The sequence below is a fragment of the Vanessa atalanta genome, chromosome 20, assembly GCF_905147765.1.
Source record: "Vanessa atalanta chromosome 20, ilVanAtal1.2, whole genome shotgun sequence".
NCBI lineage: Eukaryota > Metazoa > Arthropoda > Insecta > Lepidoptera > Nymphalidae > Vanessa > Vanessa atalanta.
Window position 1 is genome coordinate 7,336,574 of NC_061890.1, and position 144,179 is coordinate 7,480,752.

At 32.6% G+C, this 144,179-nt stretch overlaps 4 protein-coding genes across 6 annotated transcripts; all 4 read right to left on the reverse strand.

Moving 5' to 3' along the window:
* Positions 1–2,236: 2,236 nt before the first annotated feature.
* On the reverse strand, positions 2,237–16,903 carry LOC125071819 (alpha-tocopherol transfer protein-like). Its single transcript, XM_047682213.1, has 7 exons — positions 16,816–16,903; positions 9,303–9,484; positions 8,942–9,095; positions 7,408–7,528; positions 5,275–5,406; positions 3,907–4,120; positions 2,237–2,676 (listed from the first exon to the last, which is right to left on the reverse strand). Exons 2-7 carry the CDS (start codon positions 9,469–9,471, stop codon positions 2,522–2,524), a joined length of 945 nt encoding a protein of 314 aa, XP_047538169.1. The 5' UTR covers positions 9,472–9,484; positions 16,816–16,903; the 3' UTR covers positions 2,237–2,521.
* A 20,827-nt stretch (positions 16,904–37,730) lies between these two features.
* LOC125071789 (alpha-tocopherol transfer protein-like) lies at positions 37,731–47,174 on the reverse strand. 3 transcript variants are annotated; one of them, XM_047682164.1, is made up of 8 exons: positions 47,007–47,174; positions 44,003–44,353; positions 43,430–43,598; positions 41,692–41,845; positions 41,453–41,573; positions 40,482–40,613; positions 39,182–39,395; positions 37,731–38,586 (listed from the first exon to the last, which is right to left on the reverse strand). In XM_047682164.1, the coding sequence occupies exons 2-8, from the start codon at positions 44,006–44,008 to the stop codon at positions 38,432–38,434; spliced, it is 951 nt and encodes a 316-aa protein (XP_047538120.1). In that variant the 5' UTR covers positions 44,009–44,353; positions 47,007–47,174; the 3' UTR covers positions 37,731–38,431. The 3 variants fall into 3 exon arrangements, with proteins under 3 accessions (XP_047538120.1, XP_047538118.1, XP_047538119.1); XM_047682162.1 differs by having other exon boundaries at positions 39,182–39,410; XM_047682163.1 differs by lacking the exon at positions 44,003–44,353 and having other exon boundaries at positions 39,182–39,410.
* Positions 47,175–56,665: 9,491 nt separating this feature from the next.
* On the reverse strand, positions 56,666–61,425 carry LOC125072119. The gene is made up of 3 exons (XM_047682631.1): positions 61,260–61,425; positions 57,734–57,859; positions 56,666–56,820 (listed from the first exon to the last, which is right to left on the reverse strand). Exons 1-3 carry the CDS (start codon positions 61,423–61,425, stop codon positions 56,666–56,668), a joined length of 447 nt encoding a protein of 148 aa, XP_047538587.1.
* A 27,986-nt stretch (positions 61,426–89,411) lies between these two features.
* On the reverse strand, positions 89,412–91,420 carry LOC125071951 (uncoordinated protein 58-like). The gene is made up of 2 exons (XM_047682397.1): positions 90,694–91,420; positions 89,412–90,418 (listed from the first exon to the last, which is right to left on the reverse strand). Exons 1-2 carry the CDS (start codon positions 91,418–91,420, stop codon positions 89,613–89,615), a joined length of 1,533 nt encoding a protein of 510 aa, XP_047538353.1. The 3' UTR covers positions 89,412–89,612.
* Positions 91,421–144,179: the final 52,759 nt, after the last annotated feature.

Consider the following 144,179-nt stretch of genomic DNA (forward strand, 5'->3'; position numbering starts at 1 on the left):
ACTAAAGAGAAAACATACAAAAATTCTCAGAAAAGGAAAATAAGCTATTGTTTAATTATAAGATAATAAGGAAAGCAAAATGGAACCAAGTTAATATATATGTCACCGTAAAATTGTATATACCGTTAGATTATAATCTATCTAACCGTAACATACTGATTACAATTTAACGCATTATTTTTCGATAGTTTATAATCCATCGAGTACGTTATTTCAGTTACATTATAAACTTTAACCTAACCTAAACAAAATATCATAAACTATCGAAATTTTTCACGTTTTATTTTGAGTTAAATCACCTTTCACAATATTTCGCCAGCTTACAATCTCGCGAGATAGATTACAATCTAACGGTTTTTTCAATTCTAAATAAATTCGGTGATATATGTCTATATATTATGAATTATGATATACGAAGGTGAACCGGCATCTGATGGTAAGTGGTCACTATCGCCTATATTTATTGGCGCTATAAGTAATATTAACCATTCCTTACATCGCTATTGCAATGCCAACCTCTGAAAAACAACAATAATAAGTATTACTGTTGGGCGGTAGAATATCTGATGAGTGGGTGCTAACTACCCAGAGCAAAGAGCCCACCATCCTGAGCAAAGCCAGACCAAAGAGAGATAAGGATCTCTATTTTTTAGGACAAGGGAGGGCAATACTGACAACTGCGCAACTCAGAGATATAGAAGCCGAGCCTAGAAACTTAACATACAGTTAAAAGATACTTTCTTTATGTAAATCGAAAGAATAAAATACACTTATAATTTCCATTTTTTCTACTACAATACTATAACTATTAAACTACAAGTATGTTTGTATGATGTTTTACTAAATTTACCGATCTTTATTTATGTTAAAATGTTTTTTAGTTCTTTTTTTTCTTTATATTTTGTATTGTATTTTATTGAATTGGAAATATGTATTGTTGACTTAACAAAAATATGTATTCATTAAAAAATATTATAAATGTTTATAATAAAGATTTTATTCCAAGTATTGTATTAATTAACAAAGACTCATTGACTCGACAAACTAACATTAAAATAAACAATTTCGACCGTTGTGACGGTGTATTGTTTGTATTTGCTGACTGTAACCTTTATATTTTTTTTTTTGCGTATATATGTAATAAACATGGGATTACTTGAGTGATATTTGTTATAAAAAAATTACCTAGGCGACTGACCTTCACTCGGCTCTAATAAGTAATTAGTTATAAGTAATAATTATATTTTTTTTTTGTGGCAAAGTTTTTTACGCGGCTTGCAGCAAATTGGCAGAAATCGTCACGTGAGGAAAAGGGTTCTGCCCTTACCAGGCGATCTATCCATGTCGCAATTTTTTTCTCTGTCTCTTTTTGTTATTATTTTAATTCACATGAATTTTTAATATCAATTTTATCTTGGCATTTAACTAGACTCAAACTTTTATTTTCTTGTGTCTGTTATTAAATACCGAATCATCTCTTTTTTAAATTGCTTTTTTTCGGCAATTTTATGTATGTATATATGATGTATATTAATAAAAAAATACTAACCTAAAAAGAAAAATCTTATTTAAAAAAGAAATGTGCGCGTTGGCTCCTGCTCTCTTGTTTCAGTTTAGCTCAGTTGGTTTCGTGTTTAGTGTAACCCGTTTATTTCGTACATAATCTTATACATCATATATATAAATAAATATAAATAAATATCGGACAACATCACATACATTACGAGTACTCTGATCACAATGTAAGTAGCTAAAGCACTTGTGTTATGGAAAATCAGACGTAACGACGGTACCACAAACACCCAGACCCAAGATAACATAGAAAATTAATGAACTTTTTCTACATCGACTCGGCATGGAATCGAACCCGGGACCTTGGAGTGGCGTATCCATGAAAACCGGTGTACACACTACTCGACCACGGAGGTCATCAAATATTTGATAATTAATCATTGAACAATACAATATTAAAACTATTTTTATTTTCAAAGCAATTAATTTCTAGGACTTATCTAATAAGAAAATTTGTGATGTAGGTAGGTAAGACTGATAGAGATCTTCTTTGAATGATGAACCTTTGGGATGCGCCAGTTTATATGAGAATCTTGGAGCCCCTGCAAGGCCATCCTCGACAATAGTCGTCAATGATCATAGAGACGACTTACGACTTTATGGTGCTCAAAAAGTCGTATTCGCGTATATAAACATAATGTCAAGGGTAGAATAAAAGTACAAGTATTTTGGACGTTTTTATTACGTCATCGATATAAGCGCGCTTAAATAAACAGATCTCCGTCTCCAGTTAGATCTGGAGTATACTTTCCAGTGCTTTAATTATTTTTTTTTTATTTATATCTGCGTGAGTTTTTACAAGCGTCTTTATCTACATTTCACATCAAAAACAGTGTGTAAAAATAAAATAGCGTCACATCCACCCGTTGCACAAAAATTATGTAATAAATTATTTATACAAATATAATAATTATACTCTTGAGCTTTGTATATAAAAAAATAAATAAAATTAATCGACGTCTAATCTTCTAAATGAACCAGGTAATCCCAAGTACTCTTCGTTGAATTTAACCGAACTACGTTTCGATTCATCTGTCACGAGCTTATTGCATTGATCTATTATTTTCTTCGATTCATCGGTCTTGAAGACATTCTTCCATTTCTCTAAAAAAAAAAAAAATAACAAAAGAAAATTATTAATGTCTTACTGTAATGAAAAAAAACCCGTCTCGTATTAAATATTATAAGGTCGAGAGATTAATTTACCAAGTGGGTCTTTAAATACACATGTGACAGAATTATATTCAACGCGTGTAGAAACACAAATCACACATCAATATCCAATTAAATCATATATCTATTAATTCCGATCCTCTAGGCAAAAAACGACCAGTGGTGACAATAAGACGAGGTATACTTTTAATGAATCATTTTGCACTACTCTAGATTCAAGCTTTAAAAGCCAAAATTTCCACTATTTTAAATCCATATTTGTATATATTTAATGACTTAATATTCAAAATATTCTTATACATTATGCAGCCTGTAAATTTCCCACTGCTGGGCTAAGGCCTCCTCTCCCTTTGAGGAGAAGGTTTGGAGCATATTCCACCATGCTGCTCCATTGCGGGTAAGTTAATGGAATATTCTTATAAATATCTTTATTTAATTATTACAGTTGTCAATATGACGTCATTACTCGCGGTTGTGAGTTTTCCCCCCGCGTCATTGTAACTATAGTAGCCGTTACAATGACGTCCACTATAAAGCTAATTCAATAAATAAATAGACACTTCTTTGGAATGCGTTATAAGTGGTTATACATACATGCCCAAGCTTGTAAAAAAATATGTATTTAGGAAGGTCCATGATCAAATTGACCATTATGATGTTATTACCTATAGGCATCGATCCATGGTTGAAAGAAATAAAAAATGCTTTACACCCATTGAATGTACCGCTGTCTGTTAATACAGCGGTGAATTGTTGGTTATTCATTATAAAGTAAACGGGTAAAAATTAACTCATTTTATTATATCGATTTTACTTAAAATTTATAAATGGATGTATTAATGATTCTCTCAATGTATCACGATTTTTTTTGCAATATCACGCCCAGAGACATTGGCGCTGTAAGAAATATTAAAAATTCCTTACATCGCCAATGCGCCACCAACCTTGGGAACTAAGATCCCTTGTACTTACACTGGCTCACTCACCTCTCAAATCGGAACACAACAATACTGAGTACTGTTATTTGGCGGTAGAATGTCTAATGAATGGGTTTTACTTTACGTAGGCACAAAGCCCTACCACCAAGTAAGTAAAGTAAGTATACATATATGTAAGTATGAAATCGTCACGTAATTATTTAATCCATAATTTGTTACATACCAGCTAAGTTAGCGCAACTGGGCCCGTCACCGCCGTAGTCTTTTGGAAGAATTTCCTTCGGAATCTCTTTGTATAATTCCTCATATGATGAATGAACGTGCAGCCTCTTCGCCACTTTCTCTTTAAGTCCTTGTTTGATTAAAAAAACAAATTTGTCTACAAATGAGGGAGCATTCAATATATGAATCCCTTTGATCTTCGTTCCATAGCCTTCCTAAAAATGAAATTAAATTAATTCTAGATGATAAAATAAACTCCAGTTCAATTTATTAACTTATTATCAATTAAAAACATTGTATATTGTACATATTTGAAGTACTATGTCAAGTTCCAGATGATGAATACAATGGTTTTTACCCAAATAAGACATAAAGTAGGTACATAGACTATAGATAATTAATGAATAATGGATGATTTATTATTACCAGGCAGACCAGAGATGCATACGAAATATGACAAGGATACGATCAACAGTCTCTATAAGAAAGGAGCTGTCAAAACTAGAAACATTACGAACTGTTTTCTCCTGAGAATACATCACTCCATACTGACATAAAATAACTACTAAAAATACAGATTTAAGGGTTTTATTATATAAAATTACAACGACCGAACAGAACTGCTGCCAATTGTCAAAGCTAAACCAAATATATATTGATAATTTCCTATTTGTCATATCACCGTATCATCTTAGGTAGGCGTAAAGAAAAAATTAAATAGTTTCTGATCAACGACTCGTAGGCAAATATTATTCGTACGCAAACGATTCGATTCTTGAATAAAGTAACCGAACATTATCATAATTACTACACTACCTTGAACGCAATAAAGGCGCGAGTTCAAACAGCGCTGTGTTGTAATATTTAATGCATTTTATGTATATTTCTCAAATAAAAACAACTACGAGTACCTCGGCCAAGATCTGAGTGTACAAAGTACAGTGGTTATATCAATTAAATTAATTATATACAGGCATTATTTGAAAATGAATAAATCTTTATTTTTATATAGGTCGCTGTATGAATTATTAAGTATTCCCTTAAATGGCCTTGAGAACTAAGAAGTTATGTCACTTAGCCCTGTAATTACCCTGGCTAATTGAGCTTATTACCCGGGACTAAGGCTACTAAATAGGGATGTTTATAATAGGTTATCCAAGGAAATAATTAAAGTCATATAATGTAATCTATAAATTATTTTACCACCCGTAGCTTTTACGCTTTGGAAGAACTGAGGGGTGTCAAATGTTAGGCGTCCTGAGTATTTTTCCTGCTGTTTCAGTAACTAGCCAAGTACGACATGGAAGCGTTATAAATAAACAACTTTCACATTTATATTATTAGTAAGGATAGTGATAAAATACTATACCGTGCATAAAATTTCCCCCTTCTTCAAAATAATTGGATTAAGTTTCGTAAGAAGCTGTATGTTAACATTGCTAAGGTCTATTATATATCTCTCTGATAAACAGTAATCGTGATGCAATCTGTATTCGCCTATCTGAAATAAAAAAAAGTAATTTAATAAAAAGGTCAGATTTAAATTTTCTATTAAAAGATATCTTCATCGTTTTTGGCCAGAACGATTTCAAGGGAGCCCGTTATACAAGGAAAACGTGGAAAAGTTAAAGGGTTATTGTGACATTGTTTTAATTGAGTAAATATTATATGACGGGCAATTATTAAGGCCGTCTGATGTAAAAAGTTACCACCGCCCATGGAAATTGGCATCGTAAAAAATTTTAACCATTCCTTACATCTCCAATATGCCTTGAGAACCGATATGTCATTTCCCTTGTGCCTGTAGTTACACTGTCTCATTCGCCTTTCAAACCTCGAATTTAAAATGAGTTGATGGCAACTAACCAGACAGGATTACGCTGAACCCAACCTCCAAGTATATATAATCCGTATTTATAAGTTAGTTGCGAAGGAAAACATCCTAAGGAACCTAAATGTGACGAATAACAATGTCCACGCGTTCTGGATTATAGCAGTGCGGTGGAACCTTTTTCTCAAAAAATTAGAGGAGGACTTAGCCCGATAGTGAGACAGATTTACTTTACTTTTACTTTGATATATAATAAGGTAAAGTAGTTACTATCACCTCCAGACATTTTAGCTGTAAGAAATTTACGTTATCTCTTACATAGATGCGTTACCATACTTGCGAAAATACATGCTATATCACTTGTGTCTGTACACTGACAATATACAGCCTTTAAATTTCCTACTGGCCTAAGGCCTCCTCTCCCTTTAAGGATATGGTTTGGAGCATATTTTACCACGCTGCTCCAATGGGGGTTGGTGGAATACACATGTGGCAGAATTTCGTTGAAATTAGACACATGCAGGTTTCCTCACCATGTTTTCATTCACCGTCGAGCACGAGATGAATTATAAACACAATGAAAATTCAGTGGTGCCTCCCTGGGTTTGAACCCGAAATCATCCGTTAAGATGCTCGTGTTCTAACCACTGGGCCATCTCGGCTCTATATTATATACATATATTAATATATACTGTTTGGAGATTTAGTGTATGATAAAGCGTTGGCATCTCCCTAGACGGGCACATAATCCTATCACCAAGATATAATCAGTATGTCAAATAAACTGAACTTAAGGCATTTTTTATCAGGATTAACTTCTAATTCATAACAACTTACAAGAGTATTAAGTCGGTATTAAAGTTATTTAATAACACTGGTCCAAACTTGTTTAAATTAGGTCAGTATAATTATTGCATGTATTACGTGAATTATTAAGTGTTATGTGACATTACCCAAGTGCTTTATTAAAGTATGCTCTTTTAGAATTTATGCCACAGTTAATGTAGTTATAAATATGATGGTACATGTGTTAAGATTTTCAACCAAGAGACATTATGAGTTTGCGTTGCGTGTCTTCTTATATTGGTCGTACTGAAAGGAATTTGCTTGATATAACTTAGTATTTAAAATATTGGAATAGAACTAACTACTGTTCGTTCTATTCCATTCCATTCTATGCCGTTGTTGAATCAGTAATACGACGATTAGAAACTGCCTTTAAAAGTGTATTTTAAATAAAGAATATTTTGTTTGAGTAAGGAGTTTTTATATACTTTTTACAGAATTGTTGAAACCAAGTATTGTGATAAATATAATTATTATTATTTGTTATTTCCTATTACGTTTACACCACTATCTCACTCGTGAAATGTTGACCTGATTACGGTACGGTATGGATACGCTATTCTGATGCGTATGACCTACAAATATTATAACTATTAATGTCAATTTTGTATAGCACATTATAACATTTAAAAATCATGTTCTGCAAGAAGAGAACAAAAGAGCTCAACAATACATTTTTTAATCACAATCGAAACCTGTGTATAGCTGTTGGTTAATAATCGATCGTTCGAGAAAGATCTATACACACGCCCTTCAAATTATGTCAGTAAGCTGTGAGTTAACGATTCGTGATTTATACACTCGTAAATTTATAAGAATACATACCATAAAACAATATCTTAAGTATGATAATAAACTAAAGTGCTCCCATTTTCCTGATATAATTTGTGTTACCATGACCCTAGACTGATCTGTAGGGCATAGTTTTGGCAATGGCACGTACAGTCTGCAACAAAAGTGCGTTCATTTTAAAGGTTATATGAATATTTTCCACAGAATTTTAATAGTTATTTTATAACTTTAAATATAAACCGTAACATGTATTATGTATTTTGCAAACATACTATTAGTATTATAAATTTGAAAGTTTTTATGTGTGGATGATCGCTACTCAATCGGATTTGGATTAAGTTTGAATTAGATAGCTCGGACTTAACCTTAAGATACCTCATACCAACTACAACACACGCAGGCGTAAGCTAGTTAAGGGTAAGTAACAACTCTGCTTTCAAAAACAATTTGTTACAATAGATTTTAAGCATTTATCTTTTATATAATAACTATTTATTACGATACAATATATACTATACAAAATGTGTTTAATGCATTTTATAAATATAAAATGTTGAAGTCAAAATTCTTAAGTCCAAATAAGAGTAAAACTTCAGGGTCAAATTTGATCGCACGGTTTATCTCTGTAATGTTTCTGACGCAGAACGATTTCATAATGTTACGAGTCTAAGTGCCGAGATGGTCAAACCATACGTGAATTTTAAAGTATATTGCGAATTCAAACCAGAGGTCTTGCTCGGCGTCGAAGCAAACCATCATAAGAAGACCTACGACTCCCCTATCAATAGTTAATTTTACCGTTATTAATTAAAAAAAAGAAACTATCTGATATTGAAAATTATCCCTAATTATCTCTTATGATGATTGACTTTTAAAAAATATATATCACTTCGTTATGTTCATATTTAAATGGAAACTGTGATACAAATTGAGTCAATGATTACATACATTCTGCATTACGATAATATCATATTTTTTTTACATTAACAACTAGAGAAGGTCTCGGAGCATATCCCACCACGTTGCTCCAATGCGGGTTGGTGGAATAAACATGTGGCAGAATTTCGTTGAAATTAGACACATGCAGGTTTCCTCACCATGTTTTCATTCACCGCCGATCACCAGATGAATTATAAACACAAATTAAGCTCATGAAAATTCAGTGGTGCTTGCCTGGGCTTGAACCCAAAATCATCGGTTAAGAGGCACGCTTTCTAACCATAGGGCCATCTCAGCTCTAATATCTAACATTACATACGTGCTACGATTAATGTGGACTGTGCTTTGTTGTATTTGGATAAACATGAATTAATTCGCTTAATAGAATTGTATCTTTGTGTTCCGGCTTAAACGGTGAACAAGGGGGTAAAATATCTTAGGCCCCAAGGTTGATGTCGCATTGGCCATTTTCGGAATCGTTAGTACTTCTTATAGCACAAAGATGGCCCTTGTAACCGTTCAACCAATCCGCATCCAACAAATCCGTCTACCAATATTTTTAAAAATATATATAAATGTAAGTTTTCAAAATTCGAAGGTTTTTTTTTTAAATTTATGTAATATTTACACGCAGTCCAAAAAGTTCTCGAACTCTTCGTAGGATTTGTTCAAACTTAATTCCGGCGTCATTCCTCTCATCGTTAAGAATTTGTCTATTTTAATTTTTGTCCCTTCTACCGAGCCTCTTGATAAAATCCATAAACGTTCCAGCATATTTGTACCTGAAACGAATAATGATAATACTATTAAATAAATATAAAAAAATGATATTTTAAAACTATTATCATAAGAATAACACAAATTCATGTAAATAATGCTATAGTTTTAGAATTAGGGTTATATCCACACACACTCGTGATACATCTGTGGACATCTGGATTTGCAGCCATATGAATTAACTACTAGGCTACTGAGGTATATGAACTTACGTAAGTATTGAAAAGCTTCCACCAAATGAGGTTGCTTCTTACACCATTCTTCGATCGCTTCCAAGCTCTCTTTGATTCTATTGACATCGTCTAAGTCGAAAAACTGTCGAACCTTTTTTACGTCCTCCTGCTGCACTTCTAGAAGTGGATGATAAGCAATTGTCTCCATTTTGTTTCAATTTCTAAAATAAAAATACTTAATTAAAATATAAATATATTTTATAATAAATTGGACTCTCAGTCTCAACAGCGATTGAATAATGGCTCATAATTCGATACAAAGAAAACTTGATATGACCAGAAAGGGTCCAGGCGAGAAGCCGACGGCTTTACGTTCTTGTAAGGGCTTACGGTAACTTTCAGACTTTTTGACAGAAAAACGTGATAACTTTTTAGTAACCCAACGTGAGGCTGGACCTCAACAGGGTTCATAGACATGTGTATCATGAAAACCATCAAATGTCCAATTATTTTTTACAGTATAAAGCATACGATTTAATATTTATTATTTGCCCCTTAAGATTGAGAGTAACGTAAAAGAAGGATACCTGAATTTCTAATATAGTAAATATTTTCTCCGTTGGTTATGATGTAATAAAGTATAAAGGTACTATAAAGTGTAATCAATAAAAGGTCACGGTTTAATTGATTGAAATTCGACCTCAAGTGAGTGAAGTCATTTAATTACACAAGACTGCTCAAGCAGATGAAAAACCTTTGGAAAAAACAATTACCATACAATTATATACAGTTCAGAAGTCACTTAATTTAATTGTATCAGTATAACATGATTATGACGTGTTATTATATCATGTCATCATTATCATCATTACATAATATAAAACAAAGTCGCTTACCGCTGTCTGTCCCTATGTATGCTTAAAATTACTCAACGGATTTTGATGCGGTTTCTTTTTAAATAGATAGATAGTTTCAAGGGAAAGATAACATGCACAATATAGTACAGAAACACTGATAATTTTAGAAGTTTCTAAAGTGATGTAAACACATTTATATATATGTATATAAATATACACATTTTTTGCGCTTACATTACAAACGCTGGCTGAAACCTACGTGTTAGATCAAAATAGTGTACTACAGTGTTGTAGACCTTAAAAAGGTCTTCAAAAATGTCCGCGATGGTATATGTCTATCTCTTAGGGATAACCCACAATAAGCATTTTTATCGTTTACTTTTTACGAGAAATAATGGCTTATTTTCGAAGCGATTTTAAGCAATACAGCATTAATCATTATCCAGTTAAGTACCTTAAATACATTGTTCATTTAATATAGATCCATATGGCCATTTACATTTGCATGTCATTTAATAAATATTTTCGAAGATATTACAAATTTAAAACGCAGGGACATAGCGGCTTATATTGTCTAATGACTGAAAAACTGTGATCGTTGTAAGACTTTCTGTAGTATATTTAGTATCAGCATTGCACCCGTGCGACGCCGAGGCGGGTCGATAGTTCGGTAATAAGCCAATCAATCAACGTGTAAATAGTCGTATATTAACACAGTTTATATTTTATAAATATTTAATTTCTAAGGTAAGGTAAATATATTTTGTAACCTTGACAAAGTGCATAATTTTATCATGATTGATTGAGTAGTAACGACGTTAATACGTAACAAAACTCACATCTTTAATCGTTTGTAATATGAATAAATTAATTTAAAAAAATGACAAAGATTATATCCATCATTTACCCGTTCCAGTCGTCCTTCCCTTACGATATATATTAGAGATTTTGATAAAGGGTATTGACGATATAAATATCATGCTACGTACTCAAGAACCAATAATTTCTTGGATTAATTTTTTTTTTTTAGGTAATTATGTCAATGTGAATATTTTTGTGAATGTATCGTCTTACATAACAATATGTTGAAAACAAATTATATCGAATCGAAACCAATTTATTTAGTCGCGTAATTTTCTGTCACCGTCACGAACATAATATATTTATAAAAGGAAATTTAATGACTTCTAATGTAATATTCAGGAATATTAAGGTTCAAACATAGAATTTTTTTTATATATATTTTTTTAATGTAAGATAGTATCTGCTGGGTAAAATACTCTTTCTCCCAAAGGGAAACAAACTTATTTCAAGGCGCTGCTCGAATGTATGTTGTTAGACAGAAATGTCTCAGAGCAACTACAGATTTCTTATAGAGGAAATCTCCTATACAAACACAAATGCTTTAACCCAATACGACTATTTGAAATCACTATACCGAAACAATCATTATTTTGATTTCATTTATCTGTATATGTTTTCGGGATAATAATCAGAACAGATTAAAAATATGAATGTAAAAATTAAAAGTGAAAAAAATTGTAAAAAAATTACCTCGATTTCGTTGAGACATTCAAATGTTATTACAATTTAAAGTTTACAAAAATATTTGTGAATCGCCGTTTCATGTATGAATATTAAATGAAATCGTGTAAATATTATTTTCAGAATTTACTTCATAAACACATAAAATAAACAGCCTGTAAATTTCCCACTGCTGGGCTAAGCCTCCTCTCCCTATGAGGAGAAGGTTTGGAGCATATTCCACCACGCTGCTCCAATGCGGGTTGGTGGAATACACATGTGGCAGAATTTCGTTCAAATTAGACACATGCAGGTTTCCTCACGATGTTTTCCTCAAAAAACTAAAATTCAGTGGTGCCTGCCTGGGCTTGAACCCAAAATCATCGGTTAAGATGCACGCGTTCTAACCACTGGGCCATCTCGGCTCTTACTTCGTGATACCATAAAAAGTGTGGGCTATTAATATGAATAAAACTGTTATAAAATTGAATGTAACCCGCTGTAAAATTAATAACTATTTTATTAATAGAATAATGAACGAATATTACCTTTTGCACTTTTAAACACAACTTCGCGTTACTGCAAATTATTTTATTTATTTCACCACGTAAAAGACGTAATTATATTTACTTACGTAATGTAAAGTCAAGGGTGTCACCAGTTGGTAATTATTTTAAAACTAATAATAGTATAACGAAACAAATGTTGCTTAGAATAATAGAATATTGTTTTTTTTTTTTTTTAATAATTCGAACAACTTCATAGTGCCTCAAAGAGATTGCGGAATCCGGATAAACATCGATCACTCCTACGTCTCGCTCCAGTCACGGCTCGATGGAGTTCCCCCGGAGAGATTTCGGCCCGCTTCACTTATCTGTATTGCGTGTGGCATGTGTGTGGCGGTGCGAGGCTGTCATCCTTCTAAGAGCCATCGGGATCTGAATAAACGATTTTTGCTTATATGTCCGTATATTTTAAAACTCGAGTGCAGGGTCAGTGGGAGTGGAGGGCCAGAATTTCTTTTTTGTCTTCGTCGCCAAAATAAATAGGCCCTTCACTGATCCCACCAATCCTTTCTTTATGATGTCGGCCTGATAGAAGAAGACTGTCCTTCCACGCCCATTCTCGGCCGAGCATCACTGACACAGCTGCTAGCAGGGAAATGTCTCGTCAAACTTTGTGGACCAAGGTCTGTTTCTTGGTATATTAGTTAGTGTTCCGGTCTACGTCACAGTAGTAACACATCGTCTTCGATGTTACACAGGTACTTACTAAAACAGTGACCAGTCGTTAGCTGCATTAGTTAAAATATGTCGTTGGACCACCAAAGTGAAATTATAAAATATTAACAGCTGGTTTCCGACAGCGATCGCGTCCGGTGTATTTTCCTCGTAGATCGGTTAGCAGATACCCTATTTTTTTTTACAGTAGTAGCATTTCTGATGAAGTAAACGGTTATAAATTCTGCGCCTTGGTGTAAACTATATATTTATATAACTTATATAGATTGTATTTCAATTGTAATTTAAGCTATTACCAAATTTAAATTAAATTTGAATAAAAAAAACGGATGAATAGATACCTCGTTATACACTATATTTAAATTAAATATTCGATCAGACGGTATATTCTGTATGTGCGTATCAACGTTTTGTACCGTATTATGTCCTTTACTCCTAGTCACTGATCTAATTACCGCATCGATAATTGCCCTCAGTAACGTAACGTAACGTAATTGACCACGTTTATACTTATGACTTACAACTTAAATATATTTTTGAAATAATGTCGTTACTTGCTCCTGTCTTATGTATCTCTCTTTGCTGATTCACGGTAATCTTGTTTTATTTTCTGCTTTACTTATGCAATTAAAATTATATTATAATTGACTCAATATAGAGTTGGGTAGTGTCGATGTTCGAATTCCGTAGCATTTAAATACTCGTACTGCACTAATAAATATATGTTTATGGAGGCGACCACTTACTGTGAACTGTTGGGACGATTACTCAAACTCAAACTCAAATTCCTTTTTTCAATATAGAAGTATTACACTTTCTTATTGATGGTCAAATTAAACACTACCACCGGTTGGGAAAAAGAAAACACCCTGACCTGAGAAGAACCGGCGAAAGAAACTCAGTCTGTAATATTATTCTATTGTATAGACTTTGTTTTACGAAGGCCATAAACTGATAGTTGTTTATTGATCGAGCAATATAGTGTCAACAATGAGGCGACAGATATTCGATGGTGATGCGCAAATATTTGCAAGACTTCTCCGACACCTGTGTGGCCGACCGCATACTTGAAACCATGTGAAGTAGTTCAACAAAGAAACTTCGCAGTGGCTTCCTCAAATAGGTATGGCCATAGCTTAACAAATAAAACGCCACTTAAGTCATTTTTGCTTCGAATCGCCGTGCAGGTGTTCTTCACATTCATTTACAATTATCGAGCTTAGAATAGTCAATAATGGCATAAGTAAATCTTTATACGGATTGTTGTTTAATCAAGTAAGTAAAACGTTATTAGTCGTCATTATTGGCTTCCTTTCCTTTTTCGTCATCATATCAGTGATATACGTGACAAATGTAAGGAGTTAAATTATTTTGGAAATATTAACCATTCCTTACATCACCAATGCGTCACCAACCTCGGGAACTAAGATGTTATGTCCCTTGTGCCTGTGGTTACACTGGCTCACTCACCCTTTGAACCGGAACACAACAATTCTGAGTAAAACCTCCGTCACATACTCGTACTGTTGAAGTATTTATAGTTAAACGTTAACGATTAGTTTTATTAAGTGGAACTTAAGTATCATTTATTATATTTAATTAATTGTCAGTTTTATAATTTAAGTATTTATATAATTATTAATATCGTCGTAAATTTTATTAATTACAGATATGCCATTATATCCACGTTTGGATATTACAGTTAGTTATGTTTACTTGGTGGTACTACTCATTCATAATATATTCTACCACCATTTTACGTGGTGGTACGGCTTTGTGCATGTCCGTCTGGGTAGGTACAACCCACTCATCAGATATTCTACCGCCAAACAGCAGTACTCAGTATTGTTGTGTTCCGGTTTGAAGGGTGAGTAAGCTGGTGTAACTACAGGCACGAGGGACATAACATCTTAGTTCCCAAGGTTGGTGGCGCATTGGTGATGTAACGAATGGTTAAAGTTTCTTACAGCGCCATTGTCTACGGGCGGTGGTGACCACTTACCATCAGGTGGCCCATTTGCTCGTCCGCCTACCGATAACATTAAAAAAAAAAACAATCAGCAATATGTAGTATTTTGTTCAGGTTTGAAGGGTGAGTGAGCCGCTGTAACTAAAGGCACAAGGGACACAATATCGTTCCCAAGGTTGGGGGCGCATTGGTCATGTGAGGTATGGTTAATATTTGTTTTAGCGCCCAATGATTATGGGCGCTGGGTACCACTTTAGAAAAAAAAGTAAGTTAACGTCACCTCGATATAACTTGTAAAAGACTTAACAGATTTTGATAAAATAGAAAATTAACAGTATTTTTGAATAAGTCTTAAATATTTTTCTGCTTTTTTATTTTAAGCTTCGTTAATAATTATAATAAAAACATACAAAATAAAATATGGTTGTATTGATTTTGTTAGTTGAAAATAGCCATATTAACTTAAAAAGACAGATATTTTGACACATATAGATGTATAGTTAATTTCTTCTATACATATATAATTACCTACGTCATTTGGACTGATGAGATAAGGTCACAAAACCGCGAATTATATTTAATAATAGTATAATAAAATTTAATTGATTCATTTTTAATTTTGAGAAAAATATCAAAAATTTTATTGTTATTTGCGACGCGAATTCAAAATCTTTAATAAATATTTATTTTTAAAATCGATTTAAATTTTAACTGATATTTATTCGGCATATAATATTTTTATTACATATAACAATAATTAAACAATTATTTTTATTTAATTTAGGCTATATGTCATATACGTAAGCTATATCTATACTAGCAAACGAAGATACTTTTTTTAACTAACTGAAACCAATGTACATAAAATTATATCAAAATCTGAAGAGCGTTTCGGAGAAGGTTATAGTATATCATATCATTATATACATAAGTAGCTCTGTCTTGCAGTTACACGCTTTAAATTTAGACTATTGACGTGACCGGCGTGTTTCGTGTTCTTGACAAATCAAATCAAAATATACTTTACTCAAATAGACTCTTACGAGCACTTTTGAATCGACATTTTACGTAATTGAATTAATTTTAAACATATCTTATATGTACACATGGCAACATAGTATAAAACACAGGCGCTGTACGCTTAGATTTTTTAAACTAAGCAACGTATTTTAATCCAGTTTGTATCAATATATAGAACGTGAATATTAACTTAATGAAAAATGTGAGATATTTTTTAATGCTCGTTCTTGAATCTATAATTTGTTAATAGACTCTTGTTGTACCCGCGTTAAGCCGGCAAGGGTTCGATTTCAAAATATAAATGAATATACGCATGTTATTGTTAAACATGTTTTTTTGTTTTTTTTTTTAAATAAAACTGCATATATTTTTAATAATTTAAATAATTATGTTTTATGAAATTCTATTGATGCATTCAAGGTATCAAATTGAAGTTCAAATTTCTCTATTCGAGTAAAAATTTATTTTTGAAATTCGAAGTGAAAAATTTTATTTTTTTGGATAAGAAAATAATTCAAACTTGTGAAGAGATAAGAAAAGAAAATCGAGACGGTTTTTTATTTTTTTGAATATGTAATATTATGGATATTACATTGGAGAAAATACGTCTATTTTAGGTAGTCGTTTGATTCCACAAGTGTGCTAACATAGGAATTCACTTATAGTATATATGATGATTATTATAATACTTTGAAGTTTGTTTTTTTTATATATAAAAATATAATAATGTAATATTTTCAGAAAAAAATGTCAATAAGACAGTTCCATATCAAACAATATAATTCTCATCAATGCATTACATACGTGTATATACAAAAATTTAAAAATCGAACGTCACACACACACGTCAAAATAAAATATTTTGTTCTTACTAAATTTGTGATTATAAATACTTGAATTGTAGCAAGGCATACGACGGAAAAAAATATAGTATTACTCACCCGTGTAAAGTGACCAGCGGTTTGCAACACTAAGACACGACTAGTCTAAGGTTACACACAACGTTCTTTGTAGGAAGGATAATATTGCACAATTTACTCATGTTTAATGTGTACACTTTTGTTAAGTAGATCTTGTTCGTATGTTGGATCATTTTATTAAATTGACATTGGAAGGTAAAGTACAAGAAATATTTACTTTAAACTGTTGTTCTTTTAAGAAATCTGATGTCATTTGTTATTAAATTCAAAATAATAAATATACTTGAATGAATTGGTCACCTGATAAGTGTGGTAAGTGGTCACACAACAATGGCGCTGTATGAAATATGAGTGATCCCCTAAATCACCAAGGCACCACCAACCTTGGGAACGAAGATACGATGTCCCTTGTACCTGTAGTTACACTGGCTCACTCACCCTTCAAACCGGATCATAACAATACTGAGTGCTGTCGTTTGGCGGTAGAATATCTGATGAGTGCTTGGCACCTACCCAGACGGGCTTGCACAGAACCCTACACCAAGATAAATTTTCGATTCAAACCGGTGGCAGTTGAATGTTGTGTCGAAATGTTGAATAAAAATGTTTGATTTTGAATTCGAAAAATGTTTTCATAATATTTCTCGTTACTAAAAACTGCTATGTTGTCCTTTTGTTTCTATTACTTACGCCGATTTACTGAGAGGGGCTCGAGATATGTTCTACTGACCTTAGCATTGAGGTCTTTCTGAATTAGCGGCAACCAGTTTAATAACTTCGCTAGACTGTACAGTTTTTAGATCTCTATACGTTCTTTGTTCCAACAAATCAAAGCATTAGCATTAGCAGCCCGTAAATGTCCCACTGCTGGGATAAAGGCCTCCTCTCCTTTGAGGAGAAGGTTTGGAGCATATTCCACCACGCTGCTCCAATGCGGGTTGGCGGAATACACATGTGGCAGAATTCCGTTGAAATTAGACACATGCAGGTTTCCTCACGATGTTTTCCTTCACCGCCGAGCACGAGATGAATTATAAACACAAATTAAGCACATGAAATTTCAGTGGTGCCTGCCTGGGTTTGAACCCGAAATCATCGGTTAAGATGCACGCGTTCTAACCACTGGGCCATCTCGGCTCTCAGCCAACGTCCATACCATGTTGAATACACCGGTTCTCGTCCGAACAAATCAAAAGTATAACGAAATTCACTTCCACGCAGTTCGTCGTGAGTAACTTCCTCGTTACCAGTAGCATATACCTGCATTCTTAGGTAGTTAGCGCCAGTCTCAAGAAGAATCTTCCAATAAAATAAATTAGACCAGTGGTTACCCATTACCGCACCAAATCTCCGAGGGACCATTTTAGTAGACTATTTTGTCTGATTGTCCGGTTTGGGTAGTATAATGCTATCGTTGATCGCTCGCTATGAAAAGCCGTCTTCGTTGGGGTGATTAGATGAACGTTTAACAGCTAATAAGACCAATTACTTCTGTAACAAGATTCTTCTTATCAGTTTGCTAGGTATGGGATACATCATCGTGTACACGATATCTATGAATATTAACTGACTATTATGACGTCATTAAACAGTCTCTCTTGATAACATGTCCTCTATTCCAAGAATTGGATAACGATTTTTAAATATTAATTAAAATGAATTATTTTACCAATATAACATAAAAAACAATTTTATAATATTTTTTTGTGAGGTATTTGCTTCAAGAAATATACTTTGTCTAAATACAAACTTTGAAGCTAATGTTAAGGTACTTTTCGAGTAACAAGAATCGTTTAATATCATAAGATTTACTATATTTTTAGATGCTGAAAAAGAGTAACTACTGAGTTTTCTTGCCGGTTCTTCTCGGTAGAATCTACTTTCCGAACCGGTGGTAGCTTTACTTAATATAGTTTGTTAAATGACGATTGAAAGTGCTTGTAAAAGCCTACTTGAATAAAGTATATTTTGATTTATAATATTGTTGCATTCTTCTGTTTTCTGCTGGTGTTTGAATTTATTTTTTATTTTTATTAATCTATTTTAGTTTTGTATAAATTGAACATAAGTATGTATTTAGTTTTAAGTATGTATATTTAACGTTGTGTTTGCAGCATTCGTATAGGTGCTGGTAATAATCAGCTACTAGCTGAGTCCAACACTTTTCAACAGCGGAGTTTTTGGAAAATTCATCTGCTAAGATTTTTTGGTTTCTTTTTACAGTTCTTATGATCGGTGAATAAATATATTTATTATTATTAAATGAATGTTATGTAAAAAAAAAAAACTATTATAAAATTGTACTCAGGTTTATAAATTTTCAGGCAAAACCTCTTTCCTCGACTTGTTCTGCCGAAAACTTATATTGTTTTCTGTGTAGTCCCCCTGGATCGTGCTAACTAAGAGTGCTTTCACATGTAACTGTGTCAAATATTTTAGAGGTTACTTAATTTTTTTTTATTTGAAATGGTTTTCATGATTATTGTTATTTAAGGTGAATCTCGTTTTTTTTTTATCTTTTATATACAATCTGCATGATCGACCATTGACTCACATTGGGGCATTGTCAGTCAGCTCTACACCTTCGCCAAAAGGAGAGATTAGCCAACATTGGAACCTTTATAGCTCGTTACTGTTACTTACTATAAATACTACAACATTATTCTATTGTTGTGTACTGGTTTTAAGGTTAGTGACGTCATTTACATCAAGTCTCAGACAGACGACGTACTAAAAATAAGTGATTTAAGAAAAAAGGAGTACGACCTCATGGTGTTTTTTATGATGCTAAGCGATTATTCCAGAACGACGAACATTGATTTGTAGGAGACTTTAACATTATAATACAAAAAAGATTTTTCGAATTTTTTTCTTCAAATTTACTATTTATTATTCAATCGTAAAGTTGGTACAGTACAAATAAAAAGTCTGTTCGTGAATTTATTTTGTCTTTGTTAAGTGATAAGCTAAATTACAAAACAACACACAAACGAATCAGTCGAGTAATGTAATTCAATCTCATGACACTACCATAACTCAATGGTATTCAGAAAGCATTGAATTAATGATAAATAATTTAGTTTCATCATCGTGTGAAGACATCCCATAGTTCGCTCCTTCCGTTGGGAACCATTTATGAATATAAAAAGAGGCCCCGCCCAGCGAGATTGAATAACGTAGTTTAGTAAACTAGGAATTTATTATGCACATAACTTAAATAAAATATACCGTTCTGTGCAATCTGGTGTGCATTCCATGAAAATATACTTCCATCAAAATAAAAATAAAAATCAAATCAATTTTATTTAAGTAAACTTCACAACGTAGCGTTTTTGAATCGTCAGTATAATTAAATTCAGGCGTTTTTTTTTAAAGTACTCTTTTAATGAATATATGACTTATTTATTAATTTAGTCTTAATAAACTTTTTAAATTTCGTAAATGGTAAATTGGTTACATTTCCCGGTATTTTATTATATATGCGTATACCATTGTCCAAAAACGTTCTCTTTACCGTATGCAAACGGAAATTAGGGGTTACAAGTTTATTCATCTTGTAAGCACTTTAGAATCCTCATATTTCTATATAAATTAAATCTTGAGAATGCCGGTTCAAGCAAGTATAATGGCCAAGAAGAATTTATGTAATCTGCTTAAAAGGAAAGGTGAAAAGTGAAAAAAAAATAATCCGAATGGATGGCAATCTGACACGACACATGCTAAAGCATAAGAATAACTCTTTAAGTTTGTTTGTTTGTTTGTTTTTGTTAAAGGGGCCATCTGGTAATTGTCCATTAGCCATAGATTGACGCATTGAAGAAATATTAATCATTCCTCACTATACGCCGCCTATCTTGGGAACTATAATACCATTTATAGTTACACTTACAGAACTTGTGATGAGTTTGTGTATCATTCCAGACGGTCTTGCGAAAAACCCTATCACCAAGCAAAGTTTACGCTTTCGGATGGCGCAGGTATATATCAAATTAAACATACGGACAAACAGATGACACATTTAAGTATCAAGTGTTGATAATTTTACCACAAAATATCCCCGGACGTGAATATATTGTGGTAACGATGACGACGATGACGGTAGACGACGGTGTGTGTGTGTGTGTGTGTTTTCTTTCTGGTCTGTTAAGTAATATTCGTAATGTTTTTTTTGGTCAATGATAATTATAGGGATCGATGTTTAAGCTAAACTTTTAACTTTATTACATAATAATATAATAACTCAATTTCGTACATAATGTGATCAATTTTTCCAACGAATGCGAAAGTTATCTAAATACCTATTTTAATCACTAAAACAAAGCTTCCGAAACCACCGCTGACAGGATTGAACATATAACTTTAGCTAAGCTTATTACTAATTATTTGTGTCGTTTGTGAAATGAGCAGTCACCGATGAATACTATTGTGAAGGTGAAAACGCACGGCAGTGCGTTAAGACAAGTCACAAACTGACAGGCGCTAAAAATCTTGAGCTACCTTTAATTCTAGAATAAATTAAAACCTATTTTACCATACCATATGAAATCGCCTCTTTCCCCTAACCGAGGCCTGGTTAAAATTGTAAATGCTGCGGTGGCCAGGCATTTGCCGAGATAGATTATTGCCCCTCGGCAATTTAAACGCAAAATCGCCTGAACAAATTCGACCATGAATACGCGAGGAAAGGCTGTCCAGGTGTGGGTCCTATTATCTAGCCAGTCCCTACTCAACAAGGAGTACTCACACCTGCGAGAGCACCCAAGAACTGCTTACCACTCTCCCTCGGTATTCATTTGACCAGCTGGATCGCTAGCTGGACAAGGAAGGTCCCATCATGCAGTGGTGGGGTTCCATAGGAAGTAGGCAGGGCCTCAGCGTTGTTGAGCTGGCAGGCCGCATGCGCAGTACTCTAAAGAAGATTTGCGATGCGGTCATGCCAAGGACCCGCCGCAGGGCACTACGCCGCATGGTGCCCTGGCACGTCGCCTGAAATTGACAGGCTACTGAAATCTTCGGGCTAAAAAATGAGCTGCAGTTGATGATACGCTTTGCCAGAAAGCAAGCGAGAGAGAAACTTTTGGTGGCGGTATGGCGGCGGCCCGCACTCCTCCGCTCCAACGATGGTCACGCTGCCATCGGAATTCCTCCTTCGCCTCGTTGGATAATTATTTCTTCACCTAGGTGAGTACGTTCCTCCGAAAATGGCCTCTTGCTCCGTAATTGAAGAAGAAACATATAGGTATAAATAAAACGCAAGTATACATTTTTTTATCTATTTATTGAATAAAATCATGAAAATAATCTATTACACTTGTATTTTTATACGTTGTGTATTGTTGTGACGCATAAGTAAGTTTTTTATGTGCCTATCCGTCAAAATAATGCTATAATAATTTCTTATTAATATTTTTAATACTAGACGAATAAATCATTACAATAAATATAAATTTACAGGAAAATACTTTAAAAACTTATTTGAATGAACACTAACTAAAAACTTAAGGATAAATCCTTTTAAGGAAAGTTAACAAGCACCGTATAAAGAAATATCATTATTTAAATATTTACGTATTTAGCAACTATTTACCTTGGTTTGACGATTGTTGGTTGAAACCCAGGCAAGCACCACTGAATTTGCATGTGCTTAATTGGTTGAATTCATCTAGTGCTCGGCGGTGAAGGAAAACATCGTGAGGAAACCTGCATGTGTCTACTTTCAACGAAATTCTGCCGCACGTGTATGCACCAACCCGCATTGGAGTAGCGTGGTATAATATACTCCAAACCTTCTCCTCAGAGGGAGGCCTTAGTACATCAGTGGGAAATTTACAGGTTTTGATTGTTATAATTTGACGGACAGAATCTAATTTTACTGATAATTTTGTTATGAATAAAGTATTCTTATTCATATTTTGACGACCTCCGTGGACGAGTAGTGTGTACACCGGTTTTCATGGGTACGCCACTCCGAGGTCCCGGGTTCGATTCCCGGCCGAGTCGATGTAGAAAAAGTTTGTAAGTTTTCTATGTTGTCTGGGGCCTGGGTGTTTGTGATACCGTCGTTACTTCTGATTATCCATAACACAAGTGCTTTAGCTACTTACATTGGGATCAGAGTAATGTATGTGATGTTGTCCAAAATTTATTAAAATTATAAATAATATAGTTAATAATAATTAAAAACTTAGGAACTAAGATGGCACTTTCCAAGTGCCTGTAGTTAACTCAGCTTTTAATTCAGAACACAACCCATAATAAATAGAGCTGTTTGGCAGTTAACTAAATAATAATATATAATAAGATTAATTTATTGATTGGATAAATTCATCATTAAAATAAATTATGTACGATAAAACTTTTTGAAGTAGGCGCTAAGCTGTTAAAATAATCACGTCAAATATTTAATCACTAGAAAAATCGAATGATAAAAAAGGGGTACATAATATATATATATAATAATAATAATAAATAAAAATGTTAGTTTAGTATAATATATAATAATCTTAAATACATAAGTCGACGACTAGTCGGCAGAGTGCCGACTATTTAGCTTTTTTTATTTAATATATTTCTTGATAAAATGAATATAGGAGTAATAACATTAAATGAATTTCAGATAAATTATCATTTGTCACTTGACTTGTTCTATATATATATACAATACAGTATCTCTCGATATCCTTTAAATCCGGCATCAATATAACGTCACTTATTTTGTCCAAGGGATACTCTTAAGAGCGAAGTGGTAATCGATTGCAATAAGTGGGCTATTTCCTAATCAGTTTTAAAATAACAATACAATACAATAATTATAAAGTAAAATTAAAATTACTTTTAATTTATTTGTTTGCTTTTATTATTTTTTTTTACAATCTCATATTATTTATTTGTATTCGTAAACATAAGTGTACTATTAACAATATTTATATGAATTAATTATATTTTTTTATTAATAATTTATTTACCTAATTTTTTCACTTTTTTGTCCATAAAAAATCCTTTGATTGTTCGTCGACATTGTTATTGGGCGTCACTTACATGACATACAGTTTATATTTTTTTATCACAGCTTGGAAAAGAAAACGTTCTATTTTTAAATTTCATTATTTAGCATTAATACACCATCCACCAACCTTCACGGTTCCTACTGGACAGATTCGTGACACATTAATAAATGCTCTGTTTTCAATTGTTATAGTAATTTCTTCTTTTTTAGATGTTCTGTCATTATTCCTATTATACAAATTCCCATAATCATCGTCTCTGAACACAATTGCACCTTCGGAATTTGAAATCAATCCATCTATCACAGTATTCGTAAAAATTACACATATTGTTACTATAAAATACAACTTCATTTTTTATGAACGCCACACGCGACTTGTATTGGTCGTTTTAAACGTCTGACTAATAACTAAACGTATTGATAACGTCCCGATGACTTAATATACTAATTAATTGAGAATCATATATTAAATTCCAACAAAGGCTTGTTTGTATGTATCGTATTTTATATGGCATTATGATCACTGTAAACTTCAAAATAAAAGTACTCCAGAAAACTTTGTTATAGGACATAGAGCCAGCAGATCTGGGTAGGTACCAACCACTCATCAAATATTCTACCGCCACACAGTAATGTTTACTATTGTTGTGTTTCGAGCGATCACACTCGCTCCCAAGGATGGCGGCACATTGATGTGATGCAAGGAATGAGTAACATTTTTTACAGTGCTATAGTTTATGGCCGGTTGTGACTATTGCCTACCTTAGTTAAGAAAAAAATACTTTTTTAAATATTTAAATATCGATTTAGTTCTATCGTCTAGTTAGTTAGGATCTTTGTAAAGTTGTTTATGTGTAATAACCGTGTTCCTTTAGAACGTCAGAGATCATAAGTTTAATCGACTATAGAGGAGTCGAATAAAACTAGGTTGAACTTTTAAATGCGTTTTTAATATTTTGTTTTATTTATTTGTTATAATAAATGATAATAAATAAATATAAAGGGGGTAGGAGGTTAATAATTGTACACACACATGGTCAAATAATATAAGTGAAACTACAGTCCAGCATTCAGCCGTAGCTGAGGCGTATACCGGAATTGAAGGATTTCCTGGAATACTGCTAACTTAAAGAAAACTTAAAAATAAATTTTAACCCTCATTATTACCATTGTTTTAATTTATGCGACTTTTAAAATATATACGCGCATAAATATATATGTATGTATATGATGCTATCAATCAATCACTATAATTATTATTAAAAGGATACAAATTAATTTGGGTATAAAATTAAAGAGTGTCGCCGACGTCATCACATTATATGAAACCACGATTAATATTAGACTAATAAAATTATCGAAAAAAAGGACGCATAATAAAAAAAAGTTAAATTTCGGAGAATATAATTCGCACGGAAATTAAAACAAAAACAAATATATATATATATATATAGGGGGAACATCGCGCGGCAGCGCGAGCGTTGGACGTACCCGCTCCCCGCACAGTACCCTTTGACTTTAGCCGACATTTTTTTATATTAATAATTTTATGAATGAATAGTTCAGAACGGCAACGTTTGGTCGTAAGTTATAGCCCCGCTAGTATTTTTGTAACAATATACCCGAATAAATGTATTTAAAAAAATAAGAAGCATAAAAAAAACAATTTACTTTAAAAACTGAACTCACATATCATTTTTTAACGTAGCCAATTTACAACGTAAGTCGACTAAAAACGGCCGAGCAAATGTGTTCTTTACGAACGTTGTTTACTTTCAAGTAACTAAAAATTTTGTATGCTACTATGTCAGCTGCCGTGTTTTATATATATTAATATTTAGTAGTTGTCTAGTATTTAATATGTATACGAATGTATAATAAAACAAATTTATTTGCGTATAAATTATTTACATTAAGACTTTAAAGTATTGTATTGTAGTATGTACGTTTTAAATCTTCCACGAGTATCACCGAACTCCTATTAATCAAATGTTTCATTTAATTTAATTCGACCATGAATATTATACGCGAGGAAAGGCTGTCCAGGTGTGGGTCCTATTATCTAGCCAGTCCCTACTCAACAAGGAGGAGGTTCACACCTGCGAGAGCACCCAAGAACTGCTTACCACTCTCCCTCGGTATTCATTTGACCAGCTGGATCGCTAGCTGGACAAGGAAGCTGCCATCATGCAGCGGTGGGGTTCCATAGGAAGTAGGAAGAGCCTCAGCGTTGTTGAGCAGGCGGGACGCATGCGCAGTACTCTAAAGAAGATTTGCGATGCGGCCATGCCAAGGACCCGCCGCAGGGCACTACGCCGCATGGCGCCGCGGGCATGTCGCCTGAAATTGACGGGCAACTGATATCTTCGGACGACGTCGGCTAAAAAATGAGCTGCAGTTGATGATACGCTATGCCAGAAAGCAAGCGAGAGAGAAACTTTTGGTTGCGGTATGGCGGCGGCCTCGTTGGATAATTATTTCTCCACCTAGGTGAGTACGTTCCTCCGAAAATGGCCTCTTGCTCCGTAATTGAAGAAGAAACATATAGGTACAAATAAAACACAAGTATACATTTTTTTATCTATTTATTGAATAAAATCATGAAAATAATCTATTACACTTGTATTTTTATACGTTGTGTATTGTTGTGACGCATAGGTAAGTTTTTTATGTGCTTATCCGTCAAAATAATGCTATAATAATTTCTTATTAATATTTTTAATACTAGACGAATAAATCATTACAATAAATATACATTTACAGAAAAATACTTTAAAAACTTATTTGAATGAACACTAACTAAAAACTTAAGTATAGTATTATTAATTCCTCTTAAGGAAAGTTAACAAGCACCGTATAAAGAAATATCATTATTTAAATATTTACGTATTTAGCAACTATTTACCTTGGTTTGACGATTGTTGGTTCAAACCCAGGCAAGCACCACTGAATTTGCATGTGCTTAATTGGTTGAATTCATCTAGTGCTCGGCGGTGAAGGAAAACATCGTGAGGAAACCTGCATGTGTCGACTTTCAACGAAATTCTGCCGCATGTGTATGCACCAACCCGCATTGGAGCAGCGTGGTATAATATACTCCAAACCTTCTCCTCAGAGGGAGGCCTTAGTACATCAGTGGGAAATTTACAGGTTTTGATTGTTATAATTTGACTGACAGAATCTAATTTTACTGATAATTTTGTTATGAATAAAGTATTCTTATTCATATTTATAAATAATATAGTTAATAATAATTGAAAACTTAGGAACTAAGATGGCACTTTCCAAGTGCCTGTAGTTAACTCAGCTTTTAATTCAGAACACAACCCATAATAAATAGAGCTGTTTGGCAGTTAACTAAATAATAATATATAATAAGATTAATTTATTGATTGGATAAATTCATCATTAAAAAAAATTATGTACGATAAAACTTTTTGAAGTAGGCGCTAAGCTGTTAAAATAATCACGTCAAATATTTAATCACTAGAAAAATCGAATGATAAAAAAGGGGTACATATATATATAATAATAATAATAAATAAAAATGTCAGTTTAGTATAATATATAATAATCTTAGATACATAAGTCGGCGACTAGTCGGCAGAGTGCCGACTATTTAGTTTTTTTTATTTAATATATTTCTTGATAAAATGAATATAGGAGTTATAACATTAAATGAATTTCAGATAAATTATCATTTGTCACTTGACTTGTTCTATATATATATACAATACAGTATCTCTCGATATCCTTTCATTGCGGTATCAATATAGCGTCACTTATTTGGTCCAAGAGATACTCGCTCTAAGATAAGATATCTTAAGAGCGAAGTGGTAATCGATTGCAATAAGTGGGCTATTTCCTAATCAGTTTTAAAATAACAATACAATAGAGTAATTATAAAGTAAATTATAAAGTAAAATTAAAATTACTTTTAATTTATTTGTTTGCTTTTATTAATTTTTTTTACAATCTCATATTATTTATTTGTATTCGTAAACATAAGTGTACTATTTACAATATTTATATGAATTAATTATATTTTTTTATTAATAATATCTTTACCTAATTTTTCAATTTTTTGTCCATAAAAAATCCTTTGATTGTTCGTCGACATTGTTATTGGGCGTCACTTACGATGACATACAGTTTATATTTTTTTATCACAGCTTGGAAAAGAAAACGTTTTATTTTTAAATTTCATTATTTAACATTAACACACCATCCACCAACCTTCACGGTTCCTATTGGACAGTTTCGTGGCACATTAATAAATGCCCTGTTTTCAATTGTTATAGTAATTTCTTCTTTTTTAGATGTTCTGTCATTATTCCTATTATACAAATTCCCATAATCATCGTCTCTGAACACAATTGCACCTTCGGAATTTGAAATCAATCCATCTATCACAGTATTCGTAAAAATTACACATATTGTTACTATAAAATACAACTTCATTTTTTATGAACGCCACACGCGACTTGTATTGGTCGTTTTAAACATCTGACTAATAACTAAACGTATTGATAACGTCCCGATGACTTAATATACTAATTAATTGAGAATCATATATTAAATTCCAACAAAGGCTTGTTTGTATGTATCGTATTTTATATGGTATTATGATCACTGTAAACTTCGAAATAAAAGTACTCCAGAAAACTTTGTTATAGGACATAGAGCCAGCAGATCTGGGTAGGTACCAACCACTCATCAAATATTCTACCGCCACACAGTAATGTTTACTATTGTTGTGTTTCGAGCGATCACACTCGCTCCCAAGGATGGCGGCACATTGATGTGATGCAAGGAATGAGTAACATTTTTTACAGTGCTATAGTTTATGGCCGGTTGTGACTATTGCCTACCTTAGTTAAGAAAAAAATACTTTTTTAAATATTTAAATATCGATTTAGTTCTATCGTCTAGTTAGTTAGGATCTTTGTAAAGTTGTTTATGTGTAATAACCGTGTTCCTTTAGAACGTCAGAGATCATAAGTTTAATCGACTATAGAGGAGTCGAATAAAACTAGGTTGAACTTTTAAATGCGTTTTTAATATTTTGTTTTATTTATTTGTTATAATAAATAAGATTAAATAAATATAAAGGGGGTAGGAGGTTAATAATTGTACACACACATGGTCAAATAATATAAGTGAAACTACAGTCCAGCATTCAGCCGTAGCTGAGACGTATACCGGAATCGAAGGATTTCCTAGAATACTGCTAACTTAAAGAAAACTTAAAAATAAATTTTAACCCTCATTATTACCATTGTTTTAATTTATGCGACTTTTAAAATATATACGCGCATAAATATATATGTATGTATATGATGCTAGCAATCAATCACTATAATTATTATTAAAAGGATACAAATTAATTTGGGTATAAAATTAAAGAGTGTCGCCGACGTCATCACATTATATGAAACCACGATTAATATTAGACTAATAAAATTATCGAAAAAAAGGACGCATAATAAAAAAAAGTTAAATTTCGGAGAATATAAAATAAAAATAAATATATATATATATAGGGGGAACATCGCGCGGCAGCGCGAGCGTTGGACGTACCCGCTCCCCGCACAGTACCCTTTGACTTTAGCCGACATTTTTTTATATTAATAATTTTATGAATGAATAGTTCAGAACGGCAACGTTTGGTCGTAAGTTATAGCCCCGGTAGTATTTTTATTAACAATATACCCGAATAAATGTATTTAAAAAAATAAGAAGCATAAAAAAAACAATTATCTTTTAAAACTGAACTCACATATCATTTTTTAACGTAGCCAATTTACAACGTAAGTCGACTAAAAACGGCCGAGCAAATGTGTTCTTTACGAACGTTGTTTACTTTCAAGTAACTAAAAATTTTGTATGCTACTATGTCAGCTGCCGTGTTTTATATATATTAATATTTAGTAGTTGTCTAGTATTTAATATGTATACGAATGTATAATAAAACAAATTTATTTGCGTATGAATTATTTACATTAAGACTTTAAAGTATTGTATTGTAGTATGTACGTTTTAAATCTTCCACGAGTATTACCGAACTCCTATTAATCAAATGTTTCATTTAATGTAATTCGACCATGAATATTATACGCGAGGAAAGGCTGTCCAGGTGTGGGTCCTATTATCTAGCCAGTCCCTACTCAACAAGGAGGAGGTTCACACCTGCGAGAGCACCCAAGAACTGCTTACCACTCTCCCTCGGTATTCATTTGACCAGCTGGATCGCTAGCTGGACAAGGAAGCTGCCATCATGCAGCGGTGGGGTTCCATAGGAAGTAGGAAGGGCCTCAGCGTTGTTGAGCAGGCGGGACGCATGCGCAGTACTCTAAAGAAGATTTGCGATGCGGCCATGCCAAGGACCCGCCGCAGGGCACTACGCCGCATGGCGCCGCGGGCATGTCGCCTGAAATTGACGGGCAACTGATATCTTCGGGCGACGTCGGCTAAAAAATGAGCTGCAGTTGATGATACGCTATGCCAGAAAGCAAGCGAGAGAGAAACTTTTGGTTGCGGTATGGCGGCGGCCTCGTTGGATAATTATTTCTCCACCTAGGTGAGCACGTTCCTCCGAAAATGGCCTCTTGCTCCGTAATTGAAGAAGAAACATATAGGTATAAATAAAACGCAAGTATACATTTTTTTATCTATTTATTGAATAAAATCATGAAAATAATCTATTACACTTGTATTTTTATACGTTGTGTATTGTTGTGACGCATAGGTAAGTTTTTTATGTGCTTATCCGTCAAAATAATGCTATAATAATTTCTTATTAATATTTTTAATACTAGACGAATAAATCATTACAATAAATATACATTTACAGAAAAATACTTTAAAAACTTATTTGAATGAACACTAACTAAAGACTTAAGAATAGTATTATTAATTCCTCTTAAGGAAAGTTAACAAGCACCGTATAAAGAAATATCATTATTTAAATATTTACGTATTTAGCAACTATTTACCTTGGTTTGACGATTGTTGGTTCAAACCCAGGCAAGCACCACTGAATTTGCATGAGCTTAATTTGTTGAATTCATCTAGTGCTCGGCGATGAAGGAAAACAACGTGAGGAAACCTGCATGTGTCTATTTTCAACGAAATTCGGCCGCATGTGTATCCACCAACCCGCATTGGAGAAGCGTGGTGGAATATGCTCCAAACCTTCTCCTCAGAGGGAGGCCTTAGTACATCAGTGGGAAATTTACAGGTTTTGAATGTTATAATTTGACTGACAGAATCTAATTTTACTAATAATTTTGTTATAAAAAAAAGTATTCTTATTCATATTTATAAATAATATAGTTAATAATAATTAAAAACTTAGGAACTAAGATGGCACTTTCCAAGTGCCTGTAGTTAACCCAGCTTTTAATTCAGAACACAACAATAATAAATAGAGCTGTTTGGCAGTTAACTAAATAAATTTTATTTATGAATATATCATAAGATTAATTTATTGATTGGATAAATTCATCATTAAAATAAATTATGTACGATAAAACTTTTTGAAGTAGGCGCTAAGCTGTTAAAATAATCACGTCAAATATTTAATCACTAGAAAAATCGAATGATAAAAAAGGGGTACATATATATATAATAATAATAATAAATAAAAATGTCAGTTTAGTATAATATATAATAATCTTAGATACATAAGTCGGCGACTAGTCGGCAGAGTGCCGACTATTTAGTTTTTTTTATTTAATATATTTCTTGATAAAATGAATATAGGAGTTATAACATTAAATGAATTTCAGATAAATTATCATTTGTCACTTGACTTGTTCTATATATAATATATATACAATACAGTATCTCTCGATATCCTTTAAATCCGGCATCAATATAACGTCACTTATTTTGTCCAAGGGATACTCTTAAGAGCGAAGTGGTAATCGATTGCAATAAGTGGGCTATTTCCTAATCAGTTTTAAAATAACAATACAATACAATAATTATAAAGTAAAATTAAAATTACTTTTAATTTATTTGTTTGCTTTTATTATTTTTTTTTACAATCTCATATTATTTATTTGTATTCGTAAACATAAGTGTACTATTAACAATATTTATATGAATTAATTATATTTTTTTATTAATAATTTATTTACCTAATTTTTTCACTTTTTTGTCCATAAAAAATCCTTTGATTGTTCGTCGACATTGTTATTGGGCGTCACTTACATGACATACAGTTTATATTTTTTTATCACAGCTTGGAAAAGAAAACGTTCTATTTTTAAATTTCATTATTTAGCATTAATACACCATCCACCAACCTTCACGGTTCCTACTGGACAGATTCGTGACACATTAATAAATGCTCTGTTTTCAATTGTTATAGTAATTTCTTCTTTTTTAGATGTTCTGTCATTATTCCTATTATACAAATTCCCATAATCATCGTCTCTGAACACAATTGCACCTTCGGAATTTGAAATCAATCCATCTATCACAGTATTCGTAAAAATTACACATATTGTTACTATAAAATACAACTTCATTTTTTATGAACGCCACACGCGACTTGTATTGGTCGTTTTAAACGTCTGACTAATAACTAAACGTATTGATAACGTCCCGATGACTTAATATACTAATTAATTGAGAATCATATATTAAATTCCAACAAAGGCTTGTTTGTATGTATTGTATTTTATATGGTATTATGATCATTGTAAACTTCGAAATAAAAGTACTCCAGAAAACTTTGTTATAGGACATAGAGCCAGCAGATCTGGGTAGGTACCACCCACTCATCAAATATTCTACCGCCAAACAGTAATGTTTAGTATTGTTGTGTTTCGAGGGATCACACTCGCTCCCAAGGATTGCGGCACATTGATGTGATGTAAGGAATGAGTAACATTTTTTACAGTGCTATAGTTTATGGCCGGTTGTGACTATTGCCTACCTTAGTTAAAAAAAAATACTTTTTTTAATATTTAAATATCGATTTAGTTCTATCGTCTAGTTAGTTAGGATCTTTGTAAAGTTGTTTATGTGTAATAACCGTGTTCCTTTAGAACGTCAGAGATCATAAGTTTAATCGACTATAGAGGAGTCGAATAAAACTAGGTTGAACTTTTAAATGCGTTTTTAATATTTTGTTTTATTTATTTGTTATAATAAATGTTACCATTGTTTTAATTTATGCGACTTTTAAAATATATACACGCATAAATATATATGTATGTATATGATGCTATCAATCAATCACTATAATTATTATTGAAAGGATACAAATTAATTTGGGTATAAAATTAAAGAGTGTCGCCGACGTCATCACATTATATGAAACCACGATTAATATTAGACGCATAATAAAAAAAGTTAAATTTCGGAGAAAATAATTCGCACGGAAATTAAAACAAAAACAAATATATATATATATATATATATATATATATAGGAGGAACATCGCGCGGCAGCGCGAGCGTTGGACGTACCCGCTCCCCGCACAGTACCCTTTGACTTTAGCCGACATTTTTTTATATTAATAATTTTATGAATGAATAGTTCAGACCGGCAACGTTTGGTCGTAAGTTATAGCCCCGCTAGTATTTTTATTAACAATATACCCGAATAAATGTATTTAAAAAAATAAGAAGCATAAACAAAAAAAAAAAACAATTTAAAAACTGAACTCACATATCATTTTTTAACGTAACCAATTTACAACGTAAGTCGACTAAAAACGGCCGAGCAAATGTGTTCTTTACGAACGTTGTTTACTTTCAAGTAACTAAAAATTTTGTATGCTACTATGTCAGCTGCCGAGTTATATATATATTAATATTTAGTAGTTGTCTAGTATTTAATATGTATACGAATGTATAATAAAACAAATTTATTTGCGTAAGAATTATTTACATGAAGACTTTAAAGTATTGTATTGTAGTATGTACGTTTTAAATCTTCCACGAGTATCACCGAGCTCCTAATAATCAAATGTTTATATTTATTTTGAATAATAAATTGTGAAATGATCTAATATAAAACGCTACATTATCTCTGCATTATCGTGGAGTAGTCATTCAATATTCGTGATATAGGTATATATGATATCACGCGCTTGTGTTTTTTTTTATGTTGTTACCGTAGTAATTTATGTTAAAATTGTGACTGAACCAGAATATTACACAGCTAGCGACGCGGCCCGGCTTCACATGAATGCAATTTATTAATAAAGATAAGGCTATGAAATAAATACTATTAATACCCCATAGGACTTAGGAATAATGTAGCTTTCTACCGCGGTTCATTCGTTCTGGATATCACATACAATCCAATAAATTTTACATATCTCTAATATAAATGGTTATATACCTGACCCAATTAATCAAATTGGATTTATCGTTACGTGAAAGTAATGAGTCTCGTTTTACAAAAACTGAAAACTTAATCAAAAATAATTTCAGTTCTTTTTTTTATGATAGTAAATTTAAAACATCAATTCAAATTTAGAATTAATCTTTTTTTCTTTCTCTTAGTCTTTTTTTATTCGTTACTCCTGTTTGTTGTAATTAGTTATCTTATGATTTTCTTGAAATAAAAAAATATTAAGTATATTGTTTTAAGAAAATTAAAGTTTTCCCAAAACATCGGTAGTTAATCAAACATAATTGACACGATTATACATATGTATATGTATATAATTGTGGTTTTGGATATCCAAAACCACAATATTAACTAACTATTTTGTATTGTCTTACTAAATAATGGCATTTCTTTGTAAAACGATTGAAACCACACGAAAGAACAAAAACCATTGGTATAGGTAAACAGTCGTTATTTAAACACAAATAATGTACAGTAAACAGATTACCAATTGGCAACAAATTTGAGATATGTACGAACTCTGTTTTTAGAACGTTCTTTTACATTGCTTGTAGTAGAGCGAACTGGCAGAAACCGTCACGTAACGAAATAGCGCCAGGGCCGAGTCATGCCAGGTGATATATATATTGACATTTTATTGACAACATCAGGATCATTCTGGGCGTATATTCAAACTATTTTATTTGAACGATCCACAAATTTAGTTAGTTTTTAATTAAGAAAATCAATTACACAGATATATTCACAATAGTCATCAATATCGATTCGTTAATAAATCATTTACAAAAACACACATAAATCACTGAATCTATTACAAAAGAATAAAGATAATGTTGGAAATTAGCGATTCCTCGCAAACGTGGTGCGCGGGAAATCTTGAATGTAACTTTCGATTCAAGATGGCTGCCACAACTCCCATTGACACTCTTTTCCAACCAGTATGAATAAACAAGATGGCGTATCATGCGCCGTCAAATACATTATATAATATATAAAAAGCAACTACGTTCCAACTGAATGTCTCACGACACGACATAATGTTATAATCTACCATTCACCAAAATATTGAAAACTTATTCAAAAGTACTCATTAGTTAACAAAGTTATAATTATATTCTAGAAAATGACAAAAACATTAGGGAACTCATATAAAATGCAACTGATTATTCAATTTTATCTCTAATATCAACTGAAGATGGCCTTCGACTGTCCGATGACGTCACTTGCCCGGCCACGTCACTCAGTCCCGTTCAACAATAATATAATAAGTATATTTGGGTGTCATTAATATTGTTGTCGTTAAATTCTATAGTTAAACCGTCGGGTAACTCATCACTTATTCTACCGCGACACAGCAACACTAATGTTAAATCACAATGTTGGTAGCTTACATAAGAAATGGTTTATATTTCTTACAGCGCTAATCTCTATGGGTTTTATAAGCCTCAATTGGGGCTTGAATCTACAATGTCAAGATCTATGGTTTTCTCATTTAGCAACTAGACCAACGGGTCTGTCTAAATATCTTATTTTGCACACACGAGACATATATGTGCGGTATTGATGCATATTTTAATTAAATAAATAAATAAATAATAATATTGGACAACATCACATACATTACTCTGATCCCAATGTAAGTAGCTAAAGCAAAATATTAAAGGAAGGAAAGCTTATTGACATAGACAAAGTACCCCCTACAAGTCAAAGTTGACTCTAGGAGAGAGCACTGGGGCAGATACCGAGATTACTGTTTAGTGTAACGGCGTAAATAGTTGTAACAGACTTTTCTATTTAGAACATATAATAAAAAAGCTATATTTAATATGTTAAATGTTAAAATAGTGACAAAATTGATATGTTATATCACGTTTATATATATATATATATATATTGTAGCATTTCAATAAGGAAGGAAGGAAGGAGATTTATAAATAAATCATAATCAATACTTCTATTATTACAAATATATATATATGTATGTATAAAGTAGTATTTTACCAGTTTATTTAATTTACTGGTAAAATCATATCTTTTTTTCTATTAATATTTTTGGTGTTTTACGTAGTGGTAAAGGTTTGTGCACGCCTGTCTTGGTCACCGTATACCCTACCGCTGCACAGCAATATATTGTTGTATTTCGGTTTTAAGAGTGAGTGAGCCAGTGCAACTACAGACACAAGGGACAAAACATCTTAGTTCCCGAGGTTGGTAGTACGTGCGATCTAAGGAATGGTTAATATTTCTTTCATCGCCATTTTTTAGCATTAGCATTAGCAGCCTGTATATTTTCCCACTGCTGGGTTAAAGGCCTCCTCTCCCTTTGAGGAGAAGGTTTGGAGCATATTCCACCACGCTGCTCCAATGCGGGTTGGCGGAATACACATGTGGCAGAATTTCGTTGAAATTAGAAACATGCAGGTTTCCTCACGATGTTTTCCTTCACCGCCGAGCACGAGATGAATTATAAATACAAATTAAGCACATGAAAATTCAGTGGTGTCTGCCTGGGTTTGAACCCGAAATCATCGGTTAAGATGCACGCGTTCTAGCCACTGGGCCATCTCGGCTCATACATCGCCATTGGCTATGGTCATTTGTCAATGGCGAAATAATCAGTTTTGACTGGAATTTAACTGCCTCGTTACTCCTTCCTAATTTCAAAATTCACTGTAGCATCCCAGAATTTGAAAGTTGGAAGTATGTACCTACTCCCGTACCTCGGGAGGGACTTGAAGCCGTTTGTCCTGCGCCTAAACTATTTCCGTATGCAGTCGTATCAAAATCGCCGCCGTGATCGATATTGTTCAGGGCGACATCATCATCATTACTTCTCAAGAGATATTAAGCGGTATAAACTCCAAATATATATCAAGGTGTGAAAACTAAAATGTCATATACAATATTTTGAATCATAATATACGAGTGTGTGCGTACCTTTATACATTGTTAGGGTTACACACCCACAGTGAAAATATACAATTACACAATTGACAATAGGGAATTGTTACTAATGTTGCTTACAGTCTTACTTTACTTTTAATCCTATATTTTACACGTTTAATCTTTTACACTTTTGTAGACTCACTCACACAGTTGTAAACAATGGTGTGTGCGTTGGAATAACCGTATACGATTATTCCTGAGAGGAACATCATTATTAGTTGCATACGTAACGAAATAATTAATTATAATTCTGCCTCTATTGTTTTCAATTTCCTTTATTTGTTATACCTACTTGTAATATATGGATCGACTTTTTTTTATCGCTATTTTATAATAAACTTTTTGAGATCACACTGAAGCAAAATACACGATTATGTAGATGTTAGGTACTCTTGCTCCTCCAGACGCTTAAATACTATACTAACCAGAATAGTATATAAGCAATTGGGGGTCGTTATATCGACACGATTATGGGAACGAACATCACCCAAGTAAGGGGTTTGGGTACCTTTCTTTAAGCTTCGTATAAAAAGAAAAAACATATAATTTTAACATTATTATCCCAAAATTTATTACAATTTTAACAAATAGATACTTAAGTTGACAAATTATGAAATAATAACAGCACACATTACATTTGACACTATAAATCACGTTAGGAACTGAATCCTGTCATGCCACATTCATCATTTCAATTCCCCTATCCTCCCGCACCTGGACTTTTCATTCAATTCTCATAATTATAGTTATTCGTCTGGCCTTTATTTAATGGACACTTTCTATTTACGTATCAACGATATACAGTTGAGATCAAAGAACGACTACGCTCGAAAAATCTTAACGACATTTAATGGTATCTTAAAAATAGGATCCGCAACTCTTACTTTCGACAACAGATTTTTATTTGTCGTTAGATGAATTTAATAAATTCTTTAGAAAAACCTAGTCAGAACTAACACAGGTGCCATCCATTAGCTATTCTACCGGCAAGCAGTAACACTTAGAATTGTTCCGGTATGATTTTAAGGGGGTGAGAGAGCCAGTGTAACTACAGACCCGAGAGGCGTAATATCTTAACTCCCAAGGGTGACACAGATCAGGTGGACAAAATTATAGATTATATCAGAAACAATTACAGTCTAACACTCTATCAGTATGGAACATTAAATACAGCTAAAACTGGTGTCATTAAAGACACAAAACCAATTTTAGTTACTGATTATTGATTTTGCAATGAGTTTGTTTTTTGAGCCCAACGTAATTAACATTTAATATAACTAAACTTTTGTTTCTTTAAATCTTCTTCAAACTTCAATCCACATTTAATCTTCTAAATGAACCTGGCATTCCCAAATATTCTTCATTGAATTTAATAGAACATCGCTTTGATTCATCGCTGATTAGTTTATTGGATGTTTCCAAGATTGTTCTAGCTTGTTCCGTTTTCAAATATTCCTTCCATTGTTCTGTAAAATAATAATATTGCTTTAACTTTTTAAGTTATATTATTACCATATTTATGCTATACATAATCTTCTCTTTCAAAGAATTACATTAGCGGCCTGTAAATTTCCCACTGCTGGGCTAAGGCCTCCTCTCCCTTGGAAGAGAAGGTGTGGAGCATATTCCACCTCGCTGCTCCAATGCGGGTTGATGGAATACACATGTGGCCGAATTTCGTTGAAATTAGTCACATGCAAGTTTCCTCACGATGTTTTCCTTCACCGCCAATCACGAGATGAATTATGAATACAAATGAAGCACATGAAAAATTCAGTAGTGCCTGTCTAAGTTTGAATCCGAAATCATCGGTTAAGATGCACACGTTATAAACACTGGGTCATCTCGGCTCTCAAAGGATAGGCGGTCTTAACGCTGCATTTAATTACAAGCTGATACTTTTACTTTAAGTTATTGGTAATATTCTCATCATCATAACGATCACCATTCGCTTGTCCTTCGACGTCAATAAGCTTCTGAAACTAATTGACATCCTGATGGTAAATAATCACCACCATCCAAAGACACTGGCACAGTACTGCGAAGTATGTTTATTATTACCTGCTAATTCAGCACAGCTCGTCGAATCACCACCATACTCCTTCGGAAGAATTTCTTTAGGTATTTCTTTCTGTAGATCCTCATACGAACTGTGGACATAGACTCTGCTTGATATTTTTTCTTTAAGAACTTGTTTCAATAAATTTATAATTTTATCAACATATGGCGGAGCATTAACAAAATGGATTCCTTTAATTTTGGTTCCATATGCTTCCTGAAATAAAACACACTGTTTTAAATAAAAAGATTAATATGGATTTATAATATGGTAATAGAAAGTAGAGCTCAGGGATTTAATCGCGCGAATATTAACCAAAAATTGCGGGATCATAATTCATGTTTATAATATCTGAAAGTTGCACACTTTGAATGAAATTCTGCCTTCTACCTAATAGGAGAGTATACTTGTTCAGCAGTGATTACTTTAATTATAACATCACATTTAGTTAAAAACTAAAATATTGACGTGTAACAGATGTACTTACTGTGTTCCAGTCTGATGTAACTAAAGGCACAAGTGATATTTAACCGCCAAATAACAGTAATCTGTATTGTTGTAGTCCAGTTAGAAGTGTAAGTGTGTGACCCTTGTGCCTGTGATCAGTGTAATCGCAGGCAAAAGGGACATAACATCTTAGTTCCCAAGGTAAGTGGCGTATAGGTGATGTAATGAATGGTTATGTTTGGTTAATGGTTATATTTCTTTACAGCGTCTGTGTCTATGGGCGGTGGTGACCACTTACCATCAGGTGACCCATATACTCGTCCGCCAACCAATGCCATAAAAAAAAGTGATATAACATTTTAGATCCCAAGCTTGGTAGCGTATTTTCGATTGAAGGGATTTTTACTGTTTCTTACCGTGCCAATGATCATGGGTGATCACTTACAACTCTGTTATTACAACTCTGATCGTCCCATATATATATTTTTTTAATAAATAATGGACAACATCACATACATTACTCTGATCCTAATGTAAGAAGCTAAAGCACTTGTGTTATGGAAAATCAGAAGTAACGAAGGTACCACAAACACCCAGACCCAAGACAACATAGAAAACTAATGAACTTCTTCTACATTGACTCAGCCGGGAATCAAATCCGGGACCTTGGAGTGGCGTACCCATGAAAACCGGTGTACACACTACTCGACCACGGAGGACGTCAAGATTAGATGGTCCATTTGCCTGTCTGCCAAGATTTCAATAAACAAAGGAACATGTCAATGTGTGTGTCTTTTTTTTTTTCGATGTTTCATTGTTTATCCGTTTTTAAAAGTACTATTAAATTTATCTTACCGTGCATAACGTCTCTCCTTTCTTCAAAAGCACTGGATTTATTTTTGCTATAATATTCATATTAACGTTTTTCAGATCCACAATGAATCTGTCGGACATACTATATTCGAAATATAATCTGTATTCACCGATCTGGAATTTTAAGACTATTATAAAAATGCAGTTATAGTTCCTTACATCGTTAATCGTCGTAAGTAATTATCAATAATAACCGTCTATTAAAAGAGATTTTTCAACCGTGGGTTCTAGGTAACCCAATGGTAAGAACGGTTGGACCATAGATCGTGGGTCTAAACTTGGTCAAGTCTTATGTATGTCATGGTGGTAAACAATTTATTTTAACATTTTATTTAAATAATTTATGTATATATTAGTAAGTTGACATTTTATAATCAAGACGTGTCGTTATATTATTTTTATTTGAAAAAAGATAATGCAAGTATTTGAATCAATCACAGCAATCCCGCCTTTACCGATCCATCAAGCCTACTAATATGCTTGTCTTTATCCCATGCCATTTATCATGTCATATATTAAAAAAAAAAAACATAATTATAGAATATTTGTAAGGCAGGCCATTTGCTTGACGTTTACCTTCCTTAGGCCTTATTTGCTAGATTGAAATCACAAAGAATAATTCTGTTATTATGACTATTTTTATGGTATCGGTAGGTGGACGATCAAATAGGCCACTTGATGGTAAGTGGTCACCACCGTCGTTAGATATATTAAAGATTCCTTACATTGCCACAGCGCAACTTGGCAGCTTAGATGTTACGTCCCTTGTGTATGTCGTTACACTGGCTCACTTACCAACAACACCGACAATACTAAGTATTCATATTTGGCAGAAGAATAACTGGTGGTAGATGGTGGTGATGGGCTTGCACAAAGCCATAGGACAAAGTAAACCAAACCATTGTCTACCAAATCGTATATAATTAATAGAAAAAAATAAAATCTATACTTACCATAAAACAATATCTTAAGAAGGTTAAGAAACTGAAATTATTTATATTTGGATTTGTTATTTGCGACACGAATATTCTCGAATGACAAACCGGGCTTAGATTTGGCAGCGTTATGAAAATTCTGAAAATCGTACTTTATTTTAGTGACAAAGAAAACAAATGTAAACAAAACTCTTAGATCATCACATTTTGAATTGTTTTTCTATATAAATAAGATACAAAAATAGTCGATAACTTACAAATTTTCTTGGAATTTATTAAATTCATCGATCGATTTGTTAAGCATTATTTCTGGTATCAAGCCCCGAGTCGTCAATATTTTATCAATTTTTTTTTTCGTTCCTTCGACTGATCCTTTTGCTAAAATGTGTATACGTTCCATTATATCACGATCTGAAAATATACAACACTCACACAATTATATAAATACACACACACGAAGGCTATATTTATAATATTATCCAACAGTTTACTTGATCGTATGTCTTTGTGAACATCTGTATGTGTATATATTGAGCAATATTGTGAATTGTTGTATGTCAAATTGATAGGTTTTATAAGCACAAGGGAATTAGCGTATTGGCTCCCAAGGTTGGTGGCGCATTGGCAATGTAAGTATGGCTAAAATTTCATACAACGCCATTGTTTATGGACACTGTTGACCAATTATATTCAGTTGGCCCATTTGTGCTCCCCCCCCAACTATCACATAAAATAAATACATTAAAAATTGTTTACTCGTAAATAAAACCATAATACGAATAAATAAATAAGAAAAATAAATAAAAAATCTGCTGATGTTCAGCAAAAATATAAAATAACGCCAAAGTTTATAAGAATAAAATGTAAAAAAAAAGCACGGGTAATTGTGAGCCCGTGGATGTTGTAAATTAAATTAAAAAAAAATAAATAAGAAAATGCAAAAAGTTAATATTATATATTAATTTATTAAAAATCGAATTAATAATATATTAAGGATTAAAATGAAACGTTATGTGTACACCGTACATGCGCGCGTTCATGCATATGCATGTATGTGTGTGCTTGTTATGTGTGAGTATATATTATTGTTATAGTAGTATTATGTCTAGAATTATAATCTAAGTGGCCTTGAAATGTTCTCAGCATTATTCATTCGAATCGAATTTTCCTAAAGCCTCTGGGTATACTTAGCAATCATTCAAATACCAGACTGTGTTCGATTGGCAAGTAATCAAACATGATAATATAGTTCGTTACTAGTTTCTTAATACTTCTTGCAAACAGTATATATAATTATATTCATAAATGAGAATACTAATTGAAGAAAACGACTAATTAAATAAATATTATAATAATACCAGAAGATGCATCACGTTTTAGAAAACGTTATAGTAAATAAACCACTTGTGAATTAAAGAAATAATAACAAAGAATAAGTTTAAAAATAGCTGTCATAGAACACCCGGTTGAAACGAAATGTATTTTGTATTTAAAAAATCACAGACAAAATAATGTACTATATTATAAGGGATAAAATTGCATAACTCTTTTTCAATAAAAAAATACGGTTAGCAAACACAAAAGAAAAAGGCGCTAAATGGATTTGTTTTTGAACATTTATTATATACTAGTTGTGGCCGCGAGTTCGCGTGTTTATATTTAACAAAAAAGTTATCGTTGTAGCCTAACTTACTCCTCATAACATCAGCTTTCTGCCAGTGAAAGTCCTGCCAAAATCGGTCCAGCCGTTCCAGATATTAGCCGGAACAAACAGACAGACAGACAAAATTTGAAAAAAAAAATGTAAATTTGGTATATGTACCGTGTATACATACATATGCATTTAGTAAAAGGCGATTATTTTAATATTAAAAACAGACATTTCAATTTTATTATATATATAGATTAATAATATAAAAAATACATGAGCACAATGGCAGACAAATTATCGCCTTTACCTTTTTCTAAATATAAAAATTAAATATGTAAACATACTCAGGTATTGCACGGCGCCTTCTAAGTGACTTTGTTTCTTACACCATTCCTCGATTTCGTCTAAGTTTTCCTTAATTTTGTTTGTGTCTAAATTGTAATCTCGGCGAATCTTTGCTATCTCAGCATCGCTTACTTTTAGCAAAGGATTATTTGATAATGTTTCCATCATCTAAAATCAAGACAATAAAACATATTTTTCTTAATCAGCTGAAATTAATGAGCGAGACGAATTCTGAATTACGAAGTATAATGATGTAATTTTTTTCGACTGGTCTAGTAAATAGCCAAGATTGACCAGTGATTAGAACACATTAATCTTAACTGAATTTTCTTGCTTATTTTTTTTTTATACTATAGTAGCAATGACCCTATAAGGAATTACTAATATTCCTTTTAAGATTATCCACTTGTGTTAGGAATGAGGACGAAAATAGTCCAAGGTGTCAAGATCGATCCTGTGACTTTTTACATCGCTAGGCGGTTCGTAAACCATTGCGATATTGACGCTTAATTTGTGTTTATAATTCATCTCGCATATTTATCATTTCACTAGTCACATATGCATCCACAAACCTGCATTGGAACAACGTGGTTGAATAAACTCCAAACCTTTTCTTCAAAAGGGAGATGAGAGTAAGGGCCAGCAGAGAGACTATTCAAGTACTAGTAATAGTTGAGTTTAAACTTTGTCGCGTGTTCTGTTCTGAGCAAGTGTGGCAAACCACTGAGACCTTTATGTACTCCTTTAGATAATGTATCACGTAATTGGTGTTGAAAATTATCATTAATCTGCGTGAGTTGACTTAAATTCTGGCACGTGTAAACCACCATATGTTTAAGAGTATCATCAATGAATAAGCTGCAAATCTTCTCCTCAGCAAAGACCTTTACTTATATCATCAGGCTACCTGACCTCGCTTTGCACTGGTAGAATAAAGGTTGCTATTGAATTAAAAATATACACAGAATTTTTTTTTTGTTTTTTTATAATTGTCTTCAAAAAAAGAATTATCCGAACCGATTTGGAAAATTAATATTTTTGTTTGGGATGGTATACTCTCCGTTTGGTCCAGTTTATATTTGAAGAAAAAAAAAGCCATAATTATTGTATATTTTTTTACGATATAGATAGGCGGTTTACCTGGTGGTAGAGCTTCGTGCAAGTCCGTCTAAGGAGGTGCCACTCACTCATCAGATAATCTACCGCCAAACAGCCGTAATCAGTATTGTTGTGTTTCGGTTTGAAAGGTGAGGGAGCCAGTTTAACTACATGCACAAGGGACATAATATCTTCGTTCCCTAGGTTGGTGGCATAATGGTGATGTAAGGAATGGTTAATATTTCTTACAGCCTTATACCTGTACTTACATTCACTCACCCTTCAAATCGGAACACAACGTGGGTAGTACCTACCTTTGGGTCTTGTCGGCCTTGCATAAAGTTTCAAAGGAACTTACGGTTGACACTTTATAGAGGATTGGAATTAAATATTTTTTTAAGTTATTTTTGTGTACCATACAAACGTTGATGGTATTATAAACGAATCTGTTGTTTATGGAAGATGAAGGATTCTTGACAATATAAATGTATTTTCGTATTATTGTGTGAACAATAACGGAGAAATAACGAGTTAGAATAAAAATAAAATAAAATTACCTATATTACACTCATATAGATTGGTGGAAAAGTGTAACCAGTAAGTTTCTAGCCGGTTCTTCTCGGTAGAATCTAATTTCCGAACCGGTTGTATTATTCAAAAGTGTTTTTATAAGCCTACTTGATTATAGAATATTTTGATTTTGACTGAATGACGAGGTTAACTGATTTACAAACTGCAGACTTGTCAAAGGATCCATACGATAGAGGTATTATTTATGCAACGTATATACACATATATATATATATATATATATATATATATATATATATATATATATATACCTAATACGATATAATTCTCTAGTAAATATAGAAACGGACAATGTGTACAGATGCTGTAAATAGACGTTTAATTTAATAACACAATGGGAATTATATGTCATTACAATAGTTTGTATATACTTGTTTTATAATTAGAATAAAAGTAGCCGTTCTAATGTTTCATTTAATAGACTTTAATTATGTTCATTATTATCTCAGTTGTGATTACATCGAAGTAAGAAATACTATGTCTAGGTTATCGGTGGCCTTCTTTGTGACATTAACTGGTTAGAGCCGGTTCGTCGCCACCATTTAAGTTAAGCTGAATTACTGGCTACCAGTTTTATTGATACGGGATTGCTAACTAAAAATCGTGAATATTAATTCAATAAGCTGTGTTAAATATATTCTTAGCATATAATTGTTATATAGAATAAATTAGAATATTTATGTTATTTGGTAAGCCCTGGATAGGTATCATCCAATCGTGATATATTCTACCTTCAAATATTAATACTTAGTATTGTTTGTTACGGTTTGAGAGATGAGTGAGCCAGTGTCACGTTATGTATGTCTTAACTCCCAAGCACATGTTGATTTAAGAAATGCTTAATATGTTAACATATATAAAATAACATATATAATATATAATATATATAAAAATAGGTTATATCAGTTATCATTATGGCACAACTGCCTGTCCTCCTACCAATGACGTAAGACGTATATTACATAATAGATTTCCTATATATTTAATTCATAATATGTACATTAAAGATATTGTAAGATACAGAAAGTACTAATAATATATTTTTATCGACAGGTGGTTTTCTAAAAGAGGCCGGTTGGTGTGCTCCTGCGTTGGAGGAACCTGTGCCAGGCGCCGCCGCAGTCCACGCACTACAAACGACTTACACTGGAATGCCTTCCCACAGATATATTGTAGGTTACCGAATTATAATTTTTATATATGTTAAATATCGAGCCAAATAATTTACCACATATAGTGTTATTATACACCTTTTGTTTTATTTTCACGAATACATTTCTCAACAGTAACAATTTTACTAACTCATAACGGCCACGATATTTATCCGATTCTATTCAGATCTAACTTCGACTTAACTTAAAACTTAAAACAACAACGATTATATTTCGATTCGATTGCGATGAAGACAGTTTGATAGTCGAATCGTCCTCCTGTCTCGCACTGTATTGGGTATAGGCTTTTATTGGAAAGAAAGTTAGTTTATTTCACAACGCTGCATAAATACCGCGGGATGTATACACACGTAACAGAATTTTGTTACACTAACATACACATTCAGGTTGACTTGTTATAAGCAAACTCAATGATCTCGCTGGTTCTTGCACGGGTTTGAACACGCAGCCATCGATTAAAATTTCCGAGTTCACTGGACCAATTATACTTCGCAATGGCAAAGTGAAAATGATAATAAAATTGATTATCAATAAATGTAAATTTTGTTTGAAACATAATGTGATATCTATCTATAATGGTGGTCCATATATTATGTAAGATTAATTCTAATTTCTATCTTTTTTTCCCAAAGAATATAAACGAAATTTCAAACCTTACTAAAACTATAAATTAAAATTACATTCCGTATAAACAATAATGATTGATATTACTAACCTGTAAATTTATTTATATTTCCTGTCGCAAGCTGATGTTCGATTCAATTGAAGTCTTAGCTTAGTGTGTCGTTTTGCTGACAGCGTACAGATTATTTCACCAAACTCATGTAGAATGTAGTCTACGAGTACATGTTAGGCGACGTTCTATGGACGTGACTTGTGCGCGATTAGATCTTTCATGTATAAACGGACTATTTACCTGCAATCCCTTTTAATACAAGTGTTACGTCATAAGATGAAAATTAAGTTCTAGAGCTATTAGGGTTCCGTACTTACGGTATAACGGAACCCTATGAATAAGACTCCGCTGTCCGTCTGTCACTAGGCTGTATCTCCTGAACTGTGATAGTTAGATAGTTTAAATTTTCAATACTAAAAAACAGAATAAAATAAATATAAGAGGATACTCCCATACATCAAACATGACTTTTTTTGCTCGTTTTTGCTCGATATTTATAAAATGCAACAGTTAAACGCTTGAAACATTCACAGAATATTTAATTATATATTCACTTTAAAAATAAAATAATTAAAGGTTCCCCCTATTTTACAACAAACGTGATTTTATTTGCCGTTTTTATAAAGAAATTACGAAACCCTTCGTGCACGTGTCCGACTCGCACTTGGCCGTTTTTAGTTGGACAGGGTTTATTTTTAATATTTCTATTTTTCAAATTCAGTCTTTATTCAATACTAGTTGAATTATTTTGTTGAAAAATTGAAATTATTATCACGTCACTTACGTCATTACGTTTATCGATCAAGGACATGACCCTTTACGTAAGTTCAAACAGCTATCTAAAGCTTCAAATTAATCAGATTAAGTGTATTTAGGTATTTGTATATACGAGTTGTCGTTTATGGGTCGAGATTCGATTTCCGTCCGTAAATCATTTCATATATTCAGCATAGATTGCTAACATTGAATGAACATGAGGCTCAACTTTTTAATAATATAGATAAGCGGACGATCAAACAACCCGCCTGTTGGTAAGTGGCCCCATATACAATAGGGCTGTAAGAAATATTAACCATTTACATCGCCAATGCACCACCAATCTCCTGTACGAAAACAATAATTGTAAAAAAATACATTAAAAAAAAAATTTCGCTGAGTTTATTTCGCCGGCTCTTCTCAGGTCCGAGGTGCTAATTTCCGAACCGGTGCTAGATTTTTGACTATCAATAAGCAAGCGTAACGCTTCTATATTGAATGAATATTTCTGATTTTCACTTTGATGTTAATTTGTAATGTCACTGTCAAATCGGAACACAATAATACTAAGTATTTCTGTTTAATATTTAATGAGAATATCTGATGAGCGGTTGTTACCTTACACAAGGGCTTACACAAAGCCCTACCACAAGGCCTACTATTATAACAATATTATTAAGTTAAGCATTACATAAAATACATTAAATTGAAGTTTAAGAGCAGACAAGAATTTGGCAAATATATATATATAATTTAGAGCCTTAAAAAACATGTCCTTTTAGTACATTACATTACATTACGGCAGACATGGTCGCTTAGTTCAGGAAGTCCAATTCGTAGTCTATTCAGTTATGTAAGGACGTCATTATTTTATCAAAAGCAATAATCTGAGAATCGATGTGCGTTTAACGTATAAGACGAAAAAATTATTTTTAAAAATAAATTAATGAGCTCTTTATTTGTTTCAAGATCAACACCGAATTGTATTTCGTATTTTTATTTTAAGTATTATAATTTGTCTGCTTTGCATTTATATCGTGACGCTTTTGATAGAATATTCAAATTATTATGTGAAGCAAAAACTCTGTACATCGTTTTATGAAAATCACGCAGATTGAAGAGTTCTATACTCTCAAAAGTATGTATTTATAATATATATCTTTTAATGTAATATACAGGGTTATTGGTAATTCAAGGTATTCCCGATAGGAGGTAATAGGGGTGATTATTTGCGATAATTTTAACCGCCATATGCATAATGCAAAAGTAAACCATTTTTGAGTTACCACGTTTTTTAGATTTTTTCAAAATAACTCAAAAATGCGACTTCAAAAATTTATTTAAAAATAAGTATCAATTAAATTTTTTTTTTTTTTTTTTTTTTTTTTTTTTTTCTTCTGATTTATAATAACTAATAAACACTGGTTATTTGTCAATATTACAACAATAATGATCGGTCTAAATTTAAAAATGCGATCACCATCGTGTACGAGATAAATTATAAACACAAATTAAGCACATGAAAATTCAGTGGTACTTGCCTGGGTTTGAAACCGAAATCATCGGTTAAGCTGCACGCTTTCTAACTACTGGGCCATTCGGCTCTCGGCTTTTGTTTATTAATTAGTCTATATTAATTTGCTTAAAAGAACCCGGTGTGCCTAAATATTCTTCATTCAATTTAATCGAACTTCGTCTTGATTCGTTAGAAACAAGTTTACTAGATCTTTTAATTATCTCCTTCGCTTCATCAGTTTTAAAATAAATCTTACATTGCTCTGAAAATATAAATAAAATAAAAAACTTTTTATTTCCTACTCATAAATTATTTCAAGTTACATTTTAACTATTTTAATAGACTATATTTAAATACTATACTTTTTTCTTTGACTGCTTGCTTATTGTTATTATTTAATTTATTTTATTATTATCTTTTTATTTATTAACTGCCTTAATTTTAAAATTTAATTTTACTAAGTATTATCTGAAGGAACTCTTAATAAACTTAGTAAAGGATCTTGAAAAAGGGCACTATGAGATTTAATGTGAATCAAATATTTTATATATATTATTATGTCATGAGCCTATAACATGAGATTAGAAGTCTGTAGCTTATTTAATTTTTTCGTCTAAATATATTCAATTTAATAGTAATAACTTCGATCTAAATAATGAGTATTATAAGTGAACGTGAATCTTAAAATAAAATCGCTTGTAAAACTAATAGTGTTATTATTATATTGGGAAAAAATGTATATAATAATAATAATAATAATTAAAACATAAATAAATCACACGTACCGGCTAACGTTTGACAGCTTGGTTGATCACCACCGTAATGTTTAGTAAGATTTCTTTAGATATTTCCTGATAGAGATCTTCACACGCGCGTTGCACATAAATTCGACTCGCTATTTTTTTTATCGAGAACTTGTTTTAATAGACGTATAAATAGATCCACAAAAGGCGGAGCGTTTATTAGACGAATGCCTTTTATTTTTAATTTGTATGTTTCCTCCAGAATAAGATTTTACAAATTTACGAAAACCGAAACTAATGAATATTTTGAATAGTTATTTGAAAAATGAATGACTTAAAAAAGAGATTTTTTTTTGAGATTTGCTTCTTTTTACCACGTTTAAGGATTTAGGATAAATCCTATAATTAAAGTAAAAAAATATATATATAACCGTGCAAAGAAATTCTGCTTTTTTTAATAATACTGGATTAATTTTTGATATCATATGTCCTTTCATATTCTTCAAATCCAAAATCTGTCGATCTTGAAAACTTTATTCGTGGTGCGATCTCACAACTGCTATCTAGACGTAACAGACGTAACATAGAAATTGCTAACTGGAAGGGAATTAGAATTCTTTACTCAAAACCTCAAAATATACTTTATTCAAGAAGGCTTTTACAAGCACTTTTGAATCGTCATTTAACAAACTATTTTAAGTGACGCTACCACCGGTTCGGAATTCAAACTCTACCGAGAAGAATCGGCAAGAAACTTAGTAGTTACTCTATATCAACATCTGAAAATACAGTCATGTTAGTTAAATACAATTATATATGTATGTTATGTCTCCTGCCTGGAAGTCAACAAGCATTAACTCCACGCTTTTTTATCATCTATATAATCTTGTATCGAATAATATGCCTTCTTTACCAATGTATTTTTTACAAATGACTTGAATCTATGAAACGGCAAAGTCAATAATGTCTGCGAAATTTTATTGTAGAAACAGATACCTTGCCCCAAGAAGGATTTATTGACTTTGCTATGTTTAAAGTTACCAAATAAAAATTGGAAGCACATAGACAGATTACTGAGTGTAGTAGGATACTCGGTACACGTGAGACGGAGCAGAATCCTATTTCTCTTTTGCTTAAAAAATGGTCAAATATAAAACAATACATACGAATTATGTTATCAACATAATAATCATCTTAAATGTGACCTTGAAATTAAATAATTGACAACTGCAGCAGTTTAAGGGTGGTTGAAACTTTTTCCCCACTCCAAGAATAGAACAAACGAGGGGTAAGAGTTCTCTAATGGGAATACTAGAAATATCTTTAGAAAACCTCGTGCTAAAAATCCTTTTATTTTTGTTAATATATATGTATATACGAAGTTTTAAAAATACTAACAAATATACTAAACCTCATAATGGTCAATATGTTCATGTCTTCAATGTTTTCATTTATTATCTTAGCAGTGTAGTTCTTGTATTATCGAGCGGGTTTCATCTTGGCAGTGATGTGTACAAACTGAAACACATTTATAATATTAACACTAATTCTTTGTGATATTTAATATTTTTCTCTAATTAATATAATGTGACTGAATAAATAAAACTCTTAATACAAACACGCTGTCCAATAGAGTTTCAAATTCGTCAAAGGAATGAAATGTAACGAGTTCAGGTAATAGACCCTTCGTTATTAGTATTTTGTCAATTATAAGTTTTGATCGTTCAACAGAACCTTTCGCTGTACAAGATAGCTTGATCTTTTTGACAGATGTAAATTTTTCTGATTAACATAACTTTGCAATGACGAACATATTATTTTCTTAATTAACTTAAAAAAATTGAAGAATATTTAAAAAAATACATATAATATAAAAGTTCCCAAAGATTCGTGCGTTATCCGAAAATTTTAAGATTTTTTTCTATTATATATTATTCCTTCAAAGTAAAATTTAAATAGAAACACTGAAAATAATACACGCTTGTACAATGTTACTTCGGTCAGACGGTGGGGACGCGAATAACAGGCAGTAAGTGCTACAAATATCGATTACAAAAATCCTTATTAAAGATCATTGTTAAGTTATTATTACGAACGGGGGTCCTTTTGGTTGGGGTCTCTTTGCTGTTATAAATCTAAATAGAAAAATAAGTTTAAAAAAAAAATTGATTAGAAATGAAAATAATTCTAAATTGAATTACACATTCCATCGTTCCATCGTATCATCGACTGTTATTTATGTATGTTATTTTTTCTGTTTCTCATCACTAGCCCGTCTGTCAAAAAGATCAAACTAACTTGAACAGAGTATAATAGTAACAAACGCTCAATCAAATCAGGTCCTGAAAACGTAAAATTAAAGTTATTAAGAAACGGTATTATAGACAGTGACTCCAAAAAACTATTTAAAAAGCGAGAACATTTTAAGAACCAAGGATTCAGCATATACTAAACTTTCGTCGTCAAAATAAGCAACAGCTTTGAGTTCTTAATTGTAATTATATTGTGTTGTGAGTAGTTTTAAAGTCGGTACTACGTTCAATGTTTTGTTGAATAAGATCTTATGACATATAATTAATTTGAAAGCATATTAAAATGAAAAAAAAAAACCATCTTGTCGTATCTATTTTGGAACATTTTGCAATTTTAGGGCCTTTGTATTGTATTGTACCTGTACCTGTGTATTGTAATGCTTCAACTAAGCGATCTTGTTTCTGCCAATCCATTACTATATCTAGGTTTCCTGGATTTGGATTTGGATTTTTTTTTGTATCTTAATTGTAAGTCTCATGTATTGAAAGAATTTCTTCTTCGGTGACGAGTAATAATGGATGTTTCGATACAGCTTCCATATTCTAAAATAAATATTGAAATTTTTTAATATGTTTTACTGTTTGATAAATTGCTGGATCTCTTGAATTCATCGAGATTTTGGCAAAAGACTTAACGAAATTGTTGGTTCCCCTAATAGCATGGATATTAATTTTGTGGGACGCAACATATGTACATTGACACACTGGCCTAGTCTGACTAGAAGATCCAAAACTTTTTTCGTTTACTGGAATTGGCGTTATAAATTCCAACGATTTTATTTTTATTTTATATATATTCATTAAACCAATTATAAATCTTATTCACTGTTAGAAATAAACAATACCATCATGTTTTCATAAAAAGTAAACCCGACTCCATATGCTTACTTCTCGTACAGTAAACACTTTAACTTAAAACTTAAAAAGTTATATTTTATATTATTATGAAGAAAACTTTATACAGGCACAGTATCAATCATCATCATCGTCATCATATCAGCCGTAAGACGTCCACTGCTGAACATAGGCCTCTCCTAATGACTTCCACCTTAAACGGTGAGTAGCGGCCTGCCTCCAGCGATACTCTGCGGACTTGACCAGATCGTCCGTCCATCTTGCGGGGGGACGCCTTACGCTGCGCTTGCCGGTACGTGGTCTCCACAACGGTAACCGACGTAGCGAAGCGAGTCAGCGAGCTGAAGTGGCAATGGGCAGGGCGCATTGCTCGAAGGAGTGATGGCCAAGGGAGCAAAAAAGTTCTTGAGTGGAGACTACGTACCGGGAAGTATAAATATATTTCAATATGATAACAAAATTCTCATTCACACGATTTTTGAACTAACGACTTTTTTTTCTTTATCATGAGAGAATACGTGTGTTGAATAAAATGTCAATATCAAAAAGTACAAAGCGACCGAGTGTTGGCTTGTCTTTCTAGCGTTAATGGTGCATATTGTTTTCGAATAATAAAATTACATAATAAGGTATTTTAGGATTACAATAAAAAATAATTAGCAACGATGCTCGAATTTGAACTAGGAATACGTTTCGAAAAAACAAGTGAAAAGAAAAGCGAATATATTACAAATGCTTTACTGGCTGAGCAGTAGTTTGAGCAGAGGAAAGGCTTGGCTTTAAAATAGAAGAGATAAAAGTTTTATTGAAATCGTTCAAAGTCGCCGGTCGCTCGTTAATAGTAATGTTCACATTGAATGTAATTGCAAATTATTATTTATTAAATATACTAACTTTAAGATGAAATATCATTGAGATTAAAACATGTCTTTTTAACTAATCACAGTCATTTACAAAGTATTAATTTTAGATTGTAATCAATTTATATTTAGTATATTATAATTTTGTCATTACAGCTTACTGTTTTTTCTTAAGGCTTCATCGAGAGTCCAGCAGAAATTTATCATCTTCATTATTTTTTATTAATTTTAGTATTCATATACAATAATAATCCATGAATTATCGACATATTGAAGTTTCGGTACAAAACGGGTCGTAATTCACACGACGTAAAAAAATCATTTATTGTGCGAAAAATTATACATCATTAATTATACGTTGAATCTAACTGTAAATAAATAATGATAGTTCAATATGAATAACAGAAGAATTAAAAGTTTTAAATTCGGCACGCAATAAAATACGGCTGTACAGTTTGTCACTTAGCTAAAGGAAGAACTTATCAAGTCTTACGCTATTGTTACAGTTCAGAATGACCCGAAAATCTTAATAGTAGTTTTTGGATTAAAATACTTACATTAACAAACAAAAAAGATTCCATGGAAAAATGGAAAACATTAAAATGTCTTATTACTTTTTTTTCTTAACCATTGTTTCGTTTAATTCACATCATTACTCTAAACATATATTAAATTATACAATATGATAATATGTTTAATGTTGGTGCATTAATAATGACGTATAAAAATAATCTCAATTAAAAAGTTTTTGAAAACGATAAAGTAAATGAAACTTAAAGTTTTAACTACACTAAAAGAACACTTAAGTCGAATAATTCAACAAGTTTGGAATAAAGTGTTTTGAATCAGTTCTTAAAATAGGTATACCACAAGGGTTCATTTTCGGTCTTTTTCTATTTTTAGTATATATATATATGATACTTTTATGCAACGAAGGCATTTTTAATATTGCATTATTTGCTGAAGATAATTAATTACTATTTAAAAAATAGAAAATATATTTAATTTTTTTTAGAAATTGTAAATTATCATTAAGTTTTAAATTTCAAATAATCATCATCTTGGTCCTGTGAGAGAAAACAAGATTTAAAGCTACACAATATTTATCTTAAAGTAATCGATACCATAATTTCCTTTGTTCTTGGCAATCTTTTTGGAAATTAAAAATTTGGTAAAAAAAATTAAGCAGGTAACTAATTTTGATATTGCTGATTATCTCCTTAGGTATTGAAGGCTTGAAACTCCACCTCATTGATTTTCTTTGTTTTTATGATGATGTAAACAAGAGATACACATGGGCATACTATATACTACACATTACCTTAAAAAAATAGATCTAGATATATATATATAATAACTATCTATCTTAGATCTAGATCTAAGATAGATAGATAAAAATTAAGATCGTGTATACAATCATACAATTCCGGTATGGCAACACAGGTAGATAGAAATTCCTAGACTCCTAACATTTGATTTGGTAAACGTACTCGTAAAATATAAAATCAGAACGGGATAAAAAAATGAAAAACATTTCTTGTAGTTATGTTTTTATTAATTACACAATTTGTCTTTATCTCATGGTAGATAGATAGAGATAATTTGTATTGTTTACGTCAATCTAAAACAATATTAAAAATGTTTGGGTTAGCTAAATCGACAATAAATTTTACTGATAGTAAATTGTGATGGGGTTAAACCAATACGTGAAAGTTTCATTGAGTCAGTAATAATACTTAAAAATTTCATCCATACATATAAATATATGAATATTTTCTTTTTATTTGGCACAATAAAGATTTATATTTTACAATCACAATATAGCAGCGACCTTATCGGTAAGCGCCTAAATTCAAGTGATTTATTAACCTTTGTAAATTTGTAGGTGACACTTTGAGCAGTGGTGGTCTTCTTATTTGGCCTTGCATAGGCTCGGTACGGGCATCGTGGTTACTCTCTCTAAACAGCCATCTACTTACAAATAGCATCAGCTACCTTTTGTCACTTTATTTTTACCAAAAAGTCAGTCAAACTCACAGTCCTAGAGGGATTTAAGTTGTGTCGACACTTACGTAAAGGTTTATGGTATAGTACCATCAATGTAAAATAGGTGGCATGCGAATCGTATATGTCAGTTTTTATCATGAAATTTAAAAAGTTACAGCACTACATTCAGTATACAAGTAATGGTGTCGACTGACAAAAACTAAACAAAGTTCAAGATAATGTTGTCTAATTTCTACTTAGTTTACCTTTTATATATAAAAGATTATAGATAGACTTACTAAGCGATATGTTTTTAATTTATTTTAAGAAATCAAATTGAACATTTGATAGTAAATGAATAAGTTAATAATATTAAAAATATTATTAACTTATAAATAATTATTATTAACTTTCCACTTTATTTCCTCTCCTACGACTCTGTATACGCGGTTATATTCTTACTGTTACCAATTGAACTGACTATGCAATCCATATAACAACAATTCGCTACCCACCACGGGATCCATGAAATGTCATTTCTGCTTGAAACTCAATTAGCCAAGCAAACTGAAACGCCGATAATAAGTATCAAGTAATTTATGTAACTATTTTTTGTAGTTATTTGGTCGAAGGCCAACCAACGAGTGGATACTCTTTTTCCACACCATAATTAATCCACATTCAACTGTTTAAAAGAACCAGCCATGCCTAAATACTCCTCGTTGAATCGAATACAATTTCGTCTTGTTTCGTTTGAAACGATTTTACTAGAATGTTCTATTACTTCTCTTGCTTCATCTGATTTCAGGTAATTTTTCAATTCGTCTGAAAAAAAAATAGATCTTTTTAATTTATGTATATGCAAGAAGTTTGTTGCCAGAATTAAAAAAAAAAAACATTAGTTTTAATTCATTTTATTAGCTGTCATTTACAAAGGTGACCACAGAGTACTAATGCAATTCTGTGTTAAATGTCACACACCGAACTAGCACTGAGTGAGTGAAAGCACTTTTACCTTTAAAGTAAATATACTTTTGTTATTTTTTTTATTTAACTGTTATTTTTCAATCACTTTTTATGCATTTGTTTTTAAGTGTTAAAAACAAATAATAAAATAAAATAGAAATATTAACCATTCCCTACATCACTAATACCCCACAAACCCTAGAAAGTTAAATTTTATGTTCATTGTGGTTGTAGTTACTGGCTGACGTACCATTCAAACCAGAACATAACAATACTAAGCATCTAATGAATTTAAATTTATTCTATTTGATTTTGTCGTGTTAAAATTTAATTTTGGTTTTCGTTAAGTAGCTAAAGATTAAGTCAATTGTTGAATTCTGTCGGTCGGTCTTAGTTTTGCAGTTTTGATTTAAACACGAATATTTCTTATATTAGCAAAATTAATTTCAAGGTTTTATATATCATTAACTAAGGCAAGACGGTAGTACCGACAGCATAAAAAAGCATTATTTTTTTGGTAATTTTATGGATTTCTTAAACTTAATCTAACTTAAATAGGCTTAAAAGATTTGCGATTTTCTTTTACGTGTGATCATTAATTTTGCTTAACTGCCTTATAAAACTATTATTTAAACGTTGATTACACAAAAATACTAATTATTTACGTTCGATGGTACGCACTAAAATAGATTGGCACAAAACCCACTAGAATTTAGTTCCATAGCGTCCAAAATGGTTTAAATATAAAAGAAAACATGCTCAAACTACGTACCAGAAAGCTTACTGCAACTTTGAAGATCACCTCCGTATTCTTGTGGAAGGATTTCTTTAGGAATTTCTTCGTAAAGTTCTTCATACGAATTGTGGATAAAAATTCTGTTTCCAATTTTTTCTTTAACTATACTTTTTATTACGTATATTAATTTATGAATTAACAGTGGAGCATTTAGTACATGAAATCCCTTTACTTTTACGCCGTAAGCTTCCTGAAATATTATAGATTTTTCTACACCACTCTGGTACTATCACTAACTTCTAGAACTTTTCAAGTTTTTCCAAGAGACTACACTACGCGCACACGAGGGAGGAGAGCGGTTTCGAAGAATGCATGACATGACACGAGTCGTCATGTCATGTCATGCATTCAATCATCGTTCGTCGACGACGAGCGATAATTTTTTCCGACATCATCAAAACTCATCGTCATATCAAAACAGCCAATTTGGACTTCATCCATCGGTAATTTTTTTTCGGTAGTTATTGAGTTTGTTACGTTCTGAAGTATCGTAACAGGTTTTTTTTTATAGTGATTATCTAAACATATTTCCAATTGAGGTTAATATATCACAAAGAATAAAAAAAAAAACTATTTACCGTACATATGCTTTCAGATCTCCTCACAAGTATTGGATTGATCTTCGATATCAAATTCGCCTTGAAACGTTTACAATCGATAACGTGTCTGTCCGAAAATATATAATCATGCCGAAGTCTCGTTTCCATGATCTATAATTAAAATTATAAATTTTGCGTTACTGTAAGAATAAATACGAAACTCACGTGACAATACACGATAACAGATGACAATAATAACTTGCCATTAAACATTCATGGGTGATACACAAAGTGAGTTCATTTGTATATATCAAAAACCACGTAGATTATGTAGCATTATTTTTAATCAGATGATAAATATATTTATAAGTCATATAATATGTTATGTACTTACAAAATTACCTAGCTTCGCAAGGGTCAAGATGTTAAATTCCTCCGAATTTTCATTTAAATTCCGCCAAAGAAAAACTCTTGTATTATCTTTAGGATTTAGTAACGGCAATGCTGTAATCAATCTGAAAATATACCTCCATTCCTGAATTAAATAAGATAAAAGTCACTTTCAAAATTTAAATCAATATTGATAAATTTTTCTTCTCTTGAAAAAAAACGTAACAGTTTGTAAATGTCCCACTGTTGAGCTACGATCTCCTAAAATTAACCGCAAAATTTTGCGGCTAAATCCATCATACTGCTTAAATGTCGGTTGTACCCAACACATATGCCAGATTTACACCCAGGAAATGCAAATTATCACACGATGTTTTTCTTCTATGGCAAGCGTGAGAAATGCTTGCTTGCCGGATTTGAACCCGTAATTAGCGATTAATATTTATCTGTTCAAAGTCATCTTAGTCCACGTATAAAACTAATTAATTTGCATATAATAAAATACATACATGTTGTCCAAAAACATGTCAAACTCTCTCAAAAGAACATTTGAATTGGTCAAAACGAATTCAGATAGCAATCCTTTGGTCGTTAGTACTTTGTCAATTGTTATTTTTGTCGCTTCAACGGATCCTCTTGCTAATATGTGAAAACGTTCCAAAATATTACGACCTGTAATTATATGTAAGAATAAATGTAACAGCATTTACATTTTAGCGTGTAAATTTCCCACTGCTTAGATAAGTCCTCCTCTCCTTTTTGAGGATAAGGTTAGGAGCATATTCCACCACGCTGCTCTAGTACGGGTTGGTAGATTCACATGCAGGTTTTCTCACGTATTCCTTTACCACAGAGCACGAGATGAATTATAAACGCAAATTAAGCACATGAAAATTCAGTGGTGCTGGGTTTGAACTCGAAATCATCGGTTAAGATGCACGCGTTCTAACCACTGGGCCATCTCAGCTCGTAATACTACAAAACCTCCAAGTAAAATCTCTAAGTGAACCCGATTCAGAGTTGACTGGCTTTTTAAAAGCGTATAATGAATCCTCAATGTTGTAAAAAATAAATTCACATGTTTTTTATTTTAATGTACGCACTTCAAGCAAATTTAGTTGCAATGAAAAGGATAATTTAAGGTAAGATTATAATTACTTAACGATTGTTACTGACTTTGCAGTTTTTATGATATAGACAGGTGGGAGGGCAAATCGGCCATCTGATGGTAAGTGGTCACCACCACAAGAAATTAATTATTACCCGTTCCTAACATCACCGATCGACAACTAAATCACCTATTTACTCCCATGCGATCTCTAAATAATAATTTAAACACAATGTTAAAGAATTTACATTACGATTTGGATGTGTTTTATTTTTTATTATTTGACGGTCCTTATAAATTTTAAAGTTTAGCGGGTTCATTTAAGCACTAATTTATGTCTAATTAAATGAAATCTTTGATTTGACATCCGAATGACACACACACACAGATAAAGATATTAAGAAAATTGTAGATTTATGAGGGATGTCTGTAAAAGTAATTCAATAACGAACGTTAGTATGAATTAATATCTTTTGATAATAGTGTTCCCAGCGGCTTGTTTCTTAAAGGGTGGGTTAATCCAATTTTAAGTAATACTACCAAGTATTTGCAAAATTTAAATTTATTTATGTATTGTAACATATTATTTATTCATACAGAGTTTTGTTACATAATAAATAAATGCACAATCTATGCCAGTGTTGAGCCCGTTGGGGGTATTATGAAACCCTGGAAGGAGTGAAAATCGTTTGTAGGGATATTTTCTGATTTGTCTGAGTGCATATGAAACACGAAAATAAAGAGTTTGTTTTTCGCTGAGTCTATTAGGATGGTCTTCTTAAATCTGTTAGTAGAAACTCGAAATTTATTGCAGAACACGAGCTGAAGTGTTGGTATGTTATAATGCATTTTCGATTATAATTATTATAAAATATAAAAGACACACGTATCAAAATTGCGTATCACCTTTAGTCGCTTGTTCAAATTTTACGATTAAGGTACGAAGTGAATCACGGAATCGCACTGCTGAAATCTATTTTTTTAAACTGGTGGTAGAATTTAGACATTATATAAAGAAATCTAACACTTCTAGTTTCAAAAGTATGTCTGTATTTTGGCATCATATTCATAGCCGTCTCAAGCTATGCTGGGGCCCCTGGGCACCCATGAATTTGGGGCCCTTTTGCTAGATATTTTATGGTTTTGCTAGATATGTTGGTTTTTCGGGGCCCTCTCAGGATAGGGGCCCTGGGCATGTGCCCCATGTGCCCTATGGTATAGACGGTAATGTATTATAATATATTTTATAATAATATCGTCATTAGTTTATGAGATATACGTATTTATGGAAGAAACGTTCATGAATATATACATGCATATAAATACACAAAATCACTTTTTAACCGAACACTTGAAATCATCTGACACCAAATTATCAGCACCCAAAAATCCCATTTAAATGCCCTATAAAATTTACCAAGCCATGTAAGTTAAAAATGGTTATGTATGTGTTAGTTAAACTTACTCATATATGGTAACGATTCAACCAGATGGTCTTGTTTTTTAATCCATTCTTCTATAGCGTCCAAATTTTCATTTATTTTCTTTACGTCTAAGTTGTATAACTTTCGGACATGTGTAACGTCATCTTGAGTCAGTTTCAGAATAGGATGGTAAGATATGGATTCCATTTCTGAAATATTTAAATTTAATTTAATCTTTCATTTATTTTATAAAAAAAAAATACCTATACAACACAAAGCGTTGCCCAACCTTTTCCCTCGAGGGGTGAATAAAAATAAACCTATATGCTTTGCCGGGACTTAATCTATCTCGATACTAAATTTCATCTGAATTGGCTCAGTCGTTTAAGCTTGAAGAGGTAACAGACAGAGTCACTTTTGCATTTACAATATTAGTATAGATATATTAATAGACACTGTATGTTTGTACAACTATAATTATGACCACAAGAATAGTGACAGCATTTGCTAATTATACATTATATATTATGTAAATAATTAGGCCATCTTTAATATACATATGTATATTTCGATAGCATATAAAATCATTATACATAATAACTGTATTTGTAACTAAACTCTTTTTATGTAACTATCTTTAATAAAATTTTTTATCTCTTTCAGTATTGTATCAAATAGGAAATGTAGTTTTATTTCCCGTTTGATAAAACAAGTTCGAGTAAGCACTCTTTTTTTTAATTTATAATAGGTAGGTAGACTTGCAGCTGACAGTACCTATCACAGTGGCACTACATTAGCTGTAAAAAATTATAAACATTCCTTACATAGTATAAAAATAAAATATCTCTTTTGCGTTTTTAATTACACTAGCTCACTCACTCTACAGGCTGATATCTACCCGTACTACGAGTAAGTATTGCTATTTAGCAGTAGAATACGTTATAAGGTAGGCTTGCACAAAGTTTTCTGCCATGTGATTTCAAGGATTACAATTTTCACGTAAGCGAAACCTCACTCATACGCGTCTAGTATAATATAATATAAAAAAAATAACAGTACCTTTTGTAAATACGACTATGTATTCCCAAGTACGTATTATGACTAAGGTTTTAAAAATAATATATAACTTTATATTACATTAACAAATAAAAAATTAAACAATTATGGGAATGTTGGAAATGTTTTGTCGACCGTATCGTACACAACTGTAATGTCTAATAAACTGTTGTAGTAAAAAAAACTTAGTGTTATAAGAAGTATTCATGTAAAAATAATAAGCGCCCCCTCATATCCTACGGTGCTAAAATTTTACATGGTTGCTCTATGCAAACCAATCTGGGTACAACTCACTCATCAGATATTGTATTGTAAGGGTGAGTGAGCTAGTGTAACTGCAGACATAACATCTTTTTTATTTATTTATTTATTGGAAAAGTTACACCATCAACTTATCACTAAGCACTTAAAATTAATATCTGCCTTGGGTAACATACAAAGTGATACGTCTTTAAAGGTGTAAACAACATCTTAGCACCTAAGGTAGGTTCCGCGTTGTCTAAGAATGGTTAATATTTCTTGCAGCGCCGATGTCATCGAAGGGGGAGAGTGATATACTATCAGACCAATTTGTTAGTCCGCTAACGCATATGTAATGGCAATGCATTTTCATTGTAAGCATTATTTGATACTCTGTGGATTGGCTCCAGTGGAGCTATTAGGGTTATAGCATAGTAACTGTTCCTATCAAATATTAGTTGGGGATTGATAGCTGTAGCAGTCGATAAATTAGTATTATTGAGTACTATGCTACTGCATAGGTCCATAATACTGATTTTTATATTTTTGATTTGATTTGATTTGATGTCAATCCGCAACAAATATTTGATAGCAACAATTGTTAACCGTGATATCACCACAGATGAAACACCTCAGCAGAAACAGAAGTTTATAAGTGAAAGGATGTTTTTAAATGTGATTTTTGGCACGAAGTTCTTTTGTGCGGCTTACAGAAGAGTGAGCTAGCAGAATACGTAACGTAAATAAAAAGCGTTATTCCCTCTCCAGGCCACCTTTTCCCCTCTCTCTCTCTCTCTCTCTCTCTCTTCCTATTTGAAATGGCTTTGTATTAAATTATTTTAAAATTTTCGTTTGTTATTTTAAATCACGCGGGATTTTTAATAATAATTTTTGTCACTCTGATTTGATTATTCTAAAATTTAAATTTAAATTCAATTTTTACCTTGTTGATCTAGTTTAAGACATCATAAAATATCGTTGGCTTAATATATGGCACAGTTCCCGAGGCGTACGGTTCAAAACCCAGGTTGGTCTACTAAAAAGTAATCGAATTTTATGTCCAAAAAATTTCAGTCAGTGAAGTCTAGAAGTTGGCAGTGTGTACAACCCTTTGCCTCGGGAAGCACGCGACGCCGTGGGTCCTGCGCTTGAACTCTTTCCGATTCGATTTGCCGTCCCATTGGATTATGAGCGAGCACTTGTGTTTGCATACATACTCATAGATTATATAAGACTATAATATGTCCTGCGTAGTTGAATGTTTCCCATGAGATTAGACACCGCGACCGAAATCGGCCGGATGACGTCATTAAGCTTCTTGGGATAAGTCGAGTATAAATACTTTACCATTAGAGATGCAAAACTATTTTACCGGAATAACGTAAAAACTGATATATATATTTTACAGATATTTAAGTGATATCGAAGTACGATCTTCAGTAAGTATATTTATACAAAACATATTTCTGATTCAATATTTTATTTATAAGATAAAAACATAGAATATATCTTACCGACTAATACGTAACTTTTTTTCATCTTTGAATATATTATAGCATATCGAAATACTCACCTAATCCTACCTATATATTTTTTCCTTCCACCAAAATCGATCGCTTAAAATACAGTACAAAAGCAAATTCATGACCTGCGATCTCTTCAAACGAACACTGTGCAGTAGTACAAGAGTATCCATTGAAGTGTACCATTTTAATTAAGCCAATACACCGGAAGCCAAGTTATCTTGTAATAGACGTGATGTTCTATAAAGGTACCGCCTGATAAAACGGAAATTGTTTTTCCTTTATAATACGAATCACTGACTTTGTTCGATAGATATGAATCAAACTCAAAATAAACTGCAACAAATATCAATAACGTAGAAATATAATACGCGCAAGACATTAATAATAAATTATAGAATTTACATTATTTTTACGATGATATTATAAATTCAGTTAATTTTACATCTTAATATTACCACCAATTTCTCAGCTGATGCTAAGTTTACTATCCAAAGACATTAGTGTCGTAAGAAATTTTAACCAATCCTCACATCGCCAATTGACAAATGCCAATGTTGGTGGTGTATTGGCGATGAAAACTGCGGAATTTCATTGTCACACTCGCCCTTCAAGCCGGAACACAGCAACGCTAAGTAAGTTAGGTGCTAGAATATAAGATGATTGGGTACCATTGGGCTTGCACAAAGCCTAGTCCATAACAAAGTGTTTTTTTGAATCTATGATTATTTATTTGTTTATATTCTAACCGTTAACTTGATTTCAAATGAGTTAAACTCTGTAGAGTTGTTCTTGACATTGACAACTTGACAACACTGTTTTGATGATTCAAGTCAGTGAGCCAGTGTAATTACTAGCGCAAGATATATAAAAGCATATTTTTTACGTCATCGTCTTCTGTGATACTTTGTATAAAATACAACTATAATATGTTTGTCTGTTTTGATAATTGCTACCAGCTGTGGGTATAAAACAAAAATAAAATCAAATTTTGTTGAAGTTTTTAATTCTCTCTTCACAAATATCTAATTTTTTTTTTGTGCGTCTCTATATTTTAGCACCAAGCAGCATCATAGTACAATATGATATTTATATTATTATTATTTGATATTTTAATATTTCAAATTATCAACTAATGCTTTGGAATCAAGATTCCACCGAGAAGAACCTTTGAGTAGTTACATTTTTATCAATTATATATCCCAAGGGATACTTATTCATAGTCCGAGCTTATTTTTATCTATAATTTTTGTACCGTATAATTTACTTCATTTTTATATCAACTTTAAGTGAATCTTAGCAAATGTTAAATAATTAGCATGATTTCAATATAGAATCGAATATCGCCGCCCCGGGAACGATGAATTGACTTTGCCAAGTCGAAAACTTGGTGCTACAAGTTTATCTTCACTCCGAGTTTACAATATACAAATGGATATCACTGTTCCTAACCAAACCATAAATTTGGTTTTCGATATACAGATAATATTATTTTAAATATTATATTACCGAATTGTTCTTTATTACGTACCTTAGGGGTGCAATTTCGTAAACTTAGTTCTTAGCGGATGTCAACACCCTATACGGAACCTACTTGACAAATTTCAAGTTTGTTGCTATTATAGTTTCAGAGATTTCAGTTATCAGTGAGTGTTATTTCGTTTGTATACAGGGTTATTGGTAATTATATAAAATATATGTATATATACAATACTTATCTGAGTGTGAGTGTGTGCATGTGTGTGTGTATATGTAACTAGACTCATACTAAACAGTTAAACCAATTTCAATGATATTATTTAAGTATTCTAGTAGGTCCCTGAATGGATTAGATTGGGCTCTAAAAGCACGCCGAATAATAATTAAAATTCTTATTTTATACGATCAGAATCTTAGCGGGCAGTTTATCTGCTATAGTTTAATTACATATATCCATTAAGATTCTGATCTGACAACTATAAACTAAAATAACATGAAAGTTATATATTCATTGACGTGAACATAGAGAGAACATACATTTTGATAATATTGATTTTACTCATATACTAATTAAATTATGGTAATTTAAAAAACCGATATTGCTACCGTAAGTATTTCGTATTACGTCTTTTGTTAAAAACATCCCAAAGGGATTCTAGGTTTAAGGTAATAAATTGTAAATGAAACTCGTTTTAAAAAAAAAACACGTGTTGCATTACGAAAAATATATTGGATGTGGCAATCGGAGTGTGGCTATGATCTAGAACATTACTTTTTCTTTTTATTTTAGGATTTAGAACCATCTCGTAGTAATTGTTACTTTTAATAAATTAACTTTAAATATTTCCATGTAAATCAACTATTGGTGCATGAGGTCACGTTATACGGTATTAGGCCGCCATACCACCGCTGACTTCTCGCTTATGTGTGCTGAGGGCGTTAATATAAAATTCGTCGCGTGTATGTGTGGTCATAGCGCGTAATTTTATGGCGTTCATTAATTATGAATTCTCAAAATATCGATGTTATTAAATTGAAGCGTGCTTTTACGACGATACAATTTCTTATTATTATGTACTTATAAAATGTTCTAAAAGCATTCGTTTTTTTTTTAAATGACAAATGAATATAATTAAATGATTAATATATGATATATTAGGAAGAGCTTATGTTATTATAAGCGAGTAAATGAATTTCGTAGGCGTTATTTTCCTGAAATATGATGATAATTTATTCGTTTTTTAATTTTTTTTTAGCATTAGCAGCCTGTAAATTTTCCCACTGCTGGGCTAAAGGCCTCCTCTCCCTTTGAGGAGAAGGTTTGGAGCATATTCCACCACGCTGCTCCAATGCGGGTTGGCGGAATACACATGTGGCAGAATTTCGTTGAAATTAGACACACGCAGGTTTCCTCACGACGTTTTCCTTCACCGCCGAGCACGAGATGAATTATAAACACAAATTGAGCACATGAAAATTCAGTAGTGCCTGCCTGGGTTTGAACCCGAAATGTTCTTTAAAAAAAATTATTGCATCCGTCACTGCCCCTTAAATTAAATTAAATATCATTAGAACTCTGTAGATGAAGTGGATGCTTTTTATTAATCTGCTCTTATCTCTGTGGTTTTCAAACAATGGCTCCTTTATCATTCTTATTTTTTCAGCTAAACGGACAATATCTTTTAAAAAATATTTCTATAATTTCTCCTTTTATTTCCTTAATCAACCCTTAACTTAAATCTTAAAAAGGAAAGACGTTAAATAATTCTTATCTCTACATATTTAATTTGATATAAACAGATTTTAACTTCGTTAAATTTACACCTTTACGTAATTAAGATAATGTTCCGCAACGAAGATTATACTAAAACGTTTTCCTTTTTAAACAAAAGGGGGGAGGAGTAAAAAACCTTGAATAATGATTTTTATTTAACACAGAATCCTTCATATGTTTCATTTGGAATCAAAAAAAGGCCTTTAGCCCAGCAGTGGGAATGGAAACAGGCTGCTAATGTAAAAAATGTAATTGTTTTTATATGTCTGGTAACATTTTAAAGTTCTCAGCATATTATATTGTCTTTTTGCGTTTTTTATGTTTGATTTCTTAGTCCCATTATATGAAATATGTTGTTTGTTATATAGCATACAAACTTTTTCAATAAATGAGCTATATAATGCAAAAAGTTTTTTTCAAATCGAACTGTGTCTAGCTTAGCGTGTTCAAACAAAACATTCGTTAGTACTCGTCGGCTATTCGATATGAGTTCTCAATTTGAACGAATGAATCTATAAAACAAAGACTGAATATAATGTTGAATTATCAAACAAGATTCAATATAAAATTTACGTCTGTACAAGTTTCATGTATCTTGAAGGATTTGGATACGAATAAACTTAAAGTTGAAAACTTCAATAAATCTTGTAAATAGTGTTTTTTGCTTAAGCAATAATAAAAGATAAGAGTTTGTAAATTTCTCAGTGCTGGGCTAAGGGAGGTTCACCAGATTCGCATATTGTAGACTATATTCTTATATTAGTGTATATAGTTGCATTTCTATGATAAGAATTTACATCAAAAACTTATACAAGTGAATAAAATTGAAGGTTTTCCTCTGACTTTAAAATTAATTCACATTTTTAAATTATTTTATGACTTTTTGCGAATAACGACCATTTTTTATTTTGTCTGTCTATATGTCCGACGAAATTTTAATAATTGATGAAATTATTAATGTGAATACTTGACCTATTTTAAGGAGAGTACATTTAGTTTGAATTTTATCAAAATCGGTATATCAAAAATTAAAAAAAAAGAGGGAAAAACATGTAGCTGATTTTCATCCGCCACATGCAGGTTTCCTCACGATTGTTGAGCACGAGATCAATTGTAAACACAATCTAGCACATGAAACTTTAGAGATGCCTCCGGGCTTTGAACACGCAATCCTCGATTAAGATTCTCTTTCTAGCCACTGGCCCGTGACTGGTTTTAATAAGATTTTAGACATAACATTCCTTTAACCTTTCAATTAGAATATTTTTTTATGTACTAGCCACCCGTCCCCGATTTGCACGGTTGCTATTTATTAATTACGAAAAGGAAACGATATAAATATATACTTTTTCTGAATTGGATCATTAGTTCCAGAGTATAATACTATATTCCGGATTAAAGTATAGTATGACATTAGTATGTATTTTAGTTAAGCACGTGTATAACTTGAAATAAAACTAGTTTTTAACGGATTTAATCGATGTTCGAATGTTCGTGGTCACGGGCAGACTGTCTGCCCGTGACCACGAACACTGCAAAGTGCTCGAAACGTCGGGATGATAAAAATAATTAATATACGCGATTAAATCCGTTAAAAAACTAGTTTTATTTCAATGTGTAATAATCGCGAAAATCTAAGACAACATTACGTGTATAACTGTCATCACAGCTAGACATACATATATATTAATATGACTATACGGATTAAATCAATGACACTTTGAAATGATAAGTTACTTTTTCAGAGACATTCTAATTGATTTACCAAATAAAAATTTTGTAAGAGAAGGTTCCATTTTGACAATCAAAACATTTTGTTTCATCAAAGAGACTTGAGCACGCTGACTAAGTTTCATTTAAGTTTTCAGTTAGTCTTATATTAATTTCACACTTGGTAAGTTGCTTGTCTCGGCTCGACATCGAGCAAGAAATGAAAATTAAATGCGCCGAGCGCCGCATAGTAACGAAGTGGCAAATTTGGGAATAAATTGTGTTACCGCAGCGAAATTGCGAACGTTCATTGAAAAGATAGTTGAACGACACGTTTATCTGAACGAATTCCCGGTGAATTTTGATTCAGTAACGTGTCAATTTTATTGAAACAAATTTACCGTCTCGATGGTCTCCTGGCTTATAATACAGAACTCGAAGTCCTGGACTATAACTAATCGGTTTAACATATAAAGTATAACTATTGATTTTTCAATATTAGCGATAGAAAAATATACACAATACTTTAAATTAATTAAAATAAAAAACATCGGTATATCTCAATTTATGTATACCTACTATTGAGTCTCTCGCGAAACACCGTTTATTCAATAGATTGTTTAGGACTTTTCTCCTCTTTCCGCTCTCTAAAATTAGGTCTTTATTAAATTGTAGCAATTCGGTAAATTGCAATCAAGAGTCCACTTTAATTTTCTGCACATCTACGGCTCTTCAAAATAAGACCATTGCCGATCTTTTAAGTGCAGCTATCGTCCCATAATCATTGGGACAAAAATCGGCTTACGCTATTAATACATAAGATTGAATATCGTTTCGATGTAGGGTTTAAAGGTTTTTAACTTGATATGATATTCGTATATTGTTATTCTAAATTGTATATATATTTTTGTACCCACGGCAATATATGTACTTACATATAATATTATTCCAACACTTAAATCTATACTAATATTATTAAGATTTAAAATTTGTTTGTTTGTATGTACGTACTGATTACAGGTATTTTCGGAACTAATGATCCAACTCTAGAATATAAATTATATTTATATCATATGATATTTTTTATTAATAAATCGCACCAGTGCAAAGCCGGGGCAGGTCGCTAGTGCTTTTTATATTATATTGCGTTTTTCTATTTATATTTGTTTTGAGTTTATTAATCGACTTAAAAAAAGAAGGAAGGGATCAATTCGTATTCGTAATAAAGCCGAGATGGCCCAGTGGTTAGAACGCGTGCATCTTAACCGATGATTTCGGGTTCTAAACCAGGCAGGCACCACTGAAATTTCATGTGCTTAATTTGTGTTTATAATTCATCTCGTGCTCGGCGATGAAGGAAAACATCGTGAGGAAACCTGCATGCGTCTAATTTCAACGAAATTCAGCCAAATGTGTATTCCGCCATCCCGCATTCCAACCCGCAACTCCAAACCTTCTCCTCAAAGGGAGAGGAGGCCTTTATCCCAGCAGTGGGACATTTACGGGCTGCTAATGTAATATATTATTTTGTTATGTAAGGATATTAGTTTTATAATATATTAAGACTGGCATTACGGGAATGCCTTCTATTATATCGAACTATATAAATAAATATTCTAATGTCATGTCTTTCTGAACGATTTCGGTTTTGCTATTTTCAACGGCAATACAAATCACAGCTGCAATCTCGCCCTTACTCTTATAGTACGATAAGATATGACCGGAGAAAGTTCAGAACGAAAAGCATTACCAACTTCTAAATTGCAGGCTTCTATTGATGTTTTTTATAAAGACAAACTCAAATAGGTACATTTGTTATATAAGTCCTACCCATACAAAGAATGATATCTAGTCTTATAACTAGAAATCGGCGTACAATTTCGTTTCGTCGAAAAATTCGGTTACCAATCCCCTTGGATTTGAAACGTATTAAGTCAATCCCTCGAAAATATTCCGACACCGCTTGTTTTTTTTTTTATTTACAATTGGAATGAAAACTGATACTGTATTTCTTACACCACAAACCATAATGTAATATACATATATTTATATCAAACATATTTTATCTTTTGTGCGAATTATATTTACACTAGCCGAAGCTGCGGATTAAACTGCGCGAAATTTATAAAGCACACAAGCTTAGTTCTGCAATGTTACTGAAAACGATACGTCAAATAGACCGAAGTGAAAGCAAAAGACTAGAAAGGCAAACCCCTCCATCAGATGGGAATTATAAATGCACAGGAGAGAGAGAGAGAAGGAGAGAGAGAGAAGGAGAGAGAGAGAGAGAGATAGCATGAAAACTGTCAACTATCACTTCCCATTTTATTACGAGGCAGAATTAAAATAATTAGCCTATGTCCTTACTCGGGATTCGAACTGTCCTCATACGAAGTCTTCAGAAGTGTAGATTTAAATTTATTGTGTTATGTAATAGCGCATACTAAGACTAGCCGTAAATAGCAGAGCTTTTGCCACCATAATTTTTAAACGGGATTTTGTTTTTCGATATAATTATATTGTGTATACTGTTACATTCACTTCAAAAAGATATAGCATTACAATAGAGGAATTGATAATTGTTTGTAAAAAAGTATATATATATTGTTGCATTTTTAGCATTAGCAGCCCGTAAATGTTCCACTGCTGGGATAAAGGGCCTCCTCTCCCTTTGAGGAGAAGGTTTGGAGCATATTCCACCACGCTGCTCCAATGCGGGTTGGAGCAGCGTGGTGGTGTATATTGTAATATGTTTGTTTTATTATGTATCTGCTCCAACCCGAAGAAGTACTTCAAGATAAACCTTCAAAATAAATTGTTTTAAAATACAAATAAAATGACGTAATATATTAACATAATTATATAGAAAGGAGAATATTTTTAAAATTTAATACAACAAAAGAATCAAATTATACCGAAAAAATCGTCTACAATAATAAAATTTTATATTAAAGCTAAATTTAATTTAACTTTAATCAGTCATCGTTTCGTATTTCAACGGAGAATATTTTATACAGCTTTGCAATATCAATCCATAAAGCGTCCAAACTTCAAACACGATCTCCGTTATTTAATAAAAGTTCGTATTCTTGTAGACAGTTCGCCGGAGGTTCTGCAGAAGCATGTCAAAAACAGCTGAGACCTGACATGCATTGGGCAACTGAATCAATAATACTGTAAGCATGCTGAATAATATTACAAAGAAAAATCCTTTAAAAAAGAAACTAATTCCTTGATAATTTTTGGAACGAAGATTTTTGCGGCTTTCAGTAAAACGAACTGACAAAAATCGTTAAGTAATTAAACGCCCCTAGGCGATGTTTCCCTCTATTTCGTGGGCACAAATAGCATTGTTTTGAAAAAGCGAGTGAAGCTTTGGACTCCTTTTTATAACAATTATTATATATTGAAACCTTTTCCGAAATACGCTGGATCTTCTAATATAAGTTTTATGTACCTTGGTTTAGTAGTTTTTTCAGTTCGGAAATGCTACATATGTGTCCCTAATTTTTTTTTTTTTTATGTTATAGGTGGCAAACGACCAGGAGGCTCACCTGATGGAAAGTGACTACCACCGCCCATGGACATCTGCAACACCGGGGGCCTTGTAGTTGCCGGCCTTTAAGGAAGGAGTACGCTCTTTTCTTGAAGGTTCCCAAATCGTATCGGTTAGGAAAAATCGCCGGGGAAAGCTGGTTCCACAGAGTGGTTGTGCGAGGCAGAAAATGTCTTAAAAATCGAAAATATAGATATGATTACAAACTGACAAAATAGTATAGTTTTATTTTTAAATAAAAATGTGCTCATACCATAATTTTCGTTAACTTACTTAGACTGCACCTGTTTTCTTAACAAACTACTCTCAAGGTTGTTTGTGAGATTGCAAGCCGTGAGACGCCTTAGCATAGCCTTTTATTCCTTGAATACATTTCGTACCTCGTGCTCTGACGTAAATTAAAATATAAAAAAGAGTAGATTACTAATTAACAGTAAATTTGTATTTTAAATTGCAATACTCAGTGCAAAATAATGCGTTGTCGTTGCACACATAAACACACCACACACATATTTACATATGTATGTATAGTATTGTTATGTTCTGGTTTGAAGGTTAAGTGAACCAGTGTAATTACAAAGTCAAGGGACATCTTAGTGGCCAAGGTTGGTGTCGCGTTGGTGACGTAAGGAATGATTATATTTCTTACAGCAGCAATGGGTGGTGGACTTCTAACCATCAGTTCGACTTGAGAATAATATACTTGTCTTTTATTTCTTTAATGAAAGCTTATACTACTTACTAAAAACAGTTTCAGCCTGTCAATTTCCCACTACTGGGCTAAGGCCTCCTCTCCCTTTGAGGACAGGGTTTGGAGCGTATTCCACAACGCTGCTCCTGGTTGCGGGAAACACATATAGCAGAATTTTGTTGAAATCAGACACATGCAAGTTTCCTCACGATGTTTTCCATCACCGCCGAGCATCTGTTCTAACCACTGGGCCATCTCAGCCCTGAACAATCCTAAAAATCCTTACAAAAGTTACCTAGTATTATATTAGTTATTGTTAAAAGACTACATTCGAAAAATACCTTTACGTTTAATGTTATTTAATACTAGTATTTATCGTAATCGGCTTCTTCCAGAAGTCGCGGTCAAGCTCCATAACAGTATACTCCAACTTTACCATTGTAACATTTCTCACAAAAATTTGATCTAGTTTAACAAACCAATATATTCTCTATTAGAAAGAGATACAGACGTTTTTGGCTTTTAAACATTTTGATTATAGAACATTTTGCTTTCTCTTCCAGTGCGGCGAAGTAAGATTAATCGTGTGAATGATGCTACACTATCTGAGGATGAAACGAGCGAAACGGCGGTCTTCTTGCAGATAAGAAGGATTCTGTTAATTCAATATAGAAATAGCTTTGTTTATGTTGATGTTATTAGAGTAATTCATTTTTACGGAAATAGATATTGGACATACAACTTTAAGAGGTTATTATGATCACAGAAATCTTTTTTTTTATGTTATAGGTTGGCGGACGTGCAAATGGTCTGGTTACCTGGTGGTAAGTGGTCATGACGCTGTAAGAAAAATTAACCATTCCTTACATCGCCTATGCGCCACCAACCTTGAGAACTAAGATGTTATGTCCCCTGTTGTTGTGCCTGTAGTTACACTGACTCACTCACCCTTCGAACCGAAACACAACAATACTGGGTACTGCTTTTTGGCGGTAGAATGTCTGACGAGTGGGTGATACCTACCCAGACGGGCTTGCACAAAGCCCTACCACCAAGTTATGCTACCGACAAGCAGCAATGCTTAATATTGCTGTATTTCGTTCCCAATTTTTCGTCATTTTACTGTCTATACTCATTATAAGCTAATGACCGTAACATTTTAACGGTAACATAAATAAAATCTTCGTTCGTGTCGAATGCGTCCCACGCCAATTATTGGATTATTATTACTTTATACAGCCGTTGATCTCATTTGCGTGAAGATTTCTTATACAATATGGCATACAATAATGAGTACTGCTTTTTGGCGGTAGAATGTTTGATGAATGGGTATTACCAAGTAAAAACTTAAATAGTGACAGCGGAGAGGCAGACAGTCGTCTAAGCCACGAATATGTGAATCGTTCGAGCGCCGTGCTTAACTTAATTCGTGTAAAGATTATCCTTCTCCTATCAATAATTTAAGCGCAACGCACTAACGATACACGCGTTGCCTCGGCCCACACGAGAAGGGAAGTACGTCATACATCAAAATCATACCAATGACACTTATCAATGTTTCAATGTATGCATTATTCCTAAATACGCTACAAATATATATGCTACGTATTGTTATTAACACTATATAACAATACGTACACATTCAATATAAATACAAACACGTGGACCTCAACCTCCGCAGAGCCTTGCTTAAACATTTGTTATTTGCTGGAGTCGTATCAGGACCAGTATAGCATTAGCATTTAGCATTAGCAGCCCGTAAATGTCCCACTGCTGAGATAAAGGCCTCCTCTCCCTTTGAGGAGAAGGTTTTGGAGCATATACCAGTATAGGATATGGCAAATAAGTGTTGCACTAATTGAACGACTTATGATATGTTTGATTTTGTACCGGAATTGGTTGAGATGGCCCAGTGGTTAGAACCAGTGCATCTTAACTGATGATTCAAGATTATAACTTAGATAAACAAAAATTGTCGCTTAATTTGTATTAATCAAAAGTCAAAGTAAAAATCTTTTTTCGATATATAAGCGTTTACACTTGCTTATTGATAGTCAAAAAATCTACCACCGGTTCGGAATTTAACACCTCGGACCTGAGAAGAACCGGCGAAAGAAACTCACAGAAATAATTAATCTGATGCTCGGTGGTAAAGGAAAACATCATGCAAAGACCTGCATGTGTCTTATTTAAATGAATTTCTGCCACATGTAATGTAAAGTAAAGGGTAAATTTAAAGACTGTTTACTTTACATTTATACCAACACCAACTTTGTGAATTGATATGTTATGCCCCTTTTGTCTGCAGTTACACTGGCTCACTCGCCCTGAAAACCGGTACATAATGAGTATTGCTGTTTAGCAGTAGCAAATATGATAAGTCGTTGGTATATGGTGATATCTACCCAGTAAAAAAATCTTAAAAACCTACAGATTCAATAATACACATTGAAAAGTAACTTCCTGTCGGATGTTGACAATAAAATCAAATGAATCTTGAGATTGCATTTGATACATGTAACAAACCCGTGAAGCATTTGAATGAGAAATGAACGAATACTGTTTTCATTATCAATAAAAAAATAAATATTTTAATCAAAATATTTCATGATATCTGCTCAACACGTGTTACTAAAATACTCTTTGTCACTATCTGAATAGAGTTCATTTTTGCCATCTTCGTTTGACACGTAACACATGCCCAATTCCGAGAATATCAAGGATTGTGCTGACATTCCAATATGTATTATTGCGCCTTTACAGAATTGTATTATCAAGTATTTTGTACGTATTGACGCCTACGGATGTTTTTTTATGTTGCAATTTATTCGTTTATTGAAAGTATTTTATTTATTTGTTACTCGGAACGTCTCACTGAGCTTGTAACATAGACTTGCTCATATATTTTTGGATATTGTTGGGATTCCATTTCGTGAACATTTCACGCGTATACAAATTGAGACTAGTAATAAACTTGGTCAGTTAAATAAAATCCTACAAAAATAAAAAATAATAAAATGATTATATTTGTTACGCTATAACGTCTTAACAACTTAGGCGATAATTATGATATTTGTATTTACATTTTCAGAGCTACAGAAAAGGATATAAGATTCTTACTTTTACTCGACCACTTCACATCACACTTGGAAAATTTATTTTTATGAATTAGACTGCTGGACTGGCCCATAGGTCACCTGATGGTATGTGGCCATGGTTATTGGTGCTGTAGAAAATATTAACCATTCCTTAAAACATCAATGCGCTACGTTGGGACTTAAGATTATGTCCTCTGTGCCTATAATTAGAATGGCTCAGTCACCCTTTAAGCCGGATCACTGCTGTAGTATTGCTGCTAGGCGCTGGAATATGTGATGTGTGTGACCTATCCAGACGGGCTACACAGCGCGGTCACCATGTAGAAAACCAATAACCTTTATTCATATATAAAATTAGTATATATGAATAAAGAAATGTTATTTTTCTTCTTCTATCTAAAATATCTTTAACACATGTGAATTATTGAACAACGTAGTCTAATCTTGCTCTAAACTTTAAATATAGTGAATGCCCAGCAGTGGAACATGAACAAGCTGTTAATACACACTTTAATAACTACGACTGGTTGTTATTATAAAACAGACAACAATTTTATCACAAAGTTTCGGAACAAACTTGCGCGCTTCATTAAGTTATTTAAAGTAATTAGAATTATTAAAACTTCATGAAATTTGACAAGTTGCACTTGACTAAGTTTTTAGTATCAAGTTTAAGTTTGGCATGTTATGCCAGACTAGCAGATCATTAAAATAGAATAAGTTCTCCGAAGCAAAATGTTTGCATCAATTAAGAAGAGAAAATTGTTCATTATTTAAGATTTAGTTTCATCATTATCTCCTTTAATTAAAGTTCAGACCTTAGTTCAAATATATTGCGTAATTCCGAGATTGTAATGTTCCTACTTCTGAGAAAGAGGCAGATTCAGATCAAAAAGAAGAATATATAATAATAAGAATTATATTGGCAGTTATTCTAATATTCCCCTAACATTTTTGAATTTCAAGCAATATCATCTGACTGCTGCTGATCTACTTACTGAAGATCATTCTGTTCCCTTTTACTAATAGTAAATTCACCAATCTTAATACTTCTATCCTGAAATGCTTGTCCATCCAATGACTGATCTTGAATTGAATGGAAAAAATCCTAGTGATCCACGACAACATCTTTACAAATATGACTATTTGTGAATGCAATGCATCATTTCTTTGGTGGATACATTGATAAAGCAATTGAAATATATTAAAAACGCCTTAAAAAAATCCGCCTGTTATGCAAATTTGAACCGAAACAATACAACCAAAGATACTCGAGTCGTAATTAGGGTTAGTCTGAAGCATAGTAATTATATGAATCGCAAATTAATTGACCCCGAATATTTCTTATAATAAATCTCTTCCGAGACTAATGGGAACATCAATTTTATCAAGCCCCATTTTAATAAAAGGCGTCGGCTACAATTTATCATGGCAGATTATAGTAATGATAATACTTATTTTATTTTGGTTGCCTGTAAAAATTTCTTATGAAACATTTTTTCTTACATTTATAATCTATATATACTATGTGAAATTAAGGTACCCCATATTTGTACGTAATGGTATTATTTATTATTTATTTGAACAAATACATGGAATACATGGTTTTATCCAAAATATTCCGGGAAAAGAGAATATACGTAGAGTAATAAATATTTATTTGAACAATATCAAGCCTGATTAAATCATTAGATTGAATAAGTAAAACAAAAAAAAACTCAAATTGAATATCGATGTCGTTGTTTTTTTTTTCAACAAATCAAAAAGCAATTACTCAACAAAACAAAAACTGCAGATGTTGAACAAAACGCACGTGGCCCTATAGATCCGGTTTTGAATCTTCGCTTACAAAATGAATATCTAAGTTCATAAAGTTTGATTAGAAACTTTATTTGGGATCGTTATCAATTTATGAAGGGTCTGCACTAGGCAACTTGGTTAAGATATCGTTATTTATTGGTTGCCTTTTTACCTTCAACAATTTACGCTCTTTGGTTTTATTACATCATACAAAGCTGTATAATCTTAATACTCAATCTTAGTAAAATATTTGGCAATATATATATATTTTTTGTAGAAAAAAATTAAAAAATAATATTTTGTGGGGCATAAGCTACATTAGTTTTTAAGTCTTCTGATGTATATTTTGTATTCGGTATTGGATTGTACCTCTCTTTTTTGTTTTTTTTTTTTTGTAAATTAGCACGAGGCTCATCTGATGGAAAATGGCTAAAACCGCCTATTTGGACATCTTCCACACCGGGGACCTTGCGTTGACGTTGCCGGAGAAGAAGATAAGAAACTTTCTGTTCTTTAGTCTATCCATTCGCGTTATATCAGCAGTACGTCTGCTATGAACGAGCGATTATCGCAGCTTCAGATTCAGGAAAATATCAAGGAGTTCTCATATATTTGTGTTTTTGTAAAAATATTTTGAATTCGGCGTTGAGGGAAAACATAAACCACTTTTATCTGTTGTTGTTTTATTTATTTTTTCAAATGTATAATCGCAATTGCTCGGGAGAAAATTATATTAAGCTCATCGTATGTTTCTCCACTTATATCTAGAAGGATATGTTCCGTTAATTTTAACACCATTTTTTTTTAAATTATAGATATAAATATTGGACAACATCACATACATTACTCTGATCCCAATGTAAGTAGCTAAAGCACTTGTGTTATGGAAATCAGAAGTAACGACAGTACCACAAACACCCAAACCCAAGACAACATAGAAAACTAATGATTTTTTCTACATCGACTCAGCCGGGAATCGAGCCCGGGACCTCGGAGTGGCGTACCCATGAAAACCGGTGTACACACTACTCGACCACGGAGGTCGTCAAAATATAATATAGGACTCTTTAATTAAAAATATTTTATAACCTAGCTGGTAAAAACCTACTGCTAAACAGCAGTACTTAGTATTGCTTTGTTCCGGTTTCTCGAGTGAGTGAGCTGGTGGCAGGCAGACGAGTCATAATATCTTAGTCATAATAATGGTAATCTTAATAGATGGTCAGTAAGATCTATGGGCAGTGGTGACCACCAACCATTAGGTGGCTTATATAAAAACGTATCTTCTAATTAAACAAAACATATCCTCTCAACACAACCTAAAGACTGACTCGTACCTCTACTTTCTGAAAAAAACAATCGAAGTCTGCTTAAATTATTTGTCTTTGATGCTAAAGTTCATTGGTCTGTGGCAGTGTTGATGCAATAGGCGGCCAATAAACGTTCAGTATTAAATCAGATTTGTAAAACTGGCTATGGAATACGTAAGCAAATTAAACCCACGTTAGTTTGAAAGTTAAAATGACTTCCTGTACAAAATCAATGTTATCGCGTTTGGAACATCTTAATGCATTACTTCGTACATAATGCTACATACGTAATGAAAAAAAATAATTATTTGCATATTTTCCTGCTTACTTTATTAAGTACAATTTACGACTTTATAAGTTTTTGTTTTATGATATTTTTTAACTATATTTTTAAGTGTTAGTATCCGACGCTCAAGGTTCTAGTATTATGATTTTGTTTTTGTTTTCTGTCTAAGGTGATAGACCTTAGACAGAAAACACATTGAACAATAAATTTCATAAAATACGGGTTATAAAAAGAGTAAGGCTAAATTATTTGTACTGTTGGATGTTTTGTTAGATATAAATAATATGTCGTCAAATTTGCCTTCAATTAAGGCTTAAGGGACAAAACATTATACACTGCTTACTGGTAGGTCTTTGACCATCTTTGACCAGTTTAAGTCATTTATATTGAAAACTGATTTTGGCATTGGTTTTGACTTTGAATATATTACTACTTATATAATATAATATAATATAATATAATATAATATAATATAATATAATATAATATAATATAATATAATATAATATAATATAATATAATATAATATAATATAATATAATATAATATAATATAATATAATATAATATAATATAATATAATAACGAACGATAAATGTTCAACTTATCTCTATTGCACTTTATGCTGAGAAAAAGTATACTTATCAATGTAAAAGATTAAATTTTAAATTTGTTTACAAATCATTAATACATAATCTTTAGCTCTTTACTAATATTATAAACGTGAAAGTAACTCTGTCTGTCTGTCGCTCTTTCACTGCCAAACTAATGAAACGAATTTGAAGAAATTTGGTATGAAGTAAACTTGAACTCCAAGGAAGGACATAGGCAACTTTTTTGCCTAACATCTGACAATCAACCCCTAAAACGCGAGCAAAGCCGCGGGCGACAACTAGTGTTAAACAACGCAATGATGATTTATTCTAATTATAAAAATATATATATATACAATGCGTTTCCTATCCGTATATAATAATTTATCCGTATATAGATTTTTTTGCCATTTTATTTTTGTTACATCTGTTCCTTTATCTTCAGACATTGCCGTCCGGTGCATTATAACTATTAATAAAAATAAAAAAAAACGCAGAAACTAATGGCGATATTAAGTAAAAATATTCATACAACTGTGATAATACATGTAAAAAGAAATCCTCACGCTCAAAGCACCATTCCAAGTCGTTTAAAAATCATCAAGAACACTTTGCGTAAAGTAACGATCACCATTTCAAGTTCCTACTGTATGTTCCGGTATTCCGGCATCTTGTGGCAATAAAAACTCATGATAAGTATCCTCTACCATATAGAAACGGTAATAATTATTTCTCTTGAGACGTTCATATTAAATTCAACAAGTGGATTAATTAACGCGCATACAATAAGGCTGTTATGGCTATAATTACATGTCAAATTACGCTATATCATTGAATTATGTATTGTTATATGTTATATATTTTAAGGGTCCTGTAAAGTATTCTATGAATATTCGAGGTTCTTAACGTTATTCTAATATAATATACATTACAGAATATAATACTGGCTATTTTAATAAACGTAAAAAAAAAATTAACATAAAAATGGGGAAAAGGTCTTTCTAAGAAACTGGAACACTTCTGGTCAAAGGCTGAATGCCAGCGTTGAATTTAACGCCACATGGCAATCTTAGTTATATAGTTTTATTTAAGTGTGGAAGTATCGAAGATCTGTATCACTTGTTGATGTAACAAGACTAAGAATCAGAGAAAGTTATCCTTAACTAATTTAAAAGTACATTTGTTCGATGTTGGATTAGTTCAGAGCATTATATCAGATCCTTTATCAGAATTTGCTAGGATGCTCCTGGAATTCTGTCTAATAGCTATAAATAATAAATAATGTTTAAACATAAGGAAGAAGGGAAAATTGTACTGACGTACTTGTGTTTTTTAAATATATATATTCATTAATTTAGTTTACTTTGGGAAGGTTCTTTTAAGGCTTTGAGAAATCGTCACGTAAGGAAAATACGTCACGCCAACTCCAGGCAATCTTTCCCTCTCTTCATCTTTCTATTGTATATATCGGTTCAATATAATATAATTTAAACTTATTTGTTGCTATTGTTTTTAATTAATACGGATTTTTTTGTCATTGTCATTTAATTATTCCCAAACATTAAAAAATTTGACGAACTCCGTGGTCGAGTAGCGTGTAAACCGGTTTACATGGGTACGCCACTCTGAGGTCCCGGGTTCGGGTCGACTCGATGTAGAAAAATTTCATTAATATTCTACGTTGTACTGGTTCTGGGTGTTTGTGGTACCATCGTTACTTCTGATTTTCCATAACACCAGTGCTTTAAGCTACTTACATTGGGATTAGAGTAATGTATGTGATGTTGTCCAATATTTATTAACAAAAAAAAATAAAAAATAATCCAATGTGTCTCTTATTTACTACATAATATGTAGCTAAAACAATTTATTTCCTCACGTTTTTTTAAATAAAAGCCCGTAAATGTCCCACTGCTGGGATAAAGGCCTCCTCTCACTTTGAGGAGAAGGTTTGGAGCATATTCCACCACGCTGCTCCAATGCGGGTTGGCGGAATACACATGTGGCAGAATTTCGTTGAAATTAGACACATGCAGGTTTTCTCAAGATGTTTTCCTTCACCGCCGAGCACGAGATGAATTATAAACACAAATTAAGCACATGAAATTTCAGTGGTGCCTACCTGGGTTTGAACCCGAAATCATCGGTTAAGATGCACGCGTTCTAGCCACTGGGCCATCTCGGCTCTTTTAAAATAATTATTATTCATTTTCAATTTTAAATATTATTATTCATTGCATATTCTTTATCATACATACATATATATATATATATATATATATATATATATGATATATATATATGTATATTATATATGTATATTATATTATACGTAATATAGCGATTATGATCGATTAAATATTATAAGCTTTTAATTTTCAATTTAATAATTATAGAGGAAATATTCGATAGTTCGGAAGCTACTTTATTTAAAAGTATCATAGGTTACTTTTTATTTCAGTAATATTGTAATTACATATGTGTATTACTCTTATAGTTATACTGTTTTCCGTGCAGGCGAAACCGGGGTTGCAGAATAGATAACTATATTTTTATAAAAAGAAAATATGTTTGACGGACGCCTGTTGATTTAGTCATTTCATGTTTTTAATAAAGTGGATACTGTAGTGTACTGTACTGTAGTAGATTGGTGTAGTAGATTCATCACTCTATACAGATCAATTCTGTAAGCTTTTACTTTTAAATACGATCAAGTGAGCGTCTAGACTATAACTAGGGCGTTCACTTTCATTCAAATAGTACCACACATATGTATATTTATAATTAGTTACTTTATCAATTATTTTTTTCGCTACCTATGACGTGACGTACGTAGCTACTGGCGACCACAGAATACCAGCGTTGAAGCTCATTTAACAATGGTTTCAACACAAGCTGAGTGGTTTACCAATTTGGGCATCACATTCTTTCCTGTTTTTTGTCATTTTGTATATTTTTTATTTTATTTTATGATTTGTACAATGTGTATGTCCAAATAAAGAGCTTTTGATTTGATTTGATTTGATTAAATTATAATGAGTGCCGCGCAAAACGTGTCTTATAAATATTTTGTCATATTTGAATAGATATTGTAATTAATACCGGATATAAAGCGGCTTTCAATATAAAGTAGATAAATACCTACACAGTAATAGCCTGCTAATTTCCCACAGTTGCTAAGGCCTCCCTTCTCTCTTTGAGGAGTTGGTTCGGAGCATATTCCACCACGCCGCTTCAATGCGGGTCAGTGGATACAAATATGGCAGAATTTCGTTGAAATTAGATACATGCAGATTTCCTCACGATGTTTTCCTTCAACGCCGAGCACGAGAGTTATAAACCCAAATTAAGCATATGAAAATTCACTAGTACTTGCCTGTGTTTGAACCCGTAAACATACGTTAAGATACACGCGTTCTAACCACCGGGCCATCTCAGCTCATTATATACCTACTTAGTATAAATACTGAGACACACGATGAAACTACGTTTTGAATACAAGCAACACAAGTTAAATAACAAACACTAAAATTAAACTGAAACACAACTTTGTGCTATTTAAATGTTCCTAAATACGAATTAAATTTACTTCTATACAGTAAATGTAGTACATCGTTCTTCAAGATAGCCTTCATAGTTAGATTCAGGGTCTTTCTGGACGGGGAAATAGGCCACCAGGTGAAACGTGATCGGTCCATCTATGACATTAACCCTATAAGAAAGTGCAATAATTTCCTTTGACAATGCACCACCAACCTTTGAGATGTTATGTCCCGTGAACCTATAGATACACAAGCTCATTCAAACCGAAGCACAATACAACTATTGTTACGTATTGGTAGATAACATGATGACTGAGTGGTACCTACCCAGACTTGCACAAAGGCCTACCATCAAGTAAATTTATAATAACTTTATCGGTTGTCCCCGAGATAGAGGAACTGTTTTACGATATTTGTTTAAACGTAGAACGAAGTATCAAAGATTATAAAAATTATATCTTGATTCGTATTACAACCCAATAAGAAACTTAAATAAACAACTTTATTGTCACTTATGTCGTTTTAAATTCGAATAAAATACTCGCTCGAGGGTATAACTGCAATTTAATTTACCATCTTTCGTAATACACTGAGTACACGTTTCTACGTAGGAAAATTTACGTCATACCTTTCGTGAAAAGTAAACGAAGTGTCATATAATTATGTCCATAGAATTATGTGAAATTTTTACTAAATTTACAAAACTTTAGATAGTACAAATAGTGTATTTACTTTCACTTATAGTAGGAATACTTCTCTCATATTTACTGAATTTACTAATTTTCGTCATGTACTGCAACCCCTTCCTAAATTTGTTTCTTTATAAATGCAAAAGTAACTTGTGTTTACTTGCAAAGTTACGTGAATCGATTTATTAAGCAAGCTCGACTTGCTTTATACAAAATTTCAAATTTCAAGGAAGGACTACTTTTTAACCCCGACGCAAAAGGAGGGGGGTTATAATTTAAACGTGCCTGTGTATCTGTCTGTGGTTTCGCAGCTCCCAAACGGATGAACCGATTTTCGCTTAGTTTTTTTTTTGTGTTGCCATGTTTCATGAAAATCTGTTCATCCGTTTGAAGGTCATCAGCTCTTTAATAGTTGATTAGTGAATCTGACTACCTTTCGTACGTCCTATCCATTCGAATTTTGGTACCGTGTTACTTCAATGATATTGAAAGAACATGATAGGATAACCATGACATGAAATATGACATGTTAGTATTAAATACATTATATTTGTTTTTGGAAGCTTGGCCAACCAAAAACTAATATATACTTTTATGAATTAAAAATATTCAAGCTTCTTATCAATATTGATTCGAGTTTCCAGAGCAGTTTTGCCAATAATATTTATCATATTAAGTTAATCGTCCACAATCTGATTCAATTTACGATCAGAAAAAAAATCGAAGTACCGCACCGTGTCATAACTCGCTAATACCCACTTTTCTACTTAGGTGGTTTTGGTCACTATCGGTGCCGTACATCCTTTATTTATATCGCAAGTTGAGTGGAAAAAATTCAAGATATCGAAACGGCCTTGCATCAATTTGATTTACAGTGATTATATAAAATAATCATTTAAAATTTCAAACAAACGAATCAAACTTATATATGATTCAGAAGTTTGATATTTTAGTTATAGTTAGATCGAAAGGAGAGTTATAGTTAGTTAGTTAGAAGGCAAAAGGAAGAGAGGTAGACTGCATACAAGGTAAGATGACGATATCAGACAAGTGGCAGGAGTCATGTGGAACAGAATGACCCAAGAAAGGGATGAATGGAAAAGGAGGAGGAGGAGGAGGAGGTTGGAGTAGGCCTTTGCCGACAGTCAAACAGATCTAGAGATATTAGTTTGAATGGTTTATTTAGTGAGGGTCCAGCATTAGTTTTTGTTAATTTAAATTTATTGTAACATATTAAGAGATCTGAATAAAAGACTCATTATTATAATTTAGATAATACGAAACGAATAAATTTTCATAGTATCTCGATTACTATCTCGTAGTGAAACATGTGAAATTCGTTTAGCTGACTAATAGTTTGCGTTAAACGAACAGTTAAAAACAAAAAACATGCAGTTTTATTCAGTGTAAACTCACATTTACATGAGAGAACTCTTGATCTGTTTAAAACTGGCTAAATGATACGCGTTGTCTGTTATATGTTTAATGATTTTAGTAAATATCGCTATAGTTTGTTATTTGTTTTGTTTGTTTTTGAGTTTTACGAAACATTAGATTAATATAGGCCGAAATATACATCAGCCCAAGGTCCCATACCTTGACATTATCGTATTCCAAAATCTAAATCACGATGTTCTTTATTCAAGTAGGCTCGTAAAAGCATATTTGAATCGTCATGTTACAGGGTTGAATTAAATGTAAAGCTACTACAGATTCGGAAAGTGGATTCCACCGAGAATAACCTCAATTTTAATTACAGAGTGTGTCAGTAAAGTACAATTATTTTTTTATATACCATCATCATCAGCCCATATTCGTCCACTGCTGGACATATGACTCTCTAAATACACACCACTGTGGTTTTTCTTCGGCAACTCGCATCCAGCTCCTGCCAGCCGGTTTGCGCAAATCGTCACTCCACCGTGCCTGAGGACCTCGTACACTACGTTTGCCGAGACGCGGTCTCCAATTTGCTATATATATGCTACCTAGAAATCAATAAATACTAACAATTTTTTATCTTTAATATTATCTTGTTTTCAGTAATATCTTATTTATCATGATTTTTTGACAAAGCTCTTAAATTTTATATAATAATTGATTGCACTATAAAGCAACCTAAGATAGTGTGTCCGATAGCCCATTTTGATGTCTAAGGCCAAGTGTTTGAGATTTGAATGCTTTCTAATAGAAAAGAGTACTGTACTAATTAAGATAAATGTACATAAGTTATACAGAAGAGTATTATGGTATTTATGTAAATGTAAGATATTTATTTTGCATGTAATTTGATACGGTTGTAATGCGATATGTTAATAATTAACGCTCTTTGAATTACGTTTCATTATTTTCACTCGAATGTATAGTGTATACGTTCTCAGTTACTTGATTTGTAGATATCATTTATATATTTTTTTACAAAAATGGAAGTGCTTTATTTATATATTTCTAGTTTTATAAAACAGATCAGTTTTGCTATACGTCCAGCATATAAATAGGTCGACCTCATTAAAAAAAAAGTTTATTTGCCTTGTGACTTGGCTTGTCATGCTGACCCAGAGGTTCTGGTTTTAAAACAAAAAAATCTAGGAAATTGAAAGAGTATCTACCTACTGTTACACAAGTTCGCAATAGGGACTTAGAAACTGAGTGTGTTTTTTCAAGAAACTACCTAGTACTGCTTTTTTTCATCGAACTAAAGATGAAGTTTGTGAACGACGTAAACGACCTCTATAGAGGTCTAAATGAGACTTTAACTTTACCTGACAGTCAATATAACCTTGACCTATTGAATCATTCTTTTTTTTTTTGTAATAATTAGATCTCCTCAATGCTCTCCTACGTTATCCTAGATAGGACCACAGTCGATTAGGGTTTATTATTTTACAGTCAAAAACACAATTTTCCATTTACTAATATAAACCTATTCATACGTTTTAATTTGGAAAGTATTTAAATGTATTTGTTCTCATTCACTCACATCGTTTTAAGGAGTTATGCACTTAAATTACATTGGCTCAAGGTCGGAAATTATCAATAAAAGCTAAAGTTTTATTTTTTTTTCTATATTATATTATTTGGAGCTCCATCCGAATAGATTCCATCATATTATGTCTGATATTAGCTTGAGGAAATTTTAATAAGATTGTGCCTTTAAAATTTGTCTTTCTATCAAAACCCAGCAACCCTATATTTTCCAGTAGCGCCATCTACAGGTAAGCTCTAATAAGCTGGTCTGCTTAAAGAAAATCTCCATGTAATAAAATATATATGGGGCAACTTTCAAGGTCAAACGGTGTTGAAGTCTATTAATCTTATCAAATGGATAAACCAACACCTATTCTCACATAATATATACGTGCATCTTGAACAAATAGAATATCATATAATATGCTAACAATATAGTACTATAATAAGATATTTTAAAAGCCATTAATAAAATTTCAATTAACTTGGTCTTACAAATTTGATTGAAATAAAGACAAACCCTTCCAAATAAAAGGCTTGAATGACAATGGCCTTAATAGGTCGAATTTATATGGACCGGAGATTTTAATGTCTGATATTTTGAAACCTTTAAGATATTATTAGAGACAAATCTTTGCCTTCAATTTATTAATGGCAATATTTGGTTATAAATACTTTTATTATTATGTAACAAAATAATTATTAGTGATTAATATTGGTGAGAGAACCATTGAACCAATACGAGCCAACCAAAAGTCACCTTAAAATTTACTGTCGAATAATTCCTACACATTAGGATTCGTCCATTGTTTGAAAGAGAGGAACAGAGTAGAGGAAAAATAGCCATAAAACATGTTTTAAATTATTTTTCTATTATTATATCTATTTTTGTTGTTAACATAACCTTGACAACAGAATGCCATTTATTGACTACTACTGTAATTATGTGTTTTATTGTCACTTATATATATTTAACGACACCACAGCATCTGACGTCAATTACACGTATTTAATAGTTGAGTTAACTGCCAGTTTATAAAAAAAAAATATCCCATTATCCCAAGACTTTACAGCGTAATGCTCGTTTTGATCCCGTTAACTGTTTTGGGTTTAAATAATGGATAGAATTTCGATTTCTGTTATACCTTCGAGTTTCAATGATTATTTTTATTATATTCACGAATTGTTCGCTTTTCGTGAGAATATCGGCCAGGACCCAATTATATTTGATTATACCCAGGCCTCAATATCAAATAGTTTTAATTAAGAGGGATAGATTTTTTTCCCTAAGAAACAGAACATCAATTTTAGTCTAAATTACATTTTTAAGGATTTATTTCAGTTCAGTAATTAATTATTAGATAGTTTTATAGTCTAATCTTAGCTCGTGCTTTAATTTATACTAACTAGTATATTTTTTGTTCATAATATTTACGAATTTATTAAAGGATTGTTTAAATAATACAAGAGGTATTGTTTAATTGTTTATTTTTTAATAAATTGATATTTTTACAAAGATACTATTCACATGAAAATTTTTACACCTAAATCATATTAACAGTTGACAATCAGATTTCGATAAAAGATGTCACACATCATATAAGAATTATACCTAAATTTAAAGTAATATTTACAATAATGTACATATAGTTTTTTTTTTTATAATGATTACAATTTTATGAAAGTAAATTCGATAGTTAGTGTTTGTTTCAAAACGATAAGTAATACATTTGATTGTAATGAAATCACAGCCAGTAAATCAAACGACAAAGAGAAATTGTAAAAAATATTATTTACAAATACGAATTTATTTATTTGTTAATATGATCAAGCATTTCAGGTAATACGTTATACGCTACCATATTTCCCATCACATTCTTAGGTTCTTTCTTTGTTACTATAGCAACGATTTCTTCTGCAGGCGGTGGAGGCGGAAAATCTGCACTTGATTCCATCGCTAAAGTCATTTCATCTACACTTAATACTACTTCCCTACTATCAATTTCAACTCTATTACGTTCTACTGTAGAACTATCTTCCATTATACTGTACAAATTTTCGGATTTGCCTTTATACATTTGTCAGGAGCTCATATAATAAGCCTCGCTTATATTAACCTCATCGTTGACAATGTTGCTTTTTTGCGACCACTCTTTTTGTTGATGTTTTATACGATATATTATTTCATCGTGAATCACACCAAAACACATAGCAGTTAACGCCAGACCAATTAGAGTATAAGCCGAGCAGAACCACAAAACAGTGGAATTAATTGTGTAATATCTAACAGCGTTGATTGTGGTGTAACTCATTCCTGGAATAATATTACCAAAACCGATTGTGCTTAAAGTCATAAAGCAAAAATAAAAACCATCCGTAATACTCATATTGTCTAAATTAAATAACACAACAGCTCCTATTGATATGTAAATAAAAATTGCTCCAAGACAAAGAAAAACAGGAGCTAAAATACTGAGTCCATGCATTGATAATTTGGAATCAGTGTCTGGCCAGCTGATGACATCTTCTTTTGCCGTACTAGTTGTAGGTCTCTCCGATATTGAGTCCTTTTGACTGTCTGCTTTTAATACGTAGCATTCTTCTGTTGGAGTTTTACTTGTATTTTGACTGTTGAGCATTTCCTCTTGTTGTCTTTTCAGTTTCATTCTTCTCTCTTTTTCTGCCATTCTTCGTTCATCATAGCAACAGTAGCCGCAGTTTGAACAGAGACAGCAGCATAGTGCTCTACTGAAAACACTTCTTGCCATCTTTGATAGCAAAGATCCAACGCTTGAAAGGTATACAAGTGTTAATGGGATTCCAACAAGAGCATAAGCAATGGTGACGCTTTTCCCCATTACGGTCCTGGGAGCGATGTTACCGTAACCTGTAAAAAAATTTCAACTTCTTTATATGACGGAAATAAACATATCAGTTGTAATTATCACGAAATATCGCAAATTTACCTACGGTTTTCACTATAATACTAATTAATTATTTGTGTCATTATATCAAAAGCTTTAACTGTGTCTATTACCTTAATATAGTAATTTAGAAATATATTTATACTGATGGCTTTACTTAATGGCATATAAAAAAAAATGTTTTTCTTAAGAACTTTTTAACGAACCCATAATATAAACAGAGACTTATTAAACTCACCAATTGTCGTTAAAACAGTTAACGAGTAGAAAAATGCCAGCGCCAAATTCCATTCGTGCTCTTCGTAATGGTTGCTAATGTCATTCCCGGTAAATTCACCCAGCGCCATTTCTCTGTAACTGACGCCATACTGCGACGCCATTTCTGTCGTGACTCTTTGCATCAACTCATTTTGAAACTTCAGAATTTCCTGTGCAGCTAACCGCGTCCAATTTTCTCTGTATAAAATATTTAACGAGACTGTTATTTCCCAGATATTTTCAACGGCTTTGCTTCTCGCGTCCCAGAAATAGTTCGCAGATAACGTTAAATTTCTATAATCATTATCTTCCTCTATTTCTTTGTTATTTGTATTACTATCTTTGTGTGTTATTTTTTGTTTATCTGGAAGTATCCTAGGTCGAGCAGGAACTTCTACACCACCTTCTATTGCTAAAAATATGACTGAACCTAGAAACGTATATGCCAATAAAACTGAAAATATTACGCCATTTGTTAGGCAGCCGATAATGAATTGTTTTCTTCGGTACTTTGTTGTTTTAAAACAAAAGCAACACACAACTTTCTGCCGCGAAGTTTGAGTTCTCTTTTTACTATTAGATGCCATTGAATCGGCGTCTTGGCATTTGTCCAAAGGAATTGCTCCATTGAGATTGGGTTTAGCCAATGTATACTGTTCGAAACGGTTGATCGCTTCTTTATCCAATACTACATGGTTGATATCCATTTTTGTTATTTATATTCAAACTTTGTTCTTCGATAATACTATCTCTTCTTAGTGGATTTCATCTGAAACAATAATTTATGTCATATTAATACAAATAGGTACTTCACAAAGATATGTTTTTTCCTAAATAGGAGATCACTATTCAACGTCTTCTAATGCGGAGGAAAAATTAGCGATAAATGAAAAAATATAGAATACAGTTTTTATTAATGTTTGTCGAAGTATCTTATATATTTTTTCTATATTGTAAACAGCCGAGAGATTAACAGGACATTAAATATATAACTGTCCAAGTACGCTTACAAATCTAAGGATTCGTTTAAAAAAAAAAACACTTATAAATTTCTAACTTTTCAAATTTGGTACAAAACAAGTTTGGTACTTTTTCTTAATTACCCTTCAGAGGGTGTTAAATTGGGGATGAATTGAGTTATATGAAACTGAAAATTTTCAAATGGTAGGCTGGGTATGAGTAGGCCCTGGAAAATTTACAAAATTCCATAATAATGGATGAAAGATAATGACGTAGTCATACTTTATCAAGATAGAAATACAAACACTAATATTTAGGCTTCTCAGTACAAAGAACAATCAGTGATAACATTTTTTTTTTTATTTGCATCCAACGAGGCTTTAATTGATAGGGTGGAGGAAACTTACTTAATAATGTAATTTTAATTCTGGACGCATTCGTGTTAATTTTTTTATTAAGATAAAAATCTAAGCGATTTAGACACAACATGAATTTAACGTAAAATAGATAATTACATAAAAATGATTTATCTATGTCAAACAAGAAGGTTGACTATAACTCTGCAAATCTGAGAAAGGGCCTCACAATTGAAAAAGTGAGGCATAGTCCACCACGCTGGCCCAGTGCTGGTTGTAGGCAAGACGTTATATCCGGAAAGATTATCGAGAGACAGAGAAGTGGAGACACAACGCTGTATCCAATTAATTTATATTATTATATTTATATATTTTTTGCCCAGAGGATCGGAATTGCGATTCTACGAGGAAATGCTGCTGGCATTCCTGTCTCCATTCCACGCGGTCACGATTTGTACAATATTAAAATATTCATTATTATTAAATGGATGTTTTAATTCGATTAGACATAACGCGCTAAAATTAAATCATACCTAGTTTATTACGCCTTTTATTTAAAAATGAATGAATAAAAAACATTGTTTTATTCGATCATTTTTGTTTGAGCTTGAGTGAATAGTAATTTTTTTTCCAAAATATTTCGAACAAACTTTACATATTATGTATATTTATTTTAATAATTTACACAAAAATAGTACAAATCCGTTTTCAAGACACGTACAATCGGTTCGATTTCGCGCGAGGATCTCAAGAAGGGAACGTTGATAGCACGTCATGAATAAAAAAATATTTTACGTTTTCTCAAGGAACCCCTTATGAAGGTAAGTTCACACACCTTATGAAGGAAAGCCGAGAAAATTGATATTTTGATGGATTGATTTTTATTTTCACCTTCGCAGCGGGGAAGAGAAATGAAAACGTTGATTAAAGAATCTGACACACTCATGATTTAGGGTTAAACCTTTTGACCGTTTATATCTTTATTTCGAAATAGACTTATTCTTTGGACTTTTTCCTACACAATTACAACTCATGATTGCTCATGACTGTTAAAATTGAGTATTTGATAGAATAATGGCTGTTAGGTACATGTAAATTAATATTCATAAAAAGTGATAGTTACAGAGTTACTAGCCAGTATTTCTCGTTAAAATCTACAGTCTAATATTATTTAATATTTAATTTATAAGGCTATGTATATCGGTAAACAAAATAGTAGAAAAAAATATAGTTACTATATGATAATGCATTAACTCAGACTTTGTACACATAAAAATAAATCTGTTTGTCATCATACCTATATGTCTCTGAGACGTATAAGTCTCAGTTATCGCATTATCATATAGTAACTATTATTTTTCTATAGGAAATATTCTTTTCTACTATATTGTTGATAGTGCATTTCGAAAGTTTTTGGATATAGGAATGAAGACAAACAGTTTTTTTTTTTATGTGTACAATCTTTTCTCTCTCTCTCTATTCGCGATATTTGATTTGACCTATGAGCTTACAGAGCTAGATTTGGCTATCAATAATATCAACCCATTTTTCTACTGTAAGGCTCGTTTCTTACTATGGGGATTAATAATAATAATAAATCCATTAAATGATTGGAAACGACTGTACAGGAACTTTGATGCATCTTGGGACCAGCAGTGATATTTCCAACAGTGGATTCAGATTTTCTGATGATAACGATAATATTAAGCATAATTAATAAGTTCTTTAATTCAAATAAACAAAGACAATTAATTTTAAGACAATGATTACAATTCACTATGTTTTAATTTAAGTTAAATTGTTATTAAATTTCTGAAATATTTTAGTGAGGCAGTGCCTTGTTGAAGATCAGAATTGAGTGCTTACCGCACCAAGCTACTCTAGTGAAAATACAAAAATAACAAAAGTTATATATATATATATATAGATTGACCAGTTAAGTGGATAATTGTTGGGAATTAATTATCGGGGACTGAGAATATGAACGCTCCGATCACACGGATCAATCGATTGATTTAGCCCATGGTAACCATTTTTAAAGGAGCTTAGCCAATAGAACAGAAGAGATTAAAGTATCACGCACATTCTATACAAACAGACTGCAACTTGCAACTTTTGGAAATTGAGATTTTAAGTAAAAACTTTAAACGTCATTTCCTTATAGTACCATTTTGGTGCTTAAGCTCTTCCTTTTTACTAATGATATAATGTTTATTAAGTTATTCAGTAGCTGAACTTTGCAGTTAAGCACCTAAAACTGTTGACACTCCGCCCTAACTCTTCCTGAATTTGTCATATTTGCTGTTTCAGTAGGTTGTGAGAGTAAGCAATGAAGATATCTAGATTTTTTTATGGCTTTGGTTGGCGGACTGGATGGTAAGTGGTCACCACCGCCCATAGACAAAGGCGCTGTAAGAAATATTAACCATTCCTTACATCACCTATGCGTCACCAACTTTTTGAACTAAGATGTTATGTCCCTTGTGCCTGTGATATTACACTGGCTCACTCACCCTTCTAACCGGAACACAACAATACAGAGTACTGTTATTTGGCGGTAGAATGTCTGATGAGTGGGTGGTACCTACCCAGACGGGCTTGCACAAAGCCCTACCACTAAATAAATTATTCTCAAAGATATAAGTAGGTATTTGTATTTGTATAAGATATAAGTAGGTATTTGTATTAAAAAAGAGAGGAGTCGTGGAACACACGGTTCCAACGAAGTATATGACCTCCGTGGTCGAGTAGTGTGTACACCGGTTTTGATGGGTATGTTACTCCGAGGTCCCGGGTTCGATTCCCGGCCGAGTCGATGTAGAAAAAGTTCATTAGTTTTCTATGTTGTCTTGGGTCTGGGTGTTTGTGATACCGTCGTTACTTCTGATTTTCCATAACACAAGTACTTTTGCTACTTACATTGGGAGCAGAGTAATGTATGTGATGTTGTCCAATATTTATTTATTTATTTATTTATTTATTTATTACATAACATATGACAGACACAATCAAATGAATTATCAACGTTTGTAAATAATTAAACGACAACGAGAATATTATTATTAAAAATCCCATGTGTAATGTGTGAATTATAACAAGAACAAAAAATAAGTTTAAATAATATTATACAATACTGTTTATAATAGAAAGAGACGGAGAGAAAGAGGAAGAGAGAGGGAAAGGTTTCCTGGACCAATATCCTTTTGATTTACGTGAGGTTCTCTGCCAGTTAATTCTACTGTAAGCCGCGTAAAAGAACAGACAGGAAGCATTCCAAAAAGGAATATGCTAATATATTATCTATGACACTAAGAAATTTTAATCAATCTGCTCACTTATAATGCTCGGCCGACATTATGAACGAAGATATTTAATATCTATTATGGCTCACTCACCATATAATATAAAAGAGCCGAGATGGCCCAGTGGCTAGAACGCGTGCATCTTAACCGATGATTTCGGGTTCAAACCCAGGCAGGCACCAATGAAATTTCATGTGCTTAATTTGTGTTTATAATTCATCTCGTGCTCGGCGGTGAAGGAAAACATCGTGAGGAAACCTGCATGTGTCTAATTTCAACAAAATTCTGCCACATGTGTATTCCGCCAACCCGCATTGGAGCAGCGTGGTGGAATATGCTCCAAACCTTCTCCTCAAAGGGAGAGGAGGCCTTTATCCCAGCAGTGGGACATTTACGGGCTGCTAATGCACCATATAATTCAGAACACGGAAATACTAATAATTTTGCTTGAAGTAGAATTAATATGGTTAGTGGATTGGACCTAGACGGAACTAACAAATTATCACGAAGTCGAGTATTTAGTCGAATATCTTGCATTATATAGACCAAAGGTTTCTCTCTGTGTTTATTCATGCGAAATGTTATTGTCAAGTTCGATTCATGCACATGTAATTCACGTATTTCTGAAATAATATATTAACAATTATTTTTAGTCGTGAACCAATGGTTTTGTGGCCATTCAAATTTTGATCATCTCTCATATCACCGATGTGCTATCAACCTTGGGATCTGAGATCTTATGTGCCTGTAGTTACACTGACTTAGTGAGTCACTTAGAGACTCTTCAAACCGGAATAGAACGATATTAAGAACTGTTTTTTGATATTAGAATCTACGAGTGGGTGGTATCTACCCAGACGGCTTTGCATGAAGCCACCACCAAGTAAAGTAAGGTAGCGTTTTATTTTATTATCACACACTACGTTGTTTTTTTTTTTAATTTTATGTTGTCTCTGACTCAAATGGCTCGGCCAGAGTCACCGGGCGGAATGACTTTTTAATATACTCCGATGTTGGGAACCCACTTAAGGATTCACAATTCTCGTGTCCTCAGGGCAACTATGAAGCTTGACCTCAGCTTAGAACGCCTAAACCTCGAGAGGGTGGAAAAAAGTTATAAGAACTTAAACTAACTTTAACTTATAGCAGCTCGCCAGACCAACGAGGCATTATTTTCACGTAAATCGTAACATTTCATAGGAGTAAATATAACAGTGTCAGTTGAAGCTATAATTTTGATTCCTCGACTACAAGCTCTTAGCTTATTAAAGAAAACATGTTAAGTATTCTTAACCGCTTATTACTCAAGCCGCGTGATTAATAGAACAATATCGACTTCTTCTTTTAAATATCGAATTTTAAGTAAGGCCAGTGTTATTGAATTCATTAAATATTCCATAAACAACGTAAATTCATTGCAAATTTTGAATACACATTGTTCACCAATACTCAATAAATGTAATATGATTGACCGCTAATGAACCACATTCGGATTTGCCATCGGATATCGGTTTTAACAATTGCACCTCGAGTTAAGTCATGTCAATGGAGATATTAATATTTATTTATTTATCGAAAGGGATCCGGCTTTATTAAATGTCGTAATAACTTTTGCCTTTATGAATTAAAATTAAAGTTTCAAAACTGTATACCTCTTTCATGATATAATTTTATGCGAAACCACCTTCGGGGTAGAAATGGAATGTGGTCGAAAGTCAACTTAGTTTAAATAGTCAGTTTGAAGTAATTAACTTCAATATACCCTTTTTGTTTAATCCGGTGTCTATTCTCTGAACATAGCATGTTTGACCTTAAATAAAACGAAAATTGTTCGGTGTTCTGCTAACGTTATGTGAACAGTCAGAAATGTAATCTACGTAAATAATTTTTAAATAAAGTTTATTAAGCTATGATTTCTGAAATCCGAATATAGTTACACATTCATTTCGTTTTTTTTTAAAGCCATCAATACCGTTTATGAAAAATGTCAAAGAAAATAGCTCTTATGGGAGGCCTAGGCAATTTGCTACATCTCAATTGATGATTACTGAAATAATTTCTAAGTGAACAAAACCTATAAATAAACAATAGTTCAATTGAATAAAAATACAGAGGTCGTTAGTAAAACATTGTATTAATATACAGCAACGAAGTATACAATAGACGAGCCACACACATACAAGGAAATAAATAGCGGCGTTGAAGCAGCGGAATACCGGCTTGAGAGACCGTCATGCCATTTGCCGTCACAACATACGACTCAGTTTGCGATATCAGTAATTTGTATTATCTTTCAGATGAGAAGAATAAGAAGACCAATGTAATTAAAGATACAAGGGACATCACATCTAATTTAAAAGGAGTTATTTATTATTTATTAGCACAAATTATGCAAAGGTGGCAATAATGCAGACATGTCAAAGGTCTTCCAGCCAATCTTGAAACAAATAGGAAGTATGTGAGGCATAATGTTCAAACTTAAAACAAAAAGCTGACATTAATAAACATACAAATTAGTTATAACGACTCAATACTATAGTTATATTACTCAACTCAAGGGAAAAATTAGATGAAAGAAAAGGATGGAGGTAGATGAACTATATTTTATTGTTGTATGTTTCATCCCTCTCTAATATTTTAAATTCAAAAGTTAATTTGTTTATTTGTCTGTTTGTTTTTTACTATTTTAGACCTTAGATCATCATGTCATAATGCGTACACGTTGTCAGGGATACAGTAAAAGACATAAGGATACCAATCACCTTCCCCCATCTACGGGCCATAATAGTATTAATGAAATATTAAAAACCTCTCTTCAACCAATGATACAAATATAAAATGGGGAGATCGGTGTAATACAAATAGATATAATTTATATTATAAATCTCTGTTGTTAGTTGGAATTGAGGGACTGGAACTGGAACTTAGCTGATAGTAATCTTAATTACATATTTACGTCAATGAAGGTAAAATATGAGTTTTTAATAATTTTATCTCATCAATAAACACCATTATAAATATATAATAGTTTAGTTTTTTTAATTTATTATAACTATGTGATAGTTTCGCCTTAGAATTCCTTATATACATAATATAATGTGTTCAAAATCATGGTTTTGTATATATAACAAACAAAATGTGTACAGTTATGTAAGTATGATGAAATTTCGAATTCTGGCGCGATGTCCGAAGGTAAAAATCAGCAGTCGGAATTAATCACAGCAATTACTCTTAACATTCCCCGGATAAATGGCATAGAAGATTCAGAGTGATCCAAAATCTCTATGCAAAGCCAAAGGATCAAGCCGGTCGGATAGGGCTTGGTCGTTGATAATTCGCTGGTACTAGTACTGCTTCCGCCCGGAGGTGAGAGCAGTACTCCATGTGAGGAAGAATTTTCGCCTTGTATAGTTTAAGGTGAAAAACCATCTTGCCTCGCTGAGTACACAAACTTTTCCAGATGTCAATTTGAATTGACCTTCCAAGTGACCGCGGAACTGGACGAAACCTCAGCGCTTAAATTATAGCTTAAGATTTTCTCATACTAAAATTTTATAAAATGAACATTTAATTATATTATAATTATATGTATTAATTTTATTGCTTAATTAATGTGAATAAAAAAGATCATGATTCCTGTTTATTAGTAAATATCCATTTTTCATTACATTTTAAAACCGTTCCAATTTTGGAAGATATATTCCATTTCCTATTTGACTTATGTCGAACAGCCTGACTTAACGGATTTTTTTTAATAGCCACAAGATCTATATGATAAATATAGCCACGATTTCAGCCACGACGGCTAACCTCAAATGAGACTACTTAACTACGCACAAGTTTTTCGGACCAAAATTTATCTAACGCGACCAAAAATAATTCAAGTCATTGGTCAATGGCAGCGGCACGGGAATGATCAAGCTCCGGGCTACTCAGAATTTTTATCAGAAAAACTCAATAGCTTTGTATCTGTTCTAACTGCGGTTTAAACACAGTGCCTCTGTATCTGCGGCCTCATATCTCCACACTAGACCAACGAGTAAAAAGAAGTGCCAATTGGTCAGTTAAGTATAGTATAGTTTTTATGTCATTCGTAACAATACAATGTCAGTACTAAGTTATTCCCACAGACAAATATTATACCGTAAGTAAATATGACGTCACTACAGTAATTTAGTGTTGGGAACGCACAATTGTTGTGCTACGAACGTCGTTTTTTTTATTGTTCCAGCAAAGCTTCCTTTATCAAAGTGTATTACTTAAATCGTGCATTATTTTGTTGCAAAACAATCCTTATCACCTGACGTGTCGATTTATTTTTTGAACCCGACTTTTTTAATATTGGGTCACTCGTGGCCATTTTTATGTTTTGTAGTTGTTCCATGAGCAATAATACAAAGTTTGTCTTCCTATTGTTATCTCTCTATTATAATTTCGACTTAGTCCACACAGGGCGCTTCAACTGAGAGAAACTAGGTGTCAAGGTCAAGCTAGGTAAGTCTGTCTGGGTAGAACTCATTCATCAGATATTGTACTGGCAAACAACAATCCTTAACACTTAGCATTGTTGTGTTCCGTTTTGAAAGGTAAATGGAAAGCCGGTGGAACTACAGGCACAAGAGACATTTTTTTATAGCATAGGTTGGCGGACGAGCATATGGGCCACCTGACGGTAAGTTATAACCGTCCATAGATAATGGCACTGCAAGAAATATTAACCATTCCTTACATTGCCAATGCGCCACCAACATTGGGAACTAAGATGTTATTACCCTTGTGCTTCTAGTTACACTGGTTCACTCACCCTTCAAACCGGAATAAAAAATATTATTGTTTGGCGGTAGTATATCTGATGAGTACCTATCTAGGGCTTTGCACAAAGCCCTGCCACCAAGAGTAAAATCTTAGTTCTTAAGTTTAGTGGTACATTCTTACCATCAGGTGTCTAATTTACCGGCTTATATACCTATTTTAAACAATAAAAAAAAGTCAGAAAATACCATCGCAGATAGTGTATATACACAATGCGAACAATTTCTTGTCAAATTACCTAACGCGTAGCACTTCAAGATACGTGATCAGAACAAAAAATCCTGAGTGACGTTTCGTCCGAAGCAATATGTAGCCCTATATCTTATTGTAAACATCAAAGACTTGAATAAAGAGAAAGACAGAATATAGTTCTTTTCTCTTTTTAATTTAATTTTAAATTTATAATATTAAGTTTAAGGTTTTCAATAATAAATAAATTTATTTTTGATCGTTCCTTTATATTAGGTTGTTGATTTAAATAAAAAAAAAATAACAGATATTTCTCTAATCAACATCGTCAACATTTGTTAACATATTCGTTCTTGGAAAAAAATAATTATTAAAATAATGATATAATTGTACCATCAGGTTGACAGATTGCTTATCACAGTAACGGAAATTAAATCGTATTACGTATTTAATATAAAATTATAACTTTGTATGTGTGTAAGTATGTATGTATGTATGTATGTAAATAATTATTGGATGACATGCTTACAAAAAATTATTCAGGTCTTTATTAAGTAAAAAAAAAATATATTTTAATATTAATATTTCTTAACAACAATTAATATTTGACAGAAAATTTACTTAAAATGCTTATGAATTTTTCTGCCAATCTAAATTAATTCAGGTCTTTATTAAGTAAAAAAATATATTTTATTATTAAAATTTCTTAATAACAATTAATATTTGACAGAAAATTTACTTAAAATGCTTAAGATTTTTTCAGCCACACTTAATTAATTCGGGTAATCAGATATTGAAATTGGCATCTTAATAAAAGTAAACGTTTATTTTTCTGCTGACTGTACTAATGATGAACAGGCTTCGTATATCGTAATTACAGCGGTTTTGCGTTTTGTAAGCTATTATAATAGCTAATTATACGCCATTATTACGCGAGTTAATTTGCGGTCATCAGTCTATTCTAATGTATTTAAAACGATACGTATTAATGTTCGAAAACATTCCGGTAAACTGAGGTTGATCATACAATGTATTGTACAGGTTAGTTGTACGGATAGCAAAAAAAAATTACAACTATCGAACATTTTAGATTTTTTATATGTTAAAATAAGTAAATATAAAGAAATATTTATTTTACGTTATAACATGTAAACTTTTTTTAGAGTGATATAGAATAATTGAATTACTCAGGAGCTACGGCCCTATTACACTCATTTTTAATGCATATTGCATACGTTCCATTCTTGAGCGTCAAGCCACTTATACCTATAAGAAAACGACACGACCGAATATCACGTATTCACTGTTCCCACTTTTCTGTTTATATTCCACTTTCTTCTACATTATTTTTAAATAAGGCCTTCTGGGTAAAGTCTCCTCATCTTTTGAGGAAACTGAAGACCTTATTCTATTACATATATTGCAGAATTTAACCTCGCATATTGAGAACGAATCATGATATCGAACTGAACTCTCAAGCCAATTTTACACGACGTGTAATCGCATAATAAGAACACACTTTAGTTTTTATTAAATTAAATTTATCAGCCTCAACACTGAGCTAAATTAAAATAAATTTAAATTATCTCTAAGGGCTAGTCTGCACAGCGCAAAAAAAACGCGTGGTTTTTTCATTTTTGCATTTGTCTAACTCTTAACTCTTGAAAATTATGTATGTACACGCATAAGCGATTAAAAGTTGTCGCGGTAAAGTATTTGTTGTTTAATATAAATTTGACGATGTGCGGATTTAAGCAGCGAAAACAAAGTTTGTGTGGTGTGATTTCGTAATCCGGCTTTAGCCTTTACTTAGTGGTAGGGATTTGAGTTAGGCCATCGAGGTAGATACCACCCACTCATCAGATATTCTTCGTTGTTGTGATCCGGTTTGAAGTGCGAATGAGATAGCGTAAGGGACAAGAGATACAACATATTAATTCCCAAGGTTGGTAGCGTATTGGCGACGTAAGGAATGGTTAAAATAATTGCTGACAACGTCAATGTCTATGGGTGGTATTACCAAGTTAATAGTAAGTATTTTCTGCCTCGCACAACTACTCTTTTCAACTTTCGCCGGCGGTTTTTCCTGCTGTAGCAGGATATCCCCGTTGAATCACACAAAAAAACTTACTTTTACGTAATTAAAAGTTAATTTAAAAAAAAGAATCAGGTTAACATATATATTTGTTTTCTTTCGATTACCTCAGATTTTCCTCATTTATGAACCAATTAAAAAAATGTATGAAATGATATTTTTCTTAATTTGTTCTAATAAAAATAAAATAGTACCCGTCAGGTTGAATAAATACAGGATGACTTTTTTAAAGCCTCGGTCGGATATGAATTTATAATTCATATTATTATACATCATCAGCAGCCTGTAAATTTTCCCACTGCTGGGATAAAGGCCTCCTCTCCCTTTGAGGAGAAGGTTTGGAGCATATTCCACCACGCTGCTCCGATGCGGGTTGGCGGAATACACATGTGGCAGAATTTCGTTGAAGTTAGACACATGCAGGTTTCCTCACGATGTTTTCCTTCACCGCCGAGCACGAGATGAATTATAAATACAAATTAAGCACATGAAAATTCAGCGGTGCCTGCCTGGGTTTGAACCCGAAATCATCGGTTAAGATGCACGCGTTCTAACCACTGGGCCACCTCGGCTCATTATTATACAATTATAATATAATATAGTCTGTTATATAAGAATGAACGAAAATTAAATAAAATACAAATCTGGGGCGTGTTTCCAGTTCGTCCTTTGTTATTGTGACACGTTTCATGTTTAATTAGATGTATTATTCGAATATATTATCGCTTCAGTCAAAACACACACATATTTTGTGTTTTATTAGCGACAGATGTTTAACTGTATAATTTATTATTACGAATTTCTAACTCAAAATATGTTTAATATCATGACTTATGGGTACGTTTAGAAGCCCCAATTATTTAGAAGCTAGTTTATAACGCTACAAATCCCCGAACTTGTTTCGGGCCAATTAGAGGTATTGAGTTTTTCTACATTTTCAGAGATAGAAACAGAAAAGGTCATAGAGTATCAAATAAACGACAAAATGTCTATTCTAAATAACAATTTACAAAGATTATATCTTAGTAGAAAACTTTACTTGGTGGGGTTTCGTGCAAGAACGTCTGGGTTGGTACCTCTAATCGCCTGCTGATAATATATTCTGCCGGCAACAGCAAATATTTGTTATTGTTGTACTTATTATTACAGTTCTATGAATCTAGAATGCTAGAATCTACTTTCCGAACCGATTAATTAATTGAATTATTTACACGATTGATTAATTTACACGATTCAAATGTGGTTTCTTTTAAGCCAATTTGTATGAAAATATTTTGATTTGATTTAAATTTCCATTATGATTAGCTGTGTAAAAAGGACATTAGTCCTAAATGTCCATAACAAAAACAAATCAATGAATATTTCAATAATTATTTAAATGAAACCAAATTCGAATGACATCAATTACAAACTTGGTCAGTTTGCCGAACGTTAATTAAATATAAATAAAATTAAACTTAATTAAAATTAGTTTGAACATTCGTCATAGACACGCGGCCGATGCTGTTAATTAGATGAATTATACGTACGGTTTCATCCAAACCTGTTACATGTTTTATGATGTACGTGATAGAACTTTAAAATATGAAATATTTTCAAATTAATAAAAATTATCATCTCTGTAGTTTCATTTTTGATTAATTGAAATATATAAGATTTTAAATTAAAATGGTTATTTTATTACTAACAGTATTTAAAACGGGATGTTTACCATGTTTTTTTTTTTTTTTGTGGAGCTCGATATTTCGACATTATCTACGAATGTCTTGTTCACGAGACTATATATCAATCTATCTATCACGAGGCTTCGTGAACAAGATATTCATAGATAATGTCGAAATATCGAGCTCGAACAAATAAAAATAAAAATCATTGAAATATATTTCAAAAATTAATTTAAACTCATATAAATTGAATTAATTATTATGAAAATAAAAATAATTATTAAAAACGGTAGGTCCACCCTTCTGGGTAGGTCCTACCCACTCATCAAGTATTATGCTGCCATACGGTAATATTTTGTATTGTTGTGTGTCCAGTCCAGTTTTAAGCGTGCCAGTTTAACTAATATATGCTGCACTTTTTTCTCTATTATTCTTGACAAATTTGAACTCATCTAAAGATATACGCTTGCTACACGAGATATTGAATAAAAAAAAAATCATCTTACCTCATCGGTTAAATGTTCTGGATTCCTCTATATTGTATCATGCTTATCTGTAACAAATAAAAAACAGTATTGAATACAGAACTTACTAATCAAAAAATTATAACAGGGCGCCAAGCACATAAGAAACATCAAAATTGATGGATAGGTTTTATTTATAAATAAAGTAAAACAATAACAACGGACTATATATTTATGTCCGAACTGACACTATTACGTAAAATAATATGAAAGTTCCATATAAATCGGTGACCGTTAAGTATCAATAGTGCAATGGTTTTCGGACCTAGCGATGTAAAAGTCACAAGTCGATCCAGACCCCTTCGACTATTGTCAACCTAACTCTTAGCAAAATCAGTACGTTTAATAAGAGGGGAGTAGTAAGGTGTGGAATTAATTTACTTTGAATTCATTAAAGATGATGATGTCGTCCTGACCGATTTGATCTTGGCTGCCAATCCCAAAGGAGAGCAGCCAACTGTGCAGGACATATTATAATGCACAACTGTGTGCACAAACATAGATGCACTCTTGTAATCCGATGGGACAGCAAATGCAACACGAAGGGCAAGAGTTCAGGTGCAATATCAATGGCTTTCGTGCTATCTGGGAGTGTATACACTTCCAACTTCAAGACTCCGAGCTTTTACTGACAATTTTTCGATCGAACAATCCAATAACCCTTTATCGGCTTCACTTGGGGCTTGAACGGAATCTGTGGTTTTATATCTAACCACTAGACCAACGAGTCAAGTGAAAAAAAATGTTATATAGAGACGTTTAGTTCGTGAAAACCTTCAACTAAGTTTATACATTTTCTAAAATAAATATTTCATGTAGAGTTTGTACTTCGCTATAAACTTTAACTTTTCCGTAGTTCCTTCGATTGTTGCAATTCTTGGAAGGCATAAAATACGCTTCGTAACGATATCCACGGACGCTATAAAATATATGATTCCGTTCCGAGTGGTAAATACTGAATTTATGGCAATCTTCAAGTACGAATTGCACTCTATTGGAAATATGTACTTTGAATCGTTATTACTTTAGAATAAGGTGGATTCTATTGAGAATTCGTTTTTTCTTAAGTGCGTGGTAGCATTCACATCTGGTAAACTATAATTCATAATATATAAACTAACAAAGTTATTTTTTTATGATATATGTAGGTAGGTTGGCTATTAATCGATCGGAACTACGATTCAACGAAGAAACACTACAAGCATTCTTGTCATCCCACGCAATTATATTTCGTAGGTTGTACACATATAGATATTTATGTTATTTTTAACATCAGTATATTTATATATTTTTAATAAAAATATAGGTTAATGTATCTAGTACGAGATATGATAAAAAATACAGATAATTTATTTGTTTCTTTGAGCTATCGCTTCTCTTTCTCTCTCACTGAATCTAGCATTTCAAAAAATATATTTCGGTATGACTCAGTTATTATGTTAGCTATACTAATATTATAAACGCGATACTTTCGCGTTATACGTTATACTTTATCTATCTGTCCGTCCGTCTGTTGATCTTCGCGGCCAAACCACGGAATCGAATTTGATTGAAATTTATATGAAGCAAGCTTGTTCTCAAAGGACGAACATAGGCCCAGCACCTGATGATTTTATGACCAGCCAAAACCAAATAAAGCGCCCTGCGGCACGGTAGGGTGACGATATACGGAAGGTGGGCGGTAGAGCATGAATGAGATGGGCCGAAAATTGGGCACAGTTGTGCGCCTTGGGGAGGCCTACGTCCAGCAGTGAAGTAATACAGGCTGATCATGATGATAACTTCACGCTAGGAAGGGTGAAGTTAGATGTGCCTACCTAGCGTGCAGTTACTCCTCTAGTGTTCGTAGGGACGAACTGTAGCTTTTTAGGCGGGTGCAACCAAACGTTGCACCCATAGCTAAACCAATAATGACAAATAGATTAATTAGTCGAATCCTCTATTTTCACGTGAGTTTTGCACTTGGTCTATTTATATAACCTGTGGTATAAATGATAATGAATATGCTAATAAAATAAATGGCACCTAAAACGATGAGTTTCCTTCAAGTTAGATAATTCTTTCGAAAATATTTTCTAAATACAGATAAAATAAATAAAATATAATAAGCACAATTTGTGTTAGTTCTTTTGCTTTAATTTTAGTAATTAATGTTTACGTTATTGTAGTTAAAAACAAAAAATAACAACAGTAAACTACGTCATCGTTTGTGACAGTATTTTATTATTTCCTACAAAATAACACTTAGTAGACGTCAAAGTATCCGGTACTCTTTTAAAATATAAGAAAACGATCGATCGTTGATATATGAATAGCACGACGCGCTGAACGGAGATCAGCGCTATAAATCTCTTCTTGGTGCATGCTCGCGGGTTTATTGCCACTAAACTGGTTTGCGATAACCGAGGTACGTGAAAAATGAATTTGCCGATGTACAACAACATTGTAAACTTATAAAACATGCTCTCCGTAAACTGTTTTATGTGAAATATTTACGTTTTCCTAGTTGAATATTTGTTTACTTGTTATAATTTGGATTCCCTCGTTGGTCTAATAGATATAAGGACGCAGATCACGAGGACAAGGCTTAAACTCCAGGTCGAGCCGATTAAAACTTATGGGTTTTTCAAATATATTTTTTCAGTGACAGCCTGTAAGTTGGAAGTGTCTCGGAGAGCACGTAAAGTCGTTGGTCCTGCGGCTGAACTTTTATCCGTCGTGTTGGATTTTCCGTCCCATCAGATTATGGGAGTGAAGGAATAGAGAATGCACCTGTGTCTGTGCACACATTTGGGCACAAACATGTCCAGCGTAGTTGGTTGGTCGCCCTTGAAATTGCCCACCGTGGCCGTCAGTAAAGGCGACATAATTATCATTTATTTTAGTATTATGTTGTGTGTACTAATTACGTTATGGACATGCATTGAGGCAGCGTGGTGGAATATGATCCTAATTTTCTCCTCAAAGGGAGAGGAGGCCTTAGTCCAGCAGCCCTTTACAGGCTGTACATGTTGTTGTGAAGTTATGGAGTTTCTTAGATTCCAGGTGATGGAAAAACACATCCACTACCTAATAACCATTTTGTGGTCTACTGTTGGATTCTAATATCACACTACCTATATATACAATATTGGGGAATGTCTAGACTTGTTTTTTAAAGTCACTGGCGCGTTATGAAAAAAAGTTAGAGTATTTTTTATTTTATATTGCGCGCGCACAGGGTGTCATGAAAATTTAATAATAAAGTTGATAAGTACACGCAGTTTATTTTTTTAATTTCCTTAATGACCCATACGTAACATTTCCTTAATCTCGCTCATGTAATTGACGCATTTAAATATACAAACTGTTTAGCTTCACAATTGTTTTAGTATGATGGTCATAACAATTAATTTATATACTTTTTTTTTTTAATTTAATAATCATAGAACATTGAATAATTGTGATATTGAATATATTAGATTTTAATTTGGTAAATATAACAGGACATATGCTAAAATAAAACTTAATATGTTAAATTAAATTTTGCTACGAAAACAATTACAGTGATTGGGATGACATACTTGCTAACGAATTTAGGTTAGAATGTGGTGTACGCGAGAAAGTACTGACATCGCCGGATCTTTTAAAAAAACATGTTTAAGTTTGAAGCGACAAAATTGCTTGCAAATTCAACGGAGCTCGTGTTAACAGCTTAAGCTACGCTGATGATATGGTGCTGCCCATTCCCTAAGGCCCAACGGAAGCTGTTAAGTATTTTAAGAAATCCAATTTAAAGACATGTTCTTCAATTCAGGAATCATAATAACATAACCTTTATTGTTCCTTTCAGTGCTTACGAACGCTGTGGAGAGTCAGATGAACGTGGTGTTCTAGAATCTCGGTCGTATGTTAACAGATTAATTATAATGAATTTGACACCGAGTGCAAAACGCGCTTGATGTAAAGTGCAAGATGATATCGCGCAGACTCGTCCGTTGCCATGTAAATATGAACTTTTTATATACACTTTTGTTTATTGAAGTTATATATCTTTTAAAAGGTTATGAAAATAAAAATGAAAGTGTTTTTTTATGATACGTGCGCACAGGTGACTTCTAAACTACATGCTGAAGTTGCTCGCTGAACCGTCCATTAAGTGTCAAGTCCCTCAACATAGACAACTTCACACCTTATAATCACAATTTTTATTTTATTACAAGTTTTAATTACGAACATTTAAAATTGTGCGTAAGTTTTATAGAACTGGTGATAAAGAAGATTATTTTTATCATAACAATAATAAATATTTCATTATTAAGTTAATCAGCCGAAATGGCTCAGTGGTTAGAATGCGTGCATTTTAACCGATGATTTCGGGTTCAAACCCAGATAGGAACCACTGAATTTTCATGTTTAATTTATGTTTATAATTCATCTCGTGCTCAGCGGTCAAGGAAAACATCGTAAGGAAACCTGCGTGTGTCTAATTTCAATGAAATTCTGCCATATGTGTATTCCACCAACACGCATTGGAGTAACGTGGTGGAATATGCTGCAAACATTCTCCTCAAAGGGAGACGAGGCCTTAGCCCACAACAGGAAATTTAGAGGCTAATGTAATAAGTCGATTAATTATTATTATTATATTGTTATTAATTACTAGCTTTTACCCGCGGCTTTGCCCGCGTAGAATATAAATATATTTACAAATTAACTTCAAAAATTACGTTAATGTAAGACCTCTTTATATACCACATTGGTGTGTATTTTAGCCCTTAGGGTATAATATTCAGAAACGCTTAAATACGTATCTACTCATTTTTAATCAGTAGCCCAAAAATAAAGTTTCATGCTGCTAACTTCAAAAATGACGGACTTCCAGACTAACCTGTATACGAAATATCAACCTCTATTTCTCCTCTTAAGCGTAAAATATTCAGAAACGCTTAAATACGTATCTACTCATTTTTAATCAGTAGCCCAAAAATAAAATATCATCCATCTAACTTCAAAATGACGGACTTCCAGGCTATCCTGTATACGAAATGTCAACCTCTATTTCTCCCTTTAGGAGTAAAATATCCAAAAGCGCTTAAATGCGAATCAACTCATTTTTTATTGGTAGCCTTAAAATAAAGTTTCCTACTTCTAACTTCAAAAATGACGGTCTTCCATACTCAACTATATAAAAAAAGACAACTCTTATTAAACCCCTTATAGGTTGAATATGCAGAAATGCTTAAATACGTATCTACTCACTTTTAACCAGTATCCCAAAAATAAAGTTTCATATTTTTAATTGAAAAAATGACGGACTTTCATAAAAAATTTACATCCCTTATTTCAGCCCCTCGGAGGTAGAATATTAAGAAACGTTTAAATATGTATTTACTCATTTTTAATCAGTAACACAAAAATAAAATTTAATCCTTCAAACTAAAAAAATGACGGACTTCCAGACTAATCTATATAAGAAATGTCATCCCCTTTTAAACCCATTAGAGGTAGAATATCGAGAATCCCTTTAATACGTATTTAATCATTTTAATCAGTATCCCAAAAATAAACATTCATGTTTTAACTTAAAAAATGACGGACTTCCATAAAAACTTGCAACCCTTATTTCACCGCCTTTGTGGTAGAATATCAAAACACGCTTAAATTCGTATTTACTAATTTTTAATTAGTATCCCAAATATAAAGTTTCATGCTTTTAACTTAAAAAACCTCCCATAAAAAATTTCAACACTTATTTCACCGCCTTAGTGGTAAATTATCTAGAAACGCTTAAATACATATCTAGTCATTTTTAATCAGTATCAAAAAAATAAAGTTTCGTGTTTCTAACTTAAAAAATTACGGACTATCATACATACTTTCATCCCTTGTTTCACCCCCTTAGGAGTAGAATATGCAGAAACGCTTAAATATTTATGTACTCGTTTTTAATAAGTATCCTATAAATAAAGTATTATGTTTCCAACTTAAAAAATGACGGACTTCCATACAAAAGTTCAACCCCTATTTCACCCCTTTAGGGGTAGAATTTCCAAAATTCCCTTCTTAGTGGGTGTCATGATATGTTAGTTTATAAGTGTACAGTCTAAAATATAAGTTTTATGCTTCTAGTCTAAAAATGACAATACTTTCAACAACTTACAACCTTTCATCCCCCTTTTCAACCCTTTACAGCATTTTTTCCAATTAAAACGCCTATGTCCTTTTCATGCACTTAGACTATTTGTATACCAAATTTCATTTAAATCGGTCCAGTAGTTTTGGCGTAAAAGCGAGACAGACAGACAGAGTTACTTTCGCATTTATAATATTATATAGTATGGAAGTATGGATAGTATGGATTATTAGAAACAAAATACTATCCTTAATCCAAACAATACTATAAAGAAAACTATGACACCTAATTATTATTAATTTTATCTACATCCAAACTAAAATAAGTGTTAATAATTGTGAAATTATTAGAACCAAAATATTATCCTTAAAACAAAATTAAATAGTATTTAAAAATTATTACTATATACGACGATATTATATCGCAAAAACAAATAACGCTGCATACAAACGCTCAGAAGGGAGCCGACCGCGCGTCGATTTCGACCAAATTTGATTACCATAAAAACGGTTCTAGTGAGTTAATCTTAAAAGATAGACATATACTGTCGCAGACATTTTTTTAGATCATTTCAAGAGGAATAATTCTTTCATACATATATTTTTGATATATTCAACCGTTTTCTAAGCGCACGCAACGGAAGCCCTCAAGGATGAATAATTTTCCCCGCTTTTTTCACTTTTTCCATATTTTTTTTTCGCTCCTAATAATTGCAGCGTGATGTTATATAGCCTAAAGCCTTCTTCGATAAATGGTCTATTGAACACAAAAAGAATTTTTCAATTCGAACCAGTAATTCCTGAGATTAGCGCGTTCAAACAAACAAACAAACAAACTCTTCAGCTTTATGATATTAAGTATAGATTCGCATGCAATTACAATTATTTTTTTATTTATGGTGAAGAAATAGAACATAGTATATTATGTAAATACGCACTCTTTTTTGTTCAACTATTATATATTGTTTGGTGTTCAAAGTGTAAAATTATTATAAAGAATTAAATTGTCCATCGAAAAACAGGTTATTCTAATAATAGGCAGTGCTTATATTAACCGTGTAAACAATTGTATTATGTCAATACATTATTTACTGTTGGTATTATTATGATTAAACGAAGCGTTCCATATTCCGAAAATGAATACAATTGCTGTATATTATTTGAACAAACATTAAACCTTTAAAACGCTATCGTGCAGTACAAATATATCAATCGCATCCTGCAAAATTAACTGGAAATCGCAATGCGAGAATATTCTCAAGAATCGCATCCTTTTAGGAATTAACGATGACGTCACTCTAATTCTCCGTACAATACATGACGGATTGGATGTCACCATCCGTTGGCGTTTGTTGACGCAGCGGTAGTTGGAATCGGAAACAGGCACGAACGATTCTCATTTTTCTTCTTTAACACCCGTCTATACACAATACTAGCGACACGTCCCTGCTTCGCACGGGTGGAATGCTGATACTAAATATAAATCTGTAATATCTTCGAAAATATTCGTTTAAATTACATGCTATAAAGGGCAACATTGATCTATATTAAATGCACAATGTATTTACAGTACTTAATTGGATAAGGATTAATGCTATATTGCTTAAAATCGCTTCGAAAATAAGGCATTATTTCTCGTAAAAAGTAAAGGATAAAAAATAGTTATTGGGAGTTTTCCCTAAGATAGACATATACCATCGCGGAGTTTTTTGAAGTACAATTATACTGTAGTACATTTTTTTGATCTATCTAGTAGGGTTCAGCAGGTTCATTAGTTCGACGTATGTGTTATGTTATCATAAAAACTATACTCGTACAAAATAAAAACACATAGTTCCGAAATTATCAAAAACAATGTAAAGGAATATAAACTTTTTTGCATAAAAATATTTTTTTAGTTAAAATTATAGCTACAAAAATATGTTATTGTGTTATAAGATTTATATTCATTTGCTTGCAATATTGTAAAAAACAAAATACAAAATTAAAAATAGACTTTCATTTTATACTTATATTTTTTATTTTATCAATGAATATTAAATTTATGAATCCTGCATGGAATTTTTCCAAAGTTCCGATAATAACTTGACCAATATAACTGCCTCTTTATGTATCTACAATTATTACCAGAGGTTCAGATGTCAACCAATGATGTCATTATAATTCAAGGTCAAAGTTTTATTTGAATTTTAGTCCTCCTGCCATTGGAATTAATTAAAGTTTTCAATACTGACCATACATCGTAAAACACATAATTAAAATACAATAATTTAACCCTAAAATTATCAGTGTTGCGACAAAATTAATAGCAGGTATTAATTATTCAAACTTAACTCGTAGTTATTTATATAGTTTGTTTGTACCCAAACTTGTAGAAACTATTAAATTGATTTAATCAACACGACTCGGCTTAATTTACACTTGGTACTTGTAATGAAAGGTATTCTTATACTACTATACTGTTTTGACATTATTTAATAATGTTAAATCAATGGGTTAAAGACACTTCGGTGTTGCTTCTTCATAATGGCTTTAGAATGATTGTCTAATTTTTTTACTAACATACGAGCAGACCTTTTTGGAAATTTTGAACTGAAAAAATAGGTACCAAACCTTCGTAGGACTTACCGGAATATGCAGCACATTTAAGACAACGTATGGTGCGCTAAGTAGTTCCACCTGGTATTAATTAAATAATGGCAAATCATTTAATTGCATGCTCTTTAATTACTTAGTCTTTTAAAATGAAAAATATTAAACAAACTTAAGATAATTTAAAAAAAAGAGTTTTATACACCTTTATGTAAATGTAGTACTGGCTATTAAAGACATACTTGCGTCTCACGTCTTTTGACATATAACTACTAGCCCAAACTAGTGTTGATTCACGGTTTAAATACGACGATTGAATTAAAATTATACAAATCGGTTAAACCACTTCTACATTATCAGAGAACATACATAAACAATAAAAATATACGGTAAAGCAAAACCATCGAACGCTAAACCACCCAATTTTTCAGAAGTTGTATAGCGAATGAATAATATGAAACAAAGCCTAATCAACTAGTGATTACAGCAAAGTCACAAGTTGAAAGAACTCAAAGCGAAATCAATTCTGCCCCATTCGTTTCCGACCCGCATTGCAGTGCAGATAAGTGGAACAAACACCAAATCATCTTTATAAAGTAAGAGAAAATTAGGAAAAATGAGGCATTTATGGATTTCAGCTTAATAATAATGTTTAGACAATATTGAATGAGTTACAATTGTAGCTTGTAGCTCTCGGAGTAATACAACCAGGTGCCAGAAGCTTTGCCAAGTACTTAATAACATTGTCTGCGCTTGTGATTTTTTGTTATTATTTTGTAACTGTTCGAAGCTCGAATCTTTTCATGATTTACAAACGAATTAATATGTACCTCAGTGTTAACTTTTGGTTAGTTGTTGTTGGAAAGCAAAATGTCTGTGCCTTAGGACAATCCCTATCTGTGACCAGCTATAGAAATGGGTTGATGGTGATAATGAAGGAACACAGAATGGTAAAATACTTGTACAGGGTGATAAGAAATTTAATTAAGTCTTTTGTCAGAGAAAGCCATTCGAAACGATGTCTATTTTTTCCAATGATCGCATAAAAATATATAGTAATTCGATGCAAATAAAATTCCTAATAGAAACCAATCCGTATAAAAATAGTGTGATAGAAAGATGCCTCAAGTTTCTCATCGAGAGGAGCTGTTAATTAAGATTAATCAATTTTTATGAGCAAAATTATTTTAATCTGGGATTGATTTATATTTCCCGTGTCCTTGATTTAAAATTGTTATTCTTTTACAAAATATTTCATACAATATTACAGAGTAAGCATATACAGAGTAAACGTATAACTTATATTAAAAATAGTTTTAATCGATGAGATAAGCGTTGCATCATATTATAACTCAACTCACGTACGAAAGTTAATTTTATCTTCAATTTAGCAATATTTAACACCGGCAAGCTATTTAAGAGTGTTAATGTTATTTAAAACATTTCACTTCTCAGAATTCATATGAACATTTTGTATTTAATTTAATTTTATATTATGAAAACGGGAAAATAAATAGATAGTCATATAATTTTTTATGTCGAAGTTCGTTATTCGATAAGCCATATACGCCATTGCATGTTTTTAAATGTCATAACCGGATTAAATCGAGTTTAAGCGAAAATTTCACATTATATCTAAGGAAAATCGAACCTTAAAATTCTGTGATATGTTTTTTGCTGTTTGAGTGCTGATTTCCAAAAAAAAAAACAAACTGTCTAGACCGTATTTCGCTTATATTATTTGACGTCAAAATTCCATCAACATTTCAAACAATGTTTGTCTCTCATTGATAATAATTGTGGCTTTGGAAAGAAATTATATTTATCAGAAGGGCAATGCCGAGTATCCGATGAGTATTCTTTCAAGACTACGTTTGTGTTGATGGTTTTGTATTTTGTTGTTTAGGAGAAAGAATGTAACTTTGTTCGTTTTGTCATTATTAGCTAAGTTTAAGTTAACTTTATTTAGAGTAGATTGAAATAAAACTAGTTTTTAACGGATTTAATCACGTATATTACGGGATGTCTGCCCGTGACCACGAACACTGCAAAGTGCTCGAAACGTCGGGATGTTAAAATAATTAATATACGCGATTAAATCCGTTAAAAACTAGTTTTATTTCAATGTGTAATAATCGCGAAAATCTAAGACAACTTTATTTAGAGTAGTTTGAGTTCAGTTGCGATGAAAAATATAAGTCTCTTGTGTCAATATCCTGTATATCTTGGTCTGCATATTTTTCTGTATCGTTGCTGAATTTAAAGTTTAGTCACAGGGTTTATTTTGTACGTCTATTTACATAAATTTACATACATATAAAATAAAAGACTTTTGATTGTGGATTAACATAACATTGGGCGAAAAGGGAAAATTTTATCACGTGTCTTATTGCCATGCTGTGAGAAAGATTTTGAGAATGGATGATTGAGGATGAATTGTGTGAAAGATGATATGGTTAGTAAGAATGTTACTTGTGAGGTGATGTCCGACAGAGAAGTGTGGAAGAAGAAGACATGCTGTGCCAACCCCAAGTAAAATTAGGATAAGGGCAGGAGGATGATGATGATGACGCGCCTTATTGAACGATACGAATAGTGATCATGTGATGGTAACAAATTATATAATTTATTAGAGAACTAGAGCTACAATTAAGAAATAGCTTCTAATATAATATCCAGGAAATCCTAAACCAATTCCTAAGACTTTTGACTTCTACAGGAAATAGATTATGACGAGAACATCTCGAAAAAAATCAGAATGAGTAACTGATTGCAAGTGAACATCTTCGTTTCTAAGAATATAAATCACTTATCAAAGGTAACATTATGTTATGATTTTTGCTTACTTAATAAAATCAGAACACAAAACTAGAAAACTTATATTTTTCACTGTAGAATTATGGACCCGACCTTTATAAAGTAAGACCACCAACAAAATTTATGGTACATTTTGTACCGATATTTCTTATGCGAAATTTTGTTGACGTATTCAAGTAAAAAACTTTTACGTTTCGACTAGTACATTTTCATAACTTTCGCCTTTCCAGTGTAAACTATAATAATAAAAAGAAGCAACACCAACTTCCATATTCCAGTACCTTTGAGCTACAAGCGGGCAAATGTAAAGTAAACTCGAGAACCGTGGAACATTCTTCAAAGTAAACTTAGAAAAATGATATATTACAAGAGTTTTAGAATTAATTTTGTAGTCTCGTACCGTGCACGAAATTCAATTCCGTTAATGCTTGTTTGAACTGTTAATAATATTTTCGGTCTCGTATTTTTCAACATGAAATTAATCATGGCTAAGTTAATTGATGGATGTCTGGAATTCTGTTTTCACCGGAGGATGTATTTTGATGTATCTTTCAGAATTTGTTTCGTCATCATGGATTTCAGTTTAGGCGGTCGGTCATCTGATGGTAAGTGGTCACCAATGCCCATAGACATTGGCGCATTGGAAAGAGTAGCCAATCCTTACATCGCTGATGTGCTACCAACATGTTATGCATGCTAAGATGTTATGTCCATTATGCGTGCAGTGCACTGGCTCATTCTTCCTTAAAACCTGTACGCAAAATTATTAAGTATTTCTCTTTGGCAGAATATCTAAGTTGAGTACCAATTAATGATTATTATCATCAATGTAATATAAATACAAATTTACTTTGGATTATTCAGAATTAACCCATGTGATAATATACTGTTTGTTAATAAGGTAATAATTAATCTCGAGGCAAATAAAAATATGATATTAGTAAAAAAACAAAGACCTGCAACGTTTTTCCGTGAACTACTCACGTATAGCGTGTGAAGCATATTGCTCCAAAAATTCGTTACAATAGCAATAAAGTACAAAGATGTCGCAAACGAAACGGTAGAAATTGCGTTATAGTTGGGGGTAAAACTCCCCTTTGTACACAACGATGTCTATTGTGCGCTGAGACAGATACTAATTTCCAACAACGCGATATACATTCACTCTATGACGAAACAAAACTCATGACAGATACGCAGTTAGTCGAATTTCTCGCGTCAGCCATGAACCTTTGAAAGTATTAGTGAGTTTCCGAGTTTACATGGCACCTTTGGGAATTTTGTTTTAAAAGAAAAGCAGTTGAACGATGGCAAACTGTTTAATAATATTCTATGACCAAATTAAATTAGCTTGAAAATATGGAAACCCGGGAAATCTTGTGTTGAGGTCAAAGTACTCGGATTGCGATCAAAGAAAAGACATTTCATTACAATTATTATTCCGCTATCAAAGTCATAGGAGAATACACCTGTAATATTTAGCTCATATAACTGTGCCTTCGGATTTTAATCAAAAATTGCTGGTTTAAGCCAGGGCAAGTAAAGCATTTAATTTCCTTTTATAGTCACCTAATGCTTGTGACTAAGGAGAAAATCGTGAGGAAATCTGCATTTTTCGGATAAAAAATTTCCACACATGTATCCTTTATGTATCTTACCTTCTCTTCAAAAGGAAGAGGAGATCTCTTCTGATGTGGAACATATAATGGATGTACTTAAAAAATCTATTTGAAATAATGTCTCATTTTCGTGAAAAGAGAAAGCTGAGTTGTTTTTAATGATTCATAATAGATAAATGACGTAAGTACACAAAGTGGCTGACATTCCTTTGAAGCTAAATCATTGAAGTTGATAAGGATCTATATTAAGTTTCGCGAATATCGCTTTCAGCTTGTTTTTACTTACGTAATGCATCGGATTATGAGAAAGATTTAACAAATCATTGTATTAGGATCCTTAAGTGTAATCAATTAAGAGCTACAAAGAAATCATTCATTTTTCAAGTGTAAGTTACTGATTTCGTAAATCGACCTCGCCCTAAATGTTCTGCGAGATTATGAATGGAATTAATTTTCCGACTTGGATTAACACTCGAGTCTTAATTGCTTGTCATTTTATTAAATTATTATTTTACCCGAAAATAGTACAACAAAGAAAGGTATTATGTTTGTTTATATTGCGAATCATTCTTGACGTGAGGTGTCGTTTTACTTATGAAGAGATTTAATTTCTGTTGGTTATGACGTCACTAAAACACTAATATGTCGGTTAATTGCTTTCATAGTAATTTATGTGTCTCATACATGATCAAATCAAAATATACTTTATTCAAGTAGGCTTTTACAGACACTTTTGAATCGTCATTTAACAAACTATATTAAGTGAAGCTACCATCAGTTCGGAATGTAGATTCTACCGAGAAGAACCGGCACGAAAATCAATAGTTAACCTTTTTCAACATTTAAAAATACAGTCATGTTAGTTATATACAATTATTATTTTATAATATGCAATATATTATTAATTATATATGTATGTAATATATCCTGCCTAGAAGTCAACAAGCATTAACTCCACGCTTTTTTATCATCTATATAATCTTGTATCGAATAATGTGCCTTCTTTACCAATGTATTTTTTACACATGATTTGAATTTATGAAACGGCAAAGTTAAAAATTTCTGCGGAATATTATATAAGAACTCCTTTTACTAAGATACTCCTTTTATAGTAATTTCTCTTTTGATATATTTTTTATCTAATTTATTTTACTGTTGTTTATAAAAAAGATTTGAATAAATACACAATGTTCAAATTTTAAATATACATAAATATGTTATGTATACTTAATATAGAATTTCAAGTAAACTTTGTTGAAAATGCCGGGAGTTATATCACGATCTAGCATCCCTTAATGGATTACTTTAAACGAATTTTCTGTAAACGCACGCTCATAATATTTTTAACGCTGAAGTTTATGTCTACCTGAGATGAATGATAATGTAAGGCTCGGGAATCATACAGCCTCTTAGGTTTAAATATTACATCATATTCTGTGATAAAAAATAAATTTCCCACTATTGGGCAAAGGCTTTCCTATTGGGAAATAGTGGAAAATTTCCATCTGCTATAATACATGTGCATGTTTTTCTTAAGCACGAGTTGAATTTATAAACACAAATGGTTAAGGCCGTCGTATCCGCTGATACAATAATTTCAAATAATATTCGTGCATTGTTCGAAAAAAAGAACACAAATTTCAATTGTTCATTGATATAAATGTTTTGATTGAGGGATTTTATCTCACAAGTCCGGTCAGAATTTCTTCTGAAATAATCTCCATTCAGGCAAATGTTTCATTAGGACGAATACTTTTTACAACATTGAATCTGAATGGTTATTATTCTGAACATTACATTTTTATGTGTCGACACAAAATGGAGGAACAGAAAGCGAATTTATTATTGTCATAACATTGGAAGTTTTTATAGAAGATAAACTGTTTAAACGATGAAAATGTTCAGTTATGTTTTCATTTTACGAGAGCCTTTTACTGTAAGGTTACGGCCATCTATAAACGTTGTTGGTCCTTCATAGTTGAATGACCTCGTTCACTTATGTGTCAATTTCAATTGCAACCGCTCGTAAGTTTTGCATACTACTACTATAGGACTGATTGACAAGCGTTGTTTTATAAACATGGGGATTGGAATTACTCCTTTATAAAATGTATATATATCACAGTAGAATTTTAAATACCGTTAGATTGTTATCTATCTCGCGAGATTGTAAACTGCCGATATATTGTCAACGGTGATTTAACTGAAATAGAACGAAAAAATTGCGATAGTTCAGTTAGGTTAGAGTTTTTTTATAATTAAACTTTTATTAACTTCGGTAGATTATAATCTACCGAAAAGTAACGCGTTAAATTGTAAGCAGTATGTTACGGTTCACAATCTTCCAACAATTTGCAATCTCGCGAGATAGATTATAATCTAACGGTATTTACAATTTTACGGTGACATACATAAATTAATCTCGGGGTAAGTTTAGGAGCTACTTTGTTTTATAGATGTACGGCCGTATATCGTTGAGACTATTGACGTATAAAGTTTATCTGTTATGGATAAAGTTTAATTACAGTTGGCCTTTATAAATTTATATACAAAACTAACTGAGGCTTCACACACAAAACTAAACTGGTTTGCTTAAATTAATTTCATATTTTGTGAAAAAATCAAACAAATTTGAAAGCAATTTTTTCTTGCTTCGTATTAAAATTTAAGATACAGCCTGTAAACGTCCCACTATTAGGTCTTTTCCCCTTCGAAGACAATATTTCGAAGCAAATTCCACCACGCTGCTCCATTGCTATTTGGTGGATACACACGTGGCAACATTTTATATTCAATTGTGAATTAACGCAAATTCTTTTAATTTGCTTGATATAGGACTTCATTTTTTTTTAATCAAATTTTTGCCTAAAGCAAGCAAAGAAAACGTTACTCTTTATAATAAGCGTAGTATCAAATAAAACAATATTTATACGGTAAATTAATTCTTATTTATAGTAGCACCAAACTTGCTAACATCAATATATTCCGTGAAATCTTTGACGCAATTTTTAATGCTAACTTGTGTGTAACGATATATCGGGGGTTAACTGGTCAATGGCCGCTATTATTCAATATAGGTAAAATCTTTCTCCGTTTCATATATTACGTAATCACACGACACGAGGACAACTATTAGTTAACGCACTCTCTTACCGTTTTCACCGAGTTCAATTGATTCTAATCAGATTGTTCATGGATAGATACGTACGATTTGTACCAGAATAAGTGGTTCAAATAATGTTTATTAAGTTAAGTTAGTCCATGTGGCCTCTAAGATTGAATCTAGAAATGACTTAATATTTAATCTCGTGCTCAAAAGAAAAATAATTTACTTTTTAAAATAAATGTTTGACATCAAGTTTTATTAATTTGTGTATTTATTATTAATGTCGTACTTTTATGAAAAAAACAAATCAAATTCTTATTCTTCCTTATTGATTGTTAAGTTAAATATAAATACCCTGATCTGAGAAGAACTGGCGAAAGTAACCCAGCTGTTTATCTTTTGACAACTTATATATAATATATATTTACATATATTTAATATTAAAAAGTAATAACCAGGTGGAGGAATGTTTTATTCCCAAGGTGTGCTATCAACCATGAATTTGCTAAATGTATCATTACTTTTAACGCATAAGTGTTATTTAATATTTTTATTAAAATTGGCAGCAGAGGCATTTCGAATGCTTCCTACTGTTGTAAAACCGTGTTCCGACCTAGATAATATATTAAAATAAAGAAACGTGCGTTATCTATCTATATTGGATGGAACAAAACCAGATGAAATATTCTTTGTCCAGAACATGACACTTACAGACTTTCATTCCCTCATGACTAATTTGACTGTATTTCAGTTACGTCAGTTTCAAAATTGAACAATAATTTTGATCACACTCATCCAACAAACTTGTCACTTTCAGCGACCTTACTTGACGTAATCCATTCTCTCATACGTCTTTGAATATATATAGGAATGTGTTCTTTATCACGTACAGCGTAGGGTGTATAATACCTTCACTTTACTAAGTCTATTTTCAACGCCATTATTCTTTACCTGCGTTACAAGAAAAGGAATGGTTTGATAGATACAGGTTGACTGATTGCCCTTGAATGGTCTCGAATGTTCTCTAACATTTCACATAAGATCGTTTTATTTAAAGTACAGCGAAATTTATTGTTTTTTTTTTTAAGAAAATGTACACAGTATCTAAATAAACTTTAATACTACTGCGTCTACTGCCCTCCTACCTATTCTATTTCTGGTTCTGGTTTGATAAGCAGAACACAATAATACTGAGTACCTACCTGTCCTTACTTGTTCTATTGCATGAAACTCTTTATGTATAATTATTAATTTGTTTTTATTTTGGCATTAATATTTTATCACGTCTTAGTTGTAGTATCGCCTCCATGTATTTCTGATTAGCCTAATAGTAGACCAGAACTATGATATGAAATGATAAGACTTAAACTACAATATTATGCAGTCAATAAAGATTTAAAAAAATAATAAGAAATAAACTAAAAGATCTTATAGATCAAGCACATCCTGTTGCTAGCGTTCTCACTTGTTTACAGAAATCCCGTCGGAAGTCATACGGCTTGTTATCTTGAAAAATTACGATAGTTTCTGTTCTTTCGAGCTTGAAACAAGATTCGTATAAAATAACATAGTCAGTACTCGCTTATTTGTTACGTGTCTCAATTTTTCTTTTATATAAAGGCGGCATTCCACTCCAGCAAATGCTTAGATTATTCTACTTCCCTACGACACTCGGTCGGTAGAGGATCACGTAACAGAAATACTTTATCCGATAAATAAATAGCAGTAAAAAGATATGATATATTTCTTTCAGCGTTGACTGCGATATGAATTATAAACACAAATTAAATACATAAAAATTCAGTAGTGTTTACTTGGGTTTGAAAACGTAGTCAGAAGATAAGATGACTTCGAGCCCATGAACCAACTGGTTAGACATCCCCAAATAACACGAATACGTCAAACTATCCAATTAATTTCCATTATTTGTTGGCACATTAGTGATGTAAAGGAATGGAGAATATTACTTACGGTAGCAATGTCTATGGCGGTGGTAAGCTAACAATAGGCCCATTATGTTATATTATATATTTAATGACGCCTTAATACATAATAAAATACATATTTGTATCATTAGAGAGAAGATGAAGAGTGGTTAATTGGAACGCGAAAAAACGTCACGTGACCTGAAGCTGATTTACTTTATTCTATATTCAAATAACTTTATATTTAGACAGATTTTTTCGACAACATTTCTTTAAATTTTTTGCTGTCCCTCCAAATACGGTATAAATATTTTAAATGATCAAGCAAATAATATGTTCAAGCGGACAATTTTGTTCTGTTTTTGTTTTTCTCATCAGTACTTTCACGAACTGTCTGAGAAAGACACTAAGCGATGAGGTCGCTATTCCGAGTCTTATATTGCATTTGTTTTTTACTTGTGTTCTAAAAAATAATGATATATATTTGACGTGACGAATGACGTATATTGATAATTGTAACGAACATCTTTCACTCGAATTCGTAGAAATCGTTACGTAAGAAAAAAACACTGTACCTTCTCCAGACGACCCTCTTCTTTTTCTCATTCTCTGTGTCTTATAATTTAAAGTTTGTTTTTAATTGTTTTAATTCACACGGGATTTTTAATTACAATTTAATAACATTTCGTTGATTTATTCTCAAATGATAAGTTATTTCATTGTGTCTGTCAGTTAATACAAAATATAAAGCAAAAGTAACTTATTTTCAACAGGGGGTCCATCACCTCTTTTTTAAATTTCATTTATGAGCACGACTTAGATATATTACTTAAAGATTGAATGTAAAACGCAAAATTATCTCTTACACGACAATTTTCTGGAATGAAACATTCTATATTATAATATTTAGCAAGTACATAAGTTACGTCGCCCGCGGCTTAGCTTCCGTTTTTGGGGTTAGTCGTCAGTTTTTAAGTATAAAAATTACAGTTTACCTATTCTACAAACGCAATCCAGTTGCGGTTCGATCAAATTTGGATCAGAATATAATAGGGATGGCATCGTAACGGATATAAATAAGTCGAATTGATCCTCAGTTACGATTAAGCTGAGATTATTATTTTTGAGGAATTATCGGAATTGAATCGGCTTTACTAATCTTTAATTTAGAAATGAAAAAATTTACATTATGCAAAAAGTAACGCGTTTTATAAATATTCAGATATATAGTAAGCGTATTCAAGTCGTGATAAAAATTCACTACTAAAAATTCAACGCTATTCAAGCCCTCTCAATGAAACATTTCACTGTATCGTCGTTTATCGCTTGTATCGTAGACGTTGACAATAAGGCATTGTGAAGCATTTGAGCACAGTCGTGTCATAGAAAATGGAGCTTACAAGACTTCTAACGGTAGCATAATGTGATTCTGTACGATCTATTGACTGATGCCTGCATTCATTTTATCTTTCCTTATCTTTGATTGGATGATAAATAATTGCAAGTGAGAATGGAATGTGACAAACGTTTACAATAATTAATTTTAATTATCTTTATGAAAATTCTAAAACAAAACAGTTCATTTTTTTTTTACAGTTTGTCGCCCGGTTTTCTTTTTGGTATAGTACGACACAATTTAAATGTAGCATGGATTTAAAAAAAAAAACAATTAATCGTCAATTTGGCGAATGTTGGTTATATGACATTACAAATTATTACGTTTGCATAAAGATCATTTTCGCATAACAAATAGATAAAGAATGATGATTTTTTAGACACACTTACACATACATCTAAGTTGTGTCGTACTATACAAAGTTCGTACACGGCTTACAGTAGAGAACTGGCAGAAATCGTTTGTTATTGTTTGAATTTTTAACTGTTTCTTTATAAATAATTTTATTTCTTGTTATTTATATGCGACAGCGACAGCGATGGCTGAGCGTTAAGATTGTCCTTGTTTCTGTATTCGGTGGTACGGAGTCCATCATGATGTATCAAATAAACTCGTAGGAATTAGCAAGGATTTATTACTACGAATTACAAATTAGTTATAAATAGGTAAACCGACGGTTTCCTAAAGCCTTGGAAGTGTGGTCTTCGGTTACTTGAACGCAAGTGTCCGCTATACCGTCCCCTTACTCTCCAACACGACTCTGTCCACGTGACTTCAACATCAAATGACGTCACCGCGTTTACCCGTCACTAATGCAATCATGTCAGTGACTTTTAATAAAAATTATTGGTTTTCCACGACGTATATATTTTCAATCGTTGTTGATTTATTGTATTCTGTCTGTTCTTTTTACACAATACAAAGCGAAACTAACTTCGTTCCAATCGAGTTTCCGATGACATATTTTTTCAGAAGCTGTTCTTCCTTCTAAAATTGGAATTAAAGCATAAATCTTATCATTTAAATTCGTATACGATTATTTTTCTTTAAAATTTAAATAATGGTTAAGGATTAATTCTGAATTTCTGTACGATATTGCACAAATATAAGTCGCTTAGTAAATTGCAGATAGGATGTTAAGTGTAGGAAGTAAGTTACTTCTACGATTAAATCTCTCGAATAAAAAACTTCGTAACCGCATTGAATGAATTTCCGCTATCTGCTCTGAATCGTTTTCAATTTAGAGTTCACATTAAAATAAAAGCAATAGAAATATCAATAAGAGACAATAAGATGGGCGTTTATAGGTCAATTAACATTTATTATTCCAGAATTTATTAGGTAATCTATACTCACATTATATAAATGCGAAAGTAACTCTGTCTGTCTGTTCTCTCTCACAGCCAAAACGCTAAACTGAATTTGATGAAATTTGGTATGAATCAAGCTTGAATTCTAAGGAAGAATACTCGGCTACCTTTTTATATTTAACACCTGACGGCCAACCTCAAAAAAAGGAAGTGAAGCCGCGAGTAACAACTAGTAATTCTATAAATTCAATGAGTACATTTTTAGGGTTCCGTAGCCAAATGTCAAAAAGCCGAACCCTTATAGATTCTTCATGTCTGTCTGTCCATCTGTCCGTCCGTATGTCACAGCCACTTTTTCCGAAACACACAGAATACATCTACTTACCAATAATTTTTGGGGGTTCCCCATACTTAGAACTGAAACTCAAAAAAAATATTTCATCAAACCCATAATACGTGTGGGGTTTAAACCTATCTATGGATAGGTCTTCAAAAATGATATAGAGATTTCTAATATCATTTTTTTCTAAACTGAATAGTTTGCGCGAGATAAAACTGAAAAAAAAATTATGATGTACATTACCATGCAAACTTCCACATAAAATTGGCTTGAACGAGATCTAGTAAGTATTTTTTTTTAATACGTCGTAAATAGTAAACCGCAATTTACCTTTCATTCATCAACTCAAATATTAAAAAAAAAAAAATTCATAAACATAAAGCCTGTTACTTAATTCCATGCCGCTACTGAGAATTCTTAAATACTTGAGAATTTGATGGGTTGATGGATTCCAAATATGGTCCTTGGGATCCAGTCCAAAACCAACGAGGTTCTACCAATACTGCCGATGCTTAGCTTCTGTTTTGTATCGTTGTGCATACTATATTTATTAAATAGGTATTTTAAAATATTTATAGATGTATCTGTATTTTTAATAAAAGTAAATCATAATTCTTTAGAAATAAATAGTCACAAGCGATTATCTATAATTTAATGGTATATGGGCAAGCAATGTGCAAGTCACGTGTTCGTTTGCACAAGCTTTAGCCTTTAACTGTATTGATAAAGAGGGACACTAGTTAAAAAAAAATACAGCTGGAGAGGATTTAAAAATTAAAGAGAAATTTGTCTTTAAAAATCTTTATACGTAGACATGGGCAGATATGGCCTACAGATATCTTAACCGATGATTGCGGGTTCAAACCCAGGCAAGAACCAATGACTTTTTATGTGCTTGACTTATGTTTATAATTCATCTCGTGCTCAGCGGTGAAGGAAAACATCGTGAGGAATGCAATGCATGTGTCTAATTTCAACGAAATTCTACCACATGTGTACCAACCCAAGTTTACGGGTTCCAATCTGCTCCATACCTTCCCCTCAAAGGGAGATGAGGCCTTAGCCCAGCAGTGGAAAATTTACAGGGTGTTAATGTAAGGATGGGCGGATCTATGACAAGATTCGTATTTCACGAATATATAATTGGAACACGAAACAACAATCAAACAAGACACTATTATTAATTTCCATATCAAACAATTAATTCACAAATACACAGTTATTATGTTCAACTTATTATATATTCGACAAAATTAAACAAGGCTTTTGTGTCCGTTATAAGAAGTAATTTTCTAAAATCAATTCACATATTTAAATTGTATCTAAACAAATTATTAAATTGAGAATATTTTTGGAACAAGCATTTCATAATAATATTTCTAAATGATGCAGATTTCGAAGACATATAGGCTTACCAGTCGATATATAAGAAACACATTTATTTAATAAACGAAACTTTATTATTTATTTTTATGATGGTTTCTTTTACTTATAAATTCAAATTTATCCTTAATTTCTTTCGTAAATTTAATAATCTGGCGGACGTTCAGTGGCGGCCACATCTTTTTCATTAATAAAATTTATTAATTTCACATTTTTTTCGTCACCCCACAAAAATAACTTATCAATTTAAACACTTTTGGTCCATTACGCGAGCAGTTCCAAAGTGCTCCCATTCTTTGTCGCGCAAATGTTTTAAAGGAATTCCCTCCGATAATTGATGGATTGTTTCCAGAAAGTTTCCATGCAAATTGTTAATTATGGTAATTCGTGTCGGCGGGCCGAATTGATAAAGTCGAAAATTTACGAATAATTTCTCCCGCGTCTTATTTAAATAATTCATTTGTGACCGTCTTTTCATGTCGTGTTTTTCGAAAACATCTTTGAAACTGTGTACTGTATGTGTGTTGTAGTGTACGATATCCCCCAGTGATGAATTTCGTTAGTACAAATGAGTAAAAAAAAAAATGTTAGTTAGGTATTTGACTGCATATGTCCCACTGTTGAGCTAAGATAACTTCATTAGTGGATAAGACTAGGATATCTCCTCCGATCCTATAATGTTTCCAGCACATTAAGAAAATGAAAATTTAATTGTTCTTGCCTGGGTTCGGGCTTATAATCTTCGATTAAGATTCGAGTATTCACGAGGCCATCCATGAGTGAACCAGGATAATTATAAGTACAGCAGCAAATATCGCAGTCACAGGCACAGAGTATTTGTTAAGACATTTCTGATAATTTCACGATGAGGTTTAGTGCTGAATTAAATGAAAACGGTATCATCAGTTCCATGACAATGAGCAAGAAATTCAACGTGAGGAAGTAAACATTAAGGCATATATACTGCATCGAAACTATTTCGCTGAGTAAATATGCTGAGAGGACTTGTAGAAGTGTCTGAATAATCGTAACCTCGTAAACACGGAGATTGTTCATGAGGTTGCGCGAACATATCACTAATGTCATGCATCCTACAGAGACTTATGACTAACAATAAATCCGATTATACGTTTGCTTTATATGGTATATTTTGTATCACACTTGCTTTAGTGAGTAAATTCTTAGTGTGATTTATTTAACGTAGTTCTATTTTTAAATTAGTTGGTCCTTAGTGCTAGCCCGTCTGGGTGTGCACCACCTAATCATCATCATATGTTCCGGTTTGATGGGTGTGTGTCCATTTTTTTCTCGCTGGAAAATCGCGTTACGTGCTTCCCCCAAGTGATGGAAAGTGGGGGGGCGGTGTGGGACTCCCCGGAGCCCTGGACGCCGAGTGCGCCCAGGTACGCCGGGTTTACCCACTAAAAAACCAGCGGTACCCTCTCCATCTTTCGGCGGGCGCCACGGGATCGCTTGCGCATGATACCGTGACGTGAATACCTAAGTTTAGTCTCAACGAGCCAATACCCAAGGGAAATAAGACTACATATAAAATTAAAACTCAAATAAAAACAAAAATATTACATGCGTTGTAGTTGGTACCAACTTGCATTTTTATGTGAACATTAGAAGCTGAATACATAATAGTGAATTAGTATATTTACTTAGTGGTAGATCTTTGTGCAATGCCGTCTGATTAAGTACCAGCTACTCATCATTTATTCTACCGCAAGGCAGCAATACTTAGTATTATATACCGGTTTGATGGGTGAGTAAGCCAGTGTAACTACAGGCACAATTGATATAACATCTTAGTTCCTTAAGGTTGGTGGCAGGCATACGGCGATGGTTAACCTTTCTTACAGAGACATTGTCTTTGGGCGGTAATGATTCCTTATCATCGGACAGCCCAATATCATCATAACGTTGGTGACAATATTTAATTGTTATCAACAACAACTCGAATAATTTTACCTACATGATTGGAGCGGGTTGGGGACAAATGTTCTAACATGGGATATAACATCTTAATTTCCAAACTTTCCGGCGCTTGGCTTATGAGGAATGGTTAATATTTCTTGCAGTATCAGTCTATGGGCAATGTAAGTAACATCAAGTCCATTTGACAGTGTGTCTACCGAATTTAAATAAAAATATCTTAGGTATATAATTTATTTATTTTATTTGGGACTTCGATAAACAGACCTAACGAACAATATCACCGAGGGGATTACTAGGTAGGTATTGATTCTGACCTTTCTAAGTTTGTTTTCATACTGGTTTTTTTTTTTTTTAATAAAGTTTTATTTTTATCTACATAGCTGTACATCTTCTGGCCCGTTATACATAACGTTTGTGTAAGCTAACAACAGATAGGGGCAGGCAATGTCGGATCCAGAATTGTCGTTTGGGAGAGGCTTGAGTCTGCTGAAGGTAGGTTTCAGAAAAACACTAACAAAGCACACAACATTAACTAGATATTAATTTTAATAATAAATATCAATTTCAACATAAGATGTGTCACGGACCGGTCCTCCCTTAACACCACCAACACCCTCAAAATCGCTGCCCGATCCGGTCAGGATCGAACCTCCTACTTTCACATCTCTTTACCATTCAACTACCAATATTGAATTCATTTATTTATAAAAAGCGTGTATAAAATACACGTAAAGAGAAGTTACGTACATTTGTTTATCCTTACTTATAATAAAATGTTCCGTTATACACTTAAATAAGCATTTGTTACAGTCGAAATATACTTTGCAACTCATTCAACGAATCGACATGTACAAATTGTACAACTCTTTAACAGATGCTACCGAAGAAGTATTATTTTCACGATGTACCGCGCTTAGCACAAGTAAGCCGATAAAAAATGGCACCGCCTTGTTACTGACGAGAATGCTTTATTTTACTCGCGTTAGTTGAATAAATTTTGCACAAGCCCTCTTGCAGATTATAAATAGAATCGCCAAATTCGCCATAGCTCTTAAAAGAGTGAACGTACTGGATGTGTCATTCTATTCAACCGGTAATATTATCTATTATTATTATTATTACGAGTTATAACGCTGTTTTTAATTTATTTTAGGTAGCCTGACAAGGGAATGATATGTGATCACTACACAAATATTTGTGGCTATAGTTAAAGGCTATTTAGCCTTTGGAATAAATGACTCCTTACTAACCTATATATCTCAATATCTCGTCTTTAGTTTTTTTGGCTTATTTACCTGAAACTGAAACCGAAGCTAGCATACAAATACAGAGTATTGGTATGTTTAGCGATAGACTAACAATCAGGAACAAGATCCTCTACAATATTACTATCGGTAGTACATTTGTTTTTCTTTTGGTGTTGATAAAATATTCAATTCAATTCAATGTTTTAGTACTCTATAATTTTGTGTACGTTCAACTTCCACACACACGGGGTCACATTAAATCAATGCTTCCGACCGAACATTTTAAAGGCGATTTACGTAAAATAATATTTAAAATTAGAGTTCCATAGAACTCTAATGACACACATTATAGCGTGATTTAACTGACTACTAACGCCATCTATTATCACGTGGACTTTTATTTTAATTAACTTATATTTATATTACTTTCTGAGTTATTTAAACAGTTATTGCCTTAAACAATTTTAATATTATAAGTTTTTTTTCCATCAATATACATACGTATATGATTTTAAGATATATCATAGATTTCTAAGAAATCAATTGATGTATAGATAAAAGACGAAATCCGTCCGTCCATTACATTGGGAAGGAACAGACTGAAAGACTTTAGGCGTGAAAGTGATTAATAGCTTAAATTTTTGTTCATTAGTCATTGTCAAAAGTTACGCATCTAGAATTGTATATTATCGGTAATTTTATTAGATTCAAAAATCATAATATTTCAATAGGGATGCACCGGTTTGCGTAAATACGTAAGTTTCATACTAATTGTATTGGAATTAACTCATCCATTTAAAAAATAATAAAATACTCGTGATATCAACGAGGTACGCTTATCGATGCAATAAAATTAAAGTGTTTACGGGTATTATAAGTAAAATCGAAATTTAAAAAACAAACTTTATTTTTTATTTTGTCAGACTCTTTGTCTGAGGTAATCGTTTAGTAAAAGATTGTAAAATAACTTCTTCTTTTCCCTGACCTTGTCCCATTCTATTTGGGGACGGTGCAGCATGTCTTCCTTCCACTCTTCTCAATTATTTGTCATCTGATCGTTCAAATCTATCTCTTTCATATCCCTCTTCACAGATTCCATCCATGTCTTCTAAAGTCGCATCACTCTTTTATTTACAAAAAGATCTGCCGACTTATATCTAAGTAGTACCTAACCTGCGGCTTTACCCTCGCTATATTTATAAAACACAAACTCCCAACTCCCGTTTTAACCTATTAAGGAAGCTACCTGCCAAAATTTCAAGTTTGTAGGTGTTATTTTTTCTGAGATTTCGTGATTAATCAGTAAGTGGTATTTCGCTTTTACATATAGAGATTAAAGCAACGAGGCAGTCATAACCCTTTATGTACATGACCTAATCCTTTTACATAAATTAATACCAAGATCGAAACGTCAAATTAAAAAAAAAGGTATAACAATGTATTAATATTAAATGAAATTATTTCTTAATAAAAATTATTTAAAAAAAAAAACTAGCCATTTCTATATTGCTATATCTTTGAACGCAATAAATTACGAAGTATTTCTTATCCGCAGCGTCGCCCGGTAAAAGCCTTGAGCTCTCCCACGATATTAATCAAGTATTTCACATTCGATTCATATTCCTTTTTCAATGCTCATTGCTTTATTGAATAACATGCGACCTTTTTACCGTACAACTATACATTAAACGAAGATGCCAGTGAATATAAAACGTCAATCTTTAACCAAATATATAAGGAAATTAGGCTTATTACTCTGTAGAGTTAATACACTATAATTATTATCTATACTAATATTAGTGTAACTCTGTCTGTTAACACCTGTGAAGGGTAAAGGGGGGGGGGTGTCTTTACCCTTCACGCTCAAATCACGAAACCGATTTAGATGAGATTTGGTACGGAGGTAGCTTGAGTCCCGGAGAAGGACATAATTTTTTTAATTCACCTCTCTAGGGCGTTAAATTGAGGGTGACGTTATGATATAAGCTAAGTAAAATTCGTGCGGGTAAATGTTCAGCTAATAATTAATAAAACAGCTTGAAGTTAGTATTCATTGATGTACATCTATAACAGATGAATGTAAATGTATATGATTATTTAATTTTCAAAAGTAACCTGTACAAACATTCTTGTATAAAGTATATTTTTATTGTATAATTATACATTCATGTTATAGCAAATTTTAATTAATTTGACAATCTATCAAAATAAAGTTCACAGGGTATCGTTTCTTTACTCACAAATAATCAGGATACACGTTAACAACTATTACAAAATTTAGTAAAAATAAACTCTCCGATCTGCTCAATTTTTCATGACAGTTAAACGAACCTATATAAGCACTTAACAACGACATAACCTTAGTCTTTGAAGAAGATAAATTTGGCATTTCAGTAGTTATATGTTTAATTCTCATAAGTAAACATTTTAACCTGAGAAAATTGCGCCAAGTTTCCAGGTAGGATTTAAATTTTACGCTCAATTTTACCTCTCCAACAATAGCCAGAAATTTCCATGTACAAAGCAAGTTCAAAATTGGTTTTAGAGCTACTTCGCAATTCCCTTTCAGTCGTGTTACCTGTTTAACTTGATTATGTATGAGTCTATTGGGTTATTTTAAAAACTTTCTTGAGACATTGAAATTTAAATATATATTTTCTGGAATTTATATTTATTTATCAAAATTGAAAGGATAGTTACTTTACAAATACTGACTGAGGATAGTGGCGAAAGTAATGCTAGCACCAAGCACCGTTGAATCGCAATTTCAATGATATTAACGAAAAGCGCACCACCCTGTCTCCAATGGAGGTGATGAATGTAGTAACTCTATCGGTCTATTTCTTCTTAATAAAGACATACATAAACAATATCAATTTTGTTTATTTCGTCAAAGATTTTTATACATATATAACATATGATGTCCTTTTTATTTAAATGTGTATACCTACAGACTCGCAAGTGGGCTACATCATGGTAAGCGTTTATCATCTTTATAAATAGTGTCACTGTTAAGAATATCAACCAACACTTACATCGCCAATGCGCTTCCAATCTTGGGTAATCTTGTGTTTCACGTGCCTGTTGCATTGGCTCACTCAATCATCAAACCGGGGTTTGGAGCTTGGCGGTCGGGTAACAGGGCCACCTGGTGATAAGTGCTCACCACCACACCCATAGGCGCTATACGAAAAATAATCATTACTTACATCGCCAATGCACGAACAACCTAGGTAACTAAGATTTTATGTCTTCTCATCCTTCAAACCGAAACAACAGTAATCAGTATTGTTGTTTGAGGATAGAACATCTGATGACTGGGTGGTACCTTCTCAAACTGAACTGTGTGGGCTTTCCCTACAACCAGGGGTGAGGTTTTTAATGACATCATACAAAAAACTTACTCGAAATTTATTAATAGCTTTACCAAGATTTATTTATAAGAATATTTCATTTTTAAACACATTTGTATTTATCATAATAACTGTACAATTCAACAAATTCCATAAAACATCAAACATTATTCAATAGAAGCATGTTTCAGCCATTGCAATATCCACGATCCCATCCAAGCGTCTGTCTGCGTTCAATTTTATTCAAATAGCTTTAAGTATCGACAAGATTTATTTCAATAAAACGAAATTCATCCCTTTAATCTGATTAGGATTTTATTTAATTCAAATGCTCTTTTTATATTTAATGGGAAACGACTACGGAACGCTTAAATGGAATATTTTTATCAATTTCATTTTAGATAAAATTATCAAGAGTGTTTTTTTTTTAACAAACTGCTTTGAGAGTGAATCGATATATCGATATCGATATATCGAGCTATCGTAGGGCCAGGTGGTGCAGTGCACCAGGGCCCCGGAGCTCAGGGGGCCCACTAACCTAAGTTTTGAATAGAGATGACATATGGATTAAGCCTACTAATGATAAGTTTATCTCAATGTATCCTGTATCCTATTCCTATTGCTATCTATAATTTTGAAGCGCAATATAAGTTAAAGAGGGGGGCCAGTTTCTTTTTCTATGCACCGAGGCCCTTGTCCACCTAGCTACGCCACTGATCGATGTATGTATATGTGTGTGTTTGTTTGTATACATGTATATACATATATTTTTACTAAGAAGGTTGTAAGGTTGCGTCATTAACATTTGTGACGATATAATGTTGACAGGCTAATGATCAAGCGATTATGACTTTAAAGCAATTCACTACAATATTAAATTTTTATTAGTAATTAAACGAATTATTAGTCTAGTTTAAGATATAGAGTAATCTGACCTTGGTATTAATATCAGTTTTTGTAACCTCCTAGAAATTTGATAGACTTGGATTTCGCTGTGTTAATATTATAGGTCTCGAATGATATTATACGATCATCGAGGCAAAAAATTACGTCAAATAGGCTCACGATAAAAAGCTTATGTATTAGTAGATACTTATCCCGACTTCTCATGGGCCTGACTTTTCTCAAAAAGACTATTTTTTTTGTTGTAAATAATGTTTCGAAAAACTGACAAACAAATCCATATAATCAGTAATATGATAAGCTGTATTTTTCTGTTGTACTCAAACGCTATAAAACATTCCATATTTGATTTAAAACTATTATCTTTCAAAATGCGAGACTTTCATAACAATCAGATTAGTAGTTTTTATGTAAATCCGGAAAAAAAACAAACAAAGGAATCATATTTTTTAAATTAGGAATGATAACTAATATCTCTTGTCATACCTCCATTTAAGCTTAAAACTTATTATTTATTATTTATACGTATTTGGATTGGGGACGACAATAGCCCAAGGGGTCCGGATCGATCCTGCAACTTTTCACAACGCTACTAGCCCTTAAACCATTGCGCTATTTATTTATATTTTATGTACATAGCATTAAAACGATACTAAAATCCTGGTTTTAATGGCAAAATTCATTCAAATACCCAATAAGTTAAAATTAAATACACGATCAATAACAAACATATGTTCGTCTTTCGTTCGTACGTCATATGAAAAGAAAGTTTAAACATATATCTCAGCAGTTAACGTAATACTTTATATTATATCCGAAATTGCCAATACAAAACTTTGGAAGATTTGTTGCCAAGCGATAAAATAACGCGTCGGAAAAAGGAAAAACATTATAAGCCATACGATGCGAACCTTACCAAATGGGAGCGTTACATTCTTGGAAATATTCAAGATATTCAATTTTTTTTTTAACCGACTACGGCGAAGCTGAAATGAGGGTTCTGATTTCAGGTCGTATTAATACATGTTTGTCTGATCCCGTATAACTTCTAAACTTATCTACTCTATATAGATATGTATTTGTGTCAGAGCATCCCCCATAGATCCACATTACAGTCTTCTGACGTACTTCAAATACCTATGTAGATTCAATCTTACTGTAGATTTCAAGATATTTTTATAGATAGTTGCTATTTTTATTTATTGAGCCTATTTCTAATAAAATAACGATAAATACAATTTATTACTAATAAATTAATTGTTTTTTATAGCTTTATACTTATTGACTAACAATAAAGAACATGCTAAAGCAACTAACAAATGTTTTTATGTTGCCATAAATAAAAAAAATCTATAATAAAAATATTATAATATCTTTTTTTTTTCAATGTAAGCAACGGTAATTGATCGCTTCATTGTAAATTGATTCAACTTATTGATAAGCATATCGTTGAAAGGAAGAACAGATAAACCGCCAAAATTAGGTTTAATGAAAAATTAAATTTATAGTTAAGTTAGTAAATCTTATTTCCTTATGCCTTACTAACAAACATAGTTTATGTGTAAGGCATACATTGGGAAATAATGAACAATAAATTCGAATTGAAATTAAAACCAGCCTAGCCAAACTTTAAAAAATCTATTAACAAAAAGAAAATATTTAATTGAATCGATCTCCTAAACGTACCATATACATTGAAAACCAAAGAGAGATTCGAAGAAATCCGTCGACGAAATCTTAATTAAAATCCACTTATATCAATCACATATCCCTACCTCTCGAGTTCTTCCATCTTGCAATGGACCGACATTTTCGAGTAAGATCAGATCGTCGAATGAAGGCCCTAACATTCATTACGTCAGATACTTATTGAACGTCTGAAATGGATGGAGAGCATCGATCTCCACATTCTAGTCACCAGTAAAATTCATTTTATCAGAATTTTACCATATATATATATATATATATATTTGACTTCATGCTTGGATATTATTCTAATTGCTCAGTTTTGTGGATGTCGGTTATTTGATTAGTTATTAGGAATATATTTGTTGGTGTGAGTGAATTATAATAGTGTGAACATGGATTTTTTTAAGGGTGATTTATTACTCATATTACAAGTGTATGGGTACGCCTACAAAATTTCACAATAAATATATGTTTTAAAATGTTAAATGCCATGTGTACCTTTTTTGGAAATACTTATGCTGTCGTGAGTATTCCTTTGGAATACTCACGGTAATTCCGAAAACTTGAGCTTGGTTTCTACATTATCATCGGTGTTTTTGGGATCTGTGTGTAATTTTTGACTGGAAGCTACAAGAATCACCACAAATGAAAACCGAAAAACAAAGTCAATTATTTTAAACAATACATTTCGGCTTGCTTTGGCAGTCGTGTTATAAACTAATTTAAGATGTTTTTATTTTGTTATTTAGTATATAGTCATCGTAGTGTGTGACAATACATGCATTATTGTATTCGGAAAGGATGCATGTCACATAACAGAAAGGTTTCAATGGCAAATGGCAAGATAAATTTCGAAGAAAGAATTGACATTGTTAGAGACAGCACGTGATTTGATAACAAGAAGGAAGTTACTAAAGGATTTGACTTGAGGATACTTTGATATGGAAGCGAAGACCACACTTATCAAAATAAATGGCGTTGAAGAAAAAAACCTGGATCTCAAACAAATCACTTCCGACAAAAATACGAATCCATTTCCTTAAATGCATCTAGACAAATAAACCACTAATTTAAAGTTTTACTGCAAATAATTGCTTCGAGAATACCAATTAATTAGCCCGAAGGTTTTATTATTCGCAGAAAAAAAATTAATAACAATAACAGAGCAATTTAAAAGGGTCACTCGGTAGAACTTTTGTTTATTACGTCCGCCCACCGAACTTGGTTGAAAATAGTGAATAAAATTGCCAAAGAAGAAATCAAGCAAGAACTTTAACTGAAGTCGGTCCGAAGACTTGAAAAATAAAATTATGCGCAAAGTTGCTTCGACCGTCTTTATGTAAACACGGGCTGCGGAACGGATGCGAATAAAAACTCCTTAAATGAAATTTCTTGAACATCTTTATATTTGGCAAAGAAATTAAACCATCGTATGTATCTGTGAAATATTAGTTTCCAATATTTAATTTATAAGCGTCTTGGATGCTATACGAATAAAAATTAAATATATGAAAAAAAATATATAATACGATTTCGTTTTCAACTTTACTTGGTCAACTTACAAGTAAGTTGACCAAGTAAAGTCTTGGTGAGCAAGTCTAGTCTAAGTACCATCCACTCATCACTTATTATACCCTTAAATAGCACTACTTATTACTATTTTATTATCGTTTGACAATAAAAAAACTTATAATAATAAAAATATTTCTTGCCACCATCCACGTGAAATTAGCCTCGTGAAATTAGTTGTGATGATGACAAGAGACCTAATGGACTGATACTGGCCGGACGACAGACGGAACCTAGTATGGGACGTTACATGTATTGATACGGTGGCTCCATCTCATATCACTGGTTTCCCTTTGTGTTAAGAGCCGAAGCTACCTCGTAAAAAGCTGAAGCGAACAAACGATCCAAATAACAAATCAATTTCAAAAACCTTCATTAAAATATAAATATATAACATCTTGCACACGGGATACTACCCGACGGCATCTACACGAGGGCTGATTCATTCTTTGACCAAAGTATCAAAATTGAGATTCAACGAAAAATGCTGCTAACATCCTTTCTACTATTGAAACATGATTTTTATTTAAATTAACTTTATGTTATTATATTTAATTTAATTAATTCATATGTTCCAAGGTTGCTGGCGCATTGGCAATGTAAGGAATGTTGGATATTTCACACAGCACCGATGTCTATGGGCAGTGTTAATTTTCAGGTGGCCTATTTGCCAGTCCAACTAAATAGCAATTAATAAAAAATCTTGATATTTTTCCGGTTTTTTCTAGTATAGGTAGGTGGAGAGAAAATGGGCAATTTGATGCCAAAGGTCTCCTACCCATAGGAATTGGAAATACATTGGAATTGTATGAAGTGCTAACCATAAAACTATGTTGCCGACCACCAACATTTGCCACCAACCTTGGAAATTAAGTAGATATGAGACATCCTTGAAACCGGAACAAAACAATATATATGTATTAAAGATTAGTGGGACTCCCGCGAAACTTCGCTTACTCGTAACAAGTTACGCTTAATGGGGTCAATATGAATATACATGTTTCATTAAAACCATATAGAGCTAATATTTATAAGAAATTTGATACCAGATAATACGAGCAGGGCTGACGTGGACGGATCAGGGCCATAGCCCAGCAAGCCCCGATCGTCCGATGGGAGGAGGATCTGGGATCACCCACGGCAGGCCTGGCGACAGTGGAGGCGGTTCGTCCCCACTTGAGTCGCTGGGTCACGAGAAAGCGTGGCACACTCACGTTCAGGACGCAGGTACTTACCGAAGCATCCGTGCACGGGATAGCGCGGCGGGAGGTGTCACCCTCCTGCCATCAGTGTGGTGCGTCAGTGGACACGGCGTACCACACCCTGACTGAGTGTGCTGCATGGGGGCCTCAGAGGCATTCCCTGGTGGCGTCTTTGGGCGGAGACCTCTCGCTGCCGAGCGTCATCGACGCAATGCTTGGCAGCGAGGCGTGCTGGTCAGAAATGCGCTCCTTTTACGAAAACGTTATGTCGCAGAAGGAGGCAGCGGAACGGGAGCGGGAGGTGGACGCTGCTGCAGACCCGATCCGCCGAAGAAGACCGGGGATGAGGAAACAACGCTACGCCCACCTTCTGCCCCCGCCTCAATAGGCGCCACAGGGGCTAGGAGGGTTCTCAGTACCCCGGGAATCCCCCCTAGGAATTGAAGGCCCGCATAGGTGGGCTGACCGTCAGGGCGTCACGGTAGCATGCGAAAGCGATCCCGTGGCGCCCACCGATGAGACGAAGAGGGTACCGCTGGTTTTTTAGTGAGTATTCCGGTGTGCCGCTAACATCTTGGGCACCGGCGAGTCCCACATACCCCTCCACTTCCACGTAGGGGAAACGCGTAACACGTTTTTCCAGCGATAAAAAAAAAGTCAGATAGCAGTTAGTCGGTTTCCCGTGAAACTTCGCGTTTATTCAAAATATTTTTTAGGAAATTCGAAACCTATGAGAGGTTCTGTTTTGAATTCAAAGTAAACTGCAAGTGACTCATCTACATTTGCCGCCAAAAATTATGGAACCTATTTTAAATGTCATTTTTAATATCAAATAGTATATGTACATTAGTTCGGTTAGAATGTTCACGTTTGCATTTTTTTTCTTATACAGCAGTAGAGCCTCTCCAACCAGCCAGTATTTTATTTCCGGTCTCTAAAATTAATTCATTGTTAAATCGTAACAATTTAGTAAATTGCAATCAAGAATCCTTATTAAGTTTCTGCCCATCTACTGCTGGAGCTGTTCAAAATGAGCTTATAACCGTTTTTTTTTATATGGAACCATCGTCTCATAATCACTGGTACAAAAATCGGCTTACGCTATTGATATATAAAATGAGTGGTTACCTATCCAGACGAGCTTGCAGAAAACCCTACCAAATAGAATATTTTATTTGAAGCAAAATTTTCCGTAGTAATAAAATATAATGTGTGTTGAGGTACATCGCTGTCTAGCGCTGTACAGCGCTAAAGCGCCGACAACTACAAGGACGCTTTGCTTTGAGAATGCAATACGCGACACTATTTAAATTGCTTTTCTTTCCAAGCGTATTATTGTGAGGCAATTTTATTTATTGCTTATCGGCTATCGTCGTACACGTCAAAAGGAAATGTTATTTATTAAAGTAAAACGACACCAATATTATAAAACTCGATTGTTTTTTAAAACGAAGTTTTCTCCGAATTAACAATCCGATTTTAAAAATAGATTTACTCTTACATTTATTGAAAAACGTTATAGATTATAGTATAATATCACGGAAGCTGAGCAGCGACGTTGAAAGAAATTGTAACCGCGCAGAGAAGCTAGTAAAATTATGTTTTTTTTTTGTAATTTCCGTCGTACCGTTTTTTTAATTTATTTATGGTACAAATAGACTTAGAGATGGTGGACGAGCAAATGGACCCACTGCCCGTAGTCATTGGTACTGTAAGAATTATTTACCATTCCTTACATCGCCAATGCGCCACCAACCGTAAGTACTAAGATGTTATGTTGTTAAACTGGCTCATTCATCCTTAAAATCAAATATAAACAATAAACATGGTGTTAGAATAAATGATGAGTGGGTACCTATCCTGGTCGACTTACACAAAGCCATAGCCATATAGATGCATTTTTTTAAATGTAATGGTATACTTCAAGTTCTTGAAGTAATGTTTATATCGACTTAATATTTACTTATTTCATTCATCCCACCTCGATGATGTAATAATCATTGGTTACTTTAATTTGTGCTCCAATTTTACTTTTTACTCCAAAAAATCGAACACAAGTATCTCGATTTATTGACCTATCAACGCCATCTATTCGATATTTTTCAAAACTAATTTCCCTTTAAAATGATTAACATACAAAAAAGTGCCACAGACAATAAATCTTACGTCATACATTTTAATTGTTGCATTCATCCTCGAGTTCTGCTCTACATTTCTAACATAGTTAACAATGAAGCTACAACTTAAGGAGAATTTAGTGTTGTAGGGAAGATATAAAGGAAGCCTTTTGTTTTCGTTTAAATTAAGCTGAAGTGAAATTTAATTAAAATTAATTGATGTTTTGAATACTGTATTCCAAGTAGGAATTACGGTATCAATACATGACAAGGACCAAGGTTAAGGTCGCAGGAGTCGGGAGATGGTTCCTATATAAATCCTCGAAAAATTGTTAAAACTGTTTAAGCTATCTCCCAAAATCGTAATATTTAAAAAAAAATATAAATAAATTATTGGTACGACTACTAAACCTTTTAAATTATAACGTTATTACACAATTTATGTGATCTAGAAGCTCATTGTGATATTTGCGTTTGTAGATAAATAATTATATTATAAGTTAATCTGATAGGTTTTAATTCTTTAAATTTCCTAACTAAATAAATACGAATTCTTAAGTGTCATGACAAGCTTCGGTCATATTAATTATTAAATGAGTTAATAGTAAAAGATTTAAAGGAATAGTACATTTATATTTTTTATCGGTATTTTTCGGATTTTCATCGGTACGCCACTCCGAGGTCTCGGGTCCGATTCCCGGCCGAGTCGATGTAGAAAAAGTTCATTAATTTTCTATGTTGTCTTGGGTCTGGGTGTTTGTGGTATCGTCGTTACCTCTGATTTTCCATAATGTGCTTTACTTACATCGGGATCAGAGTAATATATGTGAGGTTGTCCAATATTTATTTATTTATTCTTCTTAGCGCATTTAAAAAAAAAGGTTGTATTCCAAATTTATGTTTCACTTAGCTGTAGCTATCGCTCCATAGGTTCTAAGGCGGTACGTTCACGGCATCATGTTATACCCTGATGAAACTTAGTCTTCGACGTGGACTTACCTTGACTTCGGTGATTGGAGGAATGCACCAATTATTTCAGCTTGAAGCTGAAATGACGTAACAGTTCCGGGTTTGACTTTGGAGTTACCTTTCTCCAAAACAGGTTGCAATCTAATTCTGTTGATGCCCATCTCGTTATATTACACAAGTTAAAGTTAATCAACCAATGGTACAAATTCGAACAATTCAGCCCTGTAATATCATAATCCCCCTCAAGTACATCAACATTTCAGACGGATTGGAGCTACGCAGTTTAACTCGCTTTCGTATTTGTAGCAAGCCAATTCATTTGATACCCGTATTGTACGAAAGCATACAAAACTAAGTCCGCATTCTTTAGAAGTCCACCCCCCTTGGATTCCGAGTGACGTCACTGTATTTCTCGAGGTATTCTCAGCAAGCCTTTTTATTTGATACCCATATAGTAGGAGGGCATTTAAAATGTCTAGTCCTCTAACTTGAGTATTCCACTATGTAAGATTTAGAGTTACGTCACTTAGCTGCTCATAAATTGTCATCCAAACTAAACGTGAATACAAAATTTTAGCTCAATCAGTTGAAGATATCTTCAAAATGAAATTGCAAGATACCACCCGAATAAACACAGTTATATACATTGCAAGGTAAATAAGAGCTTTTAAAAAAAGCCTGTGAATTAAGTGAATATTAAATTCGTTTAATATTAAATACCACCATGTCCAATGTAAACAATTAAATTTGATAAATAAGTCATATTATTCATTACAAGATTAAAATGATGATAAAAAATCGTGGACTTATTATTTGTTGATTTCTAGGCAGGTTATACTTAAATTTTATTGTATCTTATTGATATACTTAATTAAAATGCTTTTTTTACTATAGGTGGCTCGTGTGTCATATAATGGAAAGCGTCTGCCACCGCCCAGGGACGCCAACACTGGGGAGGCTTGCAACTACGTTGCCGGCCATTGAAATGGTGGAAGAAAATTACTATTGAGTTTATTGCCGGTTTTCCTCGTTAGAAACAACTTTGCGAACGCGTAGCTTAACATTTATTTCATTGTAACATAACGATTCAAAAAAATTTGAAAAAAATAATATTTCGATTTTGATTTTTTTCAATCAAAAATACGTTTCATCCATTAAACAGGCAAAGATTACCCACTCGGATCCTCTACTTATATTTATATTTCAGAAATTCACCACACGGGGTGTGACACAAAAGTTATTTGAAAAATATTTTCTTGTATTTCAGTGTTACATACAACAGAAAACAGAAACAGCTCTTACATATATTATAAATTAGTCTTTGAAATAATGCATATTGTTCTCAATTTTAAATAAAGAATAATTATGCAATCCTTTGTCAACATTCTGGTTTATATTTGAATTAAATACGTTACCGTTGTTATTATAAAACTACAAGTACGTCCATACAAATGGTAAGATTGCTCAATATAATACACTCATGATAATTAACTGTGTTGCGTCATTTGTTTTTACATAAATATTTTCAACTAGCACGTCCTGACTTAGCTTGGCTGCATTAAATATTCTGTCATTCATTATTATTGCGAAACGACTGATTTCTTCTTCTTGCTCGATTCTTCATTACAATTCATTCATTCATCATTGGTCATTGGTTATGGTTTCCTGGTTGCCTTACGCAATAAATGGGCTATCTAATACTGAAATAAGTTTCCATATCGACCGAGTGGTTCCTGAGATAAGCGCGTTCAATGAAACAAATGGTAGACTGTATTTTGACGGAATTTTAAAAACTTAAGTATAACCATTCTCCACCGCGGCCTACCGCGTGTTCAAGACACTATGTCATTTTCATTTCCCCTGACAACCCGTTTGCAAAAACTCGTAATGACTGGTTGATTAGTTAAGACTTTAAAGCGTAACTAACAAACAATCTCATTTTCGCTTTCATAATATGAGTAAGGCTTAGCCC

Excerpts from the sequence above, each read along its gene's own strand:
- LOC125071819 (XM_047682213.1), bottom strand. The coding sequence starts at position 9,471 with ATGGAGACAATTGCTTATCATCCACTTCTAGAAGTGCAGCAGGAGGAC. Across the intron at positions 5,407-7,407 it reads ACTTAAGATATTGTTTTATG|ATAGGCGAATACAGATTGCA; the intron begins GTATGTATTCTT and ends TTTTTATTTCAG. Across the intron at positions 4,121-5,274 it reads AGGGGGAAATTTTATGCACG|GAAGGCTATGGAACGAAGAT; the intron begins GTATAGTATTTT and ends TTTCATTTTTAG.
- LOC125072119 (XM_047682631.1), bottom strand. The coding sequence starts at position 61,425 with ATGGAATCCATATCTTACCATCCTATTCTGAAACTGACTCAAGATGAC. Across the intron at positions 57,860-61,259 it reads TGAATCGTTACCATATATGA|TTAAAGAAAAAATTGGAAAC; the intron begins GTAAGTTTAACT and ends TAAAAAGTATAG. Across the intron at positions 56,821-57,733 it reads AAGTTGCAGTAAGCTTTCTG|ACGAATTGAAAAATTACCTG; the intron begins GTACGTAGTTTG and ends TTTTTTTTTCAG.
- LOC125071789 (XM_047682162.1), bottom strand. Across the intron at positions 41,574-41,691 it reads AATAAATTCCAAGAAAATTT|AATTTTCATAACGCTGCCAA; the intron begins GTAAGTTATCGA and ends TACGATTTTCAG. Across the intron at positions 39,411-40,481 it reads AAGGAGAGACGTTATGCACG|TGTGTTTTATTTCAGGAAGC; the intron begins GTAAGATAAATT and ends TATTTAAAACAG.
- LOC125071951 (XM_047682397.1), bottom strand. The coding sequence starts at position 91,420 with ATGGATATCAACCATGTAGTATTGGATAAAGAAGCGATCAACCGTTTC. Across the intron at positions 90,419-90,693 it reads AACTGTTTTAACGACAATTG|GTTACGGTAACATCGCTCCC; the intron begins GTGAGTTTAATA and ends ATTTTTTTACAG.